The sequence below is a fragment of the Protopterus annectens genome, chromosome 8.part0, assembly GCF_019279795.1.
Source record: "Protopterus annectens isolate FY-2018-M chromosome 8.part0, PAN1.0, whole genome shotgun sequence".
Lineage (NCBI taxonomy): Eukaryota > Metazoa > Chordata > Ceratodontiformes > Protopteridae > Protopterus > Protopterus annectens.
Window position 1 is genome coordinate 157,737,198 of NC_056741.1, and position 144,179 is coordinate 157,881,376.

Here is a 144,179-nt window from a genome sequence, read left to right on the forward strand (position 1 = left end):
TAGAGTCTGCTACTTTCACAGTGTGGGTTCTGTCAGTGAGCCAGTTGGCAACCCATCTTGTGACATAGGGATTTATACTTAGTTTAGTGAGTTTGTCTATAATTCCAGAGTGGGGATGGTGTTGAAAGCCTTAGCGAGATCTGGATAGGCTGTGTAAACCACCTTACCCTCAATTACGGCTTTGGTGACCACTTCAAAGAAGTCTATCAGGTTTAGGAGACATGATCTGCCTTTTACAAACCTGAACTGGGTAAGGTCCTGAGTTTGGAGATTACCAATGTCATTGTTTATAATTTCCATGATGATATGCTCCATAGCCTTGCAGTCCAGGCTCGTCAGGCTAATGGGGTGGTAGTTCCCAGGGTCCGTGGTGGCTCCCCTTTGTGGAGTGGGATAACCATTGCTGTGCACCATTCAGTGGGCACAAAGCCTGAGGTGATGCTATGATTGAACATGGTACTTAGGTGGGGTGCCAGATCTTTCTGTAGTTCATGTAGAATGCAGCCTGGGATGTTGTCAGGTCCCATGGATGCTGAGTTCTTGGCTTTGGAGAGTGTGTTTTTTACATGTGCAGCCGTGATTGCAGGTACTTTGCATTCTTCTGGTATAGAGATGGGCCCTTTAGGGGTTGAGAGAGGGGTAAAGTTAACACTGAACCTATCTGCCAGGATGTTGGCAATATCAGTTGGTTCTGTATATTTAGTGCCATTGTAGCTCAAAGCAGATATGTGTGTTGCCATTGAGATTCTTGACATAGCTATAGAATGCTTTGTGGTTGTCTTTAGAATCAGTGGCGATTTTGTTTTCGTAACTAGCTTTGGAGGATTTTATGAGGGATCTCAGCTTCTTACTGAGGCTGACCAGGGAGTTCCTCCAGTCATGGGATTTTACTCTTTTTTGCAACAGTTTCTTTCTTCTGTTGTAGAGTTTGTTTATAGCAGGGGACCACCAGATTGTCTTCCCTTTTTTGGAGGATAGCATCTTGGTTCTGTTAGGGATTACACGATCCATGCACTCGTGCAAGTGCTTATAAAGTGCAAGTGTATAGGATTCAGCAGTCGTTATCTCTATTGTCCGTCAACATGGGTGTCGAAAGTTTGCCACTTCTGTCTTAAGAAGTGTGAAGTTGGCTTTGGAGACATTTTTACGGTGGTTTCCTAATGGGGGGTGGGGGTGGGTTGTGGATGTCTAGGGTGATTTGCTTGTGGTCGGATCTGACCAACGAGGTATTGACCTCTGGTGTGGAACACCAGTTGCCCATGGTGGTAATGACCAGGTCTAGGATATTGCTGCCCCTGGTGGGGGTGTGGATAAGTTGATCCAAGGTATTGTAATTTATGAATTCCAGAAAACGTTGAGCACAAGAGCTGGTACATGAGTAGTTTTCCCAGTTAATGGTGGGGTAGTTGAAATCGCCCATTATTAGAGTGTTAGGTTGTATCCTAATATTTTCCAGTGTATCAAGAAATGAGGAGTGGGAATCCTGGGGTTTGGTGGGATCTGTAGCAAGCTACAATTTGCATTGCAGTCTTGCCCAGAGTTAGTTGCACTTGGATAATCTCGAATACATTATGCTGAGCAACTAGCCTAGAGGTGTGGATATCCTTAATGAATATGGACACGCCTCCGCCTTTAGTGCTTCGGTCCAGGTTAGGTGGCTGAAAGGTGTGGTATGAATTATAGCCTGGTAATGCAGGGGTGCTCTCTGGAGCCTTGAACCAGGTCTCAGTCACTGCACAGGTGTCGAAGTTCTCCATTTTAAGGAGTGCCTCAAGTGAGTGCATTTTGAGGTTTAGACTTCTAGCATTAAGTAGCAGTACCCTCAGATTTTGTTTGCTTGTACCTGTCATGGTGGTGAATTTGTCATTTGAATCTTGCCTAAAAAAGGCACTATAGGTGTGGCAAGAGCCTTAGCCAGTATCCAGAATCCCAAGGGCAACAGGTGCAGGCCATCTCTGGCAAAGCATCGTGGTTTGTCGATCATGTCATCCCAGGCAGACTGATACGGATCCCATTAGAATGACACCAGAAGCTTAGCCAATTGTTGAAGTGAATCATTTTGTCCTTATACTGTGGTATCATTCTGGGTGATGGCAGGATGCTACTCAGGGCTAGGATCATACCTGCCTGGGCTACAAGATCAGAAAACTCCTCCATGTCTCTTTTCATGTAGTCCAGGGAGGTACATCTCAGGTCATTCACACCAACATGGACAATGACAGAGTCATATTTGTACTTGCTGTGGAGTGACCTGAGTGCATGCATTTTGTGGCGGATCATGGCACCTGACAGGCAGCTGACAGTAACTTTCCCCTTGTTTAGCCTGGTGAGTGGAGCATCAGTGTGCCTGACTATAGAGTCACCTATGACTAGAGTGTTGGGTATGTTGTTATGCCTTATGCGCTGTGGTTGAGTGGCACACTGAGTTTGTGGGCTGTGTCATTTGGGTTGTGTTGGGGGATGGAGGTTGCTTGCATTTCTGCTTTGGAGGTCCCTGTTGCTTAGGTAGATTTTTTTTGAGAGCCTCTGTGAATGTAGGTGTGTGTTTTGTGTTTCTATGTGTGTGTTTTGGTGGTGTAGGTTTTGAGGGACTATGTGATGAGTGTGGTGTGGTGCAAGTGTTTACCTTCTCTTGACTGTCTAGTCCAGTCTTGGGTGAAGAGAGCTTTGCTTCCAGTTTGGTTATATAAGTGCATCTCTCACAGGTTGTAGTGTTGGGTGGTAGGAGGAGAGGGTTGTCTGTGTACATGAGGCAATTGCTGCATTGCTCTAAGATGCAGAGTGTTCCCAGAATTTTATGTTGCTTCATCCTACTCGCAGATTTGTTAGTACATTTCAGCAGAAAAGTTTGATAGAAGGAAACCTTGAACAAATCTGAGTGTACTGTAGCTGCACTAGTTGTTGTTAGCAATGACACTGATTACAAGCGAAACCATCACAGTGAAAGAATGTTCTTGCTAGACAGACATTGCTGTTGACTAAATGATAAATGTTAGGGGCTGGCTAGGAAAATCACTTCTATTTATACACATGGTATTTTAACTTTTACAGACTTGAATGAACTTTAAAACCTTGTGAGATTCCAGCATTCAAAGAGCCCTCAATGAACTCCTAAACATAAGAGGCTCCAGAGTTCATACATGAAAAAAATGTAATGTGATTGCAGTACTGTATATTGATACTGCTGAGTTCAGATCAAGTAAACAATTCTGAGCCATATATTTTCCCTTCAGGAGCAACAGGTCTTTTAAAAAAATGAAAACATTCCTTCTCTTCCAAAGAATATCTTTATAAAATGGGCTCTGTTAATAAATTCTCTTTATATGTGTTTTCAAAATAAAGGCAAAATATCGCCTCTTATATTTTTTAGAACTGTAAAACTGTTTGCAGAGTACCCTAGACTGTTAAATGCCATTCTGTTCACCATTAATTAATGTGCTTTAAACCCAAACAAGACACTTACATATACAAATTCCATTAGCTTATTCTAAAGTAAAACAAACTGCAAGTATTTTTTGTAGCAAAGGAAAACATGAGGCATGCATTTATCCTCCTGTTTTCTATCTTCTTTCTCTTCTTTAGCACTTCTAATTAACATAACACAACTGCACTTGACCAGTACATCTCCTATACAACCAGAATGATTTAACATTAACATTTTCCTTTATTGTAAGCAGTAAATTTATGCTCCTAAGGAACCAAAAACCCTTGTACTCCATCCCCCACTTCAGTTTGAACATCAGGTTTTCCCGTCAAACCATGAAGAAAAGATTTGTAATTCAGCTCTAGACTTTTGACTTTTTTAAAATTCGATTATGCCTGTGACACTTTTTTTTGGGGGGGGGGGGCACAAAGCAGAATTAACAGTGACTAGAGGATATCTGGTGAGGAATACTGTTTTATTTTTTTTTTGATATTTGCAATCATCCGAGGATTACAGTATAATACTAGTGTTACACTGCAGTGATATTTCCGGAATGTGAATTCAGGCCCTGCTGTGGGAAATTCAGCATTGCATAAATACTAGAATGCACTGTCGGTGGTGGGACAGGAGTCTAAACCCTGGTGTGGGGAGTTCAGCCCTGCTGGAGAATGCTCTAAGTCATAGTGCAATGAGTTCAGTGCCACATTTACTGCACTACAGTGTCACTGCTGGAACATGAGTCTAAGCCCTGGTCTGGCGAGTATGATACCACATTAATACTGCACTGTGGTGTCAGTGGTGAAACATCAGTCTAGGCCCTAGTGTGGGGAGCTCAGCACTGCATTAATACTGCACTGGTGTTATCACTGCTGAAACATCAGTCTTTGAAGTGATGTGGGGAGTTCAGCAGGAAACTGATACTGCCATACAGTGTCACTGCTGGAAAATTAATCTAAGCCCTGGTGTGGTGAGTTCAGTACCACATTAAAACTGCACAGCAGTATCAGTGGTGAAACATCAGTCTAGGCCCTGTTGTGGGGAGGTCAGCACCACATTAAGACTACACTGCGCTGTCACTGCTGGAACATGAGTTGAAGTCCTAGTGGGGGGAGTTCAGCAGGAAATTGATACTGCACTGCAGTGTCACTGCTGAAAAATGAAACTAAGTCATAGTGCAATGAGTTTAGTGTCACATTTATTGCACTGCAGTGTTATTGCTGGAACATGAGTCTAAGCCCTGGTGCGGTGAGTATGACATCATATTAATACTGCACTGTGGTGTCAGTGGTGAAACATTGGTCTAGGCCCTGGTGTGGGGAGGTCAGCACCACATTAAGATTGTACTACAATGTCACTGCTGGAACATGAATCTAAGTCCTGGTGTGTGGGGTTCAACAGAACATTAATACTGCCCTACAGTATGGATGCTAGAACATGAATCTAAGCCATGGTGTGGTCCCCCTGCACCCCTCAATCTGTGGGCAAACCCCCGTACCTGCCAAACTTATATATAACAACTCAGACATTGCCATACCTTGGTGAAAAGGGAATATTCTGAAAATGGCAAATCAGACTTGGTATAAACACATCTGATGTTTTTTGCCATTCCGTCTCCACATTTCAGGACTCACCGTAGCAGGTCCCAACATTTTAAATGGTCAACATATAATGCCCCCTTTGGCATATATCTGTCCATACACATGCAACAAGTGGAACACTCACAGATATATCTTACTAAAAGGATACAAGGTCTAAACAGCATGTCCTACATAGACTGGCTCAAAGCCCTGTCACTACAATCGGTGTCCTACAGACTACTAAGAGGTGACCTGTGTCTGGCATACAAGGTATCCTGTTTCCCAACACTGATGGACTTAATGCACATGAGCAAGCCAAATGGCATTAGAATTATTTCGTCTAGGGATCTAAACCACTTCTCCAACATCAATAAATTGGAAGAAAAAGTATAACTTGCAGAGAATATCACTGTTCTGGAACAGACTTCCCATCCACATAAAACAAAGTTCATCCCTGTCCATACTGAAGAGCAACTTGAACTATGTATGAGAAAAAACAAATTTACCCCAGGACTGCCTCTTGCACTAATAATGGGCAGAGGTAGCTCCTAAATGCTTTATCCCATGCATGAGTACCCTCAAATTATCTGTGGTTTGATCCCAGTTATTCTAATTAGGGGTAATATATAATTATCAACCATGGGATGGGTAAGGCCAATATCTTATCAGCTGGGATAGGTTAGTTCGAGCACAAAAAAGAAAAGTGTCTAGTCTTAAATGGCCCACAAGGGCAGCTAGCGTAGTACTTACCTACGAACCTATTAATGGTCACATCAGGTACTGCAATAATTTGTACAGAGTAGGTTATATGAATTATTATGTGATGTAGGAAGTTACATTTAGTGATCCAGCAGTACAGAAATGTGATTGTCCTTTACTTCCATTTTTCCCATGGATGCACACCAAAGGTGGTCACAATTTGAAGGACAATTTACTGTTAATTTTGTATGCCTAATCCTCTTTAATCAATTGACATACAATGCGTAGAAGAGATTCAGTCATTTGACATAAGCTGTTCATTGGTTGGGCTTAAACTAAACAATGATTGATCTTTGGGAAACAAAATGAATAAAGTATAAGTCTCATCAATGCATGATTTGTCACTTTTGGATTTACACTATTATATTCTTTGCCTGGAATTCAGCACCAGTTTGAAAGAAGCTTTTCTGTTTTTTTACCAGTTTGTTCTGTTACAGCTATACAACTATATTAATAAACAGAGTATGCCCCTCAAAGCCGAACATAACCTTCAGTGTATTACTAAGTATTATTATTGTTTTATTTTTTATGTGGCACCCAGCACCACATATATTTACTAACATCTGTTGCTATAGCTATGCAGCTTTCTGATTCACTTTATCAAAGAAGAGCTGCAATAATTATGTCCTGCCCTGAATAAAACTGGCGATGAGAAAAAATGCTTTATTATTATTTTAAAGTTTAACAAAACGAGAAAAATCAAATCAATTTGTTTCTGAAAGTCAAACGTACAAATTTAAATAAACGCTGCAGTCCTGTAACTTAACTCATCATCTCCATCATCAACTGGCCCCCCGACTTTCTCCCATTTTTAATGGGATTGAGGCATCACTTCAATTGTTGTTACTCTTCTCAGCTTAGTGCCTCTCTCTCCTACCTTCTTTGACAGTCATAATCGCATGACACAGGACTTGTTTCATGCAATCATATCCCTTGGCTTGCTATTCTCATCTTCTCTTGTCTTCTTCCTGCCTCTCCTAAATCTGCTTTACCCAATCACCTTCTACTTTCCTGCACATATAACCAAACCACTGTAATCTTTTCTCCTTGACCTTCTGTATGATTTCCTAATTTCTTTGCTTATCTCACAGTGTATGTCTAATTACCCAGTCTGGCACTTCATCTTCATCACCTCCAGCCTGTTCAGATGTTCTGCTTTCACTGTCCAAGTTTCTGTGGTCTACAGTAACACTTACATTTTTTTTGTACACTTTACTTTTCAACTTCTTTGGCATTATTCTGTGATTCACCTTGAAGTTTTGTGCCATTTATGCAGCACCTCTAACTATACCTTGGACTCCCATTTTCAGATTTTTCTTTCCTTCAGCTCTACCTTCCAGAAACATGAAGATGTTAACCTTCCAAGAATCAGGACATCCACTCAGTCTACTTGGATCTAATTGAGTCAATCAAGATGCAATCAAACACCCTGGTTTTGGGTGACTTTAATTACCCATCCATTGACTAGATAAATTATATGTAGTCTAACTCACTTACCCAAAGCTTCCTGGATGTCGTTAACTCCAATGCCCTGGACCAGCTGGTTGACACACCTACAAGGAGCTCAAACATCCTGGATCTGTTGCTCACCAATATAGGGGACTGCTGTACCACCCCCAGTGTGTGGCCATCCCTGGTGAGATCTGACCACAAATCAGTCTTGCTAGAAGTAATTATAACACAAGAACCCCCTTAGCAACAACTAGACTAAAAAACTTCTTCAAGGCCAATTATAGCCTCTTACGTGACAACATAAATAGCTTCCTAGCCCCTCCCCCACTCCTGGAGCAGACACCTATGCTGGGTTGTACACCAATGCCTTGTAAATAGCATGAAATATGACCTATCGGGGCTCTGGAATTACTATTTAACTGTAACATCCAAACAGACTTTGTGCCTCATGAATGGAGAAAGGCAACAGTCAACACTCTGCACAAAGGTGGGCCATCTACAGCTGAGAAAAGGAAGAGAGATTTGTACAATAGTGTGTGAGTAAGTCACTACAGGAAACAGCAAGTAGGGAGAAGCAGAAAATAGAACTGATGATAGTGACCCACTGGAAATGTAATGAAGATAAGGATAGGGGAGATCCAAGAAACAGCAACAATGAGGTGGAGGTGCACAGGACTAGAACCTCGATACTGTCAACATATTGTAGTAATTGTAATCAGGATAAGGATAGGGGAGATCCAAGAGGCAGCAACAATGAGGTGGAGGTGCACAGGACTAGAACCTTGATACTGGGCACAAGTTGTGTGTGTGTGGGGGGGCAGATAATGAGCTGAAACCTAGGGAGGATTTTAATATTACAGATAATAAACAGCCATTGTATATGAGTTTTTGATGACAGATGGGAGGAAGAAGAGATGGGAAAGTTTGTTGATAAAAGAGGCCAGAATGCAAGGTAAAACAAAGGGAAGGATTATTATGAGAGCCTACAAAATCACTGAAAGATGACCATAAGGAAAAGGGGGATAGAATAAGCGGAAGTGAAAAGACAGGGAAACAATATGTTTGACAAAATCTGGCAGAATTAAAATTTTCACATGACAATGCCTAAATAAATACTTCTACATGACAAGAAAGTTGACAATAATGTTTCCAGTGGACAATGGTAAATGTTAGAGGTGTTAAGAGGTCCAGAAAGAAACATGGGAGCATATTACTGGAGTTGTAGATGACTAAATGGTTTACAAACTGATAGCCAGCATTTTTTACAAGACTCCTAGGAGTAAGCTGTTTGTTAATTCAGGGAATTGCTTTGATGAGCTGGGGTATGAGTAAAAAGAATCTGAAGTCATCTGAAATGGCTTACTGGGTAAATCACTTTGGCTGTACTATGCAGGGTCCTGGATTTGAGACTTGCAAGGGCTGATTTTTTTTGGGGGTTGGGATGGTGGCCTAATGGTTAAGGTGTTTGCTTTACAAGCACAAGATGCAGGGTTTGAGTCTCACAAGGGATAATTGGCTAGGCTTCAAATGGCTCACAAGGGCAGTTAGCCTAGTACTAATCTACGAACCTATGAGATACCAATGAGTCATCAGTCAATATTAGCAATGATTATGTTAGCAGTAAAAATAAGCAATTACATGGAAATGAAAAACAAGTGAGAGCTCTTTGTTGGCAGAATTGTGTGAAATAGTGGACAAAATCAAGAAAGGGAGTTGTACCAGAAAAACAGGAAGATGGCAGGGAAAGTCAAAGAGAAATATAACCTATGGGATTAGGGATTGGATGAGGGAGAGGATTCATAAGGAAATAATAGGCAGACAAGGCTGTATTTATTTAGTTTTATTTATTTTACATTTGTTGACCGGGCTAGTCTGGTTGGATACATGTCCATTTTCAGCAGAGGCCCGAGGAGAAAAGCTCCACTATATACTAGTAACTTACAATAAACAAAAAGCACAGGAATATATAAACATATAAGCAAACAAAGAAATATTCTCATGTAGCATAGTAACAATACAGAAGCACTTTAACAAAAACTAAAAATAGTGAGGAATCATTATCCCATAATATTTGCAAGAGTAGGACTGTTAAACAAAACGAGAGAAAATAGTAACACGTAAAGACTCTATAAATATTTACACTATTAACAAATTAAGATAAACATTTTGTGCCAGGGCACTAGCTTTAAGATAGAGATTTGCACAATAGGGATCAGCATCTAGGTTTAAATAAAAGAAGAGATGACAGGTTGCAGTAATATATGAAGTATAAGGAGAAAAGATAGTATAGGAAAATTAATAAGCAGGTGGGACGCTAGGTGCACTACACTGGAGGGAGTAGAAGTAGTGATAGAGGCAAGTAGAAGTGAATGGAGAAGACTGTAGAGAGGGATTGTTTGCTGAGCTCAGTCAGGATTAGAGCAGGGACATAGCCAGTGGGATTTAAAATAGTTTCTTAGTTGTTTTTTGAAAAGGTGAGATGAGCCTAAAGTGGTCAGTCCTATGGGAAGTTTATTCCAGTATGAGCCAACAGCATTAGTAAATAAGGAGTCACCTGCTTTATTATGAGATTTGAGAGTGGCTACTAGAAGTTTGTTGGCTGAGCGAAGGGAAGTAAGATTCTTGTATGGGGCAATGAGGTTATTAAGTATGGGTGTATTAGAGGGGTAATAGAGAATTTTATATATGATAACTAATTGATGTAGGAGAATTAGATTTTGAAGTTCAAGCCAGTTAAGTTTTTTGAGATTAACACAATGGTGGGTATGAAATTTAGGGCGGCACAGTGGTGCAGCGGTTAACGTTGTCACCTCACAGCAAGAGGTTCTCCGGTTCGATTCTCGGCTGGGGTGCCTTCTGTGTGGAGTTTGCATGTTCTCCCTGTGTTCGCGTGGGTTTCCTCCGGGTACTCCGGTTTCCTCCCACATTCCAAAGACATGCATCTGGAGCATTTCTCCCTGGGCCTCCACTGAAAACAGGCTCTGTGGAACCTAGTCAGACATTCCCGGTCAACAAATGTAAAATAAAATAAATAAAATAAAATAAATAAATGGGGAACCTGTGGCAAACCTGGCAATACTATGGTAGGCTGTGGCTAGTTTCTGAAGGTTAGCTTTTGAAAGGTTGATAAAAGATGGAGAGGCATACAATAATGTAGAGATGAGATGAGTTTGGGCTAAAGACACTCTGGTGGTTGCAGTAAGAAAGGGCTTAAGTCTATAGAGGGCACCTATCTTTTTATTAACAGCCTTGATGGTTAGATCAATGTGGCAGTCAAAGTTTAGTTGATTGTCTATTGTAATGGTTAGTAGTTTAGTGGAACAATCAGGTTTAATGATAGTGCCATTGTCAGACACAATGGAAAAGGAGATAGGGACAGATTTAAGGGTTGGGGTGAAAAGTAGTAATTTGTTTTTTTTGGGATTAAGGAGGAGGCAGATATGTTGGAACCATTTTTCTGCTGCCGTAAAGACAGGACAACTTATTAGGTTATAAAAAGAAGAGGTTTTAAGACAAGAAAATAATTGGGACAGATGAAATCCATTGGATGTGATCCACAAGGAACAGTCTTCCAATAAGTTAGAAAGTGGGCAGGGGGAGTGGGAGAGTGAATATTTCTGTATATAGTTTGTGTGTAGGCTATGTGTAGGTCGATGTTATTAGCAAATTATGGAGAAGTAAAATATAATGTATAGACACAGAGAGAGTGGGAATGAATTTTGAAAATTAGAGTGTACAATTTAAATATATTTATAACATATAATATCTGATGAGACAATAGAGTGATATATATATATTCAAAGCTATATAATTAACAATATGGATACAGAAAGCAATGGCAGCTTTAAGGGATAACAGAATGCATACAATACATCAGGAAGGCACAATTTGGATAATCCAAAAGGATTTTTGATTCAGTGAATTCACTATTATAGGTTTATAGAGTCATAGGTAAGTAGCAGGCTAAGCTGCTCTTATGGACCATTTTAAGCGTAGCCAATTTCCCCAAAGATTAGAATCAAAGCCTGCACCTTATGTCAGTAAAGTAAACATCTTAAATATTATGTTAGCCCTTAACCCTCTTTAAATAAATTGCTGTCAGGGGAAGTAGATACAGCAACAAGTGTTACGTGGACACACACACACAAACACACACACACACACACACACACACACACACACACACACACACACACACACACACACACACACACACACACACACACGCACACGCACGCACGCACACACGCACACACACACGCACACACACACACGCACACACACACACACACACACACACACACACACACACACACACACACACACACACACACACACACACACACACACACACACACACACACACACACACACACACACACACACACACACACACACACACACACACACACACACACACGCACACATACGCACGCACGCACACACACACATCTCACACAAACACACACACACACACACATGCACACACACACACACACACACACACACACACACACACACACACACACACACACACACACACACACACACACACACACACACACACACAGAAGTTTCCTAAGTTGAACATCAAGGCCCCTGCCTATTAAGTTACACAATCTATAGAGCACAGTATTAGACACAAGTAGTGCAGAAACCATCACTGCTCTAATTAGGTATCTGTACGTGTATAGTATATATATTTTGTAAACAGTGTAAATATAATGTGTATTGCAATAACTTGAGATTAGTTGAAAAATTCTTCTCACCACTAGAGACATCAGTGACTCTCTTGATGTATAATTAAATGTTCAGTAGAATGTTTACGTCTGTTGCAAACAACACACCTTAATTTAGTTTGTTGTCCTACTTAGCATTTATTCATGAAAAAGCAGCAACAATACTTTATGGACCCAGACCTGGTGATATTCCTCCTGTACCCCCATACTAACTATAATTAATTCTAATCTCACTCTATTTTTGAGAAAAGATGCTTTCCCCTATTGAAGCAACCACCATCAGGAAAGCAACATATTTCATCAAAACATCATGACTCATTTCCAGATTTCAGTCGCTGAACATCTGGATAATTTAAAATGTAATGCCAACTGTCAGTTGTGGAGCTGTCACTGAACTGTGTTACTCCTATATTTAGAACATATGACACTGAAATTATAGTTCTGTCATTTCAGAATGCATTGCCACAATTCCAATCTATAATTAATATTTTGTTCTACATTCCTCTGTTGTTCTCTTTCTTGTTACATTCTTGCATACTGACTTTGATATGTATTTATTTTTTGTTTGGTTATGAGTCACATGCATGGCAGAATAACAGCATTGCAACATTACATGAAGGATGTAGTAACATTGTAAAGTTAGTCGCTTTTACAGAGACAGCGTTTTAATATGAACCTGAACCACAGAAATGAATTTCTCCCTATAAGTGAGTGATAACACTTGTACCTCTTGTATATTGATTTAAAAATTTATCACTGAATACCCTCTTAACTTGCAAGTGACTTCCCAGAATTTTATGTTACTTCATCCTACTTGTAAATCCATTTCTACACTTACAGCAGAAAAGTTTGAATGATAGAAGGAAACCTTGAACATATCCGAGTACAATGAAGCTGCATTAGTTGTTGTTAGCAATGACATTGAATAGGAACACAACCTTCACTACGAAAGAATGTTCTTGCTAGAGAGACACTGCCATTAACTGATAAATGTTAGGGGCTGGCTAGGAAAATCACTTCTATTTATACAAGTAGTATTTTAACTTTTGCAGACTTGAATGAACTTTGAAACCTTGTGCCATTCCAGCGTTCAAAGAGCACTCGGTGAACTCTGAAACATGAGAGGTCCCTGAGTTCATACATGAAAAAAAATATATAATGTAATTGCAGTACTGTTGGGTTCAGATTAGGTTAAGAATTTCTGAGTCATATATTTTCCCTTCAGGAGCAACAGGTTTATTAAAAAAAAAATCAAAACATTCCTTCTCTCATAAAGAATATCGGTATAAAATGACCTCTGTTAATAATCTCTCTTTGTATATGTTTTCAAAATAAGGATGAGATACCTTCCTTATATTTATTGGAACTAACCATTTGCAAAGTACCCTAGACTGTTAAATGTTCTCCAGTTCCACTTATTTCATGTGCTTCATACCCAAAGTAGACCTTTATAGCTAGTCATTCCACTAACTTACTCTAAGGTGAAACTAATTCCCTTAGCATTTTCTACAGCAGAAACACAAGGCATGCATTTATTCTCACATTTTCTATCTTCTTTCTTTAGTATTTCTAAATTACATAACATAATTGCACCTGACCAGTATGTCTCCTTTACAACCAGAATGATTTAACATCAATATTTTCTGTTATTGCAAAAAACAAATTCATGCTTCCATCTAAGGAACCAAACACCCTTGTATCCATCTCCAACTTCAGCTTGATTATTGGGGGGGGGGGGGGGAATTTAATAAAGCCTACATGTGCTTTTTTCCATTTAGGCATCGCACAGCACTGCTTACATGGACTTGAACAACTTGACATTCAGTAAGCTCTGCTGAGTTGCAGCCATGCACGCGCAAACATGTGAACTTCCGTGGCATGCAAATGACTTCATAAGCAGGTGAATCTCATGCAAATGAGACAGGTAGAGTGATCCAACAAGCAGATAGGCATCTGTTCAGACCCCGTGTCAGTGTCCGTAGTGTACATGGAAACATTCTGCATACAAGAGTATAGACAGACAAAAGGGGGTATAAAACTGCAGATATATGAGCAGTAATCCCCTGAAAATGTAATACCACATACACATATGAGTGAAACTATTATCCTGTATGTTGGAAAATTAAAGGAAATAAGTTACATTAATTTTTTTTAATAATAATCTTGGCATGTTTGTGCTGAACGCTGCAGTGCGCAAACAAGCTTTATAGAAAAAAAATGGAAAAAAATGAAATTAATATTATGTGACAGAAATGTATTACAGGATCTTGAGTGGGGTCCCTACAATGGTGCATTGATGGTGTTGGTAACATGGTAGGGCTATGAAGTGTGTAGTTTTCAGGCTGTGAGCATGGATATGCATGAAAATGGGGTGGAGTTACTGAATAGCAGAAAGGAGTAATCGTGTCTGCATATCGTCTTTGTATAGGCTTAGACCATGTTAATATTTACACAAGATGTGGCTGACATCAGGGGGAAGTGTCCTCTGACTTCTAAGATGTTTTAAGTTTTGGTATGTGTGTTTGCATGGTGTGCTACCTTGCAAAGAGTATTTGAAAAGCAGCTGTATAGAATTAGAAGTTTTGACTTGCATAAGCTACGTTGTGTGCTGTGGCACTGTGCATGGTGTCGCGCACTGAAATAGGGCCATTAAATTATGCTAATTTTATTCTAGGCAGGTGGAATGCATCATAGTTTGCCAATCACACATTCTGCACCTATAGCAGAGCTGTATAAAATATGCATACACCCTACATTCTGATTTTCCCCAATACTGTGCATCATTGGAGTACAGACTTGCAGATAATGCTAGGGGTTGCTGCATGTCTGCTATATCTGCATGTGCTTGATTCTGAAGTCAAAGCTGACGCTACTGCTGACAATAGGCCTAGACAATGAAGGAGCAGACTGTTCAGGCCCAGGTTAACCTACCAGGAGCTACATGAGCTGGAGATTGTAGAGAGCTCCAAGGTGGACAGGGACAGACTACAGAAACTCACTGAGCTCTACTGTCCTCAACTCAGACCCAGTGCCAACAGGAAGGAACCCATTCCATTGGATACAAAGGTATGTGTAGCCCTTAGGACCAACTGGAGACATGATGGGGGTCTCACAGGCATCTGCATCCAAGGCACTACACCAGTTCATTTTTTTTCCCTCCACCGCTGAGGTGAGGACCAGCAATACACAACACTTCTACCATGCAGCACACTACCCTGAAGTACTAGGTGCCGTAGATTGCACTCATGTACACATCAAGACACCACCCGGTGAGGAGGCTAGAATCTACATCAACTGCAAAGGATACCACTCCATCAACTGCCAGGTCATATGCAATGCCCAGGGGATTATCCTCAATGTGTGTGCTGGCAGTTATCATGACTCCCATATCTGGCACACATCACAGCTGTCCAAACCACACGATAGTCACAAACAAAAGACTTTTAATGAAGCTTTCAGGTCTACACCCTTCATCAGCATACAAAATCACATTACATTAGTCACATTTAAATAGAGGAAACATTAAAATCACACGATCAAGCCAGCCATTTATACAAGTACTATAATAAAACATGTAATTTGGTTTAAAAACATTTCTTAACATTTAAATAAATATTACATATATAAACCTAGAATAAGACATATAAAACACATATGAATATATATCATATACAAGTGCATCTACACATTTAGTATAATATTATAAGTTCTCTCTCTGTCGCTTAACTAAAACTGGTTTTAAACTCATTGTTCCATTAAGGTCTGGAAATTTATCAGCCTGTAGTCGCACTATCCATTCATATTCCTTAAGTAGCAAAAAATTTTCAATATCACCACCTCTAATACCCAAATGTAAAACACATATGCATCTAAATTTAAATGCATGTGTCTGAAAATCATGTAGATGCCTGTATAACCCATTTGTCTCTACCTTTCTTCTTATTTCTGATCTATGCTCTATTATTCTGTCTTTTAGTTTCGTAGTTGTTTTCCCTACGTAAAATGCACTACATAGGGTGCAGGTAGCTAGGTAAACTAATTTGGTTGAATTACAATCTGCTTTACAAAAAAAGTCAAAACATTCACCTGTTATAGGGTGCTGAAAACTATTATTGGTATCGTATATGTCTGAACAACAGACACAATTATAACATTTAGATGTATTCATTTTTGTTCGTACTAACGATGTTTCATTTTGAAAATCCTTATAACAAAGCATCTGTTTGAGTGTCTGACCATTTCTAAAAGCATACTTTGGTTTTGGACCTAATAGATCTTTTAAATCTGGTTGCGCCATTAATATGACCCAATTTTTTTCGATAATCTTGCAAACATCATTTGTATTGGCATTATAGGTAGTAATAAATCTTAAAGCATTACAATCCCTTGTTCTATTCACTTTGACATCCATTGTCTGTCCTATTTGTTCCATGGGTAAAGAGCCAAAAACTGGTTTATACAAATTTCTTCTACCTTGTACAACCTGTTCATAACTCATATTAACATCCTTTAATAGATACCCATTTTTAATAAATTCTTCCATCATTTTCTTAATTTCTCTTAAAAAGACATCATTCTCACTAGTTAACCTACTTACTCTTATTAATTGTGACTTTAAAATACTTTTGTAAATATGTGCCGGATGCATACTAGCTGTATTCAGGTATCTTGCTGTATGTACCTCCTTTCTATGTACCATCGCTTGCAGTCCATCGGGTTTCCTATATAACCTTACATCTAAGAATACAATACTATCTGCTGAATAATTCATTTTAAACTTGAGAAAATCTGTTGTGGAATTTAAATACAAAAGAAAACTTTCCAATTCTGTTACCGTACCAGTCCACACAAAAAAACAATCGTCTACAAATCTACAATAACAGTCCAATAAATTAAGATTTATTACTACCTATTAGGTCCAAAACCAAAGTATGCTTTTAGAAATGGTCAGACACTCAAACAGATGCTATGTTATAAGGATTTTCAAAATGAAACATCGTTAGTACGAACAAAAATGAATACATCTAAATGTTATAATTGTGTCTGTTGTTCAGACATATACAATACCAATAATAGTTTTCAGCACCCTATAACAGGTGAATGTTTTGACTTTTTTTGTAAAGCAGATTGTAATTCAACCAAATTAGTTTACCTAGCTACCTGCACCCTATGCAGTGCATTTTACGTAGGGAAAACAACTAGGAAACTAAAAGACAGAATAATAGAGCATAGATCAGAAATAAGAAGAACTAAACTATCTACCAAACTAAACTATCTACCAAAACTTTCATCTACAAGGTACTGCCCTGCAATCTCCTGCAACTACCCTCTCAATATCGCGCTAAGGAAGAAAGCGATACCTTAAAGTGCAGAACAGCCCAGAACTAAACTATCTACCAAAACTTTCATCTACAAGGTACTGCCCTGTAATCTCCCCCGACTACCCTCTCAATATCGCGCTAAGGAAGAAAGCGATACCTTAAAGGGCAGAACAGCCCAGAACTAAACTATCTACCAAAGCTTTCATCTACAAGGTACTGCCCTGTAATCTCCCCCAACTACCCTCTCAATATCGCGCTAATGAAGAAAGCGATACCTTAAAGTGCAGAACAGCCCAGAACTAAACTATCTACCACAACTTTCATCTACAAGGTCAATATCCTAATATAATGAAAGCTACTAATGTATTTTACATTGTAAAGTATCCCCTAAACTAGCGTGCGAACTGGGTTTCACACACAACAGTAAGACGCAAACAACAGTATCTACCCCTCACTTACTTGGAAAATTAGTGTAAATTCTGAGTAAAAACAGTGGAGCTAGTCCCAAACTACAAACAAAAGTGCAGCTACCATTACGCTTCACTTGTAGAGCCCTGTGGCAAGGTAAAAACATCTACTATTGTATTACCTGAACTTGCTCTGTGTGGAGTGGGATTAACCCCGCTCCGCCCACCCCCTGCCTATGACGAATGCGAGGTATCATAACTCCCAAAGTGGCCGCCATTTTTAGTCAATTACTGCTGTGTTGCAATCTAAGTTTGTAGACGCATCTCAGGGGTATGTAACATCACATAAAACTAATGTATTTATAATTGTAAATTACAGCGCATCCAAATGTGTAGTTCTACCAGTTGGTTCAGTTATGAATGTGAGCTAATTGTAGCTCTTACAGCTACGACCACCCTGTATAATATTTAGTTCATTAACTTGTATTCAGCGTCTCGCTACCTTCACACGCAGTTACTCATTCAGAGGTAGCGTGTACACACTAGTAGTGTCACCTGCTAGGTAAAAAGGCGCTCTGTGAATTGTTTGTTTTTGACTACTTTAAACTGTTATATTTGAATTACTACTTTAAATTGAAAGAGGACACTATCAGCGACTGCTGTGTTTAAGGACATTGACGTGCTGCAGTATTAGGAATATCTAAGCAAAACTAACTCGTACAGCGAGGTGTCCTTTGTAATCAAACTGCTCATTTAGTAGCGACTGGTCTTTTCGGGGCTATAATGAAGATTGTAATGTATTGCATTAGTCCTGAATGATAGAGTGAGTCAACTCGCAAAACAACTGTGTTTTCTCATTAACCTGTTGGCTCAGTATACTCACAGGACTTCACATAATTATTGGATAACAATTAGGTTTAAAGGGAGTTCAATCCCCTGCTCTAGTCTCTGCTACATATAAACTGCATTGAAACCTGTACCCTAGCTCTGCTTTATAGCTTTGCAATTAATAACTCTAAATGCAAGCTGAATGTTGTTTTCTTTGTATTTGTTCAGGTACTGCCCTGTAATCTCCCCCGACTACCCTCTCAATATCGCGCTAAGGAAGAAAGCGATACCTTAAAGTGCAGAACAGCCCAGAACTAAACTATCTACCAAAACTTTCATCTACAAGGTCAATATCCTAATATAATGAAAGCTACTAATGTATTTTACATTGTAAAGTATCCCCTAAACTAGCATGTGAACTGGGTTTCACACACAGCAGTAAGACGCAAACAACAGTATCTACCCCTCACTTACTTGGAAAATTAGTGTAAATTCTGAGTAAAAACAGTGGAGCTAGTCCCAAACTACAAACAAAAGTGCAGCTACCATTACGCTTCACTTGTAGAGCCCTGTAGCAAGGTAAAAACATCTACTATTGTATTACCTGAACTTGCTCTGTGTGGAGTGGGATTAACCCCGCTCCGTTCACCCTCGCTACGCTCGGGCTCGCTCCGTGCCGCACCCTGCCCCCGTATCCCACCCGCCCCCAGTGGTCCTAAATTTGTACTTATCTAACCACACCCCTCCATTATCTCTAGCCACTCAGAACACTCGGCCCACCTCTTTCGCTGCCCCTCCAAGTCCGCCAGGCTCACAAATCACACTGCCTCACTCCCCATCCCGCCTCTCCCCCAATCAATACCAAACCACTCACACTAACTATCTATTAACCAATCAAGCAACAGTATGAAGTCCTTAACACCCCATATCACAATACCAGACCAAACAACTGTAACTCTCACCCTACCATTTCTTATCACGCTATACCTGCTAACTATATATGAGTCCCAGACACACCCAGGTTTTCATTATCCAAAGTACCAAACTAGTACTCCCACAATTCTGATCAATACTAATCACCCTACTCACTACCTAATCAACAAAATACCGCTTACTCACTTCCACTATTCCTATAGACCAAACATAATCTACCCCAAGTCCAAAAACATAGAAAAACTACTACATAAACTGATGAAGCTAATAGTGTATCTTAGAAAAAATATAAATATAGATGGAGACATACACCCAAATCCAGGCCCTCCATCAAATGACAATGCAAATAAAACATCCTTGTTTCCAAGACCTCCTGACTCCCTTCTTACATGCCACCTTAATATTAGAAGCCTAAATAATAAAATTCATAATCTACATGCTCTATTAGCAACATACCTCCTTGACATTATGTGTCTTACAGAAACCTGGCTCAAACCAGAGACCAAAGATAACGAAATCCTGCCACCTGGCTACAACATATACAGGACCGATCGCCTCAAAAAAAGAGGTGGTGGTACTGCTGTGCTCTTCAAAAGCACACTCAACGTTACCCTACACCTCACTCAGCCACCCCAAATACCCAACGTAGAATTAACAACCCTAAAACTACAACTAAATAAAGAAAAAAGTATTAACCTAATTGTGATCTATATTCCCCCTGGGAACAAATCTGACACTCTTGAGAACACTCTAAGTTGGCTGACAAATAACTTCCCACAAGAAACCATAATCCTGGAAGATGTCAACATTGACTGGAATCTATGTGTGTCAGAGACAGACCCAACCAATATCAATCTCCATGGCTTCTCACAAAATATTACCACCTCCACCAGAATTGGCAGCAACAAACAAAAAGAAAGTATCCTAGACTGGATACTCACTAACCATAAACCCGAAACTTACAAATCTGGGACCATACCAAATGAGCTCAGTGATCACCTCATTACAAATCTGGGACCATTACTAATGAGCTCAGTGATCACCTCATTACAAATCTGGGACCATTACTAATGAGCTCAGTGATCACCTCATTACAAATCTGGGACCATTACTAATGAGCTCAGTGATCACCTCATTACAAATCTGGGACCATTACTAATGAGCTCAGTGATCACCTCATTACTTATATGGTAAAAAGTAAAAGTGGTAGCTGCCACCTCCCTGTACTCAGGACTGTTAGAAGCACCAAACATTTTGACATCACTAGATTCCGAAATGAGCTGCAGTCCTGTAACTGGTCAATCCTAAAGCACCTACCACTAGAAGAAGCTGTAATAAATTTTAACTCCACATTTCTAAACATACTTGACACACATGCCCCCAAACGGTCAATCAAAACAAAAGCTCTCATAGCACCATGGCTATCAAAAGACTCCACAGCCAAAATCAAATCTAGAAACAAAGCATGGAATAAATGGCGTACTACCAAGACACCCCTAGACCGTACCAACTTCCAACAACTAAGAAATGACACAAAAAAATCTATCTTAATGGACAAAAAGAACTACTATTTCCAACTAAAACATAAACATCAAAACAACTCCCAAACGTTTTGGGCAGGAATAAATAAACTTCTCCATCCAGGCAAGTCCTCCACCCCCACACCAGCAAACCTAACTACGAAAAACCCAGATGAAGTGGCCACATCCTTTAACACCTTCTTCATCGATGTAATCAAATCCTTAGCCAACCAACAAGTAGCCCCCTGCTCCCTAACCACAAGTCCCACCCAGAAGACCACGCAGTTATTCAACCTACAACCTGTCCCTACTGCATACATCCGATCCTTACTAAGGAAACTAAAGCAAACCACCCTTGTGGCAGACCTACTTCCAGCAGACTTTCTACAAAAAGCTGCAGATGTCATAGCCTATCCCATCTCAATCTTAATTAATTGGACCATAACTGAATCCACAATCCCCTCCATATGGAAAATCTCCCACGTCATCCCCCTCCATAAAGGTGGCTCATCCACTGACCTCTCAAACTATAGACCAATAGCCATTTTGTCACCACTGGCAAAAATCATGGAAAAATGTATTCACAAACAACACATCCACTACCTAACTCAGGAAAATCTGCTAACCAACTCGCAACATGGCTTCAGGCCCAAACACAGCACTACTACCGCTCTCCTCTCTTTCACAAACACTATCAATCTTAACCGGAATGACAAAAAAATATCTTCAGCCCTCTTCTTGGACCTATCAAAAGCTTTTGATATGGTCAACCACAAACTCTTGCATGCAACCCTTAAAACTCTCTACCTAGATAACAAAACCCTAGACTGGTTTCATGCCTATCTTTCTGATAGGCAACAAGCTGTGCTCTGGCAAAGCAAGCTCTCCAACCTCCTACCCAACACCATAGGAGTCCCCCAAGGTTTCATACTTGGCCCTCTTCTATTTTCCATCTTTATTAATGATCTTTACAAAGTCATCCCAGAGTCTACATGTATTCAATATGCTGATGACTCGACTTTAATTTGCTCAGATAAATCCCCAACTATTCTATTATCCAAAACTCAAGACTGTTTCACTGCAGTTGAGAATTGGTTATCGGAACGCCAACTGATCCTTAACCCAAAAAAAACGAAAATGCTACTCTTCCATCCTACCCATAAAACACCAACTTTTCCCTTTTGTGTACAATCCAACAATGGAACCACCATCTCCCCCGACCCTCATACCAAGCTACTAGGGGTTACCATTGACAATAAACTCAGATTTGATGTGCACATCAACCAAACTATCAAAACTGTTAATAAGAAACTGGGGTCCCTTTATAGAATAAAATCCTTTCTGACTCCCACGGTTAAAGTTGCCATTGCTTGCACCCATCTCCTTTCTACCCTCTTGTATGCCTCCCCCATACTAACAAACCCCAACAAATCGGATCTATCTAAACTCTCTTGTTGTTATAATCATATTGTGAGATTTGCTACAGGCCTGCCCTAAAAAAAAACATCACTGTACTAATCTTCAGAACCTAGGTTGGATAGAACTACCAAACCTACTTTTACAGAAGCAACTTATAGTTGCTTACAAAATACTCTCTCAACCAGAAAACACTCCCGGCCTGAGTGGATTAATTACCCCTTATACAAACCTAAATAGACTAAGATCATCTCACAGATTACTTGCACAGATGATCAAATCCTGTAACTCAGGAGGTGACTCTCTGTTTTCAAACACAGTGGGTAAAATATGGAACTCTCTTCCACCTAGTCTCACCGAATCAACCTCCCTAAATACTTTCAGGAAAGGCCTCTCCCACCACTTCAAATCCCACTGGCTTTGCCCATGTCCTAATCCAGACTAATCCATAGCTCCCCCTCAACCTCCTCAGTAAATTTACTATCCACCTAGGCCTCAAGCCATCTACTCTCCACCTGAAACTAACTATATGACGGTTTGTTTCCTATAATAATTGTCATTGTACATCCTAATGTAACTTTTTTTTTACCTGTGTTATTGTACATACTAATGTAACTTTTTCTTCCCTGTGTATTAAATGCATAACTACAATCGTATGTTATCTGTCAAACATTGTTGTAACCTACTATGTACTATTGGAGCTTTTCTCCCCGGGCCTCCGCTGAAAACGGACATGTGTCCAGTCGGACTTTCCCGGTCAACAAATGTAAAATAAAATAAATAAATAAATAAGTAAATAAATAGGAAGAGACAAATGGGTTATACAGGCATCTACATGATTTTCAGACACATGCATTTAAATTTAGATGCATATGTGTTTTACATTTGGGTATTAGAGGTGGTGATATTGAAAATTTTTTGCTACTTAAGGAATATGAATGGATAGTGCGACTACAGGCTGATAAATTTCCAGGCCTTAATGGAACAGGAGTTTAAAACCAGTTTTAGTTAAGCGACAGAGAGAGAACTTATAATATTATACTAAATGTGTAGATGCACTTGTATATGATATATATTCATATGTGTTTTATATGTCTTATTCTAGGTTTATATATGTAATATTTATTTAAATGTTAAGAAATGTTTTTAAACCAAATTACATGTTTTATTATAGTACTTGTATGAATGGCTGGCTTGATCATGTGATTTTAATGTTTCCTCTATTTAAATGTGACTAATGTAATGTGATTTTGTATGCTGATGAAGGGTGTAGACCTGAAAGCTTCATTAAAAGTCTTTTGTTTGTGACTATCGTGTGGTTTGGACATTTAAGATATACAGAACTTCTAGAGTATTTTTACACATCACAGCTGTACCAGATGTTTGCTAGGGGTGACATCCCACACAGCCATTTTCTAGGAAATGCTGGCTACACCCTGGAACTGTAGATGATGGCACCCATCAGAAATGCATACACACCCATGGAAGAACACCATAATGAGGCACAAACATAAACTAGGAACATCATAGAACATGTGTTTAGGCTTCTGAAGTCATGGTTCCGGTGCCTCTCTATATCTAGTGAAGCCCTGCAGTACTCTCCGGCTACATGTGCACATATGTTCACAGTATGTGCTATGCTACAGAATAGGATCCTGTGGAAACAGCTGCAGTAGGATCATAAAAAGGAAAGGATACACAGCCTCCTACCAGTGCCTATGTCACCACAGCTACAGTCACTGGAGGACTTAGAGGAGTTACCTCCTGGTGATGTCCCTGTAGGCAGACATAGGTGTGCTCAGTATTCCCTGGCTTTGACTAAGAGACAGTACATAGCACATTCGTTGACAACCTATGGACCTAGGGGCTGACACCTTACTGCTACTCACATACATATATCAAAATTGATGCCAGGTAACCTACACAACCTGTACTTATCCATGCATTGGTTGTGCGCTGCTTGCATCAGACGGAGTCAGCTCAGACATGCAGTTCTGTCAACTGCTGCATTCACAAGGTAAGTCTCTAAACTACACATTACTTGAAAGGATTACTATGAAATGGTATTATACATATGAATTTGCTGCATTAATGCAAGTAGATATAGTGGGCTATTTGAACAGAAGTAACATCCACATGGGACTACAGATACCCAATCCACCAGTATGTGTGCCATAATATTCACTAGACCTCATGGTTGGAATATTCACTGTATCATAAGTTCATAGGTTCATAGCTTGGTACTAGGCTATCGGCCCTAGGGCTTACACAAGCCTAGCCATAACAATTCCCTGACTATTTCTTCCCACACTATTTACTTCACTGGACCCCTGTCTAGCAGGGAGATGTTAAACAGTCAAGGGAGATGTTAAACAGTGGAGTCACATGATATTTGGACTTCTGTGTATCCCAGCAGAACATGTGGTGTTGTTCTCCCAACCCCAACACAGCAGTGTTCCAATATAACTGCTTTAACATTAACTCATCAGTGGTAAATCAGCAAGCCAGGCAATCTTAGGGTAGTAATATAGAAATTGATCTTACATTTCTATGTCTCACTTAACACAGGAATAACAACATACATATGTATACTGTTGATTGAGTCATGAATGAGTCTTCTCTTTCTGGCAACTTATGTGGCTCAGTAGACTAGAGGAGTTAGCATGGGGGTTGATGTTGATGGTTCTAATCTGGAAGTGTCCACATCTTTTGAATGTGAGGTATTATTATATGTTTTTTTTGTTACAGACTGTCAGTCTGTGTGTGGTGTAACATTATTGCCCTCTGTCACATATTAATTACCTCAGACAGCTGGAGAATGCCATGGACATTTTGAGTGAAGTGTAGTACTGCAGAAACAGGGACAGATGTCAGTGTCTGTAACATACAAAATCCCAGACTGGAATACAGGTAGGTCTGGGCTGGAGTCACTTTATAAGTACTGAAAGTCCCACTGGGCATGCCCATAGACTTAGTTAAACTGAGTGCAATTTTGCTGCTTTTTGATCAAAATGATCTGTTATGTATAGATCTGCATATGCATACATGCATATATGTAAGTATATCTGTCTGTCACTATCTGTGTCGCACATAGATAGTATATCTATCTCTATGTATTTACAAATACATATGTACCTATATATATATATATATATATATATATATATATAAATCTATATATATATATATATATATATATATATATATATATATATATGTATATAGATATATATATAGATATATATATATATATATATATATATATATATAAAAAGCCTGCAAAAGCATCACAGACCTCCAAAGCAGACACCAAAAAAAAAACTGTACCTCCAGTCACAAACCAAACAACACATAAAACAGAAAACCAGTGTGCCGCACCATCACAACCCTTAATGTGAAATAACATACCTAACACACTACTAATAGGCGACTCAATAGTCAGGCACACTGACGTCCCACTCACTAGGCTGGACAAGGAGAAGGTTACTGTTAGCTGCCTGTCGGGAGCCAGAATCTGCCACATAACACAAGCACTCAGGTCACTCCAGAACAAGTACAAATATGACTCTGTCATTGTTCATGTTGGTGTGAATGACCTGAGACATACCTCCCTGGACTACATGAAAAGAGACATGGAAGAGCTCTCTGATCATGTAGCCCAGGCGGTTATGACCTTGACCCTGAGTAGCATCCTGCTCTCACCAAGAATTATACCTCAGTATAAAGACAAAGTGATCAATTTCAACAATTGGCTAAGCTTCTGGTGTCATTCAAATGGGATCCAGTGTCTGTCAGCCTGGGATGACATGCTAGACAAGCCGCATTGCTTCGCAAGAGATGGCTTGCACCTGTCACCCCTTGGCTTTCGGATATTGGCCAATACTCTTGCTGCCTCGATAGTGCCTTTTTTAGGCAAGGCTCAAAAGTCAAACCTACCTCTGTAAACAGCCCAAATAAAAAAATGAGGGTTATGCTACTCAACGCCAGGAGTTAAATCTCAAAATGCATTGACTCAAAGTACTCCTCAGTATGGAGAAAGTCATCATCTGTGCAGTAACTGAAACCTGGTTCAAGGCTCCACAAAGCACCCCAGCACTACTGGGCTACAACTCATACCACATATTTTGGCCACAGAACATGGACTGAAACACAAAAGGATGGGGTGTATCCATATTCATCAAGGATACCTACACCTCCAGGTTAGTGGCACATAATGAAACCTCCGAGATCAACCATGTGCAACTAACATCAGGCAAATCTGCAATGCAAATTGTGGCCTGCTACAGATCACCCTCCATGACCCAGGACCACCACTCTGCCTTTCTGGAGACACTGGAAAACATGAAGGTCATACTGAACACCCTGATATTGGGCGATTTCAATTATCCTACTGTTAACTGGGAAAACTACTCAAGTACAAGCTCCCAGGTCCAGCGCTTCCTGGAATTTATCAACTCAAATGCCCTGGATCAGCTGGTAAACTCCCCTACTAGAAGTGAAAACATATTGGACCTGGTCATCACCAACATGGGCGACAGGTGTTCCACACCGGAGGTCAACCTGTCACTAGTTAGATCAGACCATAAAGTAAACACTCTGGATGTCCACACCAGACCAGCACCTCCAACCAAGGAAACCACAGTGAAAAACTTTTCTATAGCAAACTTCACCTTACTTAAGACAGAGGTGGTAAGGTTCACAGCTCCCACGTTAAAGGATAACAGTGTCCAAGATGCAGGAACCTTTACAAGTGCACTCTATGAGCACCTACAAGGATGCATGAATCATGCCATCCCTAGCAAAACCTAGACTCACTCCCAGGAAACCAGTCTGGTGGACCCCTGCCATAAACAGGCTATACAATAGAAGGAGGAAACTAGTTCAGAAAAAAAGCAAATCTCAAGAAGAAAAGACATCCCTGATCAGTATCAGTAAGAAACTAAGGTCCCTCATAAAATTCTACAAGGCTAACTTTGAAAGAAAAATAGCCAAGGATTTGAAAGATAACCACAAGGCCTTCTTTATGCCAAGAATCTAAGTGGCAACATGCAGATATGCTCTGAGCTAGTGCAAAATAGCACAAAATATACTGAACACACTGATATTGCCAACATCCTGGCAGATAGATTCAGTGCAAACTTTACCCCCTCCCACCCCCAAAAAAGCCCATAACAATACCGGAAAGTGTAGTGTCCAGAAAATCACAGACGCACAGGTGAAAACAGCCCTTTCAAAAGCCAAAAGCACAGCATCAATGGGTCCAGATGGTGTCCCAGGTTGTGTCTTGCACGAACTACAGAATGAACTAACCCCCCACCTAAACACACTATTCAACATCAGCCTCTCCACAGGCTATGTGCTCATAGAATGGCACACAGCAACAGTTATTCTGCTCCACAAAGGAAGGGCCTCAACTGACACTGGTAGCTATCGCCCCATAAGCCTGATTAGCCTGGTTTGCTAGGCTATGGAGCGCATCATCATGGAACTCATTAACAAAGACATGGGGAACCTCCAAACACTTGACCCAAACCAGTTTAGCTTTGTTAAGGGCAGATCATGCCTACTAAACCTGGTTGACTTCTTTGAGACAGTCACCAAGGCCAGAGATGAGGGGAAGGTAGTTCACACAGCCTACTTTGACCTCGGCAAGGCTTTTGACACCATTCCCCACTCAGGCATTATAGAAAAACTCACCAGCCTGAACATAAACCCCTATGTCATGAGATGGGTTGCCAACTGGCTTACAGACAGAACTCACATGGTAAGAATAGCAGGCTCCAGGCTCGACTCTAAACCAGTCACAAGTGGTGTCCCATAAGGCTTGGTCCTGGGACCCCTACTGTTCGGCATATACTTCTCAGAAGTACAGGCAAACACAGGAGGACTATGGCTAACCAAGTTTGCCAATGACTGCAAACTGGGAGCCATAATTGACTCTCCAGCTGACACGGACATTCCCCAAAAGGGCCTTACTGAGATGGACACCTGGTGCCAAAGTCATGGTCTCAAGCTAAATGCCAAAAAATGCATAGTCATCCCATTTGGGAAAAACAAAACACCCATGAATTACCACATAGGTGGCAGCCCCCTTATTACAGAAGAGGTAATAAGAGATCTGGGGACCCAGGTAAATAGTAGTCTCTCCTTTGACAATCATATTGCCAAAGTAGTTCGGAAATCCTTCTATGTAGCCCATCTAATTACTAAAGGGTTCGCATCTAGAAATAAAGAGGTTATTATGCCCCTCTACTCGTAACTCATCAGACCCATCATAGAGTACAATGTCCCATTTGGGATGTACATTACAAGACACTTCCAACAGCCGGAAAGACCACAAAATTATCTCACCAAGAGGATTACTGGCCTCAAACATATTTCCTATGCCCAACTGGAAAAACTCCAGCTGCACTCAGTCGCATATCGCTTACTCAGAGGTGATCTCTGCCTGACTTACAAAGCCATGTCCAACTCAGAATTTATGGACATGCTCCACCTAAAGAAATTCATGTCACTGTGAGCCGCTCGCTCTAGTGAGCTAAACCTCACCACAACAATAAATAGAACATGCTGGAGGGATAGATTCCTGTCACAGAGACTCCCCATGCTTTGGAATAAAATTTCTAACTACATTAGGCAGAGCCCCTCACTAACACTCTTCAAGAGAAACCTTGACGAGTGGATGGGTAACAGAAAATACACCCCTGGGATCACTTGATTGGCTCTCCTTGACAGAGACTCAGTTGATTAATCAATGGGATGGCGAAAGCTGACACACTCTGGCTAGGCTTATAAATAGCCTAGTACCTACCTATGAACCTATGAACATATATATATATATATATATATATATATATATATATATATATATATATAGATAGATAGATATAAAGAGACATCTCAGTCTCTCTCCATATATCTATATAACACATATACATATCATACACACACACACACACACACACACACACACACACACACACACACACACACACACACACACATACACACACACACACAGCAACATTTATATATACATCCCTTTTATATACATAAATATGTGTGTGGATACCTGTATTTTCCTACATACCCTAATAATAGTTAGTAAAGCTGCACTATCACACATTTATAATGCTGCTGAAAGGATCCAAAGTAAGGGCTCAACAGTACATGCACTTATCTACAGACCCCTGTGCCTGTTGGATGTCAGCACACATACAGCAACTGGTGAGCAGGTGGAGTTATTTATAATGTTTTCTATGCATGCATGGACAGGGCACATTGTTCCTGCCCACAGGCTTGCCCATCCAAATGCAAACAGCCACATTTGGCCATACTGGTAACTGTAAATACATAGCTAGGATAAATAACATTTATCTGACTGCTAGGATACTAGATGCAGAGAACAGTATGAATCAATATCACTCTACAGGCCACATATGCTGTTCAGCACAAGTCTAGTTTGAATAATCCACAAGTAGTTTGTTGGCAATCATATACAAAGTACTGTGATCTATAGTGTGTAAGACTAGATTGTTAGGGGTTCTAATCTCACTCTAGGACACTTACTTTGTGTGTGTAGGTATCCCCTTGCAAAACAGCTGCATATCCCTCATTGGCTGATAAATTGTAATGGGATACACTTTTTGTTCCAGTAAGTTGATGCTGGCTTCCAATCTGCCCTCTTCTACAAGGCCTGATGATGTCATCTACCTTAAGACTACCAGCTGCTATTATAACATTAGATTTAAGCCGTGGCATGTGCATTCAGTACTGTGCTCTCTAGTGTGTAAGATTAGATAGGTAGGGCTTGCTCTGTGTGTGTGTGTGTGTGTGTGTGTGTGTGTGTGTGTGTGTGTGTGTGTGTGTGTGTGTGTGTGTTTGTGTGTGTGGGGGTGTATGTCCATACAACATAAATATGATCACCTCAGTAACTTAGAAAGAGGTAAGGTTTTATAGTATTTTATTTGTAGCAGGTGATGTGGGCTTCCAAATGCCCGACCACAACTAGGTCTTCTGATGTCATCAAGCATAGAATGTCCTAAAGAGATTGTAATAGCAGACATGAGGTGTGTTGTATGCATCACATACTGTGATCTGTAATGTGAACCATTAGATAGGTAAGTGTTCTAATCTAAATGCAGCCAACTTACACTATGTGTGTGTCGTGTCCTGTAAGTAGTAATTGGAAGTGGTGTTATCCTCAATATAGTCAGGTTTGTGTGTGTGGCTGTTAGAGCATTTTACATCAGCTTATGGAACCATAGGATGTTTGAACTTCCCTAACATAATGGCCCTACAACCCTCACAATCCTAGACAACTTTATACCCTTACTTACATGATCAGCACATATTGCACCAGCCAAAGAGGAACACAGGCAGAAACCCTATGGGAAATGACTGTCACCTAGCCAATCATACAGATGGCATGTGATGAGATGCACTGAGGTGCTCTTTTTGCCATTAGGCAGAGTTCAGTTTCAAAGGTGTGTTAAAGTCTGCCAGATAGATCTCTCCCACCAGTATATATTATTAACATCACATACTAGGTTAATGTCCTTAGAGTGATTACAACATGTACCATGCCACCTACAGATATGCAGCATTTACAATCAAGCAAGTTCACACATTGGCCCATATGCAAGGCAGAGATCACCTCTGAGTAGTCGATATGCCACAGGCTACAATGGCACTGATTTCAGACGATCCTCATTGAACAGATACTGAAGATGTGAAGTTTTTACTTGTGAGGGACCATACGGTTGTGTGCAATTGCCAGTAGTGCCTGGGAAGGTGCATTGCCAAATGGCGATTGCACTCAGATATTGGCATGCTGAGGGAAGAGTTCATGGAGGTTATGAGTATGTCAATTACGGGTGACTGTGCCCTCAGTTATGACATATGATTTCCGTTATACTACTGGAGAGACATGGTGATCTCAGGCACATTAGGTGTAAATGTGTGTGGCCAGGCCTGTGTGCCAAGTTGTATCACCCCTGAATATGTACATCACATGTCGTGACTGATGTGCTACTTACCAGGTAAATAGGTGTTATCGATGAAAATGATAGTACATATATATTTGCATGGAATTTATAGCCATTAGTATGTCATCATGCATTTGTTCATCAATACCCTCTTGTAGGATATTGACATAACTCACAGACTCCATGAGTGCACACAGTTTGCAGGCATCAGCCAACATTGTTAGCCACAGACATTCAGTATTAGCTTGTATTGTGGTTAAATGAATTCCAAGCAGTAGAGGACCCAGGACTGAGCCCTGTTGAGCACTGATGCTCACAGATCAGTTATTGGAAGTGGATGTCCTTATGCTGAGTATGTGTGCCATCAGTGGGCCACTTAGTGACCCTGACAATGTCAGTAACATGGATGACTAAGTGGGTGTTTTGTAAATGTTGCCTGAGTAGAGGATATAGTCAAACATCTTGGTTCAGTCTACGGGGTTGTACACACAGCTGTCCCTTCACCCAGGTCCTTGGTGACTGCCTCGGAAATGTCCAACACATTTAACAGTCATGATCCCCCTGTCAGGCATCCAAACTGTACAGTCAACTGTGTGTAGATCACATATATGTGTGCTGATCAGTTCCATGATGATTGTCCTTATGAGCATACAGAAATGCATACTCAGGCAAAGAGATCTATAGTTCTAGCGGTCAGAGGATGCACCACCTCTGTGCTAGGGTATAATAGTTGCTGTTGTTTAGTCAACTGGGGTGCAGCCATTGGTTTCAGTATGATTGCAAGGTGTTCCTAATGGTGTTAGGAATCCTCATCAGATCCCATGTAGGATGCAGCCTGGGATGTTAACATGTCCAATAGATGCTGTGTATCCCCCATAGAGAGGACAGTTACGACCTGCTCTGTAGATATGGAATGGATAGGACAGATTGTAGGAATGTCATTTGGTGAGACAGGGCAGTGAAATTGACTCAGAACCTGTGGGACTACTGGTTACCTAGGAGGACAGACCCATTATACGTTATGTACAAGTTCACTGACAATCTGGATCTGTCCTTTGAGGTTGCACATGTAACTACACTGTGCATTGTGGTTCTGCTTTGTGTGAGTGGCTAATTTTGTCACTTACCATGTCTACACAATGTCACAACAACACTATGTGCTTGTTTTAGCTGAGGAGGTTGTGCCTCCATTTTAGGGGGGGCGCCCTCATCCTAGCTGTCACACAGCAATGCCCACCTCATATTGTACAGCCTGCTAATGGTAGTAGTCCATGAGGCAGGTTTGCTGTGCCAAGAGGAGCCTCTGTTCCTTCAGTCAGGTGCAGCCGGGTCCATGAAGTTCTAATGCTGCTTGCATAATGCATGGGTGTAGAGCTCAGCATACTTACTTGTCCCATCTGAAGGGGAGGTGCAGTCAAGCTATGTAAACCATCCCAGAAGAGGTAATAAATTGCTTTGTTGAAATATATGTCTGCATTGTCTGCAAGGGGAGGAGTTATCTCTGGTAGTTTTCATGAGACTGATTTGTGGGCAGATCCCAAGAGGTCACCCATACTGGTAAACACATGATGCATTACATTGGTTCCCCTTGTGGGTTGTCATGGCACTGTTCCAGGGCATTGTAGTTAATGATATGGACTAGCCATTGGGCAAGTGAGCTGCAGCATGACTAAGCAACACAGTTGGTGGCCACTTAATGCCACCCCAAACTATGGTGCAATGATATATCTTGATAGACAAATATACATCCAAATATGCGCAATGGGAGTCTGGATTCATGGACTGCTCCTGTAGCCAGTAATTGCTTGACTATGTGCCCTTCCAGTAGTGAATGGCACCTGCACTGTCTCCTGGAAATCACAGTGTTTCATTAAATATGTATGTGTATCTATCCTTAATGAGTAATGCATACGCCACCTGCATTACCTTGCACACTGTCATTTTGAGGTCTGAACATGTGGAAGGACATGTAGCCTGGTATGGCTGTGGTGCTATCCATAGCCTTGAACCAGATGTCCTTGACTGCACACTTATGCATATTCCAAGGTGGGGACACCTTCCACAGAGTGGAGTTTAGTGTTGCCAATCCCAGCATGTAACTGCATAACTATGATGTTGTATGAAGATGGTGGTCTCATTGTAAAGTCTTTCCTCCAGACAGTGCATATCAGATACATTGGGAGCTGTCAGCAGCCTTGGCCGGTACTCCAAATCTCAGGGGTGAGTTATGTAGACCATCACTGGTGAAGCATTGACGTCTGTTGAGTGAAGCATCCCAGGCATACATGTAGTAGATCCCCTTACAATGACACCACACGCTAAGGCAGTTATTGACTTTTGGAAAAAAAACATGTACCCAAGAATTACCACATAAGTGGCAGGATACTAAACACTGAAGGTGTGATGAGAGACTTAGGGACACAGGTGGACAGTGGTCTCACTTTCGATAACCACATCGCCACAACAGTCAAGAAATCCTTCTATGTGGCACACCTCTTCACTAAGGGCTTTTCATCCAGAAAAAAGGAGGTCATTGTCCCACTGTACTCATCCCTCATTAGACCCATTATAGAGTATAATGCCTCATTTGGTAGGTACCTCACAAGACATCTGCAACAGCTGGAAAGGCCACATAAATGCCTCACTAAAAGAATCACCAGCCTAAATCAGATGCCATATGCTGACCGTCTAAAAAAACTCCAGCTATACTCTGTGGCATATCGTCTACTCAGAGGTGATCTCTGCTTAACATACAAGGTCATGTCAAACCCTGAGCTGTTGGACATGCTCCACTTAAAGAAATCCGAATCCCTTAGAGCCACACGCTCCAGGGAGATCTAAACCTTATCATCACAATGAACAAAACATGCTGGAGGGATAGGTTCCTGACCCAGAGACTCCCCATACTCTGGAATAGACTGCCCATATATGATGTCAAGCAGAGCCTCATTGGCCCTCTTCAAAAGGAACCTTGATGATTGGATGGGAGATAGGAAATTCACCCCGGGGATCATGTCAGTCATTCTGTTAGACAGGGGCCCAGAGAAGTAAATATTGTGGTAAGAAATATCCAGGGAATTGTTATGGCTAGGCTTGCATAGGCCTTAGAGCCGATAGCCTAGTACCAACCTATGAACCTATGAACCATCAATTTCCGTGTGTATGGAGCCATCATCCTAGGTGAGGGTCAACTGCAGCTGAAAGGTATATGCATACCCATGATAGACACAGACTGGCTAAGCTCATTCATGTGTCTGCATACAGTCTGGCGACATATATCCCTAGTTGTACACAACTGCAGGAACTTTGATGTCAACATAATGTTAACTGATATTCCTTGATTTGTTGCAGTGTGTAGTATGGTGTATTGTGTCAGTCCACAGACAGTTAACTGTGATCTTTCCCATATGTAGCCTGTTGACACAGACATCACTGTGTCACACAATGTAATCATCTATGACTAAAGGGTGTAATTTTGTGTTTTGGCTCAGGTGTTTGACCGGTGAGAGATTAGTGCATGCAGTATAATGTATTCTTTGCTCTCCAGAGGCAGGATTTTCTGAGGTATTAGCTGTTTGGGAATGTGCCTGGTAATGAGCTGTACACATGCAGGTGTGTATGATGTGGGTGTAGGTGGTGCAGGATGTGAGTTGTGCATGTTGGCAAAATGCTCATTGACATATGTAATGACTGCTATTGGAGACACAATGGCAGCAAGGGTTGAAAGGTGGGGACACTTTTCACATCTCTTCAGCAGGTCCTGCAAAGTTAGGGTCATGGTGCCACACCCTTGTGGTTTACAGTTTGATATACACTGTTTGTAGGCACTTCTTGCTGTGAAAATGTGGATGTCCATGCATGCATAAAGGACTTGTTCAACTCTGATGATATTACGTTGGCCTCAGAAGCATATGATGCCTGTCAAGCAACCAGACAGCACACTGGTTGCTGTGTGACATGATGTGGGAACACAGACATGTGTTTTGGGTACATAACTGTACAGTATGACATGCCTAGCACATGTGGCAGGTGTACCCACTTTGGCCAAAGGTGGCCAGACTGCTGCAGTAGGCCTCACAGTCATGTTATGCAAATAGTCAACATTAATCTGTTGAAGGGCAGAATGCATGGCTTGTTGTGCTGCTTGTTTCAGCAAACCTTGACATCTTTGTCACTGGACATTGCACATTATGTTGTGATGCAGCAGCAGTGCTCCTAAGTACCATCTTGTCAGTTCCCTAATGACATGCCACCAACCCTGGAACAGAAGGCATAATACATGCAAACGTCAGCTGTGTGCCCAGGTTGCTAATTATGGCATCTACCTTAAGAAAGGTATGCATAGTCTACAGAGCCTTTCATGATGTGGGACAGCTATGTGGATGAACAAACAGGCTGTGTCCTGCTTCTCATCATGAGTGTCATAGTGAAATTTTCCATGTGATGACAGAAAATGTATCAGAGCATCATATCCTATGTGAGAGTGTTGCTGGTGAGACCAGCATTAGTAGTTGCCAGGCACCGGCAATTCCATGGACTCCCCTGGTTTCCACAGTCTTTACAAGGTAATTGTGCCCTTCCAGTACACACCACTTGGGTAGTGTCCAACTGCAGAATACCTTTGTAAACCCCCATCTTACCTTCACAGGGTATACATACTACACTTCCTAAACATGTTTCTCTGTGCTCTGTACAGACACCTTGGATGACTCTCTTCTTGGAATATGATGGAAGTAACTGCAATACTTACTTGCACAAAGGACAAGTAGCACACAGTGCCAAACAATGTCCCCAGATCTCTGCGTTGTGTGATATGAAATGCCATAACAGGATTTAACATGGATACAAGCGGTAATAATGTTGTACACTTACTGACACTGGACCACACACCGTTAGTTTTGCTCAAGGCCAGATCACGCCTACCTACCCTAACCGGTGGACCTCAGTGAGTGTCAAACTATGCAATGGATGAGGGGAATATGACTCACTCCACCTACCATGGCCTGGCAAGGTGTTTGACAATATTAAGCCAGCAGGCCTTGCTAAAAACTGTGCAGGTTATTTACTGAGTGGTATGTCAGCTGGTGGATAGGCGAGTGTCTGATAGTCATATTCTGGGGAGATAGCATTAGGAGACCTATATTCCAATGGCGCCAATCAACAGTTGATTACCCCAGACATCATTAATGGAGTACCCGTAGTAGCCATTCCCTTCTCTGCAGTCATGGCCACTGTCAGTGACAACATTAGCAGGTGATTGCATTTTAGGAGCTGTCACTGAATCCCACACAGAACCAACAGTTATCCAGGATGGCCTAAGGCACACATTCAGTTGTCAGAGCAACTGATAAATATTAAATGCCACTGACTGCACAATACTATCCTTTGGGAAGTCATCCACCCCTGGAAAATATGGTAGTGTCCACACACTGCACACAGCTGAGCCATTACTCATGGAGTTATGGACACAGAGAGTAAAGTAATGCAGCCTTTGACTTTCACTGGTCAGTAAGATGTGGGGATCAATTAAATTTTGTACAACTTATACACAAAGGTATGGCATGTAAATCCCAGACTGTCATTGTTATACTGACTCTGGAATTCATCACACCAGTCATTGAATGCAATGGCATCTTTGCTATGTCATTACACAGGCATATCTTACAACTGTAGCAGCCACACAGGTTCCATGGTAAACCAATACACATTACAGATAACATGTCATATGCAGTCCATGTCAAGACTATACGTGTGTAGTCTGTGTTGTATATGCTTTGGAGGGGATGTGGATAGCTGCCATACATGGAGTTGTCAGACCCCACTGTGTACCTCCCACACATGTATTACCTGTTCTACACACCTGCAAAGTCATTGTGGTATAAATAATACATGGTGGAGAGAGAGGTAACACAGACACTATACTCTATGTGTAACAGGCCCCCCTGCATGTGAATCACCCATCGGCTGTAACACACATCATGTACAGGTTACACAACGGGATGCAGAGCAAGACATTCATAAGTGGTATAGGACAAATATCTGTAATGGACACAGGAAATGTGTAGATGGGTCATCTCCATCACCATAGCTTGCATATGTATTAGCTCCTTAAAGCCTGGTGACACTTATCAAAGGTATCAGACCTTTTCATAGATTACTGATGCATGAGTACGCTGAATGATGCCATTGTCCTGTTTAGCCTATTATACACATATGAACCTATGAAGACATGCACCTATAGTGCTATGCTTTGCTGATGACATGTTTCTTCTGTACTGACATTCCATCCTGTGCTGTGATGTCTATGGGTTTATTGCCATTGTGTATCCATAGCTGTCCCCTATAGACTCCTGAATCTGAAACATAAACAGGTCAGTGACACACCTTTCATTGTGTAAGTATACAGTATTACAACACCACAGAACATGAGGTACACAAAATTATGTAGCACTCATTACAAATGTCAGCATACAGTATCTGTCAGGAACCATGACAAGTGACATGGCAAAACAACACTGCATTACACAATTACACATTAATTTAGTCAACCTGTGCATCAGACACATAGCTTCATTTCTCTGCATTGATAACGAGGATGACAGGGATGTGGCACAGGTATCATCACTTGTACAGGGTGTTGCGTGGGGGTGCAGGAGGCCTAGAATATCCCAACAGGTTGAAAGCATGTGTGTCAGTCAGGAAGGGAAGCAACATGGGAAGTGGCTCTGCCAGGAGTTGCACTGGCATCTCCATGGCCAAGGTCAAAAGCAGTGCTAGCTCCTGATGGTGACTTCTGTCTGCTGTGAATGTGTCCTCCACAGGAGCACCTAGAACTATGAGCCCATGGCCTGTCACATCTTGGTGTGGACAGCACACTCCCCTCTGTAGTGCTGGATCTACTGCCACTACACGAGTGTGGTTGTTCACGGCTACAAGGACTCTCAGCAGATGTGGTTGATGACCTACTTCCACAAGTCCAACACTCAACTCCAACCAGACATTCCAGCACAATGTGTGTTCCAAGACAGATATTCTGCAATCTGACTCAGACCACCTTCTTTCCACTGCATCAGTGAACGATCCAAAGTGTCATCAATGTGGTGGAGGTTGTCACGGATTGCAGATTGTGCTGTATCCATAACTCTGAACATACATCAGGAGTTCTTTTCAGAATGTGCCTGTGCCTTCATGATGGCCCAAAACATACATTGAGTGACCAGTGATGTGACACCTACAACAGGTAGTGGAAGGACAGCAGGCCTCCAAGGAGCACACATATAAATCTATCCAGTGTCTACACTGACTGTCAAATATCTGTGGCCTCTGGGAACAAGGTATGTATAGGCATACTGACTGTGTGCAGTGACAATGAGGGCAGAAGAGGGATGTCAACCTTTGGGACAAATTCAGCCCCTGAAACCCCCACTTGTGCCTCAGTCTGACTACCATCATCATCAGAGTCGGAAGAGACACTGACAGTAGCTTATGCAGGGGACAGAGCTCAACCCCCCTGGTCACCTGTGATAAGAAAGGGAAAATCAGTACATTAATACCGGCACTATTATGGGCGGCCATGGCGGTGCACCGATTAGCGTTGCCGCCTCACAGCAAGGGGTTCTTCGGTTCGATCCTCAGCTGGGGTGCCTTCTGTATGGAGTCTGCATGTCCTCCCTGTTTCCTCCAAGTACACTGGTTTCCTCCCACATCCCAAAGACATGCTGTAGGTGGATTGGACACTCTAAATTGGCTCTAGGCATGAGTGTGTGTGTGTGTGTGTATGTGTGTGTGTGTGTGTGTGTGTGTGTGTGTGTGTGTGTGTGTGTGTGTGTGTGTGTGTGTGTGTGTGTGTGTGTGTGTGTGTGTGTGTGCCTTCTGTGGAAGGTTGGGTGCCAGGCTGGCAACTTGACACCGTAAAACTCCGCTGCCAATCATGAGCGGACTGCTGATATGCTGTGGTGACCCCTAACCAGGAAAAGCTGAAAGAAAAAGAAGAATACCTGCACTGTTATGCTCTGTAGTACTATGCTGCAATATATGTAAAGCTCTATATACTGTTGTCACTAATACAGACCTGTTTAAAACCCAACCTCATATAGTAGGACATGAAGACACTACTTTTCCCACAAACAGCTGTGGTTACCTGTAAATAAAAGCTCTTTACACAGCAATCTTTTCAGAAACAATGTTGACATTTGTGAAGAATCTGCACAGTTGACACATATAGCAATCTGCAATGTCCTTACAATATTGTCATATCTATCAGTGTGGCCCCACCTGCAGGGCATAGGTATGAGTCTAATGTGTGCACAGTCAGAAAATATCTATGCAGTTGGCAATCATGTCGACAGTACAGCAATCCAGTCAGCAGGCCTGGGATGACACTTTAGGGAATACATTGCTGTAAATCTACATATGTAACAAAATAGTGTTGTGCTTACCAGGAGCAGGACAATGGCCTTGTCCGATACCTGACAGACCTGTGAAAAGTTGAGGGGAGGTAGTGTAAATACCTCTGCATGTTACACTATAACAAGGTAAAATGTCCATATATCTCACATCTACAATAGCTACTGCGTTGTTATTTTGATCAAAATCTGGGCATGTGATTCAATTTGCATTTAAACCCCTCCCATCTATAGAACAAAGACCTGCCACCCACGTAACAGTATGTACACCCTGACACACTGAATGCTGCTGTATTCCAATGCTTATCCAACTACACTTACATGGATGCTCCTCTGCCATAGCAACTGTGGCACCCACATCCACAATGTATGGTGTGATGGATGCCTGTGAGCTGTCGTGTGTTCCTAGGTTCATCAGGAATTCCTTAGTGGCTGAGAGTGATTGTTCTGCTGCAGGCCCACCACTGGTGAGACCATTATCCCTGGCTACATCTGCTGCTCTTCTGCATTATGTCTGCTGCACTGTGTCGAACCTGCTCATATGTCCTGATCTGATGACCTATGACATTCACATCACAGACAATGTCAGCCCACAATGCTGCCCACTGTTCCCTGTTTGGCCTCCCCCTGGATAGTAGAAGCTCATGGTTTTGACAGAGGCCTTCCAATATTATATCATTGTCAAGATTCATGAAAGTTGCACAGTGTCTGGGATATATGTTTCCTGAAAGACAACAAAATGGAAGCATATGTCAGGATCACATAAGTGGAAGTACACAATGTAGAGATACAACATGAACATAGTGGCTGGCAGTATCCATTGCCTGATCAGACATGTCATATTCCACACTGTGCAATAGTAGTAGGAGCAACTGGTCTTATAGAAAATAATTTACAATTGTATTTAGATATGTTACCAATTCATGTAATACCATACAGATTGCAGAAGGAATCATTACTAGGCACATTGCGGGCCTGCAAAGAGCACTTTTGGCTAACATCAAAGGGTGAAACAATACTAATTTCATGAACTTTAATCATACTTTGACTTAGAAATGGTGTCCATTCCTGTCATAGGGTCATAGGTTCATAGGTAGGTACTAGGCTATCGGCCCTGGGGCCTATACAAGCCCAGCCAAAAAGGTACCCTGGCTTTTGCCACCCAAGAAAATTATTTTCCTGTGCCACTGTCAAGCAGACCACAGAGATGATCCCCAGGGTGAATTTCCTATTTCCCATCCAATCATCAAGATTTTTCTTGAAGAGTGCTAATGAGGAGCTTTGTTTGATATAGATAGGTAGTTTATTCCAGAGTATAGGAAGTTTCTGGGACAGGAATCTATCCCTCCGGCATGTTCTGTTTATTGTGGTGACAAGGTTTAGGTCCCTAGAGCATGTAGCTCAGAGGGATTGGGATTTCTTTAAGTGGAGCATGTCCAACAGCTCTGGGTTTGACATAGCTTTGTATGTTAGGCAGAGATCACCTCTCTGTAGGCGATATGCGACAGAGTGAAGCTGGAGTTTTTTGAGACGGTCTGCGTAGGGCATCTGTTTGAGGTCGGTAATCCTCTTTGTGAGGTATTTCTGTGGCCTTTCCAGTTGTTGTAGATGTCTTGTGAGGTACATACCAAAAGAGGCGTTGTACTCTATAATGGGTCTAATGAGTGATGAGTAGAGGGGAACAATGACCTCTTTTTTTCTGGATGAGAAACCTTTTCTGATGAGGTGTGCCACATAGAAGGATTTCCTGACTACTGTGGTGATGTGATTATCAAAGGAGAGACTACTGTCCATCTGTGTCTCAAGGTCTCTTATTACACTTTTGGTGTTAAGTATACTACTGCCTATATTGTAGTTCATGGGTACATAGTTTTTTGGCATTGAGCTTGAGGCCATGGCTTTGACACCAGACATCTGTCTCAGTGAGGCCCTTTTGTAGGATGTCCACATCATTAGGAGTTTTGATTATGGCTCCTAATTATGGTATTAGAAACCCAAAAGACTTGGAGAAATTAAAAACTGCAAACATACTAAGCATGTGGATACAGCTAAGATACTTGCAATAGTCAGCTATTGCCGTGTTTGCCATGACAGATACTACTGTATGATCATACACCCAACCCTGGAGTACATTGCAGTGTGGCTGGGGGCTGAGGGGGTAACCCCCCTGCTAATATGTCAAAACAACAATGCCAAACAAATAGCAGTGTGCTATTACAACCACTATAAAGGGATAGTCCGATGAGACCAGTGTGCCACATTAACAAAGAAAGGCTTAATGCTTTAATCCTAATTCCTCCTAAGTATATTCACACATATGCATCATGTTGTAAACAAAAAAGGTCACTCCAGAACAAGTACAAATATGACTCTGTCATTGTTCATGTTGGTGTGAACGACCTGAGCCATGCCTTCCTGGACTACATGAAAAGAGACATGGAAGAGCTCTCTGATCATGTAGCCCAGGCGGGTATGACCCCGACGCTGAGTAGCATCCTGCCTCACCAAGAATGATACCTCAGTATAAAGAAAAAATGATCAATTTCAACAATTGGCTAAGCTTCTGGTGTCATTCAAATGGGATCCAGTGTCTGTCAGCCTGGGATGACATGCTCGACGAGCCACATTGCTTCGCAAGAGACGGCTTGCACCTGTCACCCCTTGGCTTTCCAACACTGGCCAAGGCTCTTGCTGCCCCCATAGTGCCTTTTTTAGGCAAGGCTCAAAATTCAAACCCACCTCCGTAAACAGCACAAGTAAAAAACTGAGGGTTATGCTACTCAGTGCCAGGAGTTTAAATCTCAAAATGCATGTGCTCAAAGCACTCCTAAGTGTGGAGAACGTCGACATCTGTGCAGTAACTGAAACCTGGTTCAAGGCTCCAGAGAGCACTCCAGCACCACTGGGCTACAACTCATACCACACATTTCGGCCACAGAACACGGACCGAAATACAAAAGGAGGGGGTGTATCCATATTCATCAAGGGTACCCACACCTCCAGGTTAGTGGCGCAGCATGATACCTCTGAGATCATCTATGTGCAACTAACATCAGGCAAATCTGCAATGCACATTGTGGCCTGCTACAGATCACCCTCCATGACCTAGGACCACCACTCCGCCTTTCTGGAGACACTGGAAAACATGAAGGTCCTACCGAACACCCTGATCTTGGGAGATTTCAATTACCCTACCATTAACTGGGAAAACTACTTGAGTACAAACTCCCAGGCTCAGCGCTTCCTGGAATTTATCAACTCAAATGCCCTGGATCAGCTGGTAAACTCCCCTACCAGAAGCCACAACATATTGGACCTGGTCATCACCAACATGGGTGACAGGTGCTCTTTACCGGAGGTCAACCTGTCACTGGTTAGATCAGACCATAAACTAATCACCCTGGATGTCCACACCCCACTACTACCCCCAACCAAGGAAACCACAGTGAAAAACTTTTCTAAAGCAAACTTCACCTTACTTAAGTCAGAGGTGGTAAGTTTCACAGGGCCCCATGCTAAAGGATAACGCTGCCCAAGATGCAGAATCCTTTACAATTGCACTCTTTGAGCACCTACAAGGATGCATGGATCATGCCATCCCTAGCAAAACCAAGACTCACTCCCCTAAGAGAAGGAAACCAGTCTGGTGGACCCCTGCCATAAACAGGTTATACAACAAAAGGAGGAATCTAGTTCAGAAAAAAAGCAAATCCCAAGAAGGAAAGATACCCCTGATCAGTATCAGTAAGAAACTAAGGTCCCTCATAAAATCATCCAATGCTAACTTCGAAAGAAAAATAGCCAAGGACTCAAAAGATAACCACAAAGCCTTCTTTAGCTATGTCAAAAATCTAACTGGCAACTCGCAAACTGCTCTGAGATAGTGCAAAATAGCACAAAATATACTGAACCTACTGATATTGCCAACATACTGGCAGATAGATTCAGTGCAAACTTCACCTCCCTCTCACCTTCAAAAGGACCCACAACAATACCGGAAAAGTGTAGTGCCCGGAAATCACTGAAGCACAGGTGAAAACAGCCCTTTCAAAAGCCAAAAACACAGCATCAATGGGGCCAGATGATGTCCCAGGGTGCGTCTTGCATGAACTACAGAACGAACTAACTCCCCACCTAAACACACTGTTCAACCTCATCCTCTCCACAGGCTACATGCCCATAGAATGGTGCACATCAATGGCTATTCCGCTCCACAAAGGAGGAGCCACAACTGACCCTGGTAACTATCGCCCCATAAGCCTGACTAGCCTGGTCTGCAAGGCTATGGAGCGCATCATCATGGAACTTATTAACAAAGACATTGGGAACCTCCAAACACTTGACCCGACCCAGTTCGGCTTTGTTAAGGACAGATCATGCCTACTAAACCTGGTTGACTTCTTCTAGACAGTTACCAAGGCCATAGACGAGGGAAAGGTGGTTCACACAGCCTACCTTGATCTCACCAAGGCGTTCAACACCATTCCTCACTCGGGTATTATAGAAAAACTCACCAGCCTGAACATAAACCCCTATGTTACAATATGGGTTGCCAACTGGCTTACAGACAGAACTCACACAGTAAGAATAGCAGACTCCAGGTCTGACTCTAAACCAGTCACAAGTGGTGTCCCACAAGGCTCAGATCTGGGACCCCTACTGTTCTGTATATAATTCTCAGATGTACAGCCAAACACAGGAGGACTATGGCTAACCAAGTTCACCGATGACTGCAAACTGGGAGCCATAATTGACTCTCCAGCTGACACGGACATCCTCCAAAAAGGCCTTACTGAGACAGACACCTGGTGTCAAAGTCATGGCCTCAAGCTAAATGCCAAAAAATGCATAGTCATCCCATTTGGGAAAAACAAAACACCCACAAATTACTACATAGGCGGCAGCCCCCTTAATACAGAAGAGGTAATAAGAGATTTGGGGACCCAGGTAGATAGTAATCTCTCCTTTGACAATCATATTGCCAAAGTAGTTAGGAAATCCTTCTATGTGGCCCATCTCTAATTACTAAGGGGTTCGCATCTAGAAATAAAGAGGTTATAGTGCCCTTCTACTCGTCACTCATCAGACCCATCATAGAGTACAATGCCCCATTTGGGATGTACCTCACAAGACACTTCCAACAGCTTGAAAAACCACAAAAGCACCTCACCAAGAGGATTACTGGCCTCAAACATATGTCGTATGCAGCCCGACTGAAAAAACTCTGGCTGTACTCAGTGGCATATCGCTTACTCAGGGGTGATCTCTGCCTGACTTACAAAGCCATGTCCAACTCAGAATTGATGGACATGCTCCACCTAAAGAAATCCAAGTCACTGCGAGCCACGCACTCTAGTGAGCTAAACCTCGCCACAACAATAAATAGAACATGCTGGAGTGATAGATTCCTGTCACAGAGACTCCCCATCCTTTGGAACAAAACTCCTAACTACATTAGGCAGAGCCCCTCACTAACACTCTTCAAGAGAAGCCTTGTCGAGTGGATGGGTAACAGAAAATACACCCCTGGGATCACTTCATTGGCTGTGCTTGACAGAGGCTCAGTTAATTAATCAATGGGGCGGCGAAAGCCAACACACTCTGGCTAGGCTTATAAATGCCCGCAGGCAGATAGTCTAGTACCTACCTATGAACATACCTGATGGAGTATAATACTCCTCTGTTGATATGTGGTGATATATAAAGTTTTTGAGAATGCATTTACTGTGTGAAGAAAGTCTCATACAGACTGGTTCCCCATAGCCAGCTGTTTGCCTTTTTAACATGCTTCTCATTACCACGTGATTGGCTCTTAACCAATCTATGGTTCTGAAATGCTAATTTCAGCCAGCATAGCTGATTTGCAGTATTATCAGTCAATGACATGCAACCATTGAATAAGATTATGCCTTCATGTAGATTACATGCCCTTTCTGATATGTTGTGTTGGACATTACTGGGGTGAGGAGAGTACGTCACCACAGAGGGTAGGTCTGTAGCAGCTACTTTTACATACACATGTGTGTGTTACAGGCTACAGCTGCTGCTGCAGACAATAGGCATAGCCAGAGAGTGTGAACACTTTGGAGGACAACAAGCTGTAGGGGTAACTGTGGGAGTTGTGTCAGCCTTGTTGTAGATGCAGAGCCAGAGTGAGGGTACCCATTCCACTCCAATTAAGGTATGTGTTTAAGGTAAGTGTTAGGCAACGGTATCACCAACAGAGTACTAGGCAACATGTTTAATCTGTAATGTGATTATGAAAGGATTGTGTGCTGCACTCTAATATTAGCGGACCGCATTTGCATTAACTGGGTTTAAATCCTCTGCGAATACATATTAATGTATGACCTGACACTTTATGCACTTATAGTTTTGCTACAGGGATATCTGAAGTGTGTTCATATCTCAGGCATGTGCCTGTGACTGCCATCAGTGAAATACAGACACTTAATTTGAAATGCATTGTCTGGATAAAGAGTGCATGCCTCAGTCATTAATTGCTGGCTTCACAATAATGTAATTTAAATGCTACACACTGCTGGATTTGAACTCATGACTGTGTCTTGCACCAGACTCCAAGGTACACTCCCAATTTTTCCATTACTCTTTCAGCAAGTTTGCATGATGCAGGGTGATGCACAGCTCTGTGTAAAGACACTTAATGACTTTAACTTGCAGTTATTGTATTTTGCTTAAAACCATTTGCTTTAATTAACATCTGTGTGGCATGGCAGGTTAATGCAGTGGGCTGCAGGTGTGGTGATCTTGGGTCAGGGACAGGTGTTTATTTTGTATGTATTTATTATCATTTAAAACACATATATAAATATAGCTCCATTTAGCTGAGCTTAGCAATGCTGCATGATGTGGTAAATCATGCAAAAAATATTTCAAGAAAAGAAAAATGAAGACATAGGAAAGTGGTGGAATAGGGTGCAAGCAGGAGAAAGGCAGGTAGGTATGTACAGGAAAGGACCATAGCTATCCATTTCTTGTACAGCAGCAACTGTGCACTTTGACAGAATTTGGACTTTCAATCTCAGAAAGAGTGGTGAGGACAACATAACTGCATAGGAGTACTAGGGCTTCAAACCCAGGACCCACAAACCTTTAGGCTGAGTCTCAACTCATTTAGCTACTTGGATAGTACATAAACTAGTATACATTCACATATACTACTAAGTTACCTGTTAGCATTGTTAAGCACTACACCGTGCATGCAAACTGGCTTAAACAAAACCAGACATGCATAATTAATTACATCTGGTTTCTATTTTTATATATATGTCTGGCAGGTGTCAATAGTGTGTGTGCAAGCACGGCTCAGCTCTGGTGCACTGTACGCCGAGCCGCACAAATGGACATTAAAAAAAAATCAAATTAATAATTAATTACATCTAGTTTTTATTTTTAGATGTTTAGCAGGAGTGAGCTGTATAGATGTAAGCGCAGCTTGGCGGTGCTGTGCTCCTTGCTGCACCGCACAAATGGACATTAAAAAAATAAAAGAAAAATAAGAACATTAAAACACAAAATATTAATGCACAGCACATTTCAACAGTAGCAGGGTACACTGCAGGGAGCCTCCCCACGTACATAACATCTGACCCAGAATTTCCTGGAAATCCACAACCATGGTATAGCCTCTACACTTCTACCTACACAGATTCAATATCCCTGTTACTATGCTCTCCCTCAGCAGCACACCATGATTAATATGCATGGCATGCTGCTGAGTGGGAACCATGGCTGTGTACATGGGTAAATTCTGTATAGGCTCTACGCAGATCCTACATGGATTTTATTGAATCCTGGGGTTACTGTATTTCTTGGCAAAATATTAAGAAAAGATTTGTAATTCAGCTTTAGACTTATCTTGACTTTTTTCCTTTTAGGCTTGTGACACTTGGAACCCAGGGAATATTCTCAGGTATTCTTTATATATCAATATATATATCAATATACACACACCTACACACACACACACACACACATATATATATATATATATATATATATATATATATATATATATATATATATGTATACACATCAAATCCTCTCAGGAGTTGTGTATCATACTAGTGTAACACTTCAGTTACATTTCCAGAATGTGAATCTAAGCCATGATATTTGAAATTCAGCACTGCATAAATAATAGAATGCATTGTCAGTGCTTGAATATCTAAACCCTGGTGTGGGAAGTTCAGCACAGCATTAATACTACACTGTGGTGTTGGAAAATCAGTCTAGACCCTGATGTGTTAAATTCAGCACTGCATAAATACTAGAATGCATTGTCAGTGCTTGAATATCTAAACCCTGGTGTGGGAAGTTCAGCACAGCATTAATACTACACTGTGGTGTTGGAACATAAGTCTAGACCCTGATGTGGGAAATTCAGCACTGCATAAATACTATAATGCATTGTCAGTGCTCGAACAGAAGTCTAAAGCCTGGTGTGAGGAGCTCAGCCCAGCATTAATACTACAGTGCAGTGTCACTGCTGAAAAATGAATCTAAGTCATAGTGTAATGAGTTCAGTGCCACATTTACTGCACTCCAATGTCAGTACTGGAGCATGAATCTAAGCCCTGGTGTGGTGAGTTCATTACATTAATACTGACTGTGATAACACTACTGGAACTTCAATCTGGGCCCTGGTGTGTGGAGTTCATCAGCACATTAACACATCACTGCAGTGTCAGTTCTCGAACATCAGTCTAGGCCCTGGTGTGTGGAGTTCAGCAGCACATTGATACATCACTATGGTGTCAGTTCTGGAGCATCAGTCTAGGCCCTGGTGTGCAGAGTTCAGCATCACATTAATACATCACTGTGGTGTTAGTCCTGGAACATCAGTCTAGGTCCTGGTGTGCAGAGTTCAGCACCACATTAATACATCAATGTGGTGTTAGTCCTGGAACATCAGTCTAGGCCCTGGTGTGGAGAGCTCAGCACTGCATTAATGCCATACTCAGCTGTCAATGCTGGAACATGAATCTAAGCCCTGGTGTGTTGAGTTCAGCACCACATTAATACATCACTGCTGTGTCAGTCCTGGAACATGAATCTAAGCCCTGGTGTGTGGAGTGTGGTGTCAGTCCTGGAACATCAGTCTAGGCCCTGGTGTGTGGAGCTCAGCACTGCATTAATACTGTACTCAGCTGTCAATGCTGGAACATGAATCTAAGTAGTGTATAGGAGCTAGCAAGTTAGGCTGGTGCACGGCAAGAGCACTGTTAGATCCAAAATCAGAAAAAAGGCCAGCACCAAGGAAGGTTCAAAAGTAGTTTAATAAAACTGAAACTAGACCGGTTTCAGCAGCAAGGCTTTCATCAGTAGTATAGTCAGCAAAAAGCACTTAGTCATCATCTTATATAATGTTCTTTAAGGCATCTATATGACATCACTTCCTGGTAAGTCAAAAATGCAAACAAGGCAAAAGTAATTGAAAAATACAATCAAGGCAAAAGTAATTGAAAAATACATAGTTCAATAAACAAAAAAGTTTGCCTGAGTTGCATGCATATCTCCAGATTATAATGAAAAATCCAAAGAGACACAGTATACTGGTATATCAATGATAATAAACAAACTTAATAAGAAACATACAATAAAGGGTAAATGCCCAAAAATAAACCCGAAACAAAAATCAGGTTATAAGAATTCTGGTGTTGAATACCAGCCACAGTATCCTAAAATGAGCTGAAATGCAAAAACCTAAGCAATGCAACCTGATAAGAAATAAATACATATACGTAATGCAAGTGATGGTTAATTACAAATTATAATTTATCATTTAATCCAGGAGGGAAAAGCCCCCCAAGTTTAATGATCCACCTTTTTTCTTTGGTATTTAGGATATCATGCCAACCTATTTTAAAAGATCGATTCCCTATGATATGATCAATGATGGTGAATGTAAATTTGGCAGTGGGATGTTTGATAACATGTCTATATAGTGCATTAGTTAATCTTCTGTTTCTAATGTCACCAAGGTGTTCAGAGATCCTGACACAAAACTGTCTAGACGTTTGGCCAATATAAAATGCATGACATGTACATGTGGCAAGATAAATAATCCAGTCTGAGCTGCAGTTACCAAAAAACTGTATGTCGTATATTTGTCCAGTGTTCCTACTAGTGAAAGAAGTAGTTTTGAAAATATAGTTACAAAAACTGCAATGTCCACATGGATAAATGCCTGAAAGTTTGTCTCCAGTAAGTGTTCTTTGAGTTGGAGTGTGATCCATGACCCTGGTTTTTTTATAGTGTGAAAATAAATTCGCTAAAGTTTTGCCTTTCCTATAGGAAAAATAACATCGTTCTCCGAGATAATCTTCCAACAATGGATGAGAATTCAATATATTCCAATGAGTATTAATAATATTTACTAAATTGGCACTATTCCTGCCATAAGTGGTAACAAATCTACATACATCTGATTCCTCATTATGAGTTTTAGTATTGTATTGGAGAAGAGAATCCCTGGATTTGGCATTACTAAATTGGACTGCTGACTCAATAGTACGAGTGGAATAACCTCTGGACAAAAACCTCTTAGTTAGATCCATTTGATGACTCTGAAGATCATCCACTGAGGAACAAATCCTTTTCATCCGCACAAACTGTGATTTTGGTATGTTCCGAATAATATGTTTCGGATGGAAACTATCAGCATGTAGAAGGGTATTATATTGTGAGAATTTTCTGTGTACGGACGTTCTAAGAGTGTTATCCTCCTGCAGAGTTCAGCACCACATTAATACATCACTGCGGTTTCAGTCCTGGAACATAAGTCTAGGCCCTTGTGTGGAGAGTTCAGCAGCACATTAATATATCACTGCGGTGTCAGTCCTGGAACATTAGTCTAGGCCATGGTGTGGGGAGTTCAGCAGCACATTAATACATTACTGCGATGTCAGTCCTGGAGCATCAGTCTAGTTCCTGGTATGTAGAGTTAAGCAGCACATTAATACATCAAGGCAGTGTCAGTCCTGGAACATCAGTCTAGGCCCTGGTGTGGGGAGTTCAGTGGCACATTAATACCTCACTGTGGTATCAGTGCTGGAACATCAGTCTGGGCCTTTGTGTGTGGAGTTCAGCAACACATTAATACATCACTGCGGTGTCAGTCCTGGAACATCAGTCTAGGCCCTGGTGTGGGGAGATCAGCAGCACATTAATACATCACTGTGGTGTCAGTCTTGGAACATCAGTCTAGGCCCTTGTGTGGGGAGTTCAGCAGCACATTAATATATCACTGCGGTGTCAGTCCTGGGACATTAGTCTAGGCCATGGTGTGGGGAGTTCAGCAGCACATTAATACATCACTGCAGTGTCAGTCCTGGAACATCAGTCTAGGCCCTGGTGTGTGGAGTTCATCAGCACATTAATACCTCACTGTGGTATCAGTGCTAGAACATCAGTCTGGGCCTTTGTGTGTGGAGTTCAGCAACACATTAATACATCAGTGTGGTGTCAGTCCTGGAACATCAGTCTAGGCCTTGGTGTGTGGAGTTCATCAGCACATTAATACCTTACTGTGGTATCAGTGCTGGAACATCAGTCTGGGCCTTCGTTTGTGGAGTTCAGCAACACATTAATACATCACTGTGGTGTCAGTCCTGGAACATCATTCTAGGCCCTGGTGTGTGGAGCTCATCAGCACATTAATACCTCACTGTGGTGTCAGTCCTGGAACATCAGTCTAGGCCCTGGTGTGGGGAGTTCAGTGGCACATTAATACACCACTGCGGTGTAAGTCCTGGAACATCAGTCTAGGCCCTGGTGTGGGGAGTCCAGCGGCACATTAATACTGCCATACAGTGTCAGTGCTGGAATATGAATTTAAGCCATGGTGTGGTCCACATGTAGCCCTCTTATCTGGGGGCAAGCCCCCCCCCCCCCACATCTGCCAAACTTATATATACCAGCTATGAGACTGCCATATATTGGAGAAAAGGGAATATTCCTAAATATAACCGATTCAGCAGCAGCACAAACCAAGTAAACGAAAACCACAGCAGCAGAGGTTCAGGAAAACAGCAGCAAGTTCTAGATGAAAAAGACACTTTTATTCACATAAAATAAAGGATCATGATCCTTGAAAAAGTCTCTGAATAAACAGAGATGAAAGTGCTTGGAAATACTGCCACCTGGATTACTATTTCATTATTTTATGTGAATAAAAGTGTCCTGTTCATTTAGAACTTGCTGCTGTTTTCCTGAACCTCTGCTTCTGTGGTTTTCGAATATTCCAAAATATGTCATTTTGGACTTGGTATACTCATGCATGATCTTTCAGCCATTCAGTCTCCACATTTCAGTACTTGACATAGCAGTCTCCTACATTTCATATGGTTACCATATAATGTCCCTTTTGGCATATATCTGTCCAGACAGATGCAACAAGTGGAACACTCACTGAGTTACCTTACTGGAAGGATTCAAGGTCAAAACATGTCCTACATGGACTGACTCAAAGCCCTGTCACTACAATCAGTGTCTTACAGACTGCTAAGAGGTGGCCAGTGTCTGGCATAAGTCATCCTACTACCCAGTACTAATAGTTTCACTTCATAAGCTCAAGTTACTGAAATCCCGAATTTCAGTAACCCGAGACTATAAAGTTAAACCATTCACAACAACAAAACCCACAATCCCAAATCACACAATCATGAACAAACATACACCATGCACCAAATAATGCACACACCATTCCACCCACAGCACACAAACCACACAACCCTACACTACTTATAAGCAGGGGGCAAGTCCCCTGCACCCCCCATGTGAGGGGCTGCACCCCAGGAACACCCCCTACTTATATATACCAACTCTGAGGTCACACATAACATAAAAAAATAAATAAAACCTCATACCACCCCATCCTCCACTCGCTCGCACACAAATACACATCACACATACACAAACACCAACAAATCCAACATTCACACTCACGCTTACACCTCCCTACCCTTACCCACACACACAACATACAAAAACACACACAAACACTCACACAAACACTCACCTGCAATATGAGGCACCATAACATTACATGCGATGTACCGGAAATACATAAGTGTGGATTTGAGATATTCAAATTCACTCTTATGATCTTTCAGCATTCTGGTTTTCGCCTTCATTGTCTCGGGTTACTGAAATTTGGGATTTCAGTAACTCGAGCCTATGAAGTGAAACCATAATAATGGATATGCTGAACATCAGCTAGTCAAATGGCACCAGATATACTTGGTCTATGGATCTAAACCCCTTCTGTAACATCAATAATGCAGTTTGGAAGGAGAGGTATATCTTGCAGAGACTACCACTGCTCTGGAACAGACTCCCTATCCACATTAATCAAAGTTCATCCTTGCTCATATTAAACAACAGCTTAGATCTATGGATGGGAAACAGTAAATTTACCCCAGGACTATCCCCGTACTACTGCTGGACAGCGGTATCTCCTAAATGCTTTATCACATGCATGGGCCCCTAAAATTATTTATGGTATGATCCCAGTTATTCTTATTAGGGTAATATATAATTATCAGCCATGGGATGGGTAAGCCCAATATCCAATAAATAGGTTAATTTGAGCACAAGAAAAGAAAATGGCTAGTTTTGAAATGGCCCACAAGGGCAGCTATCCTAGTACTTACCTATGACTCTATTAATGGTCATGTCAGGTACTGCAATTATTTATACAGAGTGGGTTATATAGTGATATGAATTGATTTGTATAAGTTGGTTGGCTTTGAAATAAACCTAAATGTTGTGTCCATAAGCTGTTTTCACTGTAGAAAGTTAAATTCAGTAATCCAGCAGTGCAGAAGTGTGATTGCACTGTACTTCCACTTTTCCCATGGACACGCACCCAATGGTGGTCACTGCTTGAAGGGCAACTTACTGTTACGTTTGCCTTTAATCAATTTGTTTAGAAGAGATTCTGTCATTTGACTTAAGCTGTTCATTGGTTATATTAAGCAATAATTGATCTTTGGGAAACAAAATGAAAAAAAAAAGTAGAAGTCTCATCAATGCATGGTCTGTAACTTTTTGGATTTACACTGTTGTATTCTTTACCAGAATTCAGAACAAAGTTTGAAAGAAGTTTTTTTTTTGTTTTTTTTTTACCAGTTTGTCTTTTTACAGCTATGCACCTATGTTAATAAAGAGAATATGTCCCTCAAAGCCAAACATAGACTTGAATGTCATATTAAGTATTAAATTTTTTCTTGTGGTACCAACTGCCACATATATTTACTAACTTCTGCTGTTATGGCTATGGAGCTTCCTGGTTCACTTTATTAAAGCAGAACTGCAGCAATTGAAACTGCCCCACATAACAATGATCAAAGTGGTGATGAGAAAAGTGTTTTATTTATATTTCATAAGTATTCTTTACTACACTATCATCTATTAACTGGAACTTTCTAAAATCCTCCACTTAGATGATGCTGCAAATTAATTCAGTACAACTTTTCTAAATATCCTAAATAGCCTTGCACCTCCTAGAAAGAGGAGACTAAAAACAAATAATACAATCTGGCTGTCCAAAAAGAGTAGAATGCTAATGCAGGATGGAGAAAAATCATGGAAAGAATAGCAAAAATATAAAACACCTCAATATCTTGAAAACTTCAGAATGCTTTGCAATCGTACTAAAAAGCAAATAAATGACAAAAAACTATGATATAATAACTTTCAGAATAATGCTAAACACAACCTTATAAAATTTTAGACATCCATTAAAAAAATCTTTCATTCCAGCACAAAATTCAACCCAAACCCCTCTCCTGATAACTCACCACTTGAAACTGTAATACAGTTCAACTCTTATTTTATTGATAGTATAGCATCTCTAAACAAGGATTCCTCATCATCTAATCCCAGCCCTGCCCACCAGCCATGTATCACCACATCCACTTTCACCTTCAAGCCTATGCCCACATCCTATATAAAACTACTCTTAAAGAAACTTAAACCATTCCCTATTTCAGCTGATGACATTCCAAGCGAATACCTAAAAACAGCAGCCAATAGCATTGCCTATCATGTCTCAATCCTTATAAATAGGTCACTCCAGGAATTGCACATTCCTTCTCTCTGGAAAAGTCACATATTATCCCTCTGCACAAAGCAGGAAATTCAGCAGACAGTAATAACTTTAGACCTATAGCAATTTTATCTCACCTATAGCAATTTTATCTCCCATCACCAAAATACTTGAAAAATATATTCAAAAACAATTGCTAGACTATCTTCTGCAGGAAGAACTCCTGTCCCCTACACAGCATGGCTTCCATCCTTCCCATAGTACTAGCACTGCCCTTTTAACTTATATAAATACTGTCAATAAAGCTAGAGATAATGGCAAACTTATCTCTTTCTTATTTCTAGGCTTGTTTAAAACCTTCGACACAGTTTGTCACAGCAAAATTCTACTTCAAATTTCCTCACTAGGTCTCTCTCAGCCCAACCTTCTGTGTTTCCAAAGCTACCTGTCCAATAGGTTTCAGCCAGTAAAATGGCACTCCATGCTTTCTCCTTACCACCAACTCACCACCAGTGTACTAAAAGGCTCTATCCTTGGTCCCCTCCTATGTTCGTGAACACCCTCTACACATCAGGCCACCCTAATACAATATGCAGAGGATTGCACTCTCATTTTCACATATATGTTACACCTCCAAAGAATTACTCAGAAAGCTGTAACAGCCACTGAAACATTGCTTTTTAACTCACAACTCTTGCTCAACCTAAAAAAGTCCAAACAACTACATTTCCCCCAAATCCCTCTCTCATGAAAAAATAAAATTTAAAGTCCTCTCTCATGATAATTCAACCATTGAAATTACTTCTCATAGCAAATTATTAGGGGTGATAGCGGATGATCATCTTATATTCTACCTGCATATACAAAATTGCTTGAGAAAAACTCATCAAAACTAGGGATGCTTTACAGAGCCAAAACTCACAGATGAAACTAAAACTACACTTATCACTACTTATCTCCTCCCCACACTTATTTATGGCACTCCTCAGTAATCTCCAGGCTTCTTATAACTTGAACAATGCTATAACAAAGTTACTAAATTTGCAGCAAATACCCCTTCCAGAACCCACCACTATATAGCACTAAAAAGCCTAAATTGGTTAGATCTGCCACGTCAACTAACATATACACAGCTTCTTATCACCTATAAAATTATCTAGTATCTATCTGACTGTCCAACACCAAAAAACATTCTACACAACTATGTTCCCAGTCGGTCGTTGTGATCCAATGACCGAAAACTCCTGTCTGTCTACAGACCTATTAAATCTGCTAGGCATTGTCTGTATTTGTACAAGTTTGCTAAGGCCTGGAACTCCTCACCTATATCCATCAGGTCAATGCTCTCCCTCCCATCTTTCAAAACAGCTCTGAAAGACTTCTTAGCTAAAATCTGGCTCTGTTCTTGCTCAAAACCAGGATGAACTATATCGCTAAATGTGAACAAGTATCTTTTCATTCCTTATACCTCCTTACTCTCCCTTCTTCACTTACTTCCTTACTACTATCAGTTTCTCTTCCATGACTTTTCCTCTAAATATACCATCAGTCTGTTTTACCTCACTTCATATTGTGATTCCTGTTTGTATTAGACTAACTTACCTTTCATTTGTTTACAAACTATATAAAATTTCTCTAAATAGTAAATAATTAGTAAAAGCTACAAGAAAAACATAGCCAAGCTAGAGTTTTCACTGTGTGATACCTTAAACCTCCTGTAGTAGAGGCCCATGGGATACATGCAAATGCCCCCTTAAGGACATCAAGTGTTTCAGCTACATGGCTTATGAATGTCTATGACTTTTTTACTTTTTCTTGTTAAGCCTTTGTGGATACATTCAGGCCAACAATGCCAAACCCCACTAGCTGTGGACGTGTATGTTTCAGCCTTCTTATGACATCATCAGCACAGCAAAGGTGGATTGGCATTACTTCAGAAACACAGGGTCTTTACACTGAGCTGATGTCCGTAACCATAATGATATCTGCACAATATCCCAACTAACATCCAAACCAAAAACTAAAAAGGTCACACAGAGAAACCACTTAATAAAAACTACAAGACTAACTTAGCTTTCATTTGTTTACAAACTGTATAAAATTTCTCTAAATAGTAAATAATTAGTAAAGGCTACAAGAAAAACATAGCCAAGTTGGAGTTTTCACTGTGTAATACCTTAAACCTCATGTAGTAGAGGATTTGCATATATCCCATGGGCTTCTACTACAGGAAGTTTAAGGTATCACAAAGTGAAAACTCTAGCTTGGCTAGGTTTCTGTCTGTTTTTACTAATTGGTGTGACTGTGTGACATTTTTACTTTTTGGTTTAAATGTTAAATGATTGTTATATAACTTGTATTGATTCTTAATGAATGTTTTAATATTATGTCTAATTTGCTATAATTGAAAAACTGAAAAACGTATAAAGAAAATATAAAACTTAAAATGACCACCACGAGATAATGTTGTTTAGCGCTTTCTTTCACAATTTAATGCGTGAACTTCGTCAGAAAAAGAAGAGTCTTCCCATACTCTTCTTTTATATTACATAATAGGAAATGATGTCATAAATTGACTGACACAGTAATAAAACCATCTTATATCTGTATATGTTAAATTTAAAATTACACATTACAATACTTAATAGTAAAAATAATCACGTTAAAACATGCTCATTTTAGAACCAATAATATGAACACTTTATCTTTGGTACATATAATGTTTTAGTCATGTAAAAATATATATATGTGTATTTATATCAATATAATTGAATACTTTATCCCATATGTAATGATTGTACAAACTATGTGTAAATGCACTGTGTAAATATGTGCACACACTGATTTAACCAGTTTTCTTTTGGCATTTCTTATATAACAAACTTGTTGTTAAAAATTCCCTTACAAGGTCATATATAATGACAGAAATACTGTATCTTATAATATACATTTTTCTAATACTACCAATAATCTACAAACACTTTCTGACAGATGTTAAACCAATTAGTCTATCTATCAACCAAAAGCACTTTAAATTAATCATCTCGTTTAGACCTGGTGGACTGTCTGCCCATAACATAAGTTGCCACAAAGATTCTCTTTGTTCCAACTTATTGTTCAAGTCACCCGTAAACACACCCTGTTCTATCTGTTCCAAAATGTAAAACTCAAATTTTTTGAAATTTTCACAATCTACAGAGTGTCTGGCCAGAGCATTGTTTTTATCTTTTTTCTTGATGGCTAAGACGTGCTCGTATATTCTACGTCTCAACATTCTTTTAGTTTTTCCAATATAATAACTTTCGCAGGTACAACAACTTGCCAAATAAACAACAAATTGGTTATTACAAGTATAGTATTTTGAAGCCCATAATGTTCTACTCAAATGTTTTATCTTGATGAAAGAGGTGTTACTAAGGAACCTACATTGCTTGCAGTTGTTGCATGCATAAGTTCCCTTTTTATTCACAAGAACTCTATTGACTTGTTTGAAACTATTTGATCTCTCTAAAATTAGTTTCATGTTTGTAACCATTTTGAAAGTGAATCTTGGACATCTACCCACAATATTGGACAAATCCTTATTACCTAGAATTATGTTCCAATTCTTTTCTATTGTATTTTTTATTAACCACATTTCATCAGTGATCGGTAATGGAAAGGCACTGTTGTAATCTCCTTTTGTTGTAACCTCTTTCCTTCCAATAATACTCGGGGCCCCTGCTAGGACATCAATTGATGTCAAAATAGGCCTAGCCACCCCCCGTCTCAATTTAGTTACTTCGTCTTCCAATTTCATCAACCAACTAATACCATAGCCCCTTTGTATAAACATGTTTCTAAGAAGCATTAACTCTTCTTCGTAGACCTCATCCTCAGATGTTAGTCTACTTAACCGAATCATTTGCCCTTTTATCACTCCTTTCTTCATATGTTCAGGGTGGAGGCTATCCTTATGCAAATATTGGTTGATGAAACAAGACTTCCTGTAAATTTTACTTTGTATGTTACCTGTTGCACCTTCCATTTTTAAATTCAAATCTAGAAAATTGATCTGTTTACCAAAACCACCTATTTTGAATATTAAAAATTCTGTGGTTTTGTTTAAATCTTCCACCATAATATCAAAATCTCTTTTCTCTCCATCCCAAACAAAAAACAAATCATCAATGTATCTGCAATAAAATATCACTTTTCTGAAACTTTGATGTGTTTTTAATGGTTTCTTTCCCAGTTGGCCATCACAATATTAGCAAAGGCCGGTGCAACCCTTGACCCCATAGCCACTCCAGATAACTGTTTGTATAGATGTTTGTTAAATCTAAAGATGTTATTTTCTAACACAAGACCCATTAATGTACATAATGTGTTTACTCTATCTCCCTCAAGGTCAGTTTTAATAGTGAGATATTCTCTCATGTACTCCAGGCCTTCTTCCTGGTTAATGGATGTATATAGGCTCTTCACATCTAAAGTTGCAAAGAATGCCTTCTCACTTGTGATTTTAATATTATGTAAAATTTCTAACAAGTGCCAGGAATCTCTCAAATAATACTCAGAACTTTGTGCTATGGGGTTAAGAAAGTGATCTAACCACACTGAGATGTTTTCCGTTTTAGCATTTTTTGCAGATACAATTGGTCTAAATGTTAGTCCTTCCTCTGTATTTTGTATTTTAGGAATACCGAAGAATTTTGACATGTTTGGATTTTCAACTATCAAAAAGTTATAGTCAGATTGATTAATCTCACCTTGACAAAACATGTCAAACAGTGTTCTATCTATATTCTTAAAACTCTCTTTTACTGACTCCAAAGACACTTTGTGAAAGGCAATTTAGGGAATTAGACACATTCCTGGCAACAGACAATCTAAGTAAAGAGGAATTTGAAGCCCTTGACGAGCTAGCTAGAAATCCCAATTTAAGGGTAATGAAAGCCGACAAGGGTGGTAAGATTATTATAATGGACAACGTAGAATATGAAAAAGGAATTGAGTCACTCCTAGATGATAACATTAATTATTGTAAAGTGTCTTTGGAGTCAGTAAAAGAGAGTTTTAAGAATATAGATAGAACACTGTTTGACATGTTTTGTCAAGGTGAGATTAATCAATCTGACTATAACTTTTTGATAGTTGAAAATCCAAACATGTCAAAATTCTTCGGTATTCCTAAAATACAAAATACAGAGGAAGGACTAACATTTAGACCAATTGTATCTGCAAAAAATGCTAAAACGGAAAACATCTCAGTGTGGTTAGATCACTTTCTTAACCCCATAGCACAAAGTTCTGAGTATTATTTGAGAGATTCCTGGCACTTGTTAGAAATTTTACATAATATTAAAATCACAAGTGAGAAGGCATTCTTTGCAACTTTAGATGTGAAGAGCCTATATACATCCATTAACCAGGAAGAAGGCCTGGAGTACATGAGAGAATATCTCACTATTAAAACTGACCTTGAGGGAGATAGAGTAAACACATTATGTACATTAATGGGTCTTGTGTTAGAAAATAACATCTTTAGATTTAACAAACATCTATACAAACAGTTATCTGGAGTGGCTATGGGGTCAAGGGTTGCACCGGCCTTTGCTAATATTGTGATGGCCAACTGGGAAAGAAACCATTTAAAAACACATCAAAGTTTCAGAAAAGTGATATTTTATTGCAGATACATTGATGATTTGTTTTTTGTTTGGGATGGAGAGAAAAGAGATTTTGATATTATGGTGGAAGATTTAAACAAAACCACAGAATTTTTAATATTCAAAATAGGTGGTTTTGGTAAACAGATCAATTTTCTAGATTTGAATTTAAAAATGGAAGGTGCAACAGGTAACATACAAAGTAAAATTTACAGGAAGTCTTGTTTCGTCAACCAATATTTGCATAAGGATAGCCTCCACCCCGAACATATGAAGAAAGGAGTGATAAAAGGGCAAATGATTCGGTTAAGTAGACTAACATCTGAGGATGAGGTCTACGAAGAAGAGTTAATGATTCTTAGAAACATGTTTATACAAAGGGGCTATGGTATTAGTTGGTTGATGAAATTGGAAGACGAAGTAACTAAATTGAGACGGGGGGTGGCTAGGCCTATTTTGACATCAATTGATGTCCTAGCAGGGGCCCCGAGTATTATTGGAAGGAAAGAGGTTACAACAAAAGGAGATTACAACAGTGCCTTTCCATTACCGATCACTGATGAAATGTGGTTAATAAAAAATACAATAGAAAAGAATTGGAACATAATTCTAGGTAATAAGGATTTGTCCAATATTGTGGGTAGATGTCCAAGATTCACTTTCAAAATGGTTACAAACATGAAACTAATTTTAGAGAGATCAAATAGTTTCAAACAAGTCAATAGAGTTCTTGTGAATAAAAGGGAACTTATGCATGCAACAACTGCAAGCAATGTAGGTTCCTTAGTAACACCTCTTTCATCAAGATAAAACATTTGAGTAGAACATTATGGGCTTCAAAATACTATACTTGTAATAGCCAATTTGTTGTTTATTTGGCAAGTTGTTGTACCTGCGAAAGTTATTATATTGGAAAAACTAAAAGAATGTTGAGACGTAGAATATACGAGCACGTCTTAGCCATCAAGAAAAAAGATAAAAACAATGCTCTGGCCAGACACTCTGTAGATTGTGAAAATTTCAAAAAATTTGAGTTTTACATTTTGGAACAGATAGAACAGGGTGTGTTTACGGGTGACTTGAACAATAAGTTGGAACAAAGAGAATCTTTGTGGCAACTTATGTTATGGGCAGACAGTCCACCAGGTCTAAACGAGATGATTAATTTAAAGTGCTTTTTGGTTGATAGATAGACTAATTGGTTTAACATCTGTCAGAAAGTGTTTGTAGATTATTGGTAGTATTAGAAAAATGTATATTATAAGATACAGTATTTCTGTCATTATATATGACCTTGTAAGGGAATTTTTAACAACAAGTTTGTTATATAAGAAATGCCAAAAAGAAAACTGGTTAAATCAGTGTGTGCACATATTTACACAGTGCATTTACACATAGTTTGTACAATCATTACATATGGGATAAAGTATTCAATTATATTGATATAAATACACATATATATATTTTTTTACATGACTAAAACATTATATGTACCAAAGATAAAGTGTTCATATTATTGGTTCTAAAATGAGCATGTTTTAACGTGATTATTTTTACTATTAAGTATTGTAATGTGTAATTTTAAATTTAACATATACAGATATAAGATGGTTTTATTACTGTGTCAGTCAATTTATGACATCATTTCCTATTATGTAATATAAAAGAAGAGTATGGGAAGACTCTTCTTTTTCTGACGAAGTTCACGCATTAAATTGTGAAAGAAAGCGCTAAACAACATTATCTCGTGGTGGTCATTTTAAGTTTTATATTTTCTTTATACGTTTTTCAGTTTTTCAGTTTGGTTCTTTAAATAATTTGCTATAATTATTTTTCTTAAAATGTTTTGTAATTAATTTGGAGTTTTTCTTCCCGGACCTCCACAGAAAATGGGCTTCTACCCAGTCGGACTTTCCCAGTAATCAAATATCAATAAATAAGTAAATAAATACATTTTAAGAGTTTTTATTTATTTTGCCATAGAAATAAACATCACAAAACACATGCAGATTAGTAATGTAGACCAGAACAAATAAAACAAACAAAAAAACAAAAAAAAAAGATAACTTGTTATATACAATACATACACTTGTGCTGTTTAGAACCAGTAAAATAACTATGAGTCAATTAAAAGAGTAGTCTAAATGACCAAAGACGAATACTATAACTGCACCCACAATATTGACTTTTGATTAACGTTAATAAAGCAGGTAAAAAGAAAAAGAAAAAAAGTCATACTTAATTTGATTTTGGCCATCATTACTTGTGGTAGAGATAGAGAGGGAAAACTGCAATTAGAGAAGGATAAAGGTGAGTATAGTTTGGTGGTCATAAAGTGGTTTGGTTTATATAAGCTAACTATCAGTCAAAAGCTCAAAAATGATGTTCCAGAATTTCTGGTAATAGGCCTGTTTGTGTAAATTAGTAATTAAAAGCTTCTATGAGGTAATATATTTAATGGCCAATTTCTTGAACCCTCCTCATGAGATTTTAGAACGATCTATCCAATGTTTGGTAATGTAAAATTTTACAAGTAGACAGAGTGTTATTAGGATATGCAATTTTAATTTAGATATCTTGAGGTTAGTGATATGGAGCAAAGCCATTTCCCATGAGAGTTGATTTATGGTAACTGATTTTGTCAAGTCTCACCTTGAGAGAACACCAAATACTGTGGGAGTATCTACAAAACCATAATATATGTAGGATATCAGCATGTGGGTAGAAACAACAGGGGCATGAAGAGGATACATTCAGGTTAAATTTGTTTAAATGCACCGGAGTGAAGTATAAATTGTTGTTGATCATAAATTGCGTATAGGTGAGTTTTTTAAATGGGGAAAACTTAATTGTTGATTTAATAGCTGCTAATTTCTGTTCTACTGGTATGTTAGATTCCTGTTGATCTCAATATTCTGCGTACGTAATTCTTTCCTGACAAAGGATCGGGATTATAAGCTTGTAAGATGTAGACAGCATACTTTTCTTGATGGCTAAACTATGCAACAGTTTTTCAACCAGGATGCAGTCAGAGTCCAAAGCAATATGAATATGAGGTAGGGATGCAATAATTTCCCTTATCTGCGTCAAGATTATGAGATATTTTTTAGAAAAATTTAAGACAAATAGCAGTTCTGTAAGTGATAGGTGTCTATGTTTATGAATATCCCATAGTGAATCTTTTTAATCAGGGGGTAGTTTATTAGGTTAATCATACTGCCATTCAATTTAAGATTCGGGTTAAGGTGGATAGGCTGGAAGAGGAGAAGAGCATTCGCCAGATTCAGGGATTTAAATAATTCTTGGAAGGTTTTAATTGTAACCTTTAGGATATTGTGCAATTTCAGATTCTTAAGAATTGATAGGTCTAGAAAAGGGAGAGCTTTGGGATTAAAAGTGTTATTCAGGGTGTGACTATACCACATTTTTACCCATAAAGGTGTCCATGATACAGAGTTTGGATGAAAGCTGGCTATTGTAATTATTCTGTTACTGTGTATAATCCTATAATAGAGATGCAGATCAAGCATTGCAAGGCCTCCCCTAGTTTTTGGAAGGGTGAGTCTTTGATACAACACCCTAACAGATTTGGGATGCCATATAAACTTCGTAAAGGCTTTATGAATTTTCGTAATAACAGCTTTGGGAATGGAGGAAATGGAGACATAAAAATTATAAAGAAGCTTGAGGAGGATGTTCATTTTAATGATAGATGTTTTTGCTAACACAGGGAGTTTCATCTGTTGCCATCTAGACATATCTTGTGAGTGTTACCCATACTTTGGTTATGTTGGAATGTAGTACTGAAGAAGATGAATGGTCATAACAGACCCCCAGATATTTAATGGAGTCTACTATATGAAAGCGTGAATCTGGAAGGAAGAACTGCCTATGAGCTAAGGGATTGAGCGGGAAAATGTAAGATTTATTTTGGTTGATTTTGTAGTCAGAGATATAAGCAAAGGTGTTTAAGGAGGAGGCTAATTTCTTGGTATCTGACAAGGGATGGTCAAAATATAGGTTTGGGTCATCTGCAAATGCCATCAAGTTAGTTCTGGTATTGGGAATTTTAGGGATTGAGTGATATGTTTTTTGTGATATGAATAAGAAAAATGGCTCAAGATACAGGTTAAAAAGAAGAGGGGAGAGAGGGAAGCTTTGTCTAGTGCCATTTGTGATTTTGATCAGTTGAGAATATTATTTGTTAATGTATAGGTGGGTATAAGAACTATTATACAAAGTTTTAATGATCTTGGTGAATTCGGGAGGTTTGTCGAAGTAAGACAGCACAGAGAACAGAAAGTTCCAGTTAATGCTATCAAATGCTTTGCAAGCATCCAGTACCAAAGTATATCTTGGGTTGGTATCATTCTTGGTAAGATTAATCATGGTTTCCAATGTAAGAGTATTGTCCCACGTATGTCTGTTGAACATGAAGCCTGATTGTTCTGCCGAAACAAGGGAATGAATAACTTTTTTAAGTCTTTTGGCAAGAATGGCTGATAAGATTTTTATATCAACATTAATTAGAGAGATTGGCCTATAATTAAGATTTGATTTTTCCAGTCTGTTTTTGGGGATTAGTATGGTCTTAGAGTGGTTGATATAAAGGTCCACAATGCCGTTAATGGATATGCAATTATAAAGCTTGAGTAAGATGGGGGCTAGGTTGTCTTTAAAAGTTTTATAAAAATCTGGAGAATACCCATCTGGCCCTGGAGCTTTTTCAGGTTTGAGGCTGGCAATGGCCCGTAAGACTTCTTGAATTGTTAAAGGAGCCGAGAGGATTGTTTGCTGGTTTTCAGATAATTTTGGGAATGCGATGTTATTCATATACTTTCTCATCTCTTTAACTGGAGTTTGAAAATGGCTACTAGCATAAATCTCAGAGTAGACTTGATGAAATAAATGAATGATTTGAGTATTTGACTTATATATTTTATCTTGATGGCAGATAAGGGTTATACTGGATGGTTTGTGTTTATTTTCAATAAGTGTAGCTAAAGCCTTAGAACGAGATTGAATCCAATCAGAATATTCTGTTATGAATCTAAGTTCCTATAAGGAGTGGTTAGATTGATGGGGGTCAAATAATTCTTTATGTTTGTTTATCATTTCATTTTCTGTGACTAAGCTATGATTCAATTGAAGTTTATAGTCCAGAGTATTAATGTCATATATTAAACAGTTCTCCTCTTCCTTCCTCTTTTTTTAAAGAAGGTGGATTTTTGAATAAGAATACCCCTCATTACCATTTTACACACAGCCCAACGAACATCATAGGGGATGTCTAAGTCACGAAGTTCAGAGCTGAACTCACTAAGAATGTTAATGATCTCTACAGAAACTATAGGGTCACGAAGGATATTATTGTTAAGAGACCAGTTAGAGCCTTTGTTTCTTAGGGATGCGTTAAGAGTAAAATTTATTGTAAAAGCAATCCTTAAATGATCTGAAAAGAATCTGGGCTCAGTAGAGAATTTTAAATGCCACTTAGTTAAAGAACTAGAAATTAAAAAAAAAATCTATGCGCGACCATGAATCATGACATTTTGAAAAGTAAGTGTAGCTGTTGTTTTTCCGGGCATATTTCTCAAATGATACTGGATCTAACAAATCAAAATTAGAGGCTAAATCCATTAGTGCTAGGGAGGCTTGTGTATTGTAAGATTTAGATTTATTAGAGCGGTCAATGTTAGGGTAAATTACTGCATTCCAATCCCCCCTGATAATATAAAGGTAATTGGGGAAATTTAACAGCATGTTATAGATTATTAAAATTAATTCCTGCTGTCCTGAACAAGGTCTGAATAAAATTGGTTTAGCAAAAAGGAGAGGATGAGCATGTGAAATAGCACCATCTACCTTCCTGATCAGTACCCTTGTCGATAACAGACAGTTTAAATGAATTTTTGATAATAATAGCTACCCCCCGGAATTGCAACTGGATCCAGATGAAATGCTGTTCTTTATCCATTTCCTGTTCCTTTCCTTCTCCCAGTCTTCATCTAGCATGTGTGATTCCTGAATGTAACAAATATCCACTGAAGATTTAAGCAATAAGTGCAGTAACAAATTCCTTTTCTTTCTATCCTGGAGCCCTCTAACATTCCAGAATATTATATCCCACATATCATTCATGGTTAGGAGAATTTAATGTTAGGACAGTAGATTTTGTAGAGTGGTGAGTGGGAGGTGAAGTAATGTGTGACTCAAGATCAATTCGTGAATAGGTGAGTGTGTGACATCCAAAAAGAATACAGCACATAACTCTATCAAATCTACCCTAGTGCCTACCCACCTAACCCCTATATTTGAGAGAGATAAAAAAGAAACAAAACAGGAAAACTTATCTTAAAAGTGAGAACAAAGTTAAGAAGAATTATATAACTATATTTACAAAATATGTACAGATCCAACCTCATTCCGAAAGTTGCCATCTGGAACCCTTCTTAGCTTATCCGGCAAGCTCTTAAGTGATGATATGGCCAGTTATGAAAAATATTCTAATGCTTAAACATCAACTTCTATTGTGTTGTGTATATAGCTCAAAGGTAAATAAATAGGCAAATATTAAGATACATGAGCTGTACTAATGTACTAACCCAAAAAAAATAAATAAATAAAAAAAATTGGTGACTATGGAATCAGGTAGAACAATCTTCTATCACAGAGTTAACATTAACCAAAACACGAGGTAACAGCTCACAATTGCTCCATTAAGACAAAGCATTAAACTCAACAGTGAGCACAGGAGAGCAATAAACTAAGTAGCTTCAATATCCAAAAAGTATATAAGCTAGAATATATAGAAACTAGAACACTGGATTTCCAACAGTTAATAAAGCTAATAAAATTCAAAAAATAAAACCAGCGTTTCCAACAAAGTAAATACCTCTTGGCTTACAGTTAATAAAGCAGCAAAAGTTCCAAATAAAGCCGCTGAGTGATAACCAAGGCTTGTCAACAATTCCAGCATAAAGCATTCACTAAACAGTTTAAAACGTTCATTTTCTGATATTTATTCGTATACAAAAAGGTAAGTGCTTTCGCGTAAGCTTCATTAGACCGTTAACATTTAAAAAATCCTTATTCAACCCTTATATATACATCACATGTCTAATCTCATTAATCAATCCTATTTTTAAAGTGGTATTCAACTCACATTATATAAATGAAGTTTACTTAATACAGCAAAACCATAAAAACAAAGTTACAATGTTATTAAACTAATAACTTTTTGTAACATTTTATACCATTCATATTGTCAAATCTTATAACTAGCTAAATAATATTGCTACTGCTCAGTTAAAATATTATGAATGCATTCTGTTTAAACTCTTAACTGCATGCAATGTACAAATGTCCTATATAAAATCAATGCAGATCTTGATATGGTTATGAATTCTGGCTTTTAACAACCGTTTATAAAGCAGTTGTCACAGATTAAAGCCAGTTTATTACTATATATTGTGCTTTAATACACAAGTTACATAAAATGCCTCTCATTATATAAAGCTGCTATAAAATTTCCCATATAATCGTTGCTTGTAAACCTTGTTTTAAAACGCATTAATTACTAAATACCCAATGATAGTTAGGATTTAACTTATTGTAAATGCATTTCAGTGAATTTGCCAATGTATTTAGTCAAAATAAGTACTTACCTAATGCTAACCTTAATCGTCTCGCCATTTTTTAAAATAATAAATGACTTAATACACAATTCTCTAGCTCTACGTTAAAATTATATACAATATTTTAAAAAGCTAAACAATGTGTGACATTAACAAACTTACAGTGATTAAATCTATTGGTGAACCATCATACAACCATAGACTAAAATACACACCACTTTGTTCTCAGGACTTTAAAATAGATGCAGAACATAAACTTCAGACTCTCCACATTTTAAAATAGATGCAAAACGATTTATTAGAAAGATGAAGTGAGCGCTTTCGCGTATCTCCAGATATGCTTCTTCAGACAATGTTTTTTTTTTTTACTTTAAAATAGACTTACATCACATTGTTATCCATTTTACCTCAAAGTAAATACTATACAAATACCATGTATAAATTAAGCATTTATCTACAGAATGAGAGTGCCATAAAACTAAAAATATAAAGTTATTCATTTATCCTTACTTCATGCCATCTTATGTCCTGATAGGACTATGCTCAGAAGAATATTTATAAACTGTTATTACAAACTAGTTCTAGATGAAGGTTTACATTGTAATTAATTAGAAGTAATAATAGAAAATACTATCCTATATTTCTAAAATGTATATAAAATTTTTTAAATTTTTAAAATTTATTTAACAGTTAAGCGTCTAGCTCTAAGTATAGGTTTAATAGTGGCCCTTTCGTTAAGGCCCTTACCTTTGTCGGCTCTTAATCTTATTATCCAGTTAACTTCCTTCTTTTCAGTGTTGTTACGAATATTCCCCTCTCTGATTAAGGGGGGCATAGGGTCAATAACTTAAATTTGAAGGTGTGTTCTGGTCCATGCGTTACAACATGTTTAGCTAGGGCATTGGTGGTATGGCCTATCCTTATGGCATATAAATATTCTTGTATTCCAGTACGAAACATCCTATCAGGTTTACCGACATAAAATGATTGACATTTCTCACAGGTAGCTAAGTATACTATATGGTCAGTACTTCAATTGGCAGAGACCTGAAATTGATAGTGTTGTCTTGTATTCGGATGTATAAAGGTGTTTCCCATTTCATTATAGCCACAAAAATTACATATCGCACAACAATATGTGTTAAGAGTTTAAACAGAATGCATTCGTAATATTTTAACTGAGTAGTAGCAATATTATTTAGCTAGTTATAAGATTTGACAATATGAATGGTATAAAACGTTACAAAAAGTTATTAGTTTAATAACATTGTAACTTTGATTTTACGGTTTTGTTGTATTAAGTAAACTTCACTTACATAATGTGAGTTGAATATCACTTTAAAAATAGGATTGATTAATGAGATTAGACATGTGATGTATATATAAGGGTTGAATAAGGATTTTTTAAATGTTAATGGTCTGATGAAGCTTACATGAAAGCGCTTACCTTTTTGTATATGAATAAATATCAGAAAACAAACGTTTTAAACTGTTTAATGAATGCTTTTTGCTGGAATTGTTGCCGAGCCTTGGTTATCTCTCAGCGGCTTTATTTGGAACTTTTGCTGCTCTAATAAAATTCAAAAACTACATAAGATATAGGATAAACCTTGGTGAATATCATATATCATGACATAACAACTCGCAGGGTAGCATTAGACTGCTAGTTAACGGGCACTGTTCCTGAGTGTGAATTATCAAGGGAACAGAATGGCCATTCTTCTCACTCAAATAATTTTATAGCCAGAGTGATTTTGGGGTATGAGAGTGGACAAAAAGCGGTGCATGAAACAACCTTTCTTATTTGTAAAAACCAGGTTACAATGGTAGAGAATACTTGTATACAAGTTTCTCCAGTAGAAACAGAGCATTCGCATACAGAGTACAGATAGAGTCACTGATCGGACGTCCCCCTGGAAACAACAGATTAGCACAACTATTCCTATCTGTACAACGACAGCAGTAAATAGCAACATTATTCTTAATAAATCTATTTATACAGAAGTTGTATGGCAAACGGTTCAGAAAAGGAGATTCTGGATTGGGCTAGCCATACAAAAAGCTTGAATCAGCTACTGAACCTTGCGGTAATTTCTAGGTTGATACATCCGGAGTTTCCCCAAAGCATTTCATGAAAGTGGCACTGGCTTCTTCTGGTGAAGACATTGTGAACTTTGTGCCATTGTGGAAGAAGGATAAAGTGTTTGGAAACTACATCTGGAATCTGATATTGTGTTTAATGAGGTTAGTACAGTAAGGAGAGAGTTTACAGCATTTTTCTTTTATTTCATAAGGAAGATCCTGTGAAATAGATATAGGAAAGGTGTTCCAAGTGAAGTGTTTAATTTTTTTGAATGCAGCGAGGATGGCTAGTAAGTCTTTGTAATTTAGGAGTTTAACATAGACTGATCTTGGAGTTGCAGTGCTTTGGCATTTTTGTAGGGTTCGGTGTGCCCTTTCGATTATGTATTCAGACTGAGGTTCTTTTGGTTGTACCAGTGAGGAAAAGATTAATTTAAGAGTTGGGATTAATTGATTTTGAATGTATCTTACTGGTAGAAGTCTAATAATCAGATTATTCCGTCAGCTCCTAGATTCCAAATCCAGAATTTTCATCTGCATGTCAGTTAAAGCCTTGTCCCTGGTTCTTAGTTCTAGCTTTAGGTGTTCTATCTCCATCTCATTAGATTTGGATCTTCCTTCCACCAGGTCTAATCTTTCTGCAATCTGTTTAATTGTACCGCCAAAATTGTTGAGTTGATCCAAAAATCCTTGACTAGCAGACTATAATGGTAAAACAGCGCTCTTTAGCTCATCTATTTGAATGGAGTTTTTAACCTTCTGTTTCATGTCTTCCTTCACTAGTTCTTGCTGAAGTTTAGATGTTTTCTGTCTCCTTGAAGTTAAGTCTTTCTCTGGGGATGTTATCGCTGAAAGTTTGGTTTTTGATGTTTGGGTGTCCATACCTTCCATTTCTTTAGGCATTATTGTCAGTACTGAGTTGCTTCTTTATTTACCCCATGGTTGCTGTCTGTTGCAGAGGTGCTGAAGCCTTCAGGCATCTATTTTACACATGGAGGTTCATACTGGTAAGAATTAGATGGGAAAAGCAAAAAAAAGTGTTTATCTTTTTAGGTTTGCAATCCTTGGATAGAGATGGTATGAAGGCAAGTTAAATGCAGACTCTTCCCTTATGTGGAGGCTTTATTTGTCGCAGTTTACTGGCAAATGTAGGATTTTCTAAAAGTTTAAGAGCTAAGTGGAGAGGGTGCTGCTCAAATGACCACCATATTGGAATCAAATAAATAAATAAATACATTTTTGAAGTATAACAAAAAGTGAAGAATCAAATTGATTTGTATCTGATAGTCAAAAGTACATATTTTCATAAAGGCTGTAGTCCTGTAATATAACCCATCATCTCCAATATCACTCCCCCCCTTTTTTCCTGTGTTTAATGGGACTGGGGCATCACTCCATTTGTTGTCTTGGGTCATGCAATCCATCCTTCTATTGGCTGGCTATCCTTGACTTTTTCCTGCCTCTCCTAAATCTGCCTTACCCAATCACCTTCTGATTTCCTGCACATGTGACCAAACCAATGTAATCTGTTCTCCTTGACCTTCTATACAAGTAGTGGTACTTTGGCTTCCACTCTCATTTCCTAAATGCCTATCCCACAGTGTATGTTCTGCTATCCATTTTGAGAGTCATCCTCTTCACCCCAAATCTCTTCAGTTATTCTGCCTTCAATGCCCAAGTTTCTGTGGTCAACAAAAACACTTGTCACATGTTTGTTTCATACACTTTGCTTTCAACTTCTTTGGCATTATTCTGTGACTCACCTTGAAGTTTTGTGTCATTTGGATGCAGCACCTGTAATTCTAGCTTTAACTTCCTCTTTCAGATTTCCTTTTCCTCTACATCTCCAAGATACTTGAAGATGTTAACTTGCACATCTATTTTCCCTTCTGTCTCAGCACCCCCCAAACATCTATTTGCTGCTATAATCACTGCCTTGTCTGTACTTAACGTCATCCTATGTGTCCTTGGTTTTGCATTTTAGTGGCCTACATTTTGTAAAAGTGCCTGTTTAGAGTCTACCTCTTGTGCCATAATTCACCAGGTAAAGCTTAATATGTTCCCTCTGACATGACATGACACAATTTTCTTACGTCCCTAAAGAAACTTGTTGTGAAAACATTAGTTCTCTTTTTATTACCACTAGACACATTATTACATCTATTTACTGTTATACAATTATAAAAAGATAAAAAGACATTAAACATAAATATTTATATACATTATTATTTTTCTCAACTATTTTTCATAAACTGTGTTCAATTATGAACATGTTTTATGTAACTTAGAATAATTTTGGGGTCTCTGATGCTTCCACCTTATATACAACGACATATGTAGGCTTAAAACCATGAATTAATAGTAAAATACAACCAGGGATAAAAATTGTTGAAATTTTAATAGTATTGTATGCTTATTTAATGGTTGCAACATGTAATACATTATATAAGATTATATTTTTTATACCAACAAGTTGACTTGACTTATGTACTTGTGCTGTTTGCATGTTCATAAGGATGTGATGTTTGCTACCACTAACGGTCATTGTGCCTTTAAACAGTTTTTTTAAATTTATTCTATTTTAATTGTACTAATTGAATTATTGCTTATGACGTAAATGGATGTTAGCCTTTATAATGTTTATGCTGCCAGTGGTTTTTGTTTTCTGAAGAAGTCAGCTCATTGTGCTGACGAAAAGTGCTTAAATAAATTTCTTTGACTGCCTTGGGTCGTTCACGGCTTGTTTTTGTTTTCTACATCTGGTTTTGTATCTTGCTTCATGTTTTTTGATGGTGTTTACCATGAGTATGAACAGAAGTGAATTCAGTGCTGATGCAGATCCACTCCACATGGGAACCCCTATGTGAATCTGAACCCTGTTCATACTTGTGTCACTGGCTCCTTGTGCATAGTCTGCACTAATTCTACAACTGTTTCCAAAATTTAAAGCCATTCAGGACTGCTCCAGTCAGCTTTCTTGTGACTTTACTATATGCTTTCTCCATATCTTTGAAAGCCCAATTAAACTATTTCTTCACCTCCAGCTTCTTCAATACTATCTGTCTTACTACAAGCATCAGCTCAGTTATACTGCACCCTGAGCTGAATCCAAGCATCACATCTCCCATCTTTCTTTCTATTACTCTGCATATTTGTTTCTCAATCTCGCTCTCCAACACTTTCATGCAGTGTGACAGGAGTTTGATACTTTGATACCTCTGTTGTTGTCTAGTGGTACCAGAATGATTGTTCTCCAGTCATGTGGAATACACGTCTCTCTCAATACTATAATGAGTACTCTCAAGAACCAGTTCTTCCCTAATGTACCCAGCATCTTGATCCTATTTGATATAGATTCACATAGGTTTGTCTCTTTTCCTCACTTCATTTTCCTTAGTGCAGTTCATAGTTCTTCAAGGGCTGTTTCTCCTTCCTTTCACTCTAGGCTGTGGACAGTACAATGTCTGTTTTTTTTGCATTCAGAAGTTTCTTAAAGTACATCTGCCAATGATATCCTCTGGCCTGGTGAGCAGATTGTTGTTAGCATCAAGTATGAATGGCATCAACTTACCATCATTATCTTTCTCTCTTTGCTTTACAATATGATGCAACTTCGTTGTGCCATCTTCTGAGTTACTTTCCAGAAGATAGTTGTTTTTCTGACGCCTTGTTCTTTAACATTGCAACTGCTCTCTTAACCCCCTTGTTAGCCAAACTGCACTGCTTTTTGCAAGGGACATCTTTTCTTCCTCTGTTTACCACTTCTTCCTGTACTCTTTCTTTCATTTTATAACTTCTTGAACTTCTGCATTCTGTCACCAGCTTTCCTTGTTTACCATATTTCTGTTTCAATATCTTGTTTTTTTTTTTACTCAAATATTTTTTTTATTTTGATTTAAAACATAATAATGATTGTTTACAATTAATAAATATTCAATTATACACAATATTTACATTTAGCCTGACAAATAGATTAAGATAACAGATCTATGTAAAAACAATGATGTTGATACATTATATTTAAATTATCAGGAAGAGTCTGATTCCAATTGCAAGGTGTCAGTCAATGTCAAAAATTTTCTCCGTGGGTTATTAACTAATGGCTTGGGATGGATTCTCAGTTCTTTAGTTCTGATCTCCATTAAAACAAACTTCATCAGTAGACATAAAAATTCCTCCATGGTGGGCACTGTGTTGGATATCCATCTTCTGGTTATATGTTTTCTAGCTATTGCTAGTATAGTCCATTTTAAATACAAATCCAATTTCTTCAAGTGAGGATTATTGATTACATTCAGTAAAATTAGAGGTTTTGCCAAAATAAATTTGTCTGTATAAAGAGCTTGTAAAAAAATATTAATCTCATTCCAATATGTTCTAATACTTACACAATCATAAAAAACATGGGACCAGTCTGCATTAGCTGATTCTTGGCTTCTCCAGCATACATTATTACTTGAGGTGTTCTTTTCTCAGGTGTTAAGAAGGATCTATGTAGATATTTCCATTGAAATATTCTCCAATATTGTCAATGGGATGTTAATTTAACTGAGAGTAAGACAGAAAACCAAAGCAAAAGTTCAACCAACTAAAACAAATGATGCCAGGAGAGAGTTCCAACTATCCCAAAATTTACTTTTAGCGCTTCCGTTCATTCACAATCCACAATGAACTTCATCAGACAAACATTTCCCAAGAACCATCACCCTTATAAAAGCCATTAATTATACAATTAGATATTCAATTAGTTAAAGAACCTTGATTTAAAGTTGCAGTCCTGTTATTATAAAACCATAAATAATTTTTGTAAAATTTCTGTAAAAACAGCTTCTGTCCTTTATAAAACCACAAATAAGCATTAAAATTGTGGACAATCATAAAAAGACTTTTTGGACCAATGTGCTCACTTTATTTTAAACAAATATTGCTGACTTCATGCACGTCCATATATGTTAAATATTCTCTCTCCAAAGATTTTAACTTCAGCATGCATTTAATAGAGCAATATTCGTTAAGCCCCGGTGGGGCATTAGCATTCATCCTTAACTGCCACAACAATTCCGATTCTTCTAGTTTTAGCTTCCATGGTCCTCCCCTAATGTTCTTACTAACCTGCTCAATGATAGAAAAAACAAACTTATGTGTGGGGTTAATAGCTATATGCTTGGCTAATGCGGTTGTAGCATTTCCTTTATTAATGTGATATAGATTTTCATAAACCCTTTGTTTGAAAGCCCTCTCAGTTTTACCTATATAATAATCATCACATTGTTGGCACATTACAAGGTAGACAACACCAACTATTTCATAATTAAATTTTCCTTTGATTTTATATTGCGCCCCCTCACACCCCCCGTTACTTAAATATACCAACTCTGAGATCGCACCACATTGAACAAAATGGAAACCTCCACTTATGGAGATTTCCATTCAAACACTCAAACTTTTACAAATTCGAACTTATGGTCTCGACCATATATTGTTCAAACTTGTAAAAGTTTGACTACATGACAGGAACCCATAATGCAAACCAGAGTTTTATATCTATATTCATATTGACAAATTTCCTAAAGGTGTCAATAATATGGTTTATTAAGTTTAATTTGTTTGTTTTTTCTATATTATATTGTAGATTTATACTCAGATAGTACCACATTCTATTATCTTTATCTGTAACTATAATGTTTCAATATCTTGTGATGATAGGTGGTATTGCCAGCCATGCCAGGAGAAGTAGGGCAGTGGATGAATAGCTTATGCCAGCACAGCTAGTTGGAAGTTTGTAAATAATTATATGTCATTTGTATATCAGACTGATTTGTACAGATGCTTGTACTGAAAATGTGTTTGTGAGGTTTGCTTGTATTAAAATGTATCAACAGTGTGCCCTGCTGGAAGAAAAAGAAATGTACATGTATTATTGCAACTGAATTAAATGTATACATTGTAACAGCATATAATGGGAGAGAAGAGGTTAATCCACCTGACTTTGAAAAATAATTTTGAAATTAAATTATTTTATGGGTTAAGCCATAAAGATGTTATCCCACAGCTTGGAATGGAGCCAGAGATGCAATGTCTGTGCTAGCAAATAGGTTGTAGCACCTGTAGGAAGAGTGGGATGGTTTTATGGTTTTATGCCTTCCAGCAGCTGCTCTACATCTGAGCAATGTTCTATCTGTTTGTATGGCAACACATAGCTGCTAAACCCTGACAGCTTCTGGCAGTGGGGGTTGCATCGGTACTAGAAGTCAGATGACCAGATGTATGTGATGTCATTCTGTATAGAAATAATGTTTTAATATTAGAGGAGATAGAAGTCTTAGGTGCATTCTGTATTCTGTCTTGGATCTGAAAACAAGGACCACTCACCCATCTTGCCTTGTTCTATTCAGTAAGTAGGAACAGTATTTCTTTTAGTCAATCAGGAATAGAAAGTGACACTAGCTAAATACTGTTTTTCTATAACTGTGTGAAAGTTTCCATCCGTGTTGTTTTTAATATTTCCTGTGTCTGAAACTCTGGGGTTTACTGTAAATAGATATTTAGTATTTTCATGTTCTTTTACTATTTATTATTAAATATATTTAAACTTTTCACTGTGTCTGGTCCTTTTTAGAAAATATTCAAGTTTTGAGAGTATTTGCACATATTTACTTTGTGATAACTATGACCACTTCTGAAAGTCTTGCTATTTGGTCTTTGTATTAATATTAATTTTACTCAGTATACCTGAGTACCCTTATAAGAGCCTTAAAGTTGCTGGCAGGGGTTTTGGTGACAGTAATAACTATCTTATAGTCTCAGCAGAAGGGGGCACAGCAGGTGAATCTGTGGCATCCTTTCCCAGGTGTGTGTGTTTGTGTGTGTGATTGTGTGTGCAAATCAAATTTGAAAGAGTGTGTATGTCAGCTACTTGGATCACAAAGCACTGGTTTCACAGACAGGGTGTGGGAGGACTTAGCTTGTAACTCCAGTTAAGGACTCAACTCTGAGCTGTGCCAGTGGAGAGTCTTACTGGGGAGTCTAGACAGATATAGAGAGGAACCAGCCCCCGGACCGAACATGTTCGCTGGGTGCTCTTAAGGGAAATTCCGCTTGATGCAGAGAGGTCTGCATCTGGAAATACTGAGTGTATCCATTTGTGTTCTGAGTGCAAGTCCCTCTCCAGTGTCAGTCATGAAGATTCACACTCCTTGATTACTGGCCCAGAGTGAGGACATCACATATTTGTTCTATTATCTTCACACATGTTGCATTTTCTCTTTGGTTCCCCCTATTTTTATTTCTTCCTTAGGTTTTTGAGCCTTGAGTATACTCTTAAAGCCCTGTGATTTCACTCCACTTAACATAAAGATCTTCAGCCTAGTCTGTTTGACTCAGAGCCTTCTCTGACCACTGTTTAAAGCTGATTATGGCCACCAGTAGTTTATGCTGGTGGACTGACTATTTTGCTAGGATGACTCTGCAATCTTTGACTTGACCATAATACCCTTTCTTAATTAGGTGGAACTGTATCCAAGTTGTATAATAACTACTGTTGTAAATGATCATGTGACTGTATCTCTTGGCAAACCATGTGTTGGTCAAAATTATGCCAGTTGGCAGACATCAGTCTGGAATGGGCTTGTCTTTATTATTCCATATGCCACTTCCATAGCATTTCTCATAACCTGTTTTATTAGAACATAGACATTTAGGTCCCTCATTATCAAGAGCAACTCATTTTGTCTTGCTTTATCAAATTGATTCCATAACTGCTGCCTGAATATCTTCTTTTTTTCATCACTGTCACTGGCCTGCTGTAGTACCCAGGCTGTTGTACCTTTATGCTGAAGTCTAATTGCTATGAGTCTTTCAATGAATCTGTTGAAATCAGTCAATGACTACAGGTGACTCTTGCTTACTACAATTCCTGCACCATTTTTAGTCTTTCTTCTGCTGAGAAGTAGATATGGAGCTAAAGAATATCTAGTGTTTTCCTTACCACTGTGTCATTCACATACCTCTGAACCATACTGATTTTCATAGAATGTCCAGATTTGTGGCTCATATTTTTGGTCCGTTCCTAATAAAATTTCTATTTTTTTGACAAATCACTGGGATGATGTAAGGATTAAAGTCACTAAATAATGGCATTCATTTGAGTTTCAGGCTTCATATCCTTCAGAAAATGTATGTTAATGCAAATCCTGTTATTCTAGCGAGTTTCTAAGTTTATAAGAATAATATTTAAAACGTGTCCCTACTTTTGGGCCTTTGTCCTCCCCATTATGTCAGGCTTTGTTGAGATTTCTTGCACTAAGAGGTTGAAAGGTATGGTCATCCACTTCCAAGCTGCATCCTGTCAGTAAACCTATACTGGTTTTATGTCTAGTTCTTATTCAGTAGTGCTGTTCTAGGTAATCTAGTTTGGGCAACCAGACATCAACCAGCAGCTTACTGACCGAGGCACAGCTGTAACTAGAGTGGAGCAAAAGGGATGGGTGCCCTGGGTGCAATTTGTTAGGAACTATGATCTGCAGGTGACGGTGGGACATGACTATAGTACCAGCATTCATTTATGGAGCTGCAGACATTGATGGGTTTTATTAATGAATGCTGATACTGCAGTAACAGTCAGAGGTAGAAGCTTAGTCTGTGCTTGTAACTGTATCAAACAGTGTGTAACAGTTACAGAAGAATTGGTCCTTAAATTTAGAAAAAAAAATGTTTTTTTTGTCCTCAATTTTGGGTTGGGGGTTGCCTATGTAAGGAACTAGCCAGTGTGCTACATGATCTAGGTACAGATCTCAACCCAGGAATATTAAGCTTTATGGTGTATACACACTGGCCAATATAGTTACATGCATATCTACCACCATTGTCATTGGTTCCAGGCATACGTTGTGTCCTCAACATAATTAACATCAACAGATACTAATTCCCATTCTTGGCAACATTAGTCTTTGTGACCAAATCACCTAGTACCAAATTTTACATCATTGAAATGTGCAGTCTGACATCCTTGCTCTCCTATCTTGAGGATAGTGCTCCATGGTCGATGCTTAAAAATTTTGGTCCACTTGACTCCCCCCCCCCCTCCCCTTGACACCAAATAAGGTCTGTGCTGCTGCCCATGACTAATTTTTGGATGCATTCTGTTGGCAGCCTCCCCCCCAGTTCTGGGAGGGGAGGGTTTGAAGTTGGTGTCTTCCATCCTTGAGGTGGAAGCACCCACCATGTTTTAGGAGGTGGGATGATCCCCAAATAAACATAAGGAGAACATGCAAACTCTAAGCAGTCACCAGAGGTCAGGACTGAACCTTAGGCATTGTGTGTTTGAAGTAAGAAGCTTAACAGTTATGCCACCATCCTCTCTTAAATACAGGAGCCACACTGCATGCAATAATATTTCTGTTAATTATTGTTTCAATTAAATTTAAGTATAACAAGGTACACTTACTATAAATTCAGCTTCAATAGAACAAAAACACATAAAAATTGTCTTTGCATAAACTTAGCCTGCCTATATTTGATATTGCCTGGGAATCACAAAATATATGCCCTTAGTAGAAAGGATGGATGACTAAATCCATAATTTATGCTGCTGCTCTTAGCATAACCACTGATGAAAGTTTAAAACTGCTATCATTACCCATGGATGGGTATGACTATAGATTAGCCGGTAAATTAGTATGAAGATTAAACTACATTTAGACTGCCACTTTCAGTGTAAGAAAATGTGAATTGGAAATTAACGTCAAATGAAATGCAAATAGAGAAAATGAGCAGATGCATAAAATGTATAATAAAAGCTTAAGATCTCTAGCAGGTAATTATGAATCAGGTGATGCAGGCAAAGAGATAAGAAAAAAAAGCAGATAATATACGCATATTGCTCAAGCAGAATAAAGTGAAAGATGTTTATACCCACAGTCAAATATGACACTGCAAAATATTTTAGAGTTTACAAACACAAAAAATGCTAGAGATTTAACTAAGGAAAGTGGAGGGTGGTTAAAACATGAGACATTAACAAAGCAAAAAGAGTGAATGAAGTGTGTGATAAAGTGACGGATAAATAAATAAAGATAATAGATGAAAAGATGCTGTGAAAATGCAGCAGGTAAGACTGAAAGTAGAAGACCAGTGTACAGACACTATGAAGTACAATATTCAACAAATGGAAAATGTGTGTAAAGTGTAAACAGAAACAGATTTATTCATTTATTTAACATTTATTTTACCAGGATAAGTCCAACTGGACATCATGTGTCCTTTTTCAGTGGAGTCCTGGGGAGAAAAGCTCCAAAGAAATAATAGTGTACATACATGCTTTAGATAACAATAAAACTGGCATACAAGATAAGAGAAACAATGAAGTACAAAAACAATTATGTAGAACAATAAGATACTCAGGAGTAGTACCATTATTTACAATATATACAAAAAGTACATTTCAGGTGAGAGTATAGTGTATGCATTAAAGGCTTCAACGGGTCATTTACATATGGAAAAGTGGGTCTTCAAGGGGGGTCTTTGCAGTTGCAGAGAGGGTTAGTATTGAGGTGTAATTTAAGAAGGCCTTTGAAGGTGCCTGTGTGACTTTGTAGCCTGAGTTCGGGTGGGAGGGTGTTCCATGCTTTTCCAACATCATGGGAGAATAAGGCCTCCCCAGAACTGTTATTGCATAGATTAACTTCAATCAGGTTTTTGATACATGAACGTAGCTCCCTTTTAGGGTTGTGAAAGTTTAGCATGTCAGCAAGGGCAGGGCACTTCCCCGGATGGAAGAGAATTTGATGGGCTATGATCATTTGGTGGTAGTGTAGGAGGTTTGTGAATTCTAACCAGTGCAGTTTAGTTAGTGATAGGCAATGATGGAAATGTGATCTATTATTGGCAGCGAACCTAGCTATTTTATTGTAGCATGTAGAGAGTTTGTTCAGGTTGGTTTTATTAATATTGGTGAGAACTGGAGAGGTGTAAAGTAGTGTTGATAAGAGATGAGTTCTGGCTATTGTTGTTCTAGTCTCAGGGGTTAGGAATAGTTTGCAACGATATAGGCAACCTAGTTTTTTATGGACATTAGAGATAGTTTGGGATATGTGCTTGTTGTATTTAAGTTGGTGATCATAGGTTCATAGGTTCATAGGTTCATACTAGGCTATCTGCCCGAGGGCATTTACAAGCCTAGCCCATCGTTTTGTGGCTTAGGCCACCCCTTTAGTATGGGGAACTATACCCATTATTTTTCTGTGCCTCTGTCGAGCAGTGACACTGAGGTAATCCCTGGGGTATATCTGCGATCTCCCATCCATTGGTCAAGATTTCTCTTGAACAAGGCCAGCGAGGTGCTCTGCCTCACATGTACCGGGATTTTGTTCCACAGCATAGGGAGTCTTTGGGTGATGAATCTATCCCTCCAGCACGTCCTATTAATAGCCGTGTCAAGGTTTAAGTCTCCCGCCCTTGTGGCTCTGATGGATCTAGATTTTTGAGGTGAAGCATATTCATCAAATCTGGGTTTGACATGGCCTTGTATGTTAGGCAAAGGTCACCTCTGAGCAAGCGGTGCGACTGAATAGAGCTGGAGTTCTTTCAGTCGGGCAGCATAGGACAGATTTTGAGACCCTTTATCCTTTTGGTGAGGAACTTTGTGGCCTCTCCAGCTGCTGCAAGTGTCGGGTCAGATACATTCGAATGGGGCATTGTACTCAATCCTTGGTCTGATGAGTGATGAGTAAAGGGAGACTATGACCTCCCTTGATCTAGATGAGAATCCCTTCATGATAAGGTGGGCAATGTAGAAGGTCTTCCTAACTACTTTAGCTACATGGGTGTCGAATGACAGACTACTATCAACCTGGGTCCCCAGGTCCCTGATAACTTCTTCTGTGCTCAGTGGATTGCCACCTATTTGGTAGCTAGGGGTAACCTTGTTTTTCCCGAAGGGTATGACTATGCATTTTTGGCATTTAACTTTAGGCCGTGACTCTGGCACCAGTTATCCGCTTCTGTGAGACCCTTCTGAAGGATATCTGTGTCAGATGTGTTTTCTACTATGGCCCAGTTTGCAGTCATCTGCAAACTTTGTCAGCCATAACCCTCCTGTGTTTGCTTGTACTCGGAAAAGTAGATGCCAAACAAGAGTGGGCCCAGGACTGAGCCCTGTGGGACACCACTTGTGACAGGCTTTGAGTCTGACATGGCGCCAGCAGCTCTGACCCTGTGGGTTCTGTCACTCAGCCAGTTTGCAACCCATCTTGTGATGTATGGGTTGACATTTAAGCTGATGAGTTTTTCAATGATACCGAATGGGGTATTGTATCGAAGGCCTTAGCCAGATCGAGGTAGGCTGTATGGACTGCCTTTCCCTCATCAATGGCTTTGGTGACTGTTTGAAAAAGTCAACCAAGTTTAAAAGGCATGATCTGCCTTTGACAAAGCCAAACTGGGTTGGATCCAAAGTCTGCAAATTCCCTATGTCTTTATTTATGAGGTCCATTATGATCCTCTCCATGGCTTTGCAGATAAGGCTTGTCAAGCTAATGGGCGGTAATTTCCAGGGTCGGTGGAGGCACCGCCTTTGTGAAGTGGTACCACAGTTGCAGTGCGCCACTCCTGGGTGCGTATCCAGAGGTAAGACTTTGATTAAACAGCTGTCCTAGCTGTGGGTTTAATTCCTCATTGAGTTCATGGAGCACACAGCCGGGGACACCATCAGGTCCCATGGATGCTGTGTTTTTGCTTTGGAGAGAGCAGTTCTCACTTGGGCGCTGGAGATGTTTGGGGGCTGCAATCGTTTGGTATAGATATCTCTCCTTTTGGGGAGGGGAGAAGTTTGCACTGAACCTGTCAGCCAGTATGTTGGCAATGTCTGTAGGATCAGTAATCTTCACATCATTTTGAACTAGCTCTGAGCATATCTGGGAGTTTCCTCCCAGGTTTCTAACATAGCTAAAGAAGGCCTTATGATTGTCTTTTGAGTCTTTAGCTATTTTTCTCTCGAAATTTGCTTTGGATGATTTTATGAGAGCTCTTAGTTTTTACTTATAGTGATCAAGGGTGTCTTACCTTTTAAGGATTTTGCTCTATCTTGTAGTAGCTTCCTCCTTTTGTTGTAGAGTTTGTTTATGGCTGGGGTCCACCAGACTGGATGCTTGCCTTTGGTACAAAGAGTCTTTGTTTTGCTTGGGATTGCCTTATCCATGCAGTCCTGCAGGTGCTGGTAGAAGGCATTTGTAAGTGATTCAGCGGCTTGAGTACTGTTTTCCCGCTCGGGGCCTTAAAGGAGACCACACTAGTCTTTAGAAGTGTGAAGTCGGCTTTTGAGAAGTTCTTTACTGTGGTCTTTTTATTTCAGGTGGGGGTGGGATGAGGACCTCCAGCGAGATTAGTTTGTGGTCTGATCTCACCAGTGAGGGGTACACCTCCGGTGTTGAACATTGTGCTCCCATGTTCGTGATGATGAGATCAAGTATGTTATCTCCTCTTGTGGGGATGGTGACTAGTTGTTCCATGGCATTTGAGTTTATGAATTCCAGGAACTTTTGGGCTAGGGTGTTTGGGCTTGAGTAGTGTTCCCAGTCTATATTAGGGTAATTGAAGTCACCTAGTATGATGGTGTTTGGTGATACATTTATCCCTCTAGTGTTTTCAGGAAGGCCATGTGAGGTTCCTGAGTTTGTGAGGGTGGCCTGTAACATGCTACAATTTGCAGAGCAGTCTTGCCTATGGTTAATTGCACCTGGATGGTCTCCGATGCATCGTGCGTTGCCACCAGTCTTGAGGTGTGGGTGTCCTTGATGAATATGGATACCCCCTCCTTTCTTGGTATTGTCCAGATTTTGGGGCCGGAACGCATGATATGAGGTAAAACCTGATAGCGCCGGGGTGCTCTCAGGAGCCTTGAACCAGGTTTCTGTCACAGCACAGACATCGATGTTCTCCATACTGAGAAGGGCCTCGAGTGCGTGCATTTTGAGATTTAGACTTCTGGCATTGAGCAGCATTACCCTTAGTTTTTTCCTTTTTGTGTTCTAGGGTGGTAGGTTTAGAATTTGAGCCTTGCCTAAAAAGGCACTATGGGGGTGGCAAGAGCCTTTGCCAATATCCGAATCCCAGGGTGACAGGTGCAAGCCGTCCCTTGAAGCAGCGTGGCTTGTCCAGCATGTCATCCCAGGCAGACAGACACTGGATCCCCTTTGAATGACACCAGTGTTTAAGCCAATTGTTAAAGCTGATCATCTTATCTCTGTATTGTGGCATCATTCTTGGTGAAGGTAGGATACTGCTCAAGGTCAGGGTCATACCTGTCTGGGCTACATAATCAGAGAGCTCCTCAATGTCTCTTTTCATGTAGTCCAAGGAGGTACGTCTCAGGTCGTTTACACCAGCGTGGACAATGACTGAATCATATTTGTACCTGCTGTTGAGAGACCTGAGTGCTTGCGTTATGTGGCGGATTCTAGCGCCCGACAGGCAGCTTACTGTGACCTTCTCCTTACTCAGTCTGGTGAGCGGGACGTCAGTGTGTCTGACTATGGAGTCACCAATGACTAGTGTGTCTGGCATTGTGTTTGGCCTTAAGGGCTGTGACTGTTTGACACTCTGAAGGATTCTTGGACTTTACTTTGAAATAATTGGATGTTTGTTGCTGAGCAGATTAGGGTAGTGTCATCTGCATACTGGACATCAATAGTGATGTCTAAGAGATTAGCCTCAGTTACTGGAGTGATGAGGTTGCCATTGGTAGACATGATGGTAAAGGTGGCATTGCAGTGGTTGGTTGGGTGGAATAGTATTAGCTGTGTTTTTTGGGGGTTTAGTATTAGTTGGTAGTTGTTTAGCCAGTTCTCTACCTCAGTGAAGGATTCTTGGACTTTACTTTGAAATAATTGGATGTTTGTTGCTGAGCAGATTAGGGTAGTGTCATCTGCATACTGGACAATGTTGGCTTTAGTGGTAGCTAGGTGGAGATTATTTGTAAATATGTTGAAGAGAAGGGGGCCAAGGATTGAACCTTGTGGGACACTACATGTGACAGGGAGTGGGGGGGATAGGGAGTTGCCCCATTTGACAGATTGTGACCGGTTGTTTAGGTAACTGTTAAACCATTGTAGAGTTTGGTCATCATGGTTGAGTTCTCCTAGACAGGTGGGGAGTTAGTTATGGGAAACTGTATCAAATGCCTTGGATAGGTCTAAGAAGGTGACAGAGACCAGCTTTCCTTGGTTCCTGTGCGAGTGTATGGTAGTGCAAAACTTAATTAGGGTAGTGTTGGTGCTATAGGAAGGTCTGAATCCATGTTGGGTTTTAGTTAGAAGTTTGTTGGTTAGCAGATGGATAAGGAGTTGATGGTGGATACATTTTTCTAGAGTTTTTGAGAGAGGTGATAGGATTGCAATGGGACGGTAGTTGGAGAGGTCAGTAGATGGACCTCCCTTGTGGAGGGGGATGATATATGAGGTTTTCCATAATGAAGGAATAGTATGCAGGGCGATTGATCTGCTAATAAGTAGGGAGACAGGATAGGTGATAGCCTTGGATGCAATTTGTAGATATTTATCTGGAAGACTGTCGGCAGCTAGGGTGGTAGGTTTGAGTTTAGCTAAAAGATTTTGAATGGTAGATGTTGGTACTGGGGTGAGTGTGAAGGGGGTAGCGTTAGTCTGGTAGTTTAAGGGTTGAGGTTGGTTTTGGGTGATATTGCACTTACCAGGTTCAGTAATGAAGAGGTAAAGTAGTTATTGAAACTAGAGGCTATATGTGAATCAATACCTTTGATATCTGGGGGTGGTGTGGTGACTTTTCTAGGCTGGAGGATGTTGTTCACTGCAGCCCAGAATTTATGTGGGTTGTTGTTATGTTTCCTTTGTAGGGAAATATAGTGGTTTATCTTGTCCAACCTGACCTGTTTTTTTTTTTTTTTTTTGCTTTATTTCTGAGCTCAGCAAAGCTTTGTCTAGTTTTGGGAGTTTTGTATTTTTGCCAAGTTAACCAAGCTTTGTCTCTAGTCTTGAGTAATATTTTAGTGGCATTGTTTAACCAGGGAGCAGGGTTACTTTGCAATCTTATTGTTTTCAGTGGAGCTAGTTGGTTTAAATTCCCTAGGAATTTGGCATTAAAGTATTCTACTGCAATATCCAGGGGAAGGGTTTTTATAGGAGCCCAGTCACAGGATTTTAGGGCTTCTGAGAATTGTACTGGGGAGAAGTTTTTGTGGTAGCGGATTGGTAAGAGAGCGGGGGTGTTGGTAGATTTTAGTTTGTGCCGAAGGAGAAAGGTTGGTTTATGGTCACTGAGGGAATCAGGTAGTATCCCGGATAGGTGGTCAGCATTGGGCTGGTTAGTCAGGATCCAGTCTAAGGTGGATTCACATTTGGTGATTTTGTCAATTCTTGTGGGTGAGTGTATGAGTTGTACTAAATTGTATAGGTTTATGTGGTTGGTAGCTATGGGTGAGTGTATGGTGTTCCAGTCTATATTGACATCACCTAGGAGTACAGTTTCATGGGATAGGGAATGGGAAGCCCAGTGGAATATAGATTCTAGTGTCTTAATGTTGTCTCCTGGTGGTATATAAATGCTGAGTAGGTTTAGTTGTTTGTATTGATTTAGTAGGATTTTGGTGAATAGGGTCTCGGCAGTGTTGAAATCTGGGGTTTCTTTTTGAAGTAGTTGAACTTTTAAAGTGGATTTGTAAAGAAGGGCAATGCCACCACCTTTTCTGTGAGGTCTGTCTACTCTTAATATATTGAAACCTGGTGGAGTTATGAAGTTATCTTTAATGTGGGGTTTAAGCCATGTTTCTGTGATCACTATAATATCTGGGTTATATACAGAGATGGTTCCATGTAACTGTTCTATTTTATTTATGATACTGCGAATGTTTAGGTTTAGTATGAGTATATCAGTGGATTTGTTTTTAAATGGGAGATTGAGGTCAGGTGTGGTATGGGTGTTGTTTGTTGGGCCAGGGTTGGGGTGAATATCTCCTCCTAGTAGTAGTTGAGCTGCAATGCTGGTGATGGTTTTAATGTAGAATATAGTTAGGAAGTGGTATTTGAGGCTAAGGTGTTTTTCAGATTGTGAGGTATAATGGATAGGAGAGGTGAGTTGTAAGATTAAAGGGTAATAGATAATTAGTTGTGTGTTTGCAGGTATAGCGCGATTGTTTGTGGTATATGGTAGGGTGGGTGATTTGATACAGTACATGGTGTTAAGTGGGTGGTGATAAGTGGAGGGATTGTTTGTGGTGTATGGTAGGGTGGGTGATTTGATACAGTACATGGTGATAAGTGGGTGGTGATAAGTGGCGGGATTGTTTGTGGTGTATGGTAGGGTGGGTGATTTGATACAGTACATGGCGTTACGTGGGTGGTGATAAGTTGAGGGATTGTTTGTGGTGTATGGTAGGGTGGGTGATTTGATACAGTACATGGTGTTACGTGGGTGGTGATAAGTGGAGGGATTGTTCGTGGTGTATGGTAGGGTGGGTGATTTGATACAGTACATGGTGTTAAGTGAGTGGTGATAAGTGGAGGGATTGTTTGTGGTGTATGGTAGGGTGGGTGATTTGATACAGTACATGGTGTTAAGGGGTGGTTATAAGTGGTAATGATGGAGATAAAGTAAAGAAAGATGGATAGAGAAGGCAGGAGTAATGGGATGATATGGTTGTGGGAGAGTGGTGTTGGTAACATGGTAATTGAGTTCTCTGTGTTAGAGGGCTGTGGATGGTTGTAGAAGGAGAGGAGTTATGTGAAGTTTTGTGGTTAGAGGGCTGTGGATGGCTGTAGAAGGAGAGGAGTTATATGAAGTTTTGTGGTTAGAGGGCTGTGGATGGTTGTAGAAGGAGAGGAGTTATATGAAGTTTTGTGGTTAGAGGGCTGTGGATGGTTGTAGAAGGAGAGGAGTTATATGAAGTTTTGTGGTTAGAGTAGAAGGTGTTTTGGGTTTGATGGAGTGAGAGTGTGATTTAATTTTAATTACATGCAGTATAAACAAGATCTTTTAAGTTATACAGTAACAACATCAGGCAGAATACAATTAAAATAAATATTTCAATGTCAAAATAGATAAGATAGCAAATACATACAGTAGTAGGGTTTTTATTCTATTGATATTCTATTCAGATACAGTTAAATAACTGACTTATACAACATATAAAACAGATGTTGTTGCCCTTTGGTTTATTTCTTACTTGTGCGGGCACAAATCCTGTTTGTTGCTTTTGTACAGCATATTAAAAGTGCAGCCACCTAGGGTATGCTTCCACCAGAGATTAGCGTCACTGCTGTCCACTAACTGATGGCAGCTGTGAAAAATCTATCAGACCGGCCTGCTTGGGTCACTGGAGAAAAAACAGTCTCTGGGGACAAAAGAGTCCTTATGACCAGTGCTAGAATTCAGCAAAGTCCCTTCCCAGTCTGTCGTTCATAAAACTGCTAAATCCACCAAACTAGCATTCTCAAAAAGTAAACACACTTCTCCGCTTCCTGGCCTTTTCCTGCTCCATTATGTAGATTCACACCATCCGCTGCTCTCTCTGTCTCTGTTGCTCCACAAGCATGTGCATATAAAATTGACATGACTCTGGCTTTGGCAGCAGCGACAGAACAGCGGCAGCATAACTCAGTTATACCTTCACCTTATGTACTTTCTTTTTTTCTCCTTATTCTTCTCTTTTTCCCTACAAGCTTTCTTGCCTCAGGAGATCGCGATTTATGTATTCCACAATGAAGTATTCAAGAAACTGTCATGTAGCCTCCAAACCAAGTAAAAAATGAAAACATATTGAATATAGCATTGATTTAAGCTAATAAAGTTACTTCTTGGCGATTTACAAGCTCAGGAGATGCATGTCAGTGGAAGCTCGTGGATAGCCTGCACGAGGTGAGTAACATGCAGAAATTGTCTCTAGTTATTAAATCAGCAGGAAGTCTGGTAAAAATATAGAATCTTCATTCTGAACGTGAAAGAAGTTGTTATACTTGGTCTTTAGAGTAAGCCCCACATCTGATTCACATTTCTCTTCTTGTATAGATTGCTCTAAGTGTTCTATGGAGGAAACGTGTTTTTTCATTTGAGCACATCATGATTGCGATAATCATACAATATAGATGATTGCGCATGAGTGTGTCAGAATGCAAACTGTAACCCACAGTAAAAGAAACGTATAACAGATAAAGAGATCGAAATAGAAAGAAGAAGAAGCTGCACATATAAAGTGTGTCAAATGACAGTAAAACTTAATCAGAATATATTGGCAATTTATAAAGTACACATATCGGTATCATACCTCTCAACTTCTTAGTGCAAGAAATCTGGACAAAGCCAAAAATAATGGGGGGTGGGCCCAAAAGTAGAGACAGGTTTTAAATATTGCTCTTATAAATTTAGAAAGTGGCTAGAATGACATATTTTACATTATTATATATTTTCTGAAGGATATAAAGTCTGAAACTCAAATGTCTGCCATTATTTAGTATTATTTTAGTCAAGGCAATCCTCAATGATTTGCCAGAAAAAAACACAAATTTTATTTAGAATTGACACAAAATAAGAGGTAACAATCTGGACATTCTGTATAAATCTGGACAGTTAATGTATGATGTGAATATGCAATAAAAGGTCAGTTGGGATGATAAAGATATTAAACAATGTGAACAGTGACACCTGGCAATCTGCTAATGAGTCATAGTAGTTTGTTTAAAGGAAAATATAAAGGTGAAGAGCTACCTGGTCAAGTCTGGTATTGGCTCTTATGTAACACCTGTAACCCTACCGCAAGGAAGAATACTTTTCATCTTAGAAACAATGTAACAAAAAATAACATAGATGGAAATGATGGGCTTAAGTGAAAAGGGTCCAGGTCCTATCCTATGGCTTTCAGCCATTGTTTAATCTCTTAAACCTTTCTTATTTCATGCTGGACTTATTAAATGTCTAGCTTGTATCTGATTGCAATCACAGGTAAGCCTCTTTCCCATCAAAGGAAATCTCCCTACTGATCCAACTTGATCTTTTTGACTGGAATATTATTTATAAAAAGTATATGAAAACGGTACCAGACCTTTTTCTGTAATACTTAATTCAGATGCAAGAATAGTTACTGCCTTGAATTGTAAGGCGTTAAATGGGAAACTGCTTATAACACATGGAAAGAAACATGTGACTCCATCTAGATGTTGCAAACCATGCTAAGAGAAGGTAAATTAGAGGACCAGATAAAGCAGCACAGATAACCTACATGAGGACATATGGTTGAACTCAGGCTTGGACAGGGCAGGCAAGCCCAAACAGAAAAAAAAATTACTGAACTTGGATATATTTTAAAACAACTAAAATCAATCATGGTGGATATATTATGCAGTTTCTCTTACCAGGGAAGAGTCGACAACTTATATTGAATTAATAAAACTTTTATTCATGGCCATTCTAATTCCAGATGGTAAAAGAGTTCGGGCTTAGAGTTTATTGGTCAGTATCATAGCACATCGGAGACCATATCAAAAAAATCATTCAAAGAAATCATACACAGTTTATAGGAAATTTGAACCTAGATAACTTGATTATTTATTTTGTTTACTTATTTAACATTTGTTTTACCAGAATAAACTGACTGGACATCCAGTGTCCATTGTCAGCGGAATCCTGGGGAGAAATGCTCCAAGACGTTACACTGAATACATAGTTAAAGAATAACAGTTAGTAGGATGTGGTAATTAAAGACTAACAATTAGTAGGATGTGGTAGTTAAAGAATAACAATTAGGATGTGGTAATTAAAGAATAACAATTAGAAGGATGTGGTAGTTAAAGAATAACAATTAGGATGTGGTAATTAAAGAATAACAATTAGTAGGATGTGGTAATTAAAGAATATTAATTAGTAGGATGTGGTAATTAAAGAATAGCAATTAGTAGGATGTGGTAATTAAAGAATAAAAATTAGTAGGATATGGTACTTAAAGAATATCAATTAATAGGATGTGGTAATTAAAGAATATCAATTAGTAGGATGTCGTAATTAAAGAATAAAAATTAGTAGGATATGGTACTTAAAGAATATCAATTAATAGGATGTGGTAATTAAAGAATATCAATTAGTAGGATGTGGTAATTAAAGAATATTAATTAGTAGGATGTGGTAATTAAAGAATAGCAATTAGTAGGATGTCGTAATTAAAGAATAAAAATTAGTAGGATATGGTACTTAAAGAATATCAATTAATAGGATGTGGTAATTAAAGAATATTAATTAGTAGGATGTGGTAATTAAAGAATAGCAATTAATAGGATGTGGTAATTAAAGAATAACAATTAGAAGGATGTGGTAATTAAAGAATAACTGTTAGGATGTGGTAATTAAAGAATAACAATTAGAAGGATGTGGTAATTATAGAATAGCAATTAGTAGGATGTGGTAATTAAAGAATAGCAATTAGTAGAATGTGGTAATTAAAGTATAACAGTTAATAGGATGTGGTAATTAAAGAATAACAATTAGATTTAAATGCAATAATAGTAGTAGGATAACAAGTGGTAGAAGCTAACATAAAAAGCAAAAGCAGTTAAATGCAATACACACTCGTAGTACAGTTATGTAATCAGAAATCTTACAGTACTAGTACAATATACAGTATGTACATAAGGTACTGGGAGTAAGTACCTATTTACAATATTTACAAACTATGCAATGCACATAGGTGGACCAAGATGACAGCAAAGGGTATGCATCAGATGCCTCAGGGCTAACCTGCCTACAGTGGGCGGAGGATTCAGCGGGTCATTGCAGTTTCAAAGGGGTTAGTGAAACGGTGTGATCTGAGGAGGTCTTTAAATGTGGTTGTGCGATTTTGTATCCTGAGGTCAGAAGGGAGGGTATTTCGTGCTTTTGCAACCTCATGGGAGAATAGAGCTTCTCCAGAGCTGTTCTTGCATGGATTGACTTTTATCAGGGACTTTGTTATTGGATCGTAGTTCCCTGTTGGAGTTGTAGAAGTTTAGAATGCCAGTTAGGGAAGGGGTGGTATAGAGTTTGATGAGCTATGTTGAGTTGGTGATAACTTAGTAAGTTTGGAAATTCTAACCAGTGTAGTTTAAGTAGGGATTGGCAGTGGTGTGAGTGTGATTCAGCAATGGCTCTGAACCTAGCTATCTTGTAGCATGTGGAGAGTTTTTTATTTATTTTATTTTTAATAAAATAAAAAAAATAAAAAACCTAGCTATCTTGTAGCCTGTGGAGAGTTTGTTCAAGTCAGTTTTATTAATGTTAGAACTGGGAAGGCAAAAAGTAATGCTGATAAGAGATGAGTTCTGGCTATGGCAGTTCTAGACTTGGAGGTTAGGAACTGTTTGCTGCGACAGAGGCATCCTAGCTTTTTGTGGACTTTAGAGATAGTTTGGGATATGTGTTTATTGTATTTAAGTTGCTGATCAATTGTGACACCTAATAGTTTGGCCTCTGGTACTGAGATAATGGGGGTGTTGTTAGCTGAGAGAATGGAGAAGGTGGGTCATTGGTTTAGTTGGGTAGAACAGAATCAGTTGTGTTTTTTTTGGGGTTTAGTATCAGTTGGTAATTGTTTAGTTAGTTCTCTATCTCAGTGAAGGATTCTCAGGCTTTACTTAGCAGAAAATGGATGTTGGGTACCAAGCAGATTAGGGCCGTATCAGCATATTGGACAATTTCAGCTTTTGTGGTTGCTAAGTGGAGTTTGTTTGTAAATATGTTAAAGAGAAGGGGGCCTAGGACTGAGCCTTGGGGTACGCCACATGTGACGGGGACTGGGGGGATAGGTAGTTGACCCATTTGACAGACTGTGAGTGGTTGCTTAGGTAACTGTTGAACCAGTGCAGGGTGGGATTATTGTGGTTGAGTTCAGAGAAGCAGGTTAAGAGTTTATTGTAAGAAACACCTTGGATAAGTCTAGGAAGGTGGCAGAGACAAGTCTCCCTTGCTTCCTGTACGACTTTATGGTGTTGGAGAAGTTAATTAGAGCAGTGGTGGTGCTATGGGATGGTCTAAATCCATGTTGGGTTTTAGATAGTAGGTTGTTGGATAGTAGGTAAGTGAGGACTTGGTGATGGATACATTTTTCTAGAATCTTGATTATGATACAATACTTCAGGTTTGCCTGGAAAATTCAGCCAGGTTATGAATGCAGTTTGGCGTTTGAAGTTTAAGTGTTTATACTTGCTGAAAACTGTCATTTTGGAGAAGTAGCAAGTGTACAGATTGATCGGTTTGCATATGATATATGTTATGGAAACACATACACATGATTGTTTCTTTAATTCTTATATTCTATCAATCAATAAACATAGTTGCATCAAGGAAAAATAATAGAGACACTCCTCAGACTTACAGCAAGATGTGGTTAAATGTGCTGTTAAGAACTTCTGTTAATTCTTCAAAAAATAAAGTATGCTTCAGATGTAGCAGCATGGCCAACCTTTGGCATAGTACAAATGGGCGGCTGTCTTGGGCACCCCTCTTGCTTCTTTTGTAGGGGCTCCTGTTTCAGGTATTTTATTTGTTTATTTGCCACTTACTATTTTAATATAAATACATGCATAACTATTTATTTATTTATTTGTGTATTTATTTACCTGCCCCTATCAGAGATGTAAAAGCACTATCCTATGGAGGATATCTCGCAGATCTGACCATTCAATTTGTTGGCCTCCTGCTCATCACAGCCAAGATATACCCAGATAATTAAATGAGTAGACTGTGGGCAAGATGGAGCAAGAAATCAGCAAGTTCAAAATACATGGATTCCAGCACAAAGAAAAAGCTTAGTGATAGTTGTGATGCCCCTGCACTGGCCCAGTAATCAAGGATCCTCAATCTTCACCACTAGCACCAGTGAAGGATGTACACACTGGGAGGATGACAAGTACACATACAGTAAAGTACAATTTCCCTTAAGAGCACACAGAGATCACAGTCAGTCTAGGGCTGATTTCTCCCTCTTTCTCCATATCCCGAATAAGACTCTCCACTGGCACAGCTATAGGGTTAAGATCTCAGCCAAGCAGTCAAGGCAAAACCTCCAGCACCCTCTATGTCCAACCAGTGCTTTGTGTCCTTGCCCAAGTAGCTCACACACACACACACACACACACACACACACACACACACACACACACACACACACACACACACACACACACACACACACACACACACACACACACACACACACACACACACACACACACACACACACACACACACACACACACACACACACTTTGAGATTTGATTTATATACAAACACACAAACACTCCTGGGGAAGGATGGCAGCGGTTTACTAGCTCTGCCCCCTTCTAACCAGACTAAAAGGTAATTATCACTGCCACCAACCAGCTCTTTATCAGCTACTATAAGGCCCTTCCCAAAGGGTAACCAATCCTACTGTGTGATATTACTGTCATCCAAATGGTAAGTATGACCAAGACTTTCAAGGCTATTAGAATGGTATATACAGTGTCACCAAATACATATGCAAGTGCTCTAAGAGCTTAAATATATCTAAACAAACCAGGCACAATTAAAAGGTTTAAATATATTTAATAATATGTAATAAAAGAACAAGACAATACTCAAGACTACAGAGTTCAGAATCACAGGAAATATTTTAAAACAACATTTCAGGACAGTCTCAAATAAATATAGAAAACATCTAAACTAATTTTTACTATATTCCTATCTATATCTAAAAGATACTCTGCCCTAAATAACTTACTTGCAGAGCAATGCAAATGCAGATAAGAAGTGCTGAATGGATGTTTCTAGATCCAAGATGATACAAAATGGGGTCTATATTAGAGCAGTAAAGTTTCAAAACTTTGAATGTTCTAATATTGAACCCTATTCAGCGAAAGCTGAAAATATCAAAGCAACAGAAAACCAAATATTTTCCTAGGGAAAGAATTCAGTTGTCCATTTCTGTTGCTTCGGTATTTTCAGCGCTGTGGTGGAAAGTTATTGGTCGGGTTCAGTTAAGTGCGCGATTGAGCGTGGGTTAGGGTAGTTAGGATTAGGGTGCAGGTTAGGTACGTGTGCGATTGTGTGGACATGAGGGTTAGGGTGGATTAGGTGAGTTAGGGTTAGGGCGCGGGTTAGGTATGTGTGCGATTGTGTGGATGTGAGGGTTAGGGCGGGTTAGGTGACTTAGGGATAGGGCGTGGGTCAGGTAAGTGTGCGATTGTGTGGACATGAGGGTTAGGGTGGGGTAAGTGAGTTAGGGTTAGTGTGCGATAGTGACGGACCGTAGGGTTAGGGTTTGAGTTAAGGTAAGTGGATAGTTAGTGGTGTGTGTATAGTTTAGTGTAGGGTTAGGTGTAAGATTTTAGGTGTATGTGTGTGGATTGCTGTTTGTTTGGTGTGCTTGTGTTGTGTGTATGTGTTTTGGAACAGCAAATTTTTCCCTAGGAAAACATTCACTGCTCTGTATGTTCGATGTTTTCAGCTTTCGCTGAATAGGGTTCAATATTAGAACATTCGAAGTTTTGAAACTTTGATGTTCTAATAAAGACCCTACAAAATACACAGTCCCTGAGAGAGTTCCCAAATTAATATCAAAACATTACTGCTGAGTCAGCTGGATGACATCACTCTTTGTCACCTGCCTTCAGTTCCCAGGCTGACAGAAACAAACATCTCCATGTCAAAATACTTATCTCTTAGATGTACAGCTGCTAGGAAGTCACAGAGCAATAAAAACACTTGACATTTGAAACCTAGTAATTATTTCTGTTTCAAGACAATAGGAAAAACTTCTAGCTCTAGACATCATGTCTCCTTACTGCATTAACTAACCTTCTAAAGCACATTGTAAAACACTTTACTTTTCAACTTATTTTCTTGAAGTTTTTCAAGTTAACACTATATGTTCCAGCTTCTACTATTAAAACACACATTTGCATAGGTATATAGTTTATATATATTTCTGTTCTTTTCCAGTAGGGTACACTGTGGTTACATTCTTGAAGCTCAGTACATAACATACAGTTCAACACACACTTCTGCACCAGTAGTTTAATATACACATAACAAGGTTCTCTTACATTTGTAAGACAAGCATATGAGTCACATTAATATTCATAAATGACATATGATTATTTACAAAATTCCAGATAGCTGGTCTGGCAGTGTTACATTTCTCCCTTCCCTGAAAACTCAAGCTAGTTTTTCAAGTGGCCCTTGAAAAATGTTGCTTGAGAGGGTGAACCCATCTGGGAATACACTATTCCATTCCCTGTCTTGAGAGCCCATCTGCGTTGGTATTGCTAACCTCAGTGCGGTGCTGCACTGTCATATCATATGCTTGCACCCCTAGGCTCCACCTTAGTAACTTGGCATTTTGCTGGCTGGCTCAATGTAGCCATGTTAAGGGATTGTGGTCTATAACTACAGTAAATTTCCTTCCATACAAATAAGGCTGACGTTTCTGTAGTACCCATACTATGGCTAGGCATTCCTTTTTTACAGCTGCATAGCATTCCTCCATGGGTTGGAGCCTATGACTGAGATATACCACTGGGTGCTCTTCTCCCTCTGAAGAAACCTGGCTAAGTACAGCCCCCACCCCATGGTTTGAAGCATCCAACTGCACAATAAATTCTGTGTTGTAACCTGGACTGGCTAAAACAGGGGGTCCAGATTACAACACAGAATTGTGTTGTAATCTGGACTGGCTAACACAGGGGGTCCTCCCAAAGCTCCTTTAAGCTTCTGGAATGGCTGCTCACATACTGGGGTCCACACTACTTTATCTGACCTGTTTTTCCTTGTCTGGTCTGTGAGGGGAGCAGCTATGGTACTATAACTGGGGACAGACTTTCTTTAGTATCCTGCTGCCCCTAAAAATGCCCTCACCTGATTTCTGATAACAAGGGAAGGCCATGCCTGAATGGATTCCACTTTGGCAGGTTATGGCCTGATCATAACACTACCCACTCTATTTCCCAGGTAGAAGACCTCTTCCATACCCAACTGACATTTGCTGGGCTTAATGGTCAACCCTGCCCTCTGTAGTTTGCCCAGCACCTCCCTGACATGCTGAAGGTGCTCTTGCAAGGAATGGGTGTAGATGGCAATATCATCTAGGTAAGCCAGAGCAATATCTCCTGCTCCTGCTAGGATATGATCTACCAGCATCTGGAAAGTTGCAGGGGAATTTTTCATTCCAAAAGGCCTCTCTGTGAACTCATACAAGCCAAAAGGAGTCACAAAAGCTGACCTCTCTCTAGCACTGGGAGTCAAGGGCACCTGCGAGTAACCCTTGGTAAGATCAATGGTGGGAAGATACTTAGCCCCACCCAGCTGCTCTAGGGCTTCATCTGCCCTAGGCATGGGGTAAGCATCAGACTCTGTGTGACTATATAATGTCCTGTAGTCCACACAGAACCCAGTGCTGCCATCCTTCTTTGATACCAGCACCACTGGGGAGCCCCAGGGATTGCTGGACTCCTGAATTACCCCTCATTCCAACATTTCTTGCATATTCTCCCCTAGAGTATGTTTAACTCTCTTGGGCACCCTATTAGGGGCCTGATTAATAGGCCTTTGGGGTCCTGTATCTACATGGTGCTGCACCAGGTGGGTGCACCTTGGTTTCCCAGTGAACATGTCCCGAAAAATCCTGTAACACTGCTCAGATTTCTCGAGCCTGGGTAGGGGATAGCTGCTGGGTCATTGCTACCCCTTCCACTAAGGTGTCAGTCTGAGCCTCACTGAGGAGATCAGTCACCAGATCCCCCTCAGACTCCTTCTGCGATCCACTGCAAATACTCAGCACAAGGGCTTCCCTATCATGGTAAGGTTTCATCATGTTAACATGGTACAATTTGTGCCTAGAAGTTCTACCATGTAGTTAACATCACTGACCTTCCTTACCACCTTGTAAGGTCCCTCCCAGGCTGCCTGCAGATTGTTCTGTCTGACGGGAATGAGAACCATTACCTGCTTCCCTATAGCATACTCTCTAGCTTGAGCATTCCTGTCATACCAGACCTTTTTCTGCTGTTGGGCTTCTGCCAGGTTCTCCTGGACCAAGCCCATGAGTTCTCTGAGCCTTGTCCTGAGGTTTAGGACATATGTCACAACAGACTCCTTGTTGGATTCACACTCACCCTCCCACTCATCTCGAATCAAATCTAGAGATCCCCTCACCCTCTGCCCATTCAGCAACTCAAAGAGTGAAAAACCTGTGGATTCCTGGGGAACCCCTCTGTAAGCAAACAACAGATGGGGCAAATATTTGTCCCAGTCCCTCTTAAATTGGTCTGCAAATGCCTGTAGCATCATCTTGAGTGTATAGTTTAACCTCTCTACAAGACCATTAGTCTGGGGATGGTAGAGGGTGGTCTTTAGGTGTTGAATTTGAACCTGTATTCAATAATGTTCTTTATTGAACCTCACTGCACTAACACCTTGAGACACAGAGATAACTATGTATTTCACCCCACAGGACTTCCACAGATAAACCAGCAGATCTGCCATGAAATTGGCATCTCTGCCAGTCAGTATTTCTTTTGGGAAACCTACCCTGCTGAAAATCTCTATCAAAGCATTTGCCACCTTTTCTGCCTCAATGGAGGACAGAACCACTGCTTCAGGAAATCTGGTAGCATAATATACTAACAATAGGATATACTTTTTCCCTGTGGAACTTGGGGTACTCAGAGGCCCCACAATATCCATAGCTACCCTCTGAAATGGCTCCTCAATCACAGGCAAAGGCATCAAAGGAGCTTTCACCTTGTCTCCTGCCTTGCCTAACGTTTGGTACTGCTCAAAGATCCTGGAGTACCCTGTTACATCTCTGGAAATCCCAGGCCAATAAAGGTTCTGCATAATCTGTCTCTTTTTATGTTTTATGCCCATATGACCTACAAAGGGAATATCATGGGCTATGCCTAGAAGTGCCAGATGGCAGGCTCTGAGCACTACCAACTGCTGTATTCTCTCACCCTCTAGCCCTCCTTCAGGGGTCCACTCTCTATACAGTAATCCTTTGTCCCAGTGTACAGATTAACCCTTCCCTTGAGAATCAGATGCCTCACTAGCTACCTCCCTCAGGCCATGTAATGTAAGGTCTGAGAGCTGAGCCTGTCTCAACTCTATCTTAGTAACCCTTCCCCACTCCCCTTCCACAGGGAGTCTGGTATCTTCTGACAGTGGTGCCTTACTGTCAGCCTGGGTACTACTATTCACCTCTACCCTTGCAGTCACTCTGTCCAAGGGAACATCAGTATCCACAAGCAGCTGTGGCTCACTTTCAGTTTCACTGCTACAGGGTAGCTCCCTCCCTGAAGTAACCACCTTACCAGTCCTGGCTGCAAGTGTGTGGTCTGTCTGGGTCTCACCCAGGCTACCAGACCCACATGCTTGTCTCCAAGCCTGACTGAGTGTAACTGCATGAACACACAGTTCTGCATTATCAAAATCATTCCCTTTTGGGACATCTGCAGGGATATCCTCAAACATACCTACTTGCTTGCTTCCTTTTCCACCCTCCCAGTCAAGGTGAACCCTACCCAAAGGTATTTGGAATGGGGTCCGTCCTAAAGCTGACATGCTTGCCTGCCCAATCAAGTAGTGCTCCTCAGTAACCATTGCAGGCTTCACAATGATTAGGTCAGAGGCTGTGTCTCTCTTAGCAATGGCCTCTTTACCATTCACTAAGAGAGGATATAACCTCTTGTGGTAGTTTGGTACCCTTGTTGTCTCAAGACAACCTACTGCTGGCATTTTGTCATTCCCACTTACTGGCTCTCCCACCTTTTTCCCCACCTTGCTTCCATGGACATCTATGTGCTACATGGCCCCTTTGGTTGCATTTAAAACATTTAACCCTAGGTCCTTTATGTGTACCTGGACTAATGACTTCCCCTGCTACTGGCAGACTCTGTTGGGGCAGTCTGGACTGCCCACCATGGGTTTCCTTAGACCCATGAGCAGAACTAGGTGTCCCTTTCCTCAGCAGTGATGCTCTGCTTGCTAGGTATAGCTCTCCCTTCTTCCCCAACTCATCTACAGTATTGCATTGTCTATTAGCTAACCAGATTCTCATGTCTTCAGGCAAAGTGCTAAGGGCTTGTTCCCTCACTGAAAGGTCTGCCAGCCCTTCAAAAGTGGTGACCTGACATCCACTCACCCACCTATGAAATAAGTGCTTAGTTCAGCAATATATTCACACGCACTTTCATCTCCCTTGCATCTATGCTCTAGGCTACCAGTTCACATCAAACAAAGCCCCTCTATGACCCTGTTTAAGAATAGCCTGGATGACTGGATTTGAAACTGTAAACTCCTGCCAGAGATTTCACCTATGACCCTCCTAGATATGGGCAGTCATTGATAACTAAGATTTCAAGTTAAGGCAAGATAATTTAAATTTGGTTTCTCTAGTATTATATTGGGTACACACGGCTTGGCTTATAAAGACCATCTGTTCAATAGCCCAATAACCACCTATGAACCTATTATAATTACATCGAATGAAACTGATTTAGGGCCCGATTTTACCAGGGAGGACGTCACATGGGGGGTGCAATGCTCTCCCATGTTAGTGAGTACTATAACTATGACATTTGAGCCTGGGTAGGTTTTCCAGAGCATTTACATTAACAAAGTCCAAGAAGCTGTGAGCCAGCATGTTTGTGGTCACGTATGTTTCCCAGTCGATTGTAGGATAATTAAAATCATCTATGAGTAAGGTGCTGGGCTGTATGGCAAGTGACTCCAGTAAGTCCAGGTATGTGGTATGCTTTTCCTGTTTCATGGTGGGGGACCAACAGATAGCTATGATGTGGTAGGGGCTTTGCCTATAGTTAATTGGACATAGATTAGCTCAGAAGAGTCATACTGTTTGACCAGTCAAAAGGCTTACTTACCCTTAATGACGATGGATACACCTTCTCCTTTGGTTCTTTTCTTTCATGCTCAGTTTGTGGTCTGTAGTCCTGTATGACTTGGGTGCTCTCCACAGCCTTGAACCATGTCTCAGTGACTGCACAGATGTCAGCATCTTCCAAAGTGAGGAGTGCTTCCAGTGGCTGCAAGTTCTTGTTTAGACTCCTTACATTATGTAACAGTACCTTGAGTTTACCTAGAGAGGATTTTGTTATGTTGGGAGGTTGGTTATTTTTGCACTGCCTAAAAGAAGCAAAATAGGGGTGGCTAATATCGTTGTCAATATCCAAAAGCCTAGAGGATACAGATGCAGACCTTCTCTTGCAACCATGTCTTCCCAGGCTGACTGATACTGGATCCCCTTGGACTGACACCAGAAGCTAAGCTAATTGTTAAAGTCACTCATTTGTTGTTTGTATTGTAGCATCATCCTTGGAGAAGGTAGAATGCTGTCTAAAGCTAAGCTTTTACCTGCTTGTGATACATAATCTGAAAGCTCAGTCATGTCTCTCATCATATGATTCAGCAAGGTATGTCTCAAGTCATTCACCCCCGCTTGGGCTATGATGGAGTCATACCAGTACTTGTGATTGAGTTAGCTGAGTGCTTGAGTGACTTGACGGATCTTGGCACCTGAGCGGCAGCTAACCATAACATGTGTGCGTGCTGACAACCTGTTTGGCATTTGATTTGTCTATATGTGAGAGTCTTGCCCTCAATTTCATACTGTAACTACATCTGTCACATAAAGTATTTGGTTGTTTCAGGAGTAAATGGTTATCAGTACACATGAGATAATTACTACATTGCTACATTGCCTCAGGATGCCCATGTCTATCAGGTTAGCCAGACAGATGATGAGAAACTTCAGTCCATGAAAGCAGGCTCTTACTGTATGTTTTATATGAGAAGGGAATGGGTCAATTTGACAGGACTGTGCTGGTAGCACTGAGACTACAAGGACCTATACTTTGTGTAGGCTAAGGTTGATCAATAAGGCAACACTGCTCAGTATGCAGCTGAGTTGCTCGTGAGCAGCACAAAAGCTTCAAAGGGTTTTGCTGACAGTTGTTTAGGAAAAAATTGAGCTTCTAGGCATTTGGGTTCCTACAGGGGACTGCTAAACACTGCTGAGCAAAGTGCATCGCTGTGCAAACATGAGGCTTAAAACACCTTCTTAATGTAGAATAGCTGGTTTGGAGCCCACGTATAACAAGCCACAGAAGCTACCTACAACCGCCCTATAACTAGCAGATACAATGTAATGGAGCAGCAGACTGGATTGCATGGCTAGGCTTTTAAAGGGTAATTATTAGCCTGGTATATACCTATGAACCTATGAATTTATAGAAGCTGTGAGTGGACAGAAAAGGTAGGCACTGCGGAGCTCTTGGCTTAGAGCACCAGTTCAAATAAGGCTAGCCCTATGTGGCAGATTATCTCATAAGATTGATAGTCATTGATTTAAACCAAATGAGTGCAAGAAATGCACCAAAAGAGCTATATCAAGGCAATGTACAAGCATACCTCTCAAATGTCCAGATTTTTGCCTCATATTTTTTTCTCTATTCATCATAAAATTTGTGGTTTTCTAGATTTTTGTGGCAAATCAGTGGGGCTTGAATTCCCTAAATACTGACAGGCATTTGAGTTTCAGCCTTCATATCCTTCAGAAAATGTATGGCAGCACAACGTCTTTTATTCCAAGCAACTTTCTAACTAAGTTTATAAAAGCCATGTATAAAATGTGTCCCTATTTTTGAGGTTTGGTCCCCCCATTATTGTCTTTGTCTATATTTTTTGTGTTAAGAAGTTGAGAGCTATGTGTTGAAGTGGAGTCATAATGATAGTGAAGAGACTGTGAGTAATGACTGCAAGATGGCAGGCATGAGTTACTTAGTGCATGCAAAACGAAAACTGCAGGTAGTGAAGGAAACTCTGATAACAAAACGTTGACAGAGATCAAATTAAAAATATGATGATCTGTTGAGATTTCCTTCATATGAATCAGTCAAGCTGTGAAATCATTTGAATGATCTCAGAAGTGGCAGAAGTAGGGTTTAATATTTAATTGGATACAGGAGTCGCTTTTTTATAATTTCCGTGACAGAATATAAGAAATTATTTCCACACATGCCAGTGGAGAATGAGATGTTCTTCTAGAAATATACAGGTCAGAAACACTCAACTATGCACAAGCTAGTTGTTCTGGGACATCTGAGGGCAAAACGGAAAAGTTAAACTGGTAGGTATGCCATCCAAAAGGCCAAAACTACTTGGAAGACAGTGGATAAGAGATATTACAATGAACTGGAACACTATTAAAAGCGTGGGGTCTTCCAAGCTGACATTTCTTACTGTTCTCATGTGACTGTTTACTAAGTCACATCCAAAGATGACAGCTGTGCTAGTGGCACATAGACCACAGAATGTGTCACATTATAGGTTCTACTAGAGACTCATAAATAACTATTGCTAAACATGCCTATGAACTTCTCATTTGTACTGCATGTAGCAAATGAATTGCTACTAAACCATTCTGAATGAAGTTGTATGACAGGCAGAAAGCATGACTTCAAGGCAAAAAGAATGATAAGATCATGTCCAGTGAAGTGCATATCTATAAGGCTGGAACTTAATCTCTCACATTATGAAACTGGTGCTTTTGCACTACATAAAATCCAAGATAACACTGAGGCATCCAATGTATTTACCTCAAATCAAAATCACAGACTAAGGTTGAATCTTATATATGGATAAACAGAGAATCATTTGGCCTCACCTGAATGCATGAAGAACACCAGGTGTCTTTTGAGAACCAAAACCACCCAGATTTATGCAGAAAGAGGTTTGCATCGACTGACTAAAATCAACCATTGCTAGAACTTTTCAGTCCAAGAAAAAAGGCGTTCATGATGACTACAAACTAATTGTAATGTTGTCTCTTGCTTTTTGAGAGATAACATGGAAATGTTGACAAACTAGCATCACACATCACAACTATATGAATCACTGAAGAACAAAGTGTCTGGGTGGATGCGTACCATAGATCAAGCATGCAGTTAGCTGTGACATTTAACGTCTGCATCTCACCACCAAATGGGATGACTGAAACGTGTCTGCCTGCATACACACACACACACACACACACACACACACACACACACACACACACACACACACACACACACACACACACACACACATATATATCCATCCATAATCCCTTTTCCCATTTTGCACATGGGGTCAGAGTGTCACATCAGCAGTGACCATCATCTCAAGCCAAGTTTTACACCACCAGGTGGCTAGCTCTCCAGACTACTTCATCTGTACCAAACACTCGCACACACACATGCACCTACAGCCAATTTAGAGTGTCCATTCCACTTACTACATATCTTTGTAATGTGGGAAGAAACTGGAGCATCTGCAGGAAACCCACGCAGCCACAGAGAGGACATGCAGATTCCATGCAGAAAGTACCTCAGCTAAGAATTGAACAGGAAAACCTCATGCTGTGAGGCAACAAGGCTAACCACTGCACCACCATAGCTGCCCTAGATAGATACAGATAGATAGATAGATGGATAGATAGTTAGATAGTTAGATAGATAGATAGATAGATAGATAGATAGATAGATAGATAGATAGATAGATAGATAGAGATAGTTTACTATTAAAATCTGGAAAGTCAAAAAAAAATTTAGTCAGACCAATGAAAAATAATGTATCCATAATGCCTACCTGTCTATAATTCCGAACATCCTTTCTCCAATGTCCACATTTGACATTAAATAAAATAGCAGGAGGTGACATCAGACACCCAGCCTATTCTGTTTAATGTCTCCTAAAACTTTTAATTATACATCACAAGGTTTTACTGTTTTTCAGGGGGGGCAACCCCTCTGCACCCACACACCCCCTGCAAATTGTATATTTCAACTCTGAGATCACACTACAGTGAAGAAAAGGTTACATTTCCTTATCCCCACTGTAGTGCAATTTGTTATCAGAACATCAATCTCACAGTAACAAATGCGCACTACCATTTGCTGCTGTGGATTCAAACATTTCCAGATGAGCACTACAGGAACTGGGAAACATGCTTTCGACCTTCCCAGTTTCGCATAAGTGCCATTCCAGATTTTAATAGTAAACCTATATGTGTGTGTGTATATATATATATATATATATATATATATATATATATATATATATATATATATAGATATATATATATATAAATATGATATAAAAGTTATTAGTCCTAATGCAAAGCTACTATAGCAGCATAATACAATAATGGCACTAATACTATGGCAAGACTGATATTTCTAACAGATACTTACATTTCAGTTTGGATTAAATTAAGCTAAATGTGCAGAGAAGAATACAATAAGCCCAATTTTTAACACAGGAAAAGCTACATGACTAAGAAGTTTCACAAAACTGATAAATGACCACTGGGCCAAGATGTTATAAATATGGTCTTCACGTGTGCATTAAATATCTGAGACATGATGTAAGAAGAAGGCATATATACTTAAAATAAGCTTTTTAAGTAGTTGTTGTAGATCCACTGGCTAGAGGACCGAGTTTTAGCGGACTGCTAACTGATAAGGACAAAAAAAAACAGACTGATGAAAACAAGCCGCTCACCTTTCAACAAGATAACATACCCATACTGATATCTCAAGATGGATTATCAAACAGATCAGTAAGTCAGAAAGAATGCATGATCAACAGTATTTTAAAAGCAGGTAGCTAACCATTTTTACATCCCAAGAAGGATAATAAACTAAGAATCTGATCACGAATGTTTGTAATGGAGATGAAGAATCTGTTTTATATCATGAGAATGATAAGAAATCAGTTTCATAGTTTCATTGTTACATAGTATAATAACTCTTGTCTTCAGGCCAAGGCCTGTATTAGAACACAGACTACATCAGACTTTTAGGAAAAAAAACAGAGGGTCTGACCCACTAATGTAACTCTTTTTTTATGAGTTCAAAGACTCACAATGTTTGAAGATGAAGGGACTATATTACATGGCCTGCATACTGATTTTCTCTCTAAGAAAGGTATCTGTCTAGATGATTGACTAGAGGGTGACATATGGTTGAATCCAAAAAATGTCACTGATTTACCAGAATGCTGGTACAACAAGGCATGGTTGTAACCAAATAACACAAGTAATCCACCAGAATGTTGGTGCCACAACAGATGGCTGAAACCAAGTAATACCAGTGATAAACTAGAATGCTTTAGCAGAAGCCACTTCAAAGCATCATAAACAGGCCACATTCCAAGGCTGGTAGGATAACAGAGTTTCTATTTTGAGGACTCAAAGAAATCTATTCAGAGACTGAAGTGAGATAGCAAAAGCTATCCCTGCAACTAAGAATGATCATTGTACATTACAATCTATGTCTGGGTTCACTGTTCATAGTAAATAAGTATTGTTATGTATAAATTTATACTGTTCCCAAAACCAATGTGACATTTTCATGAAACTGATAACAGCTGTTGTTCAAACATGCTAGTATGAAGAAATGGTAAAGCCAGCTATGTGTATAATATAAACCTGCTAGTATGAAGAAATGGTAAAGCCAGCTACAGGCATATAATGAGAACACTGTAAAAACGAATAGAGACTGTATCATATTAACTAACATCCTACAACAAATAATCATGCTGTCCTCTTTCTGCAGGCTAAACTGTAACCATAGAAGAATATTACACACATGAATGTGCACATATATAGGACTGATTTGTGTGTGTGTTTACCCGCTGCATGTGCCTGTCTAAGAGTTATGTGATAATTAAAAATACAATGAAATGATGCTCTGACCTCTGTGTATTATAAATTTATAGGTAGCTATGTAAACGAGGACAAATATACAATACAATCAATATTTTAATATGGAATTTTCCACATTGACTTTTTATGTTTGGCCTCTTCAAAGTGATTACTGCAATTTATGTGATACCACATATGGTAATGGAGTGAGCATACATTTATATTTATTTCCAAGCTGTTTAAAATTCAGTTTTGCAACATGTACTAAAATAATTCACATTATCTGTACTGCAGTAAAATTAGATCTTGGCAAAAATCTTGCATCATTTAATTTTAAGCAATGCATTCCATTAAAGCTCAGTAAAAGAACTATGACCGAGTTACATTTTGTGCAGTAGTTTTCAAATTTCTTAGGCAGAACAGGATTGTGCACTGTACTTCCAAAATATAATCCAGAGCAAAGAGAGAGTTTCAGATTATGGCTTCCATAAAGCCAAAAACAGCAAACTGAAATGCAGTGCCTCCATAGACTATAGATTTATACTTTTCTGAATCATAGTTTTAATTCCACCTCAGATGTATTTGCATTCTGTCTTCTGATTTATGTGTGCCATATTTTATTTCATATTTCAAAAGAGTAAAAGATACCTTTATAAATCATATTTCCTTTCTTGTTATTTCAGCATGTTGAATGATGTGGAGATTTCAGTCTTGTGCATACTGTACCTGTGTGAAGAACAGCAGAAGAGAGTTGTCATTTTATGTGTTGTTTTCTTTACAGCTATTATGTTTGCCAAACATGCGGTCAACATCTGTGTGATTTATGGTTTCTTTAAAGTATCATCACCCTGAAAACCTCTAGCAGTTCTATCATTATCTCCACTGGTGAGGCCAGCTTCTCCAGTTTGCACAGCTGCTGTAACTATAGAGAGCAGTCCTTGTAACTGCAAATATGTTTACAATCTACTATTAAATAACTAGGTCATCTTGAGCTTCTATGGGAATGGACTGAAAGCATATCAGTTTTCAGAAAGAGAATCGGAATAAGATGTGAATTCAAAAGCAGGTTAAATGGCGGTTGTGAAATAATATATTGCCATGACCTAGTGTGCCTCTGATGGAACGCATACAGTGTGGCTTCTCTATGTGACAGTGAATCGTCCATTGCATTTAGTGCTCTGGAGTGAATTTTAGAGCTATTTTGATAATTAAATTAACAGCACTGAAACACCATAGACTCAAATCATGAAATGTTACTTAACAAAACAGTGACCCTTCTTGTTGATATAGTCTAGCCCCTGTGGGCTGGCAAGTGCATTGATAAAAGACAATTCCTTCATGTTCTTGACAGGTAGATTCACAATTAAGTAAAGATAAAATAACCTGAGACCCCCAGTAAATCATTCCCCCTCTTTCCACACAACCCTCTCCACTATAAAATGCAGTGACCACACTTTCTTCATAGTGGGGGAAAAACATTTCACAGCCCCTCCCACCTAACATAACAGATTCCCTATACTGTCCCAATTTGGGAAAAGCTTTGAGCACTACCTCACAGAAGACAAAGACTGCCATTATCTCCCCAACATAACATGACTTAAATCCCTACAGTCCTACAGTTACCACCATCCAACAGGCTAACTTCACACCACGAATGCGTTAAACCTTATTTATTACTGTCTTCCCTATTTTATTTACCTTTACTTACTGAACCACATCAACTTTCTCTCTCCAATCCTCTCTTCTCACTTACTTGTTCCTTTCTTACATTTCTTTCCCTACCTCATACCATAAGTTATTTGAACCATATGCAGCCACTGTTGCTTATGTATACAAATTGTTTGTTTCAGTATTATTCATTGGATTTTTTTATACTGCATAGTGATTGTAAACCTCCATGGTTTCATTATGCTGTGAACACTGCTTTGTAACCAATGCCTGTAAATATACTATGTTTTTACTCTGACACTGTGCCTGAAATAGGTCCTCAGTTGATCAGCACTCTATCCCAGTTGACAAATCTAAATAAATAAATACATAAATAGTGGCTTCAGAAGGTGCTCTTGAGAATATTTCTTTCTTATGTTAGAGCAAAACAGGTATTTGCCCAAGATTGTGCTGCACCGTTTTGAGGGAGTGTTTCCCTTCTCTAGTGTTGTACCATGGAGTAGATATACAAATATGTGCGGTGAAAGTGTACATGGGGCTTTTCCTCATGCAAAAGGAACTTATTTTGAGGTGCTCCATTATATTACACATAACAGGTGGCATCTGCACTACTAGGAACAGTTATGAGAGTTGCAAGAGATCTAACTACATTGTCTTATTGCAGAAGATTTTTATAGCCACATATAGAGCTTATCAAAGGCAGCACTACTGGAAGGCCTTGTCAGTGTGTGAAATTATTACATTGTATTCTGACACTCTGGAGGCAACCAAAGGAAGGCCATTTGTTTCATTCTAAGTGTACCCACGGTGATCCAGAATAACTGCATTAATTATGCAGTAGGTACCCTAAATACTACTCATATGTTTATATGAAGACCAATTAAAATTTTCATTAGCTCTGACACAAAGGCACTTAGTGACCTTACACACCAAGGACAATGAATGCATGCGTCAAACAACATGCACAATGGCTCTTGGATCAGTTCCATATGCTGTTTATCCACCTTCTCTTTTTGTTTGTGTCTTTCGGCTTTTCCCGGTTAGGGGTCGCCACAGCGGAAACTCCGGTCCGCTAATGATTGGCAGTAGATTTTTACGTACTGGCTTGCCGGGCCTAACGCACAACCTTCAACAAAGGAACGCCCATTCATGCATGTCGCCACACAGAAGATGCTCTGAGAATCGAACGGGCAACGTCTAACTGTGAGGCGACAATGCTACCGCAGCACCACCACCGCACTATTTATCCACCTTCTCTAAAAACGCCAAATTCATGTAACTTGTCTATTCCCTGCCTGAGTTCTCAGTTGCTCTAGCCCATTTACTAATCTGTGAAGTTTCCACTCCTTATTCCATATTGCCTTGTGAATATCTTTCTGACACCACAGACAATTTTTGCAATATGTTCATTATATATTTGACTTTTCAAAACTTGATTCTGAATTTAATAAAAACAAATAATGCCACTGTGGAAGTAATTGGCACCAGTGGAAATCAACAATAGAAACGTAAAATAATTCAAAAAAATCCATAGGACCACCAAGGCAGATATGGTATAAATCCAGAACTTTAATAAATGGTTAGCGCTTTCATGCCCTCCTCAGGAAGTGTTCAGGAGGGCATGAAAGCGCTAACCGTTTATTAAAGTTCTGGATTTATACCCTCTCTGCCTTGGTGGTCCTGTGTTTTTGATTCTGAATTTATCTCACCCTGCCTAATGTTCCTTCAGCCCATGTTTGAATCAGATGCTGAAACTATACATATTGCTTCTTATATGCTCTATGGAAAGCTGTACTCTGTCATGATGTAACTATCCTATGCCGTGGTACCTGTATTAAACAGGTTTATGGATCTCTTCCTACTTCAGAAACAAGCATGCTCAACAGATTTAATGCAGTTCATTTGCTAATCAAGCCATCATTCCTTGCCTTATGGCAAGTGTGAGTTAGCAGACGACACAAGAGACATCAAAATACTGTATACCTTCTGCAGTGTCCATGATTTGAGGCCATAGTATAGTGTGCTTCTTGCACTGCAAAGCAGTCTTTTCTTTTGTGTCAGTAACAGTACCACATAAATCATCATTTATTATTTTCTGACAATTAAGAAACAAAATGCACAGTTATCATCTATTCTAAAGGTGAAACGCAGATCCAACAAACACAGCATTTACAGCAGTGATGTTTAGAATGCTAATCGAGCTGAGAACAGTAACATTTCAGATGTCTTATTGACAGTCATGGAGACTATATAGCTGTTAATCTACTATTTTTATTACCATTTCAGGTAAGACATCCACTGTACCACAATGTTATATAGCTTACATGGTTCAATAAAAGCACAGTTGCAAAAACTGTTTCACTAACTACAGTTGTAAAACAATTATGGGAAATAGGGCCAATTCATCAAATCAAACATGTATTAGCACTTTCACTTCAAGATCTCCATAACCCTGAATATTTGTTTTATTTATGAGTTATTACAATGTCAAAGATGATTATTAGAGGTGACCTAGGCCCACTGGCTTGGGAGGCAATAGCCAGGGGCTGCCACAATAACTCATCTTTCTTCTTTAAGGATACAGTCCGCATGCATTACATTTCTTCTCTAAAGATGCACTCAGACTGCATCCTTAGTAGCATCTCTACATATATCTCTATTATGTACGTACATTTAAACTGGAATGGAATGTATGTGAGGTTTGGATTTAGTAATGCTGCTGCTTGGGATGGACGAGGAGTGTGTGTGTGTGTGTGTGTGTGTGTGTGTGTGTGTGTGTGTGTGTGTGTGTGTGTGTGTGTGTGTGTGTGTGTGCGCACAATGCCCCAGGTAAGGATGACAGGTTAGCTAATTCATTCCAAACCCTCTACCAATATCAATACTGGACCCTAAAGCCTGAATCCTCTGCACCAACTGTCAAATTGTCATTTTTAAGGACTGTTGAACTTCTGTGCATTTTCCAAGAATGTTGAGCTTCTGTACATTTTCAAGGAATGTTGTGCTTCTTTGCATTTTCAAAGACTGTTGGCTTCTCTGCATTTTCAAAGACTGTTGAGCTTCTGTGCATTTTCAAGGAATGTTGACATTTAAGGGAAGAGGAGTTTTCTGTTGCTTATGATAACTCTGTTTTCAATAACTGTTTTGTTTAGAGGTTCATAGGTTCATAGGTAGGTACTAGGCTATCTGCCCGAGGGCATTTATAAGTCTAGCCAGAGTGTGTTGGCTTTCGCTGCCCCATTGATTAATTAACTGATCTTCTGTCAAGCAGAGCCAATGAAGTGATCCCAGGGGTGTATTTTCTGTTACCCATCCACTTGTCAAGGTTTCTCTTGAAGAGTGTTAGTGAGGGGCTCTGCCTAATGTAGTTTGGAATTTTGTTCCAAAGCATGGGGAGTCTCTGTGACAGGACTCTATCCCTCCAGCATGTTCTATTTACTGTTGTGGTGAGGTTTAGCTCACTAGAGCACATGGCTCACAGTGACTTGGATTTCTTTAAATGGAGCATGTCCATCATTTCTGAGTTGGGCATGGCTTTGTATGTCAGGCAGAGATCTCCTCTTTGTAAACAATATGCCACTGAGTACAGCCGGAGTTTTTTCAGTTGGGCTGCATAGGACATATGTTTGAGGACAGTAATCCTCTTGGTGAGGTACTTTTGTGGTCTTTCCAGCTGTTGGAAGTGTCTTGTAAGGTACATCCCAAATGGGACATTGTACTCTAAGATGGGTCTGATGAGTGATGAGTAGAGGGACACTATAATCCTTTATTTTTAGATGCGAACCCTTTATTAATTAGATGGGTCACATAGAAGGATTTCCTAACCACTTTGGCAATATGATTGTCAAAGGAGAGATTACTAGCTACCTGTGTCCCCAGATCTCTTATCACCTCTTCTGTATTAAGGGGGCTGCCACCTATGTGGTAATTCGTGGGTGTTTTGTTTTTCCCAAACGGGATGACTATGCATTTTTTGGCATTTAGCTTGAGGCCATGACTTTGACAGCAGGTGTCCTTCTCAGTAAGGCCCTTTTGGAGGATGTCCGTGTCAGCCAGAGAGTCAATTATGGCTCCCAGTTTGCAGTCATCGGTGAACCTGGTTAGCCATAGTCCTCCTGTGTTTGCCTGTACTTCTGAAAAGTATATGTCAAACACTTGTGACTGGTTTAGAGTCGGACCTGGAGCCCGCTATTCTTACCATGAGTTCTGTCTGTAAGCCAGTTGGCAACCCATCTTGTGATGTAGGGGTTTATGTTTAGGCTGCTGGTGAGTTTTTCTGTAATACCTGAGTGGGGAATGGTGTTGAAAGCCTTGGTGAGGTCAAGGTAGGCTGTGTGAACCACCTTTCCCTTGTCTATGGCCATAGTGACTGTCTCAAAGAAGTCAACCAGGTTTAGTAGGCATGATCTTCCCTTAACAAAGCCAAACTGGGTCAGGTCAAGTGTTTGGAGGTTTACAATGTCTTTGTTAATGAGTTCCATGATGATGTGCTCCATAGCCTTGCAGACCAGGCTAGTCAGGCTTATGGGGCAATAGTTACCAGGGTCAGTTGTGGCCCCTCCTTTGTGGAGAGGAATAACAGTTGCTGTGCGCCATTCTATGTTTAGCAAATGGACATTATCAGTATTTGTGCTATAACCTTTGCAAGCAGTGTTATTAGCACAACAGGTTGAGTACTTGCCTTTAGTGCAGAAAGCTGTGGGTCCGACTCCCACACCATGTATATTGAGTGCTGTTACTACACTGCCTCCCTTAAGGGGGATGAGAGTGCTGCACTGCTAAGTGCGTCCTCCTTTGAATGAGATGCCTAGCAAGTGCAAACCTCCTTTGAATGAGATGCCTAGCAAGTGCAAACATGTTGTCAGTTTGACAGACATTTCCTATTGCAATATTACTGGCTTACCATTTTTTAAAATGTAACATGGGCAGTTCATTCTTCAAGAACAGCAGGAATTGAACTTGTACACGAAACACTGAAATGTAAAGTTGTTTGTCAGCAGCAACCTCTTCATTAGTTATAGATTTCTTTAATGTGGAATTATTCAGATGACTTTTACTTCTGCAGAGATTGTGTATATTGACTGATATTGGTGAATTGTAATGACAGAAGTTTGAGTGGCTTTTTGTGGTTGAAATGTTCTGTAATGAGTAGTGTTGTCCTTACTGGTTCATAGGTTTTGTTTCATTGTTTACTGGAAAAGTGTTCCAGTCTCTAAATTTAAAACACTCTCTAACAAGTGGTGCTGTATTATAAAAGAATATCATTTAATACAATCAGAATGGTGCTTCATAGAACAAGGGGCCTATGGTTTGAAAACAACCCAAAGGTATACTTAATCCACCACTGGCCAGATGCATTTTCTTTGAATGTGGCTTTCAATGCAGTTTCAATGAATGTGAGTTTCAAGAGCAGAGAAGCTTACTCTTCATGCTAAGTCTGTTTTCACTGTGAGACTGTATAGTTTTGTTTAGCAAATGGCTATCAAAGTTTGTGCTATAACATTTCAAATAAAAGTATTAAATATCTCTAATCATTGTAGATGTAAAGAAGACAATAGTATGCACACTGCCAGGTCTAAACAGTGTTTATTGTACCTGGGGAGAAGCTCACACATAATGGGACACTGGAATGGCTGGGGAGATGCTCCTGGGTGTCTCTTGTGGGTTGGCCATTATCTATTACCCTTACTAGGGCCCCACTTGACCATGATCTGGCTCTGATCGTCTCCACAACAGGTACAACACAGAAACTTAGAATGAAGAGTTAGGTATGAAATTGAGAATACTGAGGTATGAGCCACAATCACTGAGGCGTGACATCACTCTGTCTGGCAGCTTACACTCTGCACTGGTACCCACTTGCAGTCAAAAAGTGGGTGTATTCACAGAATAGCTGCACATGCACCCACTTTGCACCAGAAAGCAGAGGTAGGAAAAGTTCTCATGCGCAAGCTTAAAGTCTTTGTGGCTTATCCAAAGCAGTAGGATCTGAGCTATGATGAGAAATGCAGATAAACTGTAGTGCAATTCAATAAGCTTAGAAGTTGTACAAAATTTCCTGAAACTTTGTTTGTTAGCATATGCAACTGGGCAACTCATTTTTGAGAAGGTTGATGGAAAGCTAGAATTAAAGCAAGTACTTTAAAATATGCACATTTAGAATTGAATCAGTAGAAATAGGCCCTTACAACTGGATTTTACTGTGACGTCTCAGAATTACCTTCTGAATTACTGGTAAGGATGGAAATGTTATTGCAGCATTGTACTTAGGCACCCTACTGGCTTGGGAGTATTAAGCCATCATAGTTAGTTAATATTTAGTCAGGTCTGGCTTTTCATATAGGCAAACTGGGTAACCACCTAGAGCACTGCATTTTTACGGGCCCTCTTTATCCATTTATTTATTTATTTATTTTTACAGCAATATTTCATTGCTATAAAAATAACAAAAAAATAAAGAAGGCACCCCAGCTGAACAAAAATGCACTTGTTACACAGTGTGGTCTCCAGGTGGGTGGTGCAGCATTTGAACTGATAACATTTAAGTCAGCTTACATTCAACTTCACACTGCAAGTTAATGAGAGTATAGCTCTTTCAAAGTTCAAGACGTGATATTCAGTCAACTGGTGAACTTTTTGCAAATTTCATGCTCATGACCTACTAACTTTGACATACTTAAATTAATTAGACATGTCTTAGTAAGCTCTGCAGAGTTTTCTAGTAAACCTATATAACATAATTCATATTTTATACTGCAATAAACATGCAAATGTAATACTTGCTATAGAACTCTGACATCCTCTCCTGATTATGTGAAGCAGGATGTAATATTTCATTTTGTGTCAGTTGTGTATTTGGGACAAAGGTGAAATTCATTACACCATCACCCTCTTTTACCATAATCAGATCTCTGAGTTGTACATAGAAGCGGCTATAACTGCTTGGTAGGGCTGTGTGGATGAAAGTTACTGTACCTGCTTGCACTTGCCAGTACAACCACTTCTTATTCTCTTTTTTTTTTTTTGAGATATAAATGCATCAAAGAATACCCAGACCAAACTCCTTGGGGCTGTTGGCTGTATAAGTGGATTTTAATATTGACTTAGTAATCACCTCTGTCATGAACCCCAACTAGTCTAAAACCAGCCCTGCTCATGCATGAAGGTTGCTGTACTCTTTTGGAGGTGGTGACAGTGTCATTATTTCTTTAACATTCCTCCCAAACCTCATAGGTCACTATATCTTGTGTCAGGCAGGAGACAGTGTGATCATTATTTCTTTAATTTTTCTCACAAACTTCAAAGAGGTGCACAGAGGTTCACTGTAGCTTGTATAAGAGTATTGTACTGTCTAGAAGTAACAAGTTGGAAACATTCTTTTATTTTTTTTCATTTCCCTTACGATCAGATATCTGATTATCTGATTATTTGATTATTGATTATTTGGCCTCAAGCTCAATGCCAAAAAGTGCAGTGTCATCCCCTTTGGTAAAAACTCTGTACCCATGAACTACCACATAGGCAGCAATCTACTTAACACTGAATGCGTGATAAGAGACCTTGGGACCCAGGTGGACAGTAGTCTCTCCTTTGACAGTCACATTGCCGCAGTAGTCAGGAAGGCCTTCTACGTGGCACACCTCATCATAAAAGGGTTCTCATCCAGGAAAAAAGAGGTCATTGTTCCCCTCTACTCGACACTCATTAGACCCATTATAGAGTTTAATGCCCGTTTTGGAATGTACCTCACAAGACATCTGCAGCAGCTGGAAAGGCCACCGAAGTACCTCACAAAGAGGATTACTGGCCTCAAACAAATGCCCTACACTGACCACCTCAAAAAACTCCAGTTTTACTCCTTAGCATATCTCCTACTCCGAAGTGATCTCTGCCTAACATATAAAGCTATGTCAAACCCAGAGCTGTTGGACATGCTACACCTAAAGAAATCCCAATCCCTCCAAGCTACATGCCCTAGGGACCTAAACCTTGTCAACACAATAAACAGGACATGGTGGAGGGATAGATTCCTGTCACAGAGACTTCCCATACTCTGGAACAGGCTACTCATCTATGTCAAGCAAAGTGCTTCATTAGCACTCAAGAAAAATCTTGATGAGTGGATGGGAAATAGGAAATACACCCTGGGGATCACTTCTGTGTCTCTGCTCGACAGTGGCACAGTTAAATAACTTTCTTGGGTGACGTAAGCTATGGATTCTTGCTGGCTAGGCTTACATAGGCCCTTGGGCCGATAGCCTAGTACCTACCTATGAACCTATGATGCACATACAGGTGGCTACCTTTTGCTGGTGAGTAAATAAGAATTTTGTTTATATATGTCTGACAGCAAATATGATATGCTATATTTGTATTTTTTTTCAGTTTGTCCCAGTCTGACATCAGAAGGTGGCTATCTTTTTTCGGGGGGTAAGGAATGAGGAGGTGTGCTCACTTGAATGGGCTGATTTTTATTTTTTGACAACAGTAGCTTGAAATATATGACTGTGAGAATTTGTGGCTTAATTTTAATCCCAATTGAACACCAGAGAGAGATACATAGAAAGTGACTACCTATTTCAAGATATGATATATGTATCCTCAGAAGTATTTGTGTTTTCAGTTTAATGTGAACTGATATTTGTTAATCTTTGAGTATTAAAACTTTGAGATCTTGTTTCTTCCTTGAAATAAAAAGTAAGATTGAATTGCTTTTTCAAATGCATGATTTTGGTTGGGCCATCATCAGATCAAAAGGTTGGAAAAAGTTCAGGAATGCACCTCAGAGCATTTATGACCTCAAGACATTGGTGTCTGGCAGCCCTCCAGTTTAACTTAGTTATTCCATGGCAATCTTGGTCAGTTAGGGTATATTGAAAGAATGCAGGAAAAATAAATACTTGAAGAGTAAGATTAAATTTCTTTCCTTAATGTTTTTCATTTGGGCCACTGTTAGATAAAAAGCTTGTTTAAAAACTCTAAAATGCATCTCAGAGCATCTAGAAACCTCAACCCTCAGCTTAATGCAGTAATTTCTACTGAAATTATTACAGTGAAGAATAGGACAAAATGTCCCACTTTGATTGTTTTTTTTTGTTAGTCATTGGATGAAAAAGTTGTTTGAAAAACTGTAAAAATGCATCTTAGGGCATCTACAAACCTCATGGCGTAATACAGTAATTTCCACTGCATTTATTACTCAACAGTTTTGGTCAGTTCGGATGTGCTGAAAAGAATGCAAGAAATACAACGCTGAAAAATAAACCCAAATTTATTCTTTGATCATTGTATTTGTTAAAGGTAATATTTCAATGGAAGGTTGTTTAAAATATTATAAAATGCACCTCAGAGCTTGTAGAACCCCATTGCATAATGCAGATGTTTCACATATAGTTATCAGAGTACAGTCTTGCTTAAATGTTGAATGAATGAATGAATAACTGCAGGAAACAAAAATGAACAGTAAGATAAACTGAGATAAAAAAAAAAGTAATCTGTTTAATATGAGTAGGCCAGGACATGTTGGGAACTGGTGGTGGTGGTGGTGGGGGTCTACATGGAGCCTTTTCACCTAAGGTACCATTTTACCTAAGGCAGACCCTGAACTCATTACCTTAACATCAGTGAACTTGATTATAGCAGTCTGTGATATCTGACAGTGAAAATACTCACATGTTCATAGGTGTTTACTAGGTTAATGACCGCAAGATCCTTTTTAAGCTTAGTAATGCATCCCAAATCTCTAATAAGTTCTGGTACCCTTGATAAGCGTAAGCAGGGGGTTGCGAGGTGAGGCATTTATAATTGGGGGCCTGGGAGATGAACTATTTACAGGCTGCCTGTGTCCATTAGAGAAATAGGTGCTAAACCAGGGATGAATTTTCTGTTCCCCATCCAGTTGTTCAAGTTACATTTGAATTGGGTTAGGGATGGACTCAGCTTCACATGAATGGGGAGCCTGTTCCATAGAAGGAGTAGTCTCTTAGATACATACCTGTCTCTACAGCAGGTCCTGTTATCATAGGGAAGGTTTAAGTCTTTAGAATGGATAATTCTGGTGCTGTTTGTTTTGTAGATATGCAGGAGGTTCATCAAAGTGGGGTCTTACAATGTCTTGTGTACCAGGCATAGATCTCCCATCAACAATCTGAAAGAGACAGAATACAGGTATAGGGTCTTGATGTGGTCAGCATAGGACATGTTACTTACTCCCTGTATTATTTTAGTGAGGAACCTCTGTGACGTTCCAATTGTTGGATATGCCTGCTTAGGTACATAACAATGGGCGCACTGTACTCAATGATAGGTCCATGATGGATGCAATCTTACTGCATTTTAAGGAATAAACCACCAAAAAATTACAAGTCATTCTCTTCCCCTCACCCTTCTAACAGTCATTCATTTATTATTTATTTTTTCATTTGCAGTTTGTTTTCAAGGATAGTCCACTGGGCTACAAGGAGCCCATTTTCAATAGAGTCCTGGGGAGAAAAGCTCCAGAGAAATGCAAATACATAGTACAGAAAGAACAGAAATCCATAACATACATTTCAGTTAAATGTTAAATACATATTTTGTATAGTACAAACCCATATTGCACAATTCAAATAGATGTTACATAATACAGAAATAAAAAAAGATTTTCATTAGGAAAGTTACATCTGGTTAATTCAGTAAGTAGTAGTTTTTTTTTTTTTAGGGAATTACAATGAGGTCATTTTTTAGTCATTGGTCGAATATGTCCCAAGGGATGTAAAATTTTAGGAGGTAGTGACAGGCAACAAAGTTTGAAAAGTTACGAAGAAAGTGTGGTAGATTTAGGTTGGATGAGATTCATAGACTACATTTTAGTTTACAGATTGTTACATATAATCTAAGTGAAGAATTTGTAATATACATAGAAATATGAAGGAAAAGATGCATTACAAAAGTCTAAGCTTGAATTAGGAAAATTGTTATGTTTTCTTTTTGTTTTGCTAATGTTGAATTACTCATTGAAACACGTGACATAGAACTGATTACACTCAGAAAGGATAGGGATGTAGTAGTTACTGTGAAACATGTATTTATCAGGAAAAAATGTTATAGGTACAAGAGAGAGACAATTGTATTACTGAAGAAAATCACATTGTCATGGATGCAGTTAGGTATATATGGAAAACATATTCTTTAGAAAAAGGGAGCCAAAGCAGGCAGAGTAAGCAAATGTGTGAAATCAAGTGGTGGTTGACATAAATGCTATTGAGGGAAGGAACCACATCTTAGCACAGAAAAGAAAAAGGGCTAATGGCACAGCACATCATGCAAAGACTAAAGTGAGGCAGAACGCAATCGCCTGTAGTAGCATCAGTGGTGGGCCTTCCACTGTCCAACCTTTAATACCTCATGAGGAATGCCTGTTCTCATTATAGGGTGGCGACTATGATGCAGAAGAGGACAGCACAAGATTCATTAGAGGTGGCATGAACACCAGTAATTTCAGAGACTGAACATTCATGTACAGGTGGTGCAGAAGGCCAGTCTTTGGCTGGCATTGCTAATTTCAGGGCAGGTGCACTCAGTATAGTGCCCATGTACATATAACTGTGAAAGGTTTCGGCATTAGGGATTCTACTAACGTCAACTGTAGCACCACCTCAGCACATAGTCGGTGTGGGAATCATAAATGTAGTAACTCGAAGCACTCCTCAGTATGGAGAACGTCAACATCTGTGCAGTAACTGAAACCTGGTTCAAGGCTCCAGAGAGCACACCAGCACTACCGGGCTACATCTCATACCACATATTTCAGCCACAGAACACAGACCAAAACACAAAAGGAGGGGGTGTATCCATATTCATTAAAGATACCTACACCTCCAGGTTAGTGGTGCAGAATGATACCTCTGAGATCATCCATTTGCAACTAACACTGGGCAAATCTGCAATGCAAATTGTGGCCTGCTACAGATCACCCTCCATGACCCAAGACCACCACTCCACCTTTCTGGAGACACTGGAAAACATGAAGGTCCTACCAAACACCCTGATATTGGGCGATTTCAGTTACCCTACCATTCACTGGAAAAACTACTCGAGTACAAAATCCCAGGCCCAGCGCTTCCTGGAATTCATCAACTCAAACGCCCTGGATCAGCTGGTAAACTCCCCTACAAGAGGTGAAAACATATTGGACCTGGTCATCACCAACATGGGCGACAGGTGTTCCACACCAGAGGTCAACCTGTCATTGGTTAGATCAGACCATAAACTAATCACTCTGGATGTCCACACCCTACCACCACCCCCGACTAAGGAAACCACAGTAAAAAACTTGTCTAAAGCAAGCTTCACCTTACTTAAGACAGAGGTGGTAAGTTTCACAGCCTCCACGCTAAAGGATAACGCTGCCCAAGGTGCATAAACCTTTCCAAATGCACTCTATGAGCACCTACAAGGATGCATGGATCATGCCATCCCCTAGCAAAACCAAGACTCACTCCTCTAAGAGAAGGAAACCAGTTTGATGGACCCCTGCAATAAACAGGCTATACAATAAAAGGAGGAAACTAGTTCAGAAAAAAAGCAAATCTCAAGAAGGAAAGACATACCTGATCAGTATCAGTAAAAAACTGAGGTCCCTCATGAAATCATCCAAGGCTAACTTTGAAAGAAAAATAGCCAAGGATTCAAAAGGTAACCACAAAGCCTTTTTTAGCTATGTTAAGAATCTAAGTGGCAACTCACAGATATGCACTGAACTAGTGCAAAATAGCACAAAATATACTGAACCTACTGATATTGCCAACATCCTGGCAGATAGATTCAGTGCAAACTTCACCCCCATCTCACCTCCAAAAGGGCCCATAACAATACCGGGAAAGTGTAGTGTCCCAAAAATCACAGACGCACAGGTGAAAACAGCCCTTTCAAAAGCCAAAAACACAGCATCAATGGGACCAGACTGTGTCCCAGGCTGCGTCTTGCACGAACTACAGAACAAACTAACCCCCCCCCAACACGCTGTTCAACCTCAGCCTCTCCACAGGCTACGTGCCCATAGAATGGCACACAACAATGGTTATTCCTCTCCACAAAGGAGGGGCCACAACTGACCCTGGTAACTATTGCCCCATAAGCCTAACTAGCCTGGTCTGCAAGGCTATGGAGCGCATCATCATGGAACTCATTAACAAAGACATTGGGAACCTCCAAACAATTGACCCAACCCAGTTCGGCTTTGTTAAGGGCAGATCATGCCTAGTAAACCTGGCTGACTTCTTCGAGACAGTCACCAAGGCCATAGATGAGGGAAAGGTGGTTCACACAGCCTACCTTGACCTTGCCAAGGCTTTAGACACCATTCCCCACTCAGGTATTACAGAAAAACTCACCAGCCAGAACATAAACCCCTACGTCACGAGATGGGTTGCCAACTGGCTTACAGACAGAACTCACACGGTAAGAATAGCGGGCTCCAGGTCTGACTCTAAACCAGTCATAGGTGGTGTCCCACAAGGCTCAGTCCTGGGACCCCTCGTGTTTGGCATATATGTCTCAGAAGTACAGGCAAACACAGGAGGACTATGGCTAACCAAGTTCGCCGATGACTGCAAACTGGGAGCCATAATTGACTCTCTGGCTGACACGGACATCTTCCAAAAGGGCTTTACTGAGACGGACACCTGGTGTCAAAGTCATGCCCTCAAGCTAAATGCCAAAAAATGCATAGTCATCCTGTTTGGAAAAAACAAAACACCCACAAATTAACATACAGGTGGCAGCCACCTTAATACAGAAGAGGTAATAAGAGATCTGGAGACCCAGGTAGATAGTTATCTCTCCTTTGACAATCATATTGCCAAAGTAGTTAGGAAATCCTTCTATGTGGCCCATCTAATTACTAAAGGGTTCACCTCTAGAAATAAAGAGGTTATACTGCCCCTCTACTCATCGCTCATTAGACCCATCATACAGTACAATGCCCTATTTGGGATGTACCTCACAAGACACTTCCAACAGCTGGAAAGACCACAAAAGTACCTCACCAAGAGGATTACTTGTCTCAAGCATATGTCCTATGCAGCCCGACTGAAAAAACTCCAGCTCTACTCAGTGGCATATTGCTTACTCAGAGGTGATCTCTGTCTGACTTACAAAGCCATGTCCAACTCAGAATTGATGGACATGCTCAACCTAAAGAAATCCAAGTCACTGCGAGCCACGCGCTCTAGTGAGCTAAACCTTGCCACAACAATAAATAGAACATGCTGGAGGGATAGATTCTTGTCACAGAGACTCCCCATCCTTTGGAACAAAACTCCTAACTACATTAGGCAGAGCCCCTCACTAACACTCTTCAAGAGAAACTTTGACGAGTGGATGGGTAACAGAAAATACACCTCTGGGATCTCTTCATTGGCTCTGCTTGACAGAGGCTTGGTTAATCAATGGGGCGGCAAAAGCTGACACACTCTGGCTAGGCTTATAAATGCTCTCGGCCAGATAGCCTAGTACCTACCTATGAACCTATGAACCTATAAGTACTAAATATGCTTGGCACAGATGACATTAACCACATCATTATGTATCTCCTAACAAGGTTAGCACGAGAAGTAACGTCATGGTTTGCTGCACGAGAACAGCTTGATGCTGATGGCAGAATGTCTGTCGATGCTGATGTCATTACTGTCATCGTCACAACACAGTTATATAGTCATAAAAAACAATTCTTTTTTTTCAATAAGTTATAGGAACTTGTAAGGGAAATTATGCTATATACGATGAGGAACTTAGGACATTATTGAATGTTTCATGATTTACATAACAGTCATGACACCAAAGGCACAGGCTTTACATGCTCACTGGATAACTGTTGAATCTCAGCTAGATTAACATTTATTATACAGTCTGTTGATATATTCGAACAAATTTCCTTTAGAGATTAGAAGAAGTAATTCACTTAATTTATCCAAAAAATCTTAAGCTACATAGAAAGGAAATCTAGCCTATTCTACTCATCTAGAAACAGTGATGTGAGTAGCCTGAATAGCCAATACCATATACAGTAGCAGGTGAATAACTCAGTCAGGGACACAGGCTTACACACTTGGTATAATGGGAAAAGCAGTTACAACAAGGAAAGGGTACCACGTAGCTCAATACCTTCTTCATGTCTACAGACTGAACCCTTGGAGGAAGGCACAACTTTGTCTGATGCACCATTACCCACTGTCCGGCTAGTACACAGTGAGGACAGGCAAAGACATCTTTCAAGTTATCTCTGGAGACAAATAAGGCCTTTTGCTACAAATCAGAAGATGTGCCATAACATAGTTCAGGCCTAGGCTAATGATACTGAGAGTAGGTAGAGATAATTAGACTGCTGCAGCATGTATGTGAGGATGTTCTCCAGTACATGGGAATGGTGGAGCCTGGGGCAATACCATGATTATCCTCTTAACCAGTATAGTGGCACACATGGCATCTATCTCAGCCAGTATGCACACACTAGTAATGATTTATCAAACACATATTGGGGGCACTGAACGTTGTGGATGAGGGAGTATCTGCATATGTGGTGAATGAGTAGGCCAGAGACCATGTGTATCACAATAAGCTGCTGCATGCATTCATGTGGACTGCCGACATCACAGGGAGCCAGGGGCTAGCCTAGGTCCCACAGCATAGTTAGGTAAATAGGGTTATTAAGGTTGGTAGACTGGTTATGGTCTTAAGTTCATGGATACAAGGTACAGGGCTTGATTCTGACATTTGGTTAATGACTAGGCTTGTAATAGTCTGCAGACTTACCTATGAATCTATTAGGAGGTCCTGCAGACTGATAGTCTAGTATTTACCTGTGAACCTATCAGGAGGTCCCTCCTGCATTCTCTAGATCCCATCTTGAAAGCATCTCAGCATCAAACTCATTTATGGGACCATCACCCACACTATCCTTAGGAGATATTGTGTATGACTTTCCAAATGTAACACATATGTTCAAGAGCTCTAACACATTCATTATGCATCAGGAAAATAATCTGCAGAGTGGCATAGATCACATCATATCACATGGACATGCTACACTTAAAGAAATCCCAATCTTTCCGAACTACATGCTCCTGGGACCTAAACCTTGTCACCACAATAAACAGAACATGCTGGGGAGATAGATTCCAGTCTCAGAGATTTCCCATACTCTGGAACAAACTACCCATTCATGTCAAGCACAGCTCCTCATTGGCCCTCTTTAAGAAAAACCTTGACGACTGGATAGGAAATAGAAAATTCACCCCGGGGATCACTTCTGCAGCACTGTTTGACAGGGGCACAGGAAAATAATTTTCTTGGATGGCGAAAGCCAGGGAACCTTTTTGGCTAGGCTTATATAGGCCCCAGGGCCGATAGCCTAGTACCTACCTATGAATGTATGAATCAGTCATAAATGACAAATGTCACACTTACCTTCATGCTCCATCAAAATGAAAAGAAAAAAAAAAAAGAAACATAAGACCATTACTAAAAATGAGAACAGCTGTAGCTGTAGCAAAGTAACATTTCAAGACAACAAAAAAAAATTGCATTAGCAACTAAATGCAGCCTTAGTAACACTTTAGTTCCTTTATTCAGACTGGAAGCACTAACATTTCTCATATTACCTGAGACTTTACATCCCCCCAAAGTCTTAGAAATGATAATGGTTATTAACATATGAGCAAATCATTTGTGCATGATTTGTGGAGATATGTCTGAGTACAGAATAATATGGCTGTGCACCACTTGGCATAGCCCACAAGTAACACTGCATGCACCACATATTATTTCTGTAACTTTGCCATGGCCCATAGTTGTGAACTGCATGCCACTGCTTCACCTGTCCAGCTATGCATCATGTACGTGCTTCCTGGAAGCATTGCTGTGCTGCTGCTTTTGGCTGGCCACCATCGAGATCACCGCTGGTTGGACAAATGATAAAGGGAGCTACACTGGCATTACTGGTGACTCTGTCTCAGGCAGCTGTGCAACATAACAATAAATGATCATGTTATACAGAATGCACCATGCTGCAAACAGTCTACTTGTAGTAACAGATTTATTTTGAAGGTCCACCCCCAACTCATCCAAACAATGGAAACAGGCTTTGGGCAGGCCAAACACTCACTCACTCACTCACTGATTATGAATGTCTAGGATAGGGCAGGGTTCAATCACTTCTTATCTGTTCCCTGTGGGTTATGGACTGATATCATTAGCCGAAGCTATTGGGAGTAGCCTGCATCATCTAGAAAATAAAACAGGGAAGGAGCACATAATGAAGGGGGAATAGTCAATACTACCAACGTCACTATATAGATAGAGAATAATTAAGGTTAACAACATTATAATAACCTGCACTTAATAACTAGGTGACTGTGAGGAGTCCTAACTTGATGGAAGTTGTAGTATCGTGAATCTGTGTGTTATATGTGAGACTCATGTGCACTCCCAGAATATTGGGCCAAAATGCTGGTGATGCAACCATGTACATCTTACACTACCTGACAACTGATAGAAAGGGGGAGCAACCTTTCCTGTTATGGTACATCTTGCACCATGGTCCAGATGAGGCCCAAAAAGCCATATAGAAGCAATCTAACATGCCATTCTATACAAGGCACTCATGGTGCTGGCTCAGTCTTCTGTTGACACTGGTGGACAGATGCATTAATCCACACGAGGCAAGAGTACAGCAAGGAACTGCTGCAACATCCTTGAGGCAGACGCCAATGAGACATACCCAACAAATCACCACTCTGTCTATGAAAGGTCACCATCCAGGGATAAGAAGGTCACACATTCCTCTAGTTCCCATCTGTGGGCCATAAAAGCTCGCCAAAGGTCTTATTATATCCCTGTCTACCCTAAATCTGTCAAGTAACTCCTGCTGAGAAAAGCTCATGTGAGTTAGTCTCTGCCTATATCTTCTTCTCCTTGGCTAATGCGTGCTGCTTAGATCAATTTTGGATAAATGTTCCTGTTTTCAGGCCTGATTTAGAATGTCCCTATTTTTTGAGATGTGTCCATTTTCAGGCTTGTTTTACTCCTTAACACAATTTTCTGAATCTCCCTCATCACATGTGATTTTTGAAGCTGTCTAGTACACAGAAAACCACACTACATGACCAAAATATTAGTGGCAACAATAATTTAAAGAAGAAGGGACATATCTTAGAACTCCCTTTTCCTGAAACAAAAGAAATGATGTTGTGTAGTAGAATTTTGTGATGCATGAAAGTCGACAGCTTGGAGTTGTATACTATTTGGTATTCGAGTGTTATGCTAATTAGATGCCCAGATTTTTAGCTGGATGTTCCTATTCTTCAAGGACCTTTATTCCTGTTGTCAATGTCTGCAGGTTGAGACATATACAGCAGAGGACGGCACCTTATAGCAGGAAGCAGTAAGGCTTGCAACAAAGCCGAACTTCTTTTCCATTTGCAAACTGACTAGAAAGGTATGGATTCACTTTTAACAGCCAAAGAATACATAGTGCAGTTGCCTAAAAAAAGTGACTATGAATCACAAAAGGAAGGAAGAAAAACTCATTTATATAATTAAGCTGCACCTTTTACAAAAATTCCACATTTGGATCTTATTATTCTCTCAAATGCATTAGTCTTTCTAAAACTGTTCCTAACTCTGTACATAAACACATCGTCTGTCTCTGAATCGCATCTCGTTTACACTTGTGTGTAACTGGGTGCATGTATCTATTACACTCAAGCATAACAGCTATGAATACCACCCTTAAAGTGAAAAAAAAAACAATAATTAAAAAGAATACAAAAGAATGGAAAATATTGGCATGATTGTTAAACAGCTAGAGCTTATTAAAAGTAACTATTTGAAATATTGGGACCCGCTGCAGCTAGACCTAAAACTTAGAAATTGAATAGCCAAAAGATTGGACTTATATGTACTAAGTCCAAGATGCCATTTCTCAGAATAATCTCTTCTCTCTGGGATATGGTGATTTCAAAGTTGGTATATATAAGTTTGATGGGTCTGGGGCTGGGTTGCTTCCACATAGGGGGTGCAGGGAGCTTGACCTGCTTCAAAAAGAAGTTTAAAGGAGAAAAACAATTTTTGATATTTTTTGCTCTTTAATTTTTCAGCACTTTTCTTTTAGTGTTTTTAGCACATGGCATTTCGGGTGCCAACATTTCAATAGGGAGCCCTTACTCAATGGGTTAACAGCATACATGCAATCATGAAGAAAGAAAAGCTTAGGATTTACATAATATCACACAGTAAAATAAAATTATTAAAAGGGAACACCATCTGCTACAACTACTTAAAGAGGCTGTTTCAACTTTGTCTAGTGCCTAATACTTTTCTGAGCTAGATACTTATCAAGGTTTTTTGCAAATTAAACTGGATGAAGGTCATTCAAAGCTACCTGTTGGGAAGATACACATTTCCCAGATTGCTTTTTTTTTATACTTTATCAGCACTAGATGGATTTAAGAGAATTAGTTTCAAATATTAGAAAGCTGAGATGGTGTGATTAGTATAACAAATAATCTTATTTGTGTTGAAAGTTACCAAACCGGAGGATTATGCAAGGCTAAACAAGCTACTGGACAGACTAAGAAGGTAGAAGGCTCTGAAGCTAGACTTTTGTAATGATCAAAAAGTTGGTCCCGCTGTTGCAATGGCAGTTCATGTGCAATAACTACATTAATATTTTAGTGTGTTTCACCTGTTTGTGCTAAAATGTATACTGATTTTCTACTTTGGAATCACATTTTACTTTTTTACACATTTCTTTAACTATGCTGGAGTAAACGTGTACAGTGTCGTACTGTTTCCTGATGTTTGCTAAGCAGAATTAGTGAGGTTTACAGTATCCACCCATGTAAAAAATAAAGTCCATGAATTAATCACAGATTAATACTGAAAAAAAATCCTAGAATTATGATTTATGCACAGGTTAAACTTGGTCTAATCCTGGAAAGCAATCCCAGCATCTCATTTTATCAGTTATCACCCTGTAGTAATGTTCTAATTCTGTTTCACAAAGTGCTTTCTCATTTCACTTTAGATTTTCATAGATTGTGTAACTAAAGGATTGTTTTATTTATAAGTGGTTTTATCAGCCTTAACAAATTCCATAAGAATGAACATCATTTGACTGAGATATCAGACAAATGGAATAGTAATTAAGTTAGTGTATGTAATATAACTTCATGACAGTGTAGTGTTGATCTTCATTTTCATCTGAGGCCAGAGCATCTCTTCAGTTTACACATTATTAGATAAACAGTCTGCTTCTACAGCCGAAGATGAGGCCTATTTGTGGTCCGAATAAGCGCGCAGTTTCCTTTAGTTCTGCTGTACTACTTGCACCATTATGAATTAGAGTGCATATATGCGTATGATATGTACTCTATAAGTGCAACGTTTAGACTATAAACAGAATGTACATTTCCTGCTCTCCTCTCAGAGCTTCTCATGTAAGTCACCCCATCTGTGTATATCATTTGAAAACGGATAAAAGTCCAAGCAAAACCACAGCTAGTAACAGGCAGAAAGGCAAGGCTCAGCAGTTGTAAAATCCACAGGTTTTATTAAAAGTTAGCGCTTTCGCAGTGTTCACCACCACTTCCTCAGACAAAAAAGTAAAGCAAATAAACTTTTATACTAAATTTTAGTATCAATTAACATACAATGCAGAATTCTAATTGATCTACAAGGCATTTACTTTTAAAGCAACAGCATCTAAAATCAGCACATAAAAATAGCAAGTAAAAACACAAAAATGCAGAATAATACATTGATCTACTTTTCTTTGCCTTTAATACTGGTTTTAGTGGTACATGGTCATTCAGACCCATTCCCCTATGCAGTCCTAACCTTAAAATCCACTGTAATTCTGCATTTTCTGTTATGTTTACTAAGCCCCCCCGCACACTCTCAACTTGCAAAACTTGGAATACAAATGTATGTGTGTTGCCATTTGTCAGTGTGTGTTTTGCCAAAGCACTAAAATTATTCTCTCTTCTCATGCAATACAAATGGTCCCACACTCTCTCTCTTTTTAGTTTCCAGTTAGTTTTGCCTACATAAAATTTGAAACACAAAACACAGTGTGCTGCATAAATAACAGCCTGTGTATTGCAATCTGCTGAGACCCTAAGTTTCCATAAATAACTTGTCTCTGGATGCTTAAAATACATAGACTGTTCAACATAGTCACAGTATGCACACTCCTGACACTTATATGTACCCCATTGCCTTTCCCCTAAATTATGATATAATCTAGGATAACATAAACGTTGGCCTACCAGCTCTTTGACCTTCTCATCAGTGTGTAAGATATGCCAGTTACTTCTGATCACTTCCCTAATGCTAGTCACCTCGGTTGTATAGGTAATAGCCATGGGCATTGTCACAGAACTACTTGTAATGTACTTAACTGCATCATTTCGTTGTGAAAAATGGAGCTTGGCCCTCCCTCCTCTTTTCATTTGTTTTACTGTATGCCTTGTCAATTTCCACATGTCCATACCCTCTACTCATAAAATCATCCCGTAGATGGTATAGTCCCTCATGAAAGTCCTTGTCATTACAGGATAAATGTGAGGTCCTCATAGCCTGTCCCTTAATAATATTACTAAAAATGTGTTGTGGATGCATACTTTCCATGTGTAAATACATGGGATGATGACATTCTTTCCTATGAATGCTGGTGGTTAAGCCAGTTCCTTGCTTGACTATAGTTACATCCAAAAAAAAATCAATTTTACTCATGGATTTGCTTAGGGTAAATTTAAGAAAGTTACTGCTGGTGTTCAAATATTGAGTATAAAATTCTAAACTCTCTTCGTCCCCCTGCCAACCTAGTTTGCACAGCTAGTGCCTATAGCAACTCCTGTTTTTTTGCCAATAGCACTTATCTTTGAAAAAAATATGTTATTGTCTAAAACTAATTCCAGAAGAAGACAAAATAGGTCCACCTGTTTTGATTCAAATTTTCCGTATCTATCTACAGCACTTTTCACCATCATTATCCCCTCCTGATTGGGAATACATGTAAATAATGAGATCACATCTAGTGTTGCCAGGTCCTGAATGCTTTTACTGTTCTCTCTATTGGTTGCATTATATAGATCCCTTAAAAATGTTCCGTATCCCTTAACACTACCTCAGATTCATCCAAAACATTTCTAAGTTGTTTATCCAGGAACCTAGAGATAGGATCTGTCAATCAGCCCCCACCCACTACAATGGGTCTAAACGGAGGCCTTATGGGATGTTTATGTATTTTGGTAACCCATGCATTTGGGGTATAAGTGGATTCTGCATTATAAAACAATCATACAGTTCCTTAGTGACAAGTCCTAAATTCAAACATTCTAATAAGTAAAAACAAAGAGACGCTGTTGCCCAAAGGTCTGCTCCAAAACCAAATCCAGACAAATAAGAAGACAAATTGGAGTCGGACCACCACAATAAATGGATAAAACGAAATATTTATTTGGACAAGCGCTTTCGCGTGTAAAAGACACGCTTCTTCAGATCCTTTACACAAACAGTTTGGCAAGCAATGCTTATATGTTCTTAATGAGTAACAATAAGCAGTTGCCAAGCCTGCGTTTCAAGTCATACACCATTACTGCATCAGTGCTAACATAAGTGTTTAAATCAGTAAGCATTGTAGACATACTGTTATAATAATAAGTTGAATCAAGAACAACAACTGGTCCCCTTTTATCTGCTGGATGAATAACAATATCTGTGTTGCATTGCATTTCTAACAAGGCATGCCGTTCACTTTTAGTTAAATTATCTGAGCTACTTTGCCCATTCAGTTCCCTATGGCTGAAAAGCTCATACAAATGATTGATAATAACAACAGTAGGAGGCAATGCTGGTGCAAACATACTAGGCTTTCTAAATAATTTAACTTGATTGTTTTCACCATCATTACCAAACATTAATTTTAATGCTAAATTACGTGCAAAAAGACAAAACTCAACAAGCAATTCTGTAATGTCAGCCCCAGTGGTGGGGACAAAAGTCAGACCTTTAGTCAGCAGTGACTCTTCTGCTGTTGTTAAACTGTAGCTGGAAATGTTCCAGACTAAACTTCTTGTTCCAACCCCCCACATTTTCTTGATGGTTCTGGTTTGGTTGGATGGCGGCTGCTCCTTCCTTTTCTGGCCCCCTCTGTAGTTGTCTAAATCCCGAGACTTCCTTCTGGTACTGCGATATGGCAGAAGTAGTCCTGGAATATAAGAGGACGAATATTCCAGCTGGGGTTGAAGTATTTTACGCCTCACAAACAGACCCATTTCTGCTGTCTTTGGTATCTGAACTACATTACTTAAAGCTTGACACTCCCCTATCGGGTTAGCGTATGTAGAAGTTTGTCGCTCTGGTGATGTCACTTTACCTCAATTGCCTGGATTGGTCAGTTCGTCTGTCACCACTTGTTGGCTAATGTGGCTGATTGATAGTACTTCCTGACTCAGTGTTCTATTCATTACACACATTATTTGGCCCTTCAGCTTCAGAAGTGCAAGAATTTTTTGCACTAAGTTCCTGGTGAATTTGTACCTTGGGCCAAGTAAAGACTTGTTGTTTGGAAAAATCATTAATGTCCCTTGTCAATTTCTTCTGTTTTTGTTATAGCAGTCATTTTTCATATCTCATGACCTTCTCAATTAAGTCATTGGAATAAATATCTGCTGCTGCTTTACCCACTGCACTAGTTAAATATTTTTGCTGTTGAGATATTTTACCATACAGCTCAAGCTCTACAGACTAAAAAAAGTCTATTAACAGTTTCAAATAAGCCCAAATGGTGTTTAAAATAATCTGTTGCCATTGAGCAAACAAAGTAAGTAGGCATGTTAAGGACTTGTAAGCCCCCTAGGTATAACATTCATATTTAAACATGCCTCAAGGTGAAAACGTTGACACTGTAGTCTTTTATACTTATACAAGTCATTTTCCAAAGTATGTTTTAAATCTCTAATTTGATGTTCACTTATTTCAGGAACTTCATTTACATTAGCATTTAACAGTAACTCTCCAGTAAGGAGAGGATTTTCTAGGACCGTCATGAAGTTACATATCCTGTGATTCACCATTTCACTTTGCATATGTGCAACATCTCCATTACCATTGCTTATACCATGAATAGTTTCACCTTCTGCCATACTCACAGTTATTGTTAAAGTAGCAAGAAAACCCAAAAGCAGTGATTCTTGGCTGTGGTGCCGTCTGTGCAGAGTCTGCATGGCCTTCTTGCATTCATGTGGGTTTCCTCCAGGTGTTCTGGTTTCCTCCCACATTACAAAGACTTGCATCTGGAGCATTTCTCCCCAGGCCTCTGCTGAAAATTGTTTCATTCCAAGTCAGACTTTGCTGGTAAACAAATGTTAAATAAATAAATAAGACATGTTACTTATGGCCTGAATTCTTTTAGTGATGAAATTCTGTGGACATTCCAATTGTTTGATATACCTGGTTAGGTACATACCAAAGGAGATATTGCACTCAATGATAGGTCTGATAAATGCCATATACAGTGGAACAATAGCCTCCTGGGACCAAGGTGCCATATCTTCTTTATAAGATGCACAACATAGCATGACATTCCTCACTACTGTAGACCCCTCAAGGCCAAAGGCTAAATTACTGTCTATGTGTGTCCCCAAGTCCCTGTCTATTGAGTCAATTGTTAGATTGTGTTTTCAATATGATAGTTACCACGGATAAACGACTTCCTGAAGGATACTATTATATATTTCTTAGCATTCAGTTTAGGTTTATGGCTCTGATACCAGTTATTTGTCTGTGTCAGACTACACCACACAAAAGGAATAAAACAAAAATACAGAGCTACAGAATAAAACAAAGAATTTATTATCATTAGTGCCTTGGCAAAAAAGCTTCCCCGGGAGTACAAACACCATCTTGAAAAACACACATTAAATAACCCCACAAATGAAACAATTGACACTACAATAAAACCAATTAAACAGCTTAATTAATAACATACTTCCAATTACAATCCCTGTTTAACACCTTAGGGGCTAATGTATTACACTTTTTAAGGATAAATTGATATATAAAGAAACTGTTTATATTTTAGACTTCTCCCTTCTCCCATTTGCAATATAACTTGCTCTAAAATACAACCTTTTAACAAAGCAGCATCACTTCTATGTAAATCTTTAAAATGAACAGCCAGAGAGCTTTCCAAATGTACCTTCTTAACATCTCCAATATGTTCTTGGAATCTAGTTTTAAAATCTCTCTAGCTTTCACCAATATAAAACAACTTGCAAGGACACTGTAAAGCATAAATTACTCACTCAGTATTACAATCAAACTTTTGCATGGGTTTAAAACTTATATTATTAATCTTAGAAAAATGATTCACCACTAATTGACAAGCAGAACATCTTCCACATTTCTGTGCACCATAATCTATCTTAATATGTACATCAATTCTAGGTGTAAGAAAAACAAATTTATTATGCACTACAAAGTTTGTTATACTCCTACCCTTTTTGAAAGAAACAAAGAAATCTATTGATCTTATTAAACAACAGTTTATCTGTCAGTAATATGGGCCAATAGTACCTTAAAAGGTCAGCTATCTGTTCACTAAGTATATTATATATAATATCAAAATAAATATTCTTCCTTTCTACATCATTTCCAATCTCCCTATTCAAATGGTGGTTGTTGTACTGTACAACCTTGTCACATTTATTTTTATATTTACTTTTATTCCTGCCTAAACTGTTACAGCCCCCATATTGTACTTTATTTATTTGCTGTCTCTCAAAAACCACTTGTTGTAACGCACTCATAACTTCCTTCTTGTTATATCCTCTTCTAATAAACATATTAGATGTTTTATAAACTTCTTCAAAAAAATCCTTATCTTGGTTAAATAACCTATTAAGTCTAAGGAATTCCCAATAAGGTAGTGCAGTGATTAAACGATGGGGGTGACAGCTCAAACTATGTAAATATATATTACTACCACTAGCTTTTCTGGTTGAGCGGGCGTTCGAAAGATATGCATTGAATGGGTGTACCTTTGTTGAAGGTTGGGCGTCGGGCTGGCAACTCGACACCATAAAAACCAACTGCCAATCATTAGCAGACCAAAGTTCCACTGTGGCGATCCCTGAGCCGAAAGACAAATAACAGCAACTACCACTAGCTTTTCTATAAACTGAAGTTATAATTTTCTTATGTTCAACACAGCCTACATGAACTACATCCAAAAATTAACTAGTGCCCCCATTTGCAAACTATCAAACCTAAACTGAAACCTATTAATCTGTAAATCATTAATAAACTATTCACCTGAACTAATACCCCCTTTACATAAAAAAACAAATCATCAATAAAATGAAAATATTTAACTATAAGTTTGATTGTAATACTGAGGGAGTAATTTATGCTTTACAGTATCCTTGCAGGTGGTTTTACATTTCTGAAAGCCAGAGGGCTTTTAAAACCCGATTCCAAGAACATATTAGAAATGTTAAGAAGGTATGATTGGAAAGTCCTCTGGCTGTTCACTTTAAAGATTCTCTTAGAAGTGATGCTGCTTTGTTAAAAGGTTGTATTTAAGAGCAAGTTATTTTGCAAATGGGGACGGGAAAAGTCTTAAGGATAAATTGTTGTATAGAGAAACTGTTTATATTTTAAAGTATAATACATTAGCCCTTAAGGGGTTAAACAGGGATTGAAATTGGAAGTATGTAATTAATTAAGCTGTTTAATTGGTTTTACTGAAGTGTTAAGTGTTTTATTTCTGGGGTTACTTAATATATATTTTTCAAAATGGTGTTTGTACTCCAGGTTAGGCTTTTTTGCCTAGGTGCTAGAGATAATAAATTCTTTATTTGTCTCTGTCAGCCTTCCTGTGGAACATTAGTGTTGTGGGGGATTCTATGACTGCTCCTAATTTGCAATTGTCTGCAAAATATGGTCAGCCAAAGGCTCTTGATATTGTTCTTGAGTTCAGAGAAGTAGATGCTAAAAAGGAGTAGTTCCAGGACTGAGCTCTAAGGGACTCCGCTAGTGACTTAGCAAGAACTTAGTTGTGCCAGTGGACACTGAATAACATAGTAGAAAAACACTTAACTGTTCATAATATCATTCAAAGGAACTTTTATTGGACCAAAACAAATAAAATCAATAAAACAAGATTTCCTTCGTCACTTCATTAAGAGCTTCCATTAGATAAAACCATATTGAGTCATTCTGCATTTAAATTCATCATTTTCACCATTCATAAACAGCAATCCACACACCTTCAAAAATCAATCAGTCAGGGCTTCAGATTCATGTTATTTACACCCGCAACATAACAAGTAGTTCTCCTGCAAAACATACATTTGACCCTCAAAAAAATTAACATTAGAAGTTAACATAACATATTTATATACATAAGTTCACCTTTCTAGTGCTTTTAACTTTAATATACTAGAAATTGAAACTTAGGTTCATAGGTTCATACCAGGCTATCTGCCCTGGGGCAATTATAAGCCTAGGCCGATTCTGTATGGCTTACGCCACCCCTTGATTTGAGTATACTGTGCCCTTTTTAAGGTTTAGTTTACTGTGCCTCTGTCTAATAGTGACACGGGAGTAATCCCTGGGACAAACCTACGATCCCCCATCCACTTATCGAGATTCTTCTTGAAGAGATTCAGTGAGGTGCTCTGCCTCACATGAACTGGAATTCTATTCCAGAGCGAAGGGAGCCTCTGGGTTATGAACCTGTCCCTCCAGCAAGTTCTATTTATTTCTGTGCTGAGGTTCAAGTCCCTCGAGCGTGTGGCTCTAACGGATTTAGATTTACTGAGGTGGAGCATGTCCATTAATTCTGGATTTGACATAGCTTTGTATGTCAGGCATAGATCGCCTCGAAGTAGGCGGTATGCAACTGAGTAGAGCTGGAGTTTTTTTAACTGAGCAGCATATGGCATCTGTTCGAGACCCTTGATCCTCTTGGTGAGATACTTTTGGGGTATTTCTAATTGCTGCAGGTGTCGGGTAAGGTACATCCCAAAAGGGGCATTGTATTCTATGACGGGCCTGATGAGGGATGAATAAAGGGGCACGATTACCTCTCTTGATCTAGATGTGAAACCCTTCGTGATGAGGTGGGCTATGTAGAAGGTCTTTCTAACCACTTTGGCAATGTGGTTTTCAAAGGAGAGATTGCTATCAATGTGGGTCCCCAGGTCCCTAATAACTTTCTCTGTACTTAATGGGTTTCCACCTATGTGGTAATTTGTGGGCACATTGTTTTTGCCAAAGGGTATGACTATACATTTTTTGGCATTTAGCTTTAAACCATGGTGCTGGCATCAGTTATCTGTCTCTGTGAGACCTTTTTGAAGGATGTTTGTGTCAGCTGGAGAGTTGATTATGGTGCCCAGTTTGCAGTCGTCTGCGAACTTGGTGAGCCATAGTCCTCCCACGTTTGCCTGTACCTTGGAAAAGTATATACCGAACAAGAGTGGTCCCAGGACAGAACCCTGTGGGACGCCACTTGTGACCGGTTTCGAGTCTGACATGGCTCCAGCAACTCTCACCCTGTGGGTTCTGTCTTTGAGCCAGTTTGCGACCCATCTTGTGACATAGGGGTTTATATTTAAGCTGGATAGCTTATCTATGATGCCCGAGTGGGGTATTGTGTCAAATGCCTTTGCAAGGTCCAAATAGGCTGTGTGGACTACCTTCCCTTCATCTATGGCTATGGTGACTGTTTCAAAGAAGTCAACCAGGTTCAAAAGGCAGGATCTGCCCTTGACAAAGCCGAACTGGGTAGGATCTAGTGTCTGTATGTCCCCAATGTCTTTGTTTATGAGCTCCATGATGATCCTCTCCATAGCCTTGCAGACTAAGCTAGTCAGGCTTATGGGCGATAGTTTCCAGGGTCCGTAGAGGCTCCACCTTTGTGGAGTGGGACCACTGTTGCTGTACGCCATTGTGTGGGCACATATCCTGTAGTGAGGCTGAGACTGTATAGCTGTTTTATTTGAGGGATTAGTTCCTCTTGTAGTTCATGTAGGACGCAACCTGGGACGCCATCTGGTCCCATGGAAGCAGTGTTTTTTGCTTTGGAGAGGGCAGCCTTCACCTGAGCATCTGAGATGTTTGGGAGGCAGCCCTCTGCTAGGATAGATACTTGCTCTTTTGGGGTGGAGGGGGTGGAGAAGTCTGCACTGAACCTGTCTGCCAGGATATTGGCGATGTCTGTGGGTTCAGTGTATTTTTTGTCATTTAGAATCAACTCAGAACAAGTCTGGGAGTTGCATCCCAGGTTTCTAACATAACTGAAAAAAGCCTTATGATTGTCTTTGGTGTCCTGTGCAATTTTTCTCTTGAAGCTGGCCTTGGAGGATTTTATGAGGGATCGTAATTTTTTGCTAGTACTGATCAGAGATGCCTTCCCTATTAGGGATTTTGCTCTGTCATGTAGTAGCTTCCTCCTTCTGTTGTACAGTTTATTTATGGCAGGGGTCCACCAGACTGGATGCCTGCCTTTGGATGATTGGGTCTTGGTTTTGTTTGGGATAGCATGATCCATGCATTCCTGGAGATGTCCGTAGAATGCATTTATATAGGATTCTGCAGTTTGGGCTGTAGTTTCCACTGGCCCTGGGGCCTTGAAGGACTCCACTTTGGTTTTGAGAAGTGAGAAGTTTGCTTTTGAGAAGTTTTTCACTGTGGTTTTCTGGGCTGGGGGTGGGGTCGGGATGTGGACATCCAGTGAAATTAATTTATGGTCTGATCTTACCAATGAGGGATATACTTCTGGTGTGGAGCATAGAGTCCCCATGTTGGTAATGATCAGGTCTAGTATGTTGTCCCCTCTTGTGGGAGTGGTGACTAGTTGTTCCATAGCATTTGAGTTTATAATTTCCAGGAATCTTTGGGCTAAGGTGCTGGGGCTTGAGTAGTGCTCCCAGTCAATGTTTGGGTAGTTGAAGTCGCCCAATATAATGGTGTTCGGAGAGATCTTCATGTTCTCAAATGTTTTCAGGAAAGCCGAATGGGATTCCTGACTTTGAGAGGGTGGTCTGTAGGATGCTATAAACTGAAAAGCAGTCTTGCCCACTGTTAGTTGCACATGGATGGTCTCCGATACTTCGTGCAATGCCACTAACCTGGAGGTGTGGATATCCTTGATAAATATGGAAACTCCCCCTCCTTTTGTGGTTCAGTCCGGGTTTTGGGGCTGAAAAGCATGATATGAGGTATAGCCTGGTAGTGCTGGGGTGCTCTCTGGAGCCTTGAACCAGGTTTCTGTCACTGCACAGATATCGATGTTCTCCATACTGAGGAGAGCTTTGAGTGCGTGCATCTTGAGGTTAAGACTTCTGGTGTTTAGCAGCATTACCCTTAGTTTCTTGTTCCTTGTGCTGTCTATGGGGGTGGGTTTGACTTTTGAGCCTTGCCTAAAAAAGGCACTATGGGGGAGGCAAGAGCCTTTGCCATTATCCAAAAGCCCAGTGGTGACAGGTGCAAGCCGTCCCTAGCGAAGCAATGTGGCTTGTCGAGCATGTCATCCCAGGCTGACAGACACTGGATCCCCTTTGAATGACACCAAAATTTTAGCCAATTGTTAAAATCGATCATTTTGTCTTTGTACTGTGGCATCATTCTAGGTGAGGGTAAGATGCTGCTCAAGGTCAGGGTCATACCAGCCTGGGCTACATAATCAGAGAGCTCCTCTATGTCTCTTTTCATGTAGTCCAGGGAGGTACGTCTCAGGTCATTCACACCAGCATGTACAATGACTGAGTCATATTTGTATTTGCTTTGGAGTGACCTGAGTGCTTGCGTTATGTGTCGGATCCTAGCACCCGACAGGCAGCTCACTGTGACCTTCTCTTTATTCAGCCGTCAGTGTGTCTGACAATAGAGTCACCTATAACAAGAGTATCAGGTGTGTTATTCAGCCTTAAGGGCTGTGGCTGCTTGGCACACTGACTTTGTGGGTTATGTGTTGTGTGTGTTTTGTTTTGAGGTAGCGTTTGCTTGGATGTCTGCTTTGGAGGTCTCTGTTGCTTAGGTAGATTTTTATTTAGAGTCTCCGAGTATGTTTTTGTGTATTTATGTGTTTGGTTCGCTGATGTGGTGGGACTATGTGATACTGGAATTGTGTTGTGTGAGGTTACCTTCTCCTCCTGACTGGTTACACCAGTTTTGAGATGAGAGAGCTCAGCCTCCAGTTTGGCTAAATAGTTGCATCTCTCACATATATTTGAACCTGTTTGGAGGAGGAGAGGGTTGTCCGTGTACATGAGACAGTTGTAACATTGCCTCAAAATTCCCAGATTCACCAGCTGGACTGGAGAGGAAACCATTGACTGACTTTTGGACATGCTAGAGTAATAGGAAAACTGAATTTAAGACGGACCAATAGAGGACAAGGTAATCGTAGAGAGTATAAGAGTAAGTAGTGCTTATGGTTTAATAGTGCTAACTTGTAGGATTACTTAATTGGACCAGTGAAGGGCCTTAGAATGAGAATATGGTGTTTAAATTGAGAGATAGAGCAGTTCTAAGGGAAAAAGTGAAGAGCAGACTTTGTGGAGCCAGGAATAGTTTAAACCCAATTAGGTGGCGCTGCCCGCTGTTGCGCTATGCTCAAAAATGCAAAACCGCAAAAGAGGGTTTTAAGAGAGGAAGATGAAAGAGTTTTGGAATTGACCCAAAATGGCCAATAAAACTACAGTTTCAAGTCAGTAACCACTCCCACAGGGGCAGGCAGGCTGCTCAATGTTTTTCACTGCCACTGATCAACAGAGAGACTTTCCTTTAGCCCAAGCAAAAAATGGCCTCACAGAAACTTACAAACAGTTCAAGAACAGCAAGCCTGTAACTGAACTTTTTAAATCTCAGAAAAGTGGGAAAAAAGCAAGATTTTTTTTTTTTTGTTTTTTCAGAGATAGCAGAGGTTAACAAGTATCAACAAGTTGTAACAGTGCAGTAAATGACCCCACACAAGAGTGCTAGGCCAAAGACAGATAAAATGCAAGTTTTGAGAAAAAAAACGATTTTAAAAATAAGTGCAAACAGGAAATTCAGTAAACAGCTCTAGGTTGTGCTCTAAATACAGTTACTAATGCAGAAATCAAATTTAACAAGCCAGAAAATGCTCAAAATAGGTGGCTATGCAGAAAGACTTAGCAAATAAACAGAGGAAAAATACTTAAAGTCTCAAAAGTGGCTCCTTTCTTCTCTCAGCGTTTTCTCCTCTTGGTGGGTGCTTCACCAACAGCCAACAAGCCTGAAAAGACGCCAAGACCATGAGGCAACCAGGTTTTAAGAGAGGAAGATGAAGGAGTTTTGGAATTGACCCAAAATGGCCAATAAAACTACAGTTTCAAGTCAGTAACCACTCCCACAGGGGCAGGCAGGCTGCTCAATGTTTTTCACTGCCACTGATCAACAGAGAGACTTTCCTTTAGCCCAAGCAAAAAATGGCCTTACAGAAACTTACAAACAGTTCAAGAACAGCAAGCCTGTAACTGAACTTTTTTAAATCTCATTTATACTGGGCCACGATGTTGCATTTAAACGTAACTGCCAAACTCACTTTGTATAAGTAGTAGCATCCATCACCCACTTCATTCATAAATAAAGCTTCCAGTATAGTAAACCTAAAACTATGTCCTGGATATTCCAAGCCATGTCTGGCCAGTGTGTTTGTATCTTTCTTTTGTTTTATGTCCCTCAGATGCTCATAAATATGATTATTTAACTTTTTATTGTTTTTCCCAATATAAAAGCAAGAACAAAAGGAACATAAAGTGCAATACACCAACCTGTCCGTATTGCATGAACATTTCCCATGCAGAGTAATCTTTACATTATTAATGTTAATCTCTTTTATTTCCAAAATGAACTTACAATATGAACAAAAAACATATCTTTTCATTAATCCTTCCATATATCATCCTTTTTCTGTTCAGAAATATTCTTCATATTCTTCCCTTTCCTATAAACAATAAAGGGTTTTCCCCCACAAAATTCCTCATTTCTCTTTCATCATTTAAAATTCCCCAATTTTTATAAAACAATTTTGATAAAAACATCGTCATTACAGAAAGTTGTGATAAAAGCACTTTTAGAACTTACCATATTATCATAATTCATCTGTGTTTGCCCAATTCCTGTTTCTATTTCTGTTACAGCCCTCTCATTTACCTCAGTTTGTTCCCTTTGGAACAAATTATGGTGGGCAAAGGAAGGTGAAAATGTTGTATTTAAATACAGAATGACTCAGCAGATTTTATCTGATGAAGTCTCTTAATGAAGTGACAAAAGAACTTATGTTATTGATTTTCTTTATTTTGGTCAAATAAAAGTTCCTTTTAATGATATTACAAACAGTTAAGTGTTTTCCTACCACATCATTCAGTGTCCACTGGCACAGCCAAGTTGTTGTTGTTTCACATAGTTTGTGGCTTGGATTTTCTTCTGTTTGGCTTCTTGTATTTGTGAACATGGTGACCGACAGATCTTAAACTGTTCCTTCAAACAATTCCATGCAATAATTTTATCAGTCCATGGAGAATTTAATTTACTAATTCAGAAATTAACCTAACGGATAGATCATAATGAATAGTTATCTCACACCCTTACAAAACAGACTGATGAAATGACTCACGGGAGCCAACAGGACAGTGGAATTCTATGTGCCCAGCCTGGTAGGAATTTGTTAACATCAGATGTGCAACAATACCTGACTGGAATATTATTGGTTGAATTAGACCAGGTCAGTAGCACATCACCTCTCTCAACAAGTAATAATACTAATGATAGTAGAGGTTATAATCCACCTATTTTAAATTACTGGTTAGATGCAGGGATATCTTTAGAGAACAAGCCTGTAATAGACAATAATAGTTTGGATGAGAAATTAACAGAACTGGATTATAAATTATTCAAAATTAAGAAATTACAATTGGACAATGACTATTTTTCAGAATGTATCGAACTGAATATTGTTCCTAAATGGCTACAAATGCAGCGATACCCACCTGGTTTAATCACTGATTCACCCTTTCATAAAGGGCTTTTGGAGTTGTTTAATAAGCATGTTATTGAATATAGGGAGTTGGTTATAAGGTATAATGAGAAAATCATTGAGGCTGTTAGTAGGGAAGTGTCACAATTGGATATAATGATTTTGCAAGACCCTGAATATCCGAACATGAGATTTGAATATGTTTGCATATATAAGAGTATTGAGGAACAATTAATAAGTATTAGAAATTGGAAGCTTAAGAAAATAAAGAAGGACAAACAAGACTATGGAGACAATACAGCATACCCCCAACCACCACCATCACAGGAGTGGGGGAAAACTTTGTAACTTCTAATCTTAATAATAATGAAGATTTTTTTAGACAGGGAAGAATTCCACAAACTCAGATGCTCAGAACGTCTGAGGAGCAAGAACAAAGACCAAACAAATCAGTGGAACAACCAACAGAATTCAGTCCTCCCCAAGGGTGGTGGATACAACAGGAGATGGAGAGGGAACCAGAGGGGGGGCGGGTCCAGAAACAGGATGAATTGAGTTTGGCAACAGTAACTGGGACAGGTGGTAAACCTGTTCAATTGCCACCTTGTATTATTGTGACCAATAAAGGAAAAGACATTAAAATATTTAATTATTCCTCTATAGATTTTGGCACAAATTGTTGTGAACTATTTGTGAAGGGGTTAACCTTTATTCCTAGTAGTTTCTTGGACATTGCAAATATTTTGATTGAGTTGAAACAATATACAAGAAAATTGAATTTGAATATATGAGAAATGAATGTTACTATAAAACCACTCCATATGTCCAGCATTTTTAACCCCCAGTACATCCAGGCTTAAAGGCATTTGAAAGGCTATGTGAATTAGATATCCATAACCTTGATTTAGAAGGAGGTTGTATAAGAACAATTTGGAAAAAAGTGAGATTTTATGTTTGGAAAGACTTAAAAAAGACCATGGAATTAGAATTATGAAGCCCAATAAAGGGGGAGGGCTGATCATAATGAATAAGGATGATTATTCCAGGAAAATTAGAGAAATCCTTCACAGGTGAACATATGATTTAACATCTCTTAATGAATTAAATGGGCCTATTGATATATTGGGGTGATTTGGAAGATTTTTTCCATAGAAGATTTAAATTTCTATTGAGGAATACAATTTTTAATTGCATCTTATCTTTTGACCTTGATGATATTTGGGTTATCTAAGTTACATCAAGAGATGGCATTACTGCCCATGTAACCTATAGTAGATGCAAGGGATTTGATAACCCAACCTATAGCAAACTTTATTGATATCAAATTGAAAGGTTTTCTCCAGGACAAAATTAACATTTGTAAAGATTCCCTGGATTTTATGAATAAAAGTAACAAAATATCTTTTGATGATGATATAATATTTTTGACAATTGATCTAAAAGACTTTTATACGGTCATCCCCCATGAGACAGCAGTCCAATGGTTTTGTGAATTTCTTTTGGATAAGAATATTCCCTAGG

General features: G+C 39.5%; 1 pseudogene; it reads right to left on the reverse strand.

The window, feature by feature from the left end:
* Nucleotides 1-3,487: 3,487 nt before the first annotated feature.
* Nucleotides 3,488-52,925, reverse strand: LOC122808171 (annotated as a pseudogene).
* Nucleotides 52,926-144,179: the final 91,254 nt, after the last annotated feature.